A 143563-nucleotide genomic window follows, 5' to 3' on the forward strand; every position below is an offset into this window, starting at 1 on the left:
TATGGCTATTGTTTCAATATACCAGACATTTTCAAGTACCTGTATACAGTCTTTTTTCTTTTCTTTTTCTTTTTTTTTTTTTTTGAGACAGGGTCTCACTGTATTGCCCAGGCTGGCGTGCAGTGCTTCACTGTGACCTTAACCTTCTGGGCTCAAGCAACCCTTTTGCTTCAGCCTCCTGAGTAGCTTGGACCACAAGCCTGTGCCACCATGCCTGGCTGATTTTTCAATTTTTTGGTAGAGATGGGGTCTCACTATATTGCCCAGGCTAGTCTTGAACTACCCAGCTCAAGTGGTTCTCCCACCTTGGCTTCCCAAAGTTCTGGGATTACAGGCTTGAGCTACCACACTTAGCCAGATTTTGTTTTGAGAATACTTTTTTTGCCCTCACTAAAACAACCTAGCCAAAAAATTTTAATTTAAATCTATTCTTTTTAAAAAAGATTTATTTCTTACATTTATTTCTTAACTTCACAGGTAACTGACTTGATAATTAATAAATAAGTCATTCTCCAAAAGCAGCTGAATAACATGGTTTGTGGAGCATTCTTTATTTTGTGCGCAGGTGTGATTACAGAGTTGTTTTGTTTGGGGCTCATTTTATCAACGTCACAGATGAGGTTGGCGTTCTATAAAATTGCTTTGGTTAAGCAGAACCCTATTGTCTGGCTATTTTGCCAGACCAGCAACCAGCTACCAGCTGTTAGGCTATGTTTTTTCTCATGTAGTTACAATCAAGACTGTCTAGATTGAAATCTCATCTTCCTCACAGGCTATGAATTGAGGCAGTCAACTTCCCTGAGCTTGTTTCCTCTTCTGTAAAATGGAGATAACAATAGCACCTATTTTAGAGGGTTGTTCTGAGGATTAAATAAGTTAATACAAGTGCTTGGAATAGTGCCTGGCACAGGGTGGGTAATTAGGTGTTTTTTTCTCTCTCTCTAATTCACAACACCCTACCTCATTCATTCAACCCTTATTGATTTTTTACACCTTGAGATTGTAGAAATGTATTCTCCTCTTCGAATTACCAGGATCTGAATTAAAAACTCTGACTGAGGAGTGCTTACAAAGCTTATAACGATGGTTGAATTTTAACGATTAATTGCATTTCTTAATGGTCAACATGATCACATTTTATCCAGCCCTCTTTTCCCTTGTATGGGTCACGCTAAGTTGAAACAACCAAAACCAAAATAAAAACATATCTAAAATCATACACATTAACTTATATGACCCTCGTTGCTCTTTTTTCCTCCTAAGAGGGAATAGTGCTATCTAGCGCCACGGTTCTTTTCAGTTTTGTTTTGCTTTTTATACGGAGTTTCGCTCTTGTTGCCCAGGCTGGAGTGAAATGGCGCAATCTCGGCTTACCGCAATCTCCGCCTCCTGTGTTCAAGCGATTCTCCTGCATCAGCCTCCCTAGTAGCTGGGATTACAGGCATGCGCCACCACGCTAGACTAATTTTGTAATTTTAGTAGAGACGGGGTTTCTCCATGTGGATCAGGCCGGTCTCGAACTCCCGACCTCAGGCCCGCCTTGGCCTCCCAAAGTGCTGGGATTACAGACGTCAGTTTCTAATTTTAGACTGCGGGATTAAAAATAAACAATTAATCCTCATTTATGTGCTTCGTATCGGTGTCGGGATGACGACAAATGCTAACACACGTGAAAAAATTTACATTTTAGATCCTTTCAGAAACGCAAGGCAGTATTAAGTAGTAGCATATGCCCAAGGGCGAGGGGCGGGTCGGCGGTGGCTGGCTCTCCAATACACCACAGAGTTATTTTGGCAACGAGAGTAATTTTGACACACTGAGGCTTCCGTAGCATAGCTCTCTCTAAGCACCGCTAAGGTGTCGCTTGCCTAGAGTCCCATGCGCTGTTTCCGGTCATACCCGGAAACACGAGTACAAGCTGCAGCTGGCGGGGATTGCAGGGTGCCGGCCGTCTGAGTTTTTTTAAAACTGCTCGCTGCGAAGTCTGTCTGCAGCCAAAATGTCCAACAGAAACAACAACAAGCTGCCCAGCAACCTGCCGCAGTTACAGAATCTAATCAAGCGAGACCCGCCGGCCTACATCGAGGAGGTGGGAGTGCGGCGCGGCAGACGCTAGAGGCCGGGTAGTGGATGGTTGAGACGCCGGTGCGGGAAAGCATGGAGTGGGGCTGGGATCCAGGCTCGCCGCCTATTTTTCTGTTAGGTTCAGGGGTCCCTCCAGAGGAGAGAAGGGGTTGGGGAAGGGACATGCCTTAGGGTTCGTTCCCCACCTCTTGAAAATCTGTTGCCCCTTTGGATTTTCTACCTGCCCTGCTGTCGCTGAAACACCTTTAAAACCTCATTTTGTTTTAAGATATTTTTCTTCGACCGCACGGAGGTGGAGAGAGAGAGAAATGGGCCGCACCCAGCCACCAACTTCCACGCGGGTTTCTCAGCCTCTTTTCAGAAATCCCAAACTTGAATTAGTCGGTAACCTTTGATGAATCGTATGTTAGAATGCTTTCGATTGACGTCCGTTTCTGAGAGCAGGCTGTGTACCCTGGACTGTGCCAGGAAAGGGGGGCGGTTTCTCAAGCACAATGGACAGACTCGGGAGCTTAGTATATTTCGTTAAGCCAGGATTCAAACTTACCGGAGACTGGCATGACTCGGATGTCAGAATTTGCTTCGGGAAAAGATTAGGTTGAAAAATTAGGCCCTCATTGTGATGGGCTTTGTGTACTGACCTCATATAAGTTGTGAACATTAGGGGTGTTTGAACCAAGTACCGACAAAACGAAAGTGGTTTTTGATATATTAATCTGACAGGTGCTTCCTTCAGACACTCATTTATCAGACAGGCATTAAACAGGTATCTCTGCTAGGCATTTGCTGCAATTACATGTTTGTGCTTCTACCAGATTGTGATTTGTTCAGTGGCTAACACAATTACTTATTTTTTTCATTGCCCTTCTCACTTCCCTCCTCCCCTAAATTTTCACATATATGTATTTTATGAGTGCTTTTTAACACATGGCAATCTCAGTGGCTTAGGTCGCCAGTAGAGAAAGCCTCTCCAAGGATCAAGGTAGTGGAAATAAAGAGTAGGAAACAAGTACAAGAAGTTAAGTAACATAGGCAAGGCTTTGAGATGCTTAAAGCATTGTATAGCCATTCGCAAAGAAAGTGGTAAGTTGAGAGTCTATATAATTCCGTTAGATAACTCCTGCTGCTGACTGTTGTTAACCAGTTGTGTAACCGAAGCAGGTTAATCGCTGAGCCTATGTGGGTATTTTAATATGTAAGAAGGGGGTAATAACTACTTCTTTAATTCACTTAAGTATATATGCAAAATCACATATAACTACTGTGTGTTGTTATTCTAGGTAGGCGTTGGGGTACAGTAATGAATAAGACAGATAAGAAAGCATTCTTCTCTTGGACTTACATTCAAGTGAGTGTAGACTTATTATGGTAGAGATTATGAAGAAAATAAAACTGGATGGGAATAAGTTAGAATTGGAGGCTTCTGATTTAGACCCCGTAAACAGGGAAGGTGGCTCTGCAATGATGATATTGAGCCAGGCAGGTAAACAACATTTTAGGTACAAGGAATAGAAAGTGCAGAAGCTACTGGTGGAAAAAAAGCAGAGAAGAAGCCAGTGTAGCTAAAGTGTAGTCAGCATAGAAGAGGGCAGTGGAAGATGATGTAGGAAATGCAGGCAGGGGTCAGCTTATTCAGAGCCTCTTAGGCCCTGTTAACGAGTTTAGATTTCACTCTGAGTGCCTCGGGGAGTGATTGAAGAGTTTTAAGCAGGAGAGTGACATGATCTGACATATTTTTTTAAGAATTTACTCTGGAAGTTACATGTGGAATGGCTTGTAGAGGAGCAACACTGGAAGCAGGGTAACTAATATAATGGATCTCAGAATAACCAAGCAAGGGATTGTGGTGTCATTGGAATTATGGGCAAAGATTCGTGCTGTTCTACATGGAGGTAGAGCTAGTAGAGCCTTGGGATTTCTGGTGGAGTGGATGTGGGGGATAAGGAAAAAAGAAGGAATGAAGGATCACCCAGGTTTTTTATTTATGTGTCTAGGTAGATGATAGTGCCATTTCCTGAAGTTCATTCATTTGACAAATACTGTTGATTACCTGCTATATGTAAGGCACAATGCTGGGCCCTGGGACTACATAATATTGAGCTGTACCGATAAAAATTCTATGCTCATTAAATGACATTCTAGTAGGGGGTGATATACAATAACAAATAATATAGTATGTTAAATAATGAAAAGTGCTGTGAAAAAAAGACAATAGGAAAGTACTTATGTATGTTGGGGGTGAGATGGGTATTGCAGTTTTAAATTGGATAGTTAGGGAAGGTCCTCTTGAGATAGTAATCTTTGAGTGAAAACCTGAAGGACATGAGGGAGAGCTGTGCATATGTTTAGGAAGAATGATCTAGGCAGAAGGAACAGAAGGTATAAAGACCCTGGGGTAGGTATGCCTGGTAGATTTCAGGAACATAGAGGCCAGTGTGGCTCCAAATGGGGAATGAGGAAAGGGGGTGAATTTGGGATTCTACCTCCCAATGAGATGGAAGCCTTTACAGGGTTTTGAGCAGAAGAATACATGAACCACCCTATATGAGAATAAGATCACCGTTACTTGAGGATAGACTGTATGTAGGAGGGCAAAGATAGAAGCAGAGACACCACATAAGAAGCTATTGGAATTATCCACAGCAAGAGATGATGCTGGGTTGAGTGGTGCTAGGATGGTAACAGGAAGTAGTAAGAAGGGTGATTAGATCCTGGATTGGGTAGGTAGAGAAAGCCCTGGGGATTCCCAACATTTAAAGGCCAGTGAGTTTCTAAGTAACTGGAAAAAGGGACTGAGAAAGCAGCCAGTGAAGTTTCGAGGAAAACCAGGAGGTGTTCTGGAAGCCAAGTATAGAAGATGTTCCCAAGGGAGGGAGAACCCAAGCACATCAGATGCTGATGAGTCAAATAAGATGAATACCAAAAGTTGACCACCATTAAATTTAGCAACATGGGGTCGAGCACGGTGGCTCACACCTGTAGTCTCAGCACTTTGGGAGGCCAAGGTGGGTGAATCACCTGAGGTCAGGAGTTCAAGACCAGCCTGACCAACATGGTGAAACCCCATCTCTACTAAAAATAGAAAAATTAGCCAGGTGTGGTGGCGGGCACCTGTGATCCCAGCTACTCCAGAGGCTGAGGCAGGAGAATTGCTTGAACCTGGGAGGCGGAGGTTGCAGTGAGCCGAGATTGCGCCACTGCACCCTAGCCTGGGCAGCAAGATGAAACTCCATCTCAGAAAAACAAAACAAAAAAAAATTAGCGACATGGATGTCATTGGCTACCCTGATTCATTGAGCAGTTTGGGAAGAGGAATGGGTGCAAAAATCTGATTACAGAAGGTTTAAAAACAATTGGAGTATGATTCTATGTATATGAAATGTATATGAATAGAATATGTCCAGAATAGGTGCATCTATATGGATGGAAAGTAGACTAGTGGTTGCCAGAGCTGAGGGTAAGGGGTATAGGAAATAACTGCTAATGGATTGGGGTTTCTTTTGGTGATGATGAAAAAGCTATGGTTGTACAACTTGGTGGATATACTGAAGAACCGAACTGTATACTTTCAAAGGGTAAATTTTATGGTATATGAATTATATCTCAATTTAAAGGATTTTTTGAAAAAGGAGGGCAATTAGGTAACATATGGACAACTCTTTAAAGGACTTTTTCTGATGAGAGAAATAGAGTAGAAGGTACAGAGTAAAGTGGAATCAAGAAAGGATTTTTTTTTTTTAAGACACAGTCTTGCTCTGTTGCCCAGGCCAGAGTTCAGTGGTGTGATCACGGCTCACTGCAGCCTCAACCTCCTGGGCTCAAGCAATCCTCCCGCCTCAGCCTCCAGGGTAGCTGGGACCACAAGTGTGCAACCACCATTCCCAGTTGATTTTTTTGTAGAGATGAGGTCTTGCTAGTTGCCCAGGCTGGTCTCCAAGCTGAAACCATGCAATCTTTCTGCCTCAGCCTCCCAAAGTGCTGGAATTACAGGCATGAGCCACCATGCCCAACCAAGAAAGGTGTTTTTTGTTTTGTTTTGTTTTGTTTTTAAGATGGCAGAAAGAACAGCATGTCTATATACTGATGGGGCAGAACCTGTTGAGGCAGGAAATGGGAGGTGGGGACTAGTGAAGCAAAGACCTTGATTGAGTGACATTACAGGGTTTAGAATCTAATGCATAACTGGAGGGGCTAGCCTTAGATGGTGGCCTGATAGCTTTTGTAATAGGAGAGAAGGTAAAGTAAATGGGCACAGGAGAAGATAGGTGGTTAAATGGAAATTATCCTCAGATTGCTTATATTCCTAGTGAAATTGGAGATAAGATCATCTGCTGAGAATGGGGACAGGGAAAAAGTGAGGTTTGAGGACAGAATGCAGAGTATGAAATGGTTGTCCAGAAAAGTGGGAAAGTGAAGGGACTAGAGAAATGTAATGAGATTGCTGGAGTACACGCAGGGCTTAATTGAGGTTTGTAGTTATGAATTTGTGCCTATAGTCCCAGCTAATTGGGAGGCTAGGGCAGTTGGATTGATTAAACCCAGGAGTTTGATGCTGCAGTGAGCCATGATAGCACCACTGCGCGGAAACCTGGGCGACAGAGCAGGACCTTGGCTCTAAAAAAAATTAAAATGAAAAAAATAAAATGACACCAATTAGCCGATTTTCTCCAACCATGTTCAGCTCTGGGAGTGTAGCTGTAGAGAAGGAAAGCACAGGGTGGGCATTTTACCAAATGGGTATAATGATAAGAGAAATGGGCAAGTGAGTTGAAGTATATGCATGGAGGTGATTATAATGATTGATCATGGAATTGAAGCTGGATGAGAAGGGAAGTTGGCGTGGGGGTTACTTAGGTGCAGTGGAAAGGTAGTAGGCTTAGTAGACTGTGGATTCTGATGAGATTGAAGGATCATTGGAGTTTGGAAAATAGGAGATGTGGTTGGAGAGGAATATACCTCTAGTTGAGATTATGGAGTTGTAATATAGTTATTGGTAATGACAACATTTAGGGTGTGACCATGGAAGTGAGTGCTAAGATACAGTAAGTTCAAGATGATTAGAGGAGGAGAAGTCAGGGTAATGAGGGGCCAGTGTATTGGGAAGACCCTCCATGTGGATACGAAATCACCAAGTATTATAACAGGAATTGAGATAGAGGGTGAGAAGACAGTGAGCAAAGAGCTGAAATGTTGAAGGAATGTGAGGATAACCCTAGTCTTTAGATGACTACAAGGAGGAATAGTGGGTCTTGTGGCATAAGATTCAAAGCTGGGGGTGAGGACAGTTGAGGAGAAAGGATATTAATCTGGAGGGATATGAGTGCTCTGGAAGTAGCATTGATGAAAAAGGAGGATGCCTACTGACTCATCCATGCTGGGAGAAAGAAACGATGTAGCAGTGTGTCAGGAGAAAACCACTGTTCCCATAGAGCATCTGAATGACTGGGCTGTTTAAAAGAGATTTAGATGCCTTGGCCCCACCCCAAGAGTTTCAGGATTCTAGTGGAATGAGGATTACAGTGAGGAGGATGAGGGATGGCCAGGGAATACTGGGCTCTTGTGGTGACTGATGCACATAAAGGGTGTAATGAGATTAGTCCTGATCATCTCAAGGCGGGTAAATAGTGTTAGCTGGGCCATGGGTGGGGTGAGGGAAGAAATGGGGTGAGGATTTTGTCAGTAGCATAAAGAGTTGTGTAGCCCTCTCCTCACTCCTATTCAGTGGAGGTGTCGGGTCAAGAGAGAAGTGGTTCTATCTGAAGCATGTAGGGACTTGACTTCTGTTCTTAGAAAAAGCCTGGCAGTTTTGTTGAGGAAATCAAGTTGTGTTTTTTGACCATGCTAAGTTTACGATATCTGTTTAGACACCTAAACAGAGATGTCAGACAGGTGACTGGATATGTGAATTGGGAGTTCACTGGACCAGGTAGGGATGATGAGAAAGAGTGTGTGTGTGTGTGTGTGTGTGTGTGTGTGTTTGTGTGTGTGTGTGTGTATGTCACATAATGTAAAGACATAGACTATGTATGGGTGGAGAGTAGTTAGCTGTAAGGCATGGAACTGTGGAATTGAGGCCTGGTGAATTCCAACATTTGATTATCAGGTGGCTGTTACAACTAAACATAAGTAAGTGAGTTGATGTGCATAAGGAGCTTAGTACATAACAAGTGCTGAATAAGTGGAAGCTATTATTATTTCCATGTGTCTACTGCTATTGGCTGTTAACACATCCTGTCTAGAGCTCTAGCATAAAGTTACTGATACTTAAAAGAAGAGGTAAAAGAAGAGGGGAGCCAGGTGCTATGGCTCACACCTGTAATCCCAGCACTTTGGGAGGCCAGGGTGAGAGGATCACTTGAGGCCAGGCGTTTGAGTCCAGCCTGGGCAACATAAAGAGATCCCGTCTCTACAAAAAATAAAAATGAAAAATCAGCTGGGCATGGTGGTGAACGTCTGTGGTCCCAGCTACTTAGGAGGCTGAGGCAGGAGGACCTCTTGAGCCCAGGAGTTTGAGGTGGCAGTGAGCTATGATTGTGCCACTGCAGTCCAGCTTGCGTGACAGAGGGAGACCTAGTTTTTTTTTTTTTGTTTTTTTTTTTTAAGGTACCAAAACAGATATATAGACCAATAGAATAGAACAGAGGCTTCAGAAATAACGCCACACATCTACAACCACCTGATCTTTGACAAACCTGACAAAAACAAGCAATGGGGAAAGGATTCCCTATTTAATAAAACATGTTGGGAAAACTGGCTAGCCATATGCAGAAAGCTGAAACTGGACCCCTTCCTTACACCTTGTACAAAAATTAAATCAAGGTGGATTAAAGACTTAAACAAAAGTCCTAAAACCATAAAAACCCTAGAAGAAAACCTAGGCAATACCATTCAGGACATAGGCCCGGGCAAGACTTAATGACTAAAACACCAAAAGCAATGGCAACAAAAGCCAAAATTGACAAATGGGATCTAATTAAACTAAAGAGCTTCTGCACAGCAAAAGAAGCTATCATCAGAGTGAATAAGCAACCTACAGAATGGGAGAAAATTTTTGCAATCTATCCATCTGACAAAGGGCTAATAGCCAGAATCTACAAGGAACTTAAACAAATTTACAAGAAAAAAAAAACCCCATCAAAAAGTGGGTGAAGGATATGAACAGACATTTCTCAAAAGAAGACATTTATGCAGCCAACAAACAGTGAAAAAAAGCTCATCAGCACTGGTCATTAGAGAAATGCAAATCAAAACTACAATGAGATACCATCTCACGCCAGTTAGAATGGCAATCATTAAAAAGTCAGGAAACAGCAGATGCTGGAGAGGATGTGGAGAAATAGGAACTCTTTTACACTGTTGGTGGGAGTGTAAATTAGTTTAACCATTGTGGAAGACAGTGTGGCAATTCCTCAAGGATCTAGAACCAGAAATACCATTTGACCCAGCCATCCCATTACTGGGTATATACCCAAAGGATTATAAATCATTCTACTGTAAATACACATGTACACATATGTTTATTGCAGCACTATTCACAATAGCAAAGACTTTGAACCAACCCAAATGCCCATCAATGATAGACTAGATAAAGAAAATATGGCACATATATACCATGGAATACTATGCAGCCATAAAAAAGGATGAGTTCATGTCCTTTGCAGGGACATGGATGAAGCTGGAAACCATCATTTTCAGAAAACTATCACAAGGACAGAAAACCAAACACTGCATGTTCTCACTCATAAGTGGGAGTTGAACAGTGAGGACACATGGATACAGGAAGGGGAACATCACACATTGGGGCCTGTTGGGGTGAGGGGCTAGGGGAGGGATAGCATTAGGAGAAATACCTAATGTGGATGACAGGTTGATGGGTGCAGCAAACCACCATGGCACATGTATACCTGTGTAACAAACCTGCACATTCTGCACATGTATCCCAGAACTTAAAAGTATAATTTTTAAAAAGGGGTGGCAGTGGGGGGGTGGGATTTTGACTGGAGAGCTTCATGTACTTGAGATATAATTTATATTTCTGACCTGTTATTTTTCTGCTGATTTGAGTGCTCTGCATACATGGATATGGTAGTAGGGGTCATTTATTTTTATTTTTATTTTGTGAGACAGGGCCTCCGTGTTGCCTAGGCTGGAGTGCAGTGGCATGATCATAGCTCACTGCAGTCTCGACCTCCCTGGGCTCAAGTGATCATCCCATTTCAGCCTGTTGAGTAGCTGGGATTACAGGTGCACGCCACCACACCCTGCTAATTTTTGCATTTTTTGTAGAGACAAGGTCTCCCTGTGTTACCCAGTTTGGTCTCGAACTCCTGGGCTCAAGTGATCCTCCCACTTTGGCCTCCCAAAGTGCTCACAGGTGTGAGCCACTACACCCAGCAGTCGGGATCATTTAGATAGTAACTGGCAGAACAGGGCTACAATCTGAATTTGGGATTCATGCTTCTCTGTTCTTACACCATGCTGCCTAAACTTGTAGTGATAATTCCAAGGAAAAGTTCTTTAGATTATCTGTGATGTGCTCAGGTCTTTAAAAAGCGCACTTTGAAGAATGCAGATAAGGCAAAAGGAGTGTTTTTATATACTTTTGCATTATCTTTTTCTCCATGTGATCGTCAACAGTTTCTACTAAGAATTTCTCTACTGAATGTCTGTACTGAGAAAGTCATGTAATACAATGTGACAAACTTAAATTTTATTTTTCTACAGTTTCTACAGCAGTATAATCACTACAAATCCAATGTGGAGATTTTCAAATTGCAACCAAATAAACCCAGCAAAGAACTAGCAGAGCTGGTGATGTTTATGGCACAGGTAAGAATATAATTGCTTAAATAAAGACCGGTATTAACACACAGTTTGCCGAATGTTTTTTCACTAATACTCAACCTTATTCCACTCTGGAATGGGAACTTAATTAAAATATTTTTCTAACTTTCCCTTTTTGCAAATTTTATTTTCTCCCTATCATGAGTTAGAGAATGTCACTAGATCTTTTTGCGTAACTAACCAGGACAAAACTTTAAGACTATTTTTTTTTCTTCAAATTCATCATAAAAGCAGGTACTAAATCATGCCATAAATATTACTAAGACTAGAGAACCCATGATAAATGTTGGAGAAATTAACATGTAGAAGGAAAAGAAGGTTGTTTGGAACCATCTACTTCTATGAAACATAGCCTTTTACTCTCGTTTTGCAGAACATCCTAAATGTATGCATCTGAATTATAGGAGAGAAAGAGAGCAACTTCAGAAGAGCCTTTGCTTTGTTACAGATTAGTCACTGCTACCCAGAGTACCTAAGTAATTTTCCTCAAGAGGTGAAAGATCTTCTCTCCTGCAATCATACCGTATTGGATCCAGATCTGCGAATGGTAGGACCAGTAGTTGGATGAATAAATTGTGCTGTGTTCATGTGTACTGCGTTCATATGTATTTAAATGAGAACAGCCTCTAAGCTAATTATCTTCGGAAAACGTAAATTATAATGTATTATCCTTTCCTAAAAATTCTTCTATGGCTTCTCATTTATACTTAGAGTAAAACAGAAACTTAATAACCTGGCTCAAAAGTGCCTGCATGATCTGCTTCCTGCCTGTGTTTCTGATATCATATCGTTTTCAGCTACACTGTGATCTTTCTATTCTTCCAGCACACTAACCCTACAGGATGCTCTTTAACCTTTTGAGATGATTTCTTCTAGTCATTCAAATCTCATATGCATGTAGAATCCTAATCACAACTTGTCATTTTTATAATGCCTTAAATTAGTAAACTTACCCATTAGACAGTCAGTTTGAGCATTTCATCATTGTCCTTTTAGTGGTTGGGGTTGAGTCCTGGCTGACATTCCCTTCACGAGGCCCGTGTACCTGTTTGCCCCACTTGTTGTGAATGTCAGCTGCTGGTGGCCCTCAGCTGCCCTTTCTCTGGAACATTGTCCTCAGCTAAATCGGAGTCCTAGTGCCTGGGAGGTGTCCTCCTACCCTAGTAGCCCACAGCCCATTATCATGTGGTACAAAAGCCCAGCCCATTACCTCAGGGTGGCTCTGACTCCAATGCAGGATGTGCTCCAGTGTTTTCCTGTGTTGGGACTAAAGCTAGTCTCCAGTCAAGGACACATCCTTGCTTTGCTTTGCGTGTCTCTGCACTATCCTCCTTCCTTCACTTCCTTTCTGAGATCATACCCCCAACAAATCACTTGTAATAAATCAGTCTCTGCTTCTAGGGACTAAGACATTTCCAAATTTAATACATCTGCTTTTCAAACCTGTTTACAGCAGATAAGTACGCAAATATGATCACAAAACTTACTAATATCCTATAGCACAACTTGTAGAAATGCCAATTCTTTAGATGAATATTTGTTTTCTTTTAGACTTTCTCAGGTTTTTTGTATTTCTATCATTTTTATACTACTTTAAGATTTTAGTAATTTGATTAGGCCAAAAAGAAAAAGAATACTGTCTCAGACAAGCCAAGGTTTCAGGCCCTGGGTTGTCAACTGATTGATACTCAGCTGGTACATGGGACCTGGCAGTATAGCCCAAGGGACTCCAAACTTGAACCCCTAGTCTAAAGGCTTTTACCTATGTCATGTTACTCTTGAAGTCCTTGTAGGTCATAGAGATTTGATATTTTGAGTATAGAGACTTAATGGCTTTCCAAGTAATTAGGATTTCTTTAAGTTTTATTTTCCTGGCAGTACCCCACCAAACTGGTCTGTGGGCATTATTAAATTAATATATATGCCAGGTGCACCTGTAGTCCCTGCTTCTTGGGAGGCTGAGGCAGGAGGATTGCTTGAGGTCAGGAGTTTGAGGCTGAGGTGTGGTATGAGCATGCCTGTGAATAGCCACTACACTGCAGCCTAGGCAACATAGCAAGACCCCACCTCTAAATTTTTTTTTAAATGGAAAAAAATGTGTATGTATATTTCTTTATAGTGCTTTATGATGATTAGTAGGTTTTTAAAAAATAATAGAGATTTCCGCCAGGCGCGGTGGCTCACGCCTGTAATCCCAGCACTTTGGGAGGCCGAGGCAGGAGGATCACCTGAGGTCGGGAGTTCGAGACCAGCCTGACCTACATGGAGAAACCCTGTCTCTACTAAAAATACAAAATAGGCCAGGCATGGTGGTGCGTGCCTGTAATCCCAGCTACTTGGGAGGCTCAGGCAGGAGAATTGCTTGAACCTGGGAGGCGGAGGTTGCAGTGAGCCGAGATCGCGCCATTGCACTCCAACCTCTGTCTCAAAAAAAAAATAATAATAATAATAGAGATTTCCTTTACTAGGAGATAAAGGATTGCGTCTGTATAGTTAGCATTGCTCTTTAGAGGAAGCATTGAACACACTGGAAGAAGCTCTTTTTAATTGGTTTTTGGGATAACCAACAATTCTTATCAGCCACTGGGCTATCTTTCTACCTGGTGTATTTGCTATTTTTCCAAGACTTTTTGAATCATTCCCAAGATTTTGTTCACTCTGTCCTGCTTACACAGATAGAAACATTGTATTTTTTTTGGAAGAAATAAAATATCCATATATAGTAATTCTTACCTACTTAGTCAAATCAATAAAAGTCAAGTTATATGTATTTCATTGACATTATAACTATCTTTTTATGTACTTTAAAACTTTTTTTTAGTATTATTATTTTAATTACTTTATGTTCAGATTGTCACCACCTTGCCAGGGGAAGCTTCTTAGTCCTTTTAGCAATTTCCCTGAATTTTTTTTTTTTTTTTTTTTTTTTTTTTGAGACAGGGTCTGTCACTCAGCTGCCCAGGCTGGAGTACAGTGGTACGATCTTAGCTCACCGCAGCCTCAAGCTTCTGGGCTCAAGCAGTCCTCCCACCTCAGCGTACCAAGTAGCTAGGACCACAAGGTGTGTGCCACCACACCCAGCTGATTTTTTTTTTTTTTTTTGTAGAGACAAGGTCTCACTACATTGCCCAGGCTGGTCTTGAACTCCTGGCCTCAAGTGATTCTCCCACCTCAGCCTCCCAAAGTGCTGAGATTATGGGTGTGGGCCACCATGCCCAGCCTTGCCCTTGTTTTTGAAAGCATCCTTGAATTCTGGCAGAAATAGTTCCAAATTCATTCTTACCGTTTTTCCTGCCCCAAGACTTGGAATCAACTATTCTTCAAGGATTGTATTTCATCTAATGAAGGATAACACAAAATTTGGGTGATAGGGCTACATGTAAGAGTTGGTGGTAAGCAAGAGTGCCACAGCTGCTAGGCGCATCAGCTCATGCCTGTAATCCCAGCTACTTAGGAGGCTGAAGTAGGAGCATCATTTGAGAAGTTTCCAGGAGCTTGAAACCAGCCTAGGCAACATAATGAGACTCTATCTCTTAAAAATGGAAAAAAAAAATAATAGCTGGGTACCTACAGTCCTGGCTAATCAGGAGGCTGAAGCAGGATCGCTTGAGCTCAAGAGTTCAAGACTAGCCTAGGCAATATAGCGAGACCCGTCTCAAAAAAAAAAAAAAAAAGGCGGGGGGCAGGCATGCAACAACTGCTGTTGAGCCATTCTTAGTGCTGATGGTACTTCAGCAGAATGCCTTGTAAGGTCATAAACTCTCATTGATTATTCCAATTTAGTGTATTATGTTGTTATCCCACCTGTCTTTATGGATTCAGGGTTTTGCCATATGGTGACACTACAAAGAGACCTTACTTGACCTCCCTGTGGCCCTCCCTCAGTCACTGTTGATCAATTACATAACCCTGTTTTACTTCCTTCATGACACTTATTTTCTTAGATCCTCCTTTTTATATGCTTACTTGGCTTGTCTGTCCTCTGTTCTGCTCTATCCCCAGTGTAAGCTCCATGAAGGCAGAGACTGACTATTCTGAATCCTACAATAGTGTCTAGTTAGTAAAAGACATTAAGGTCTTGGGACATATACGCTCTATTTTCTCACCTTGTTAACTTTACCATTGTCTTATGGTATGTTTTTTTCCTTCCCGAGACATTTTGCAAAGCTTTGATCTTGCTGAGAAATAAGAATCTCATCAATCCATCAAGCCTGCTAGAACTCTTCTTTGAACTTTTTCGTTGCCATGATAAACTTCTGCGAAAGGTAAAGGGCAAAACAAATATTTCCCTGCATCTTCCTTGAGGCGACATAAAATTTTGTTGTCTCTTGAATTATCGATGCTTTACATTGTTAATAATAACTTTAACAGGAAAAAGCAACCATTGTGTGCATGCTATATGGTGTTAATAGCCATATTTATTGAGTGCGTACTTTGTGCCAGGCACCATTCTCAGAGCTTTATGTATTTACTCATTTACTCACAAAGCCCTATGAGAGAGGGATCCTCATTATTATTATTCTTACTTTGCAGATGAAAGGGCTGAGGTTAAAGAGAGATAGAGTAACTTGCCCACTCTCACACTGCTTCTTAGTGGTGGGATTGGATATAAGCCCAGGCTCTGGTTCCAGAACCCAAGCCTTTTACTACTGCACCATACTGGCTGGCTAAATCAGGACATTGGTACTCACAGCTATAACTGACCCACTCCCCCACAAAAAACTTTTTTGTTGTTATTAACATTTTCCCATGATTTTGCATTTGCTTATATAAGATTAGAAGCTGAAGATTTATGAAAGAAATTTAAGATGGAAAAACTTGGCTGGGCACTGTGGCTCACACCTACAATACCAGCATTTTGGGAGGCTGAAGTGGGAGGATCACTTGAGGCCAGGAGTTTGAGACCAGCCTGGGCAACACAGCAAGACCACTGCTGTATTTAAAGAAAAAAAGGAAAGAAAAATTTAAGTTTACATTCATTAATTTAAAATTTTTTTCAAAGTATTAAGAGACTACCACTGTTTGATTTTAGCAATTGTACTTCTTGGTCTAATTTGTGGAATAAAAGTGGTCCATGGGAGCATGGTGTGGGCACCAGTGATATATGCATTCACAGTATTTTCCTGCATGCAGTTAGGTGCTTGGTAAATTGGAGCATTTTTTTTTAATAACACTTTTATTGAGATATAATTTATGTAAAATTCATCCACTTAAAGTGTACAATTCAGTGTTTTTTAGTGTATTCACAGCATGGTACAACCATCACTGCAATCAATTTTTGAACATTTTGTCACCCCCAAAAGAAACTCTATTCCAATTAGTAGTTAATCCTGTTCCTCATCCCTTTTAGCTCTAGGTAATCACCAGTCTACTTTGGGTCACTATAGATTTGTGTGTTTTGGAAATTTTATATAAGTGGAATCATAACAATATGTGGTCTTTAGTGACTAGATTCTTTCACTTAGCATAATGTTTCCAAGATTCATTCGTGTTGTAGCACGTATCAGTACTTTATTCCTTTTTGTTGCCAAATAATATTCCATTGTATGGATATACCACATTTTGTTTATCCATTCATCAGTTAGTGGAAATTTAAGTTATTTCCACTTTTTGGCCACTATGAATAAGGCTGCTATGAATGTTTGTGTGAACACTGATGTTTTCATTTTCTTGGATATATACCTAGGAGAATTGTGCCGTATTACATTAAACTCCATGTTTAACTTCTTGAGGACAACTTTGCTTTGCTTTGTAGTTGCTTTTTTGTTTGTTTGCTTGGTTTGGGTTTCTTTTGGGATAGAATGAAAAATAGGTAAAATTAAGTCATCCTGTACATTCATACTGTTCTCCAAATTTAGCAAGGTTAAAAATGTTGGTTAGGTTTAATGTATATATTTTTGTTTCTTTTCCTCAGACTTTATACACACATATTGTGACTGATATCAAGAATATAAATGCAAAACACAAGAACAATAAAGTGAATGTAGTAAGTACTCTTCTGTCTTCCATGTTTGCAGCATTGTACCATCAGTGTATTAAGTCTTCTTTCTCCTCCTTTTCTGCAGGTATTGCAAAATTTCATGTACACCATGTTAAGAGATAGCAATGCAACCGCAGCCAAGATGTCTTTAGATGTAATGATTGAACTCTACAGAAGGAACATCTGGTAGTGTATATATATTTGTCTCTTGAGAAGTAGACTCTTTTTTCATTTGTAATTAATACAGAGCACATATACAAATACTTTTCTTGAGCTTGAGCTCTTTGATATACTTATGTCATAGATTTAAGTTGGAAGTAAAAATAGAGGCAATTCAAATGACTAATGACATTGGTTATCATTTCTTGAGCAGCTACTGAGGTCGGGCACTTTGACATGACCTCACTTAGAACAGCTTGAGAACAGAAGATGTAGCTTATCTGGAATTATCCCCATTTTATAAGTAATGACATGGAAGTTCTTAGAGTTGGTAAAAGTTTAGCTATTAAGAGGCAGAGCTGAAATTCAGACCCAGATCTAACTGACTGCAAAATCTGTGCTCTCTCTTCTGCCGCTCTGAAGATTTTCAAGTCAATTCATCCTATTTATATAAAATATCATGCTTCGTATACTTCAGTTTGTTGATACAGTGTCCCTAACTCATTTCTTTTGCTTTTCTTATTGACTAACATTTTTTTACTATAAAAGTAATATTCATTACAGCAGAAAATTTGGAGAAATTTAAAAAGTGGTTTTAATCAATTACTGTTAGTATTTATGGTATTTCCACCCAGTCTTTTTTGTTTAATGTGAATTTTTAAATATGGTTGAAATTTTTCTGTATTACAGTTTTTATTTTTTTTAATTTTTATTTATTTATTAATTTTTTTTGAGAAAGTCTTGCTCTGTCACCAGGCTGGAGTGCAGTGGCATGATCTTGGCTCACTGCAACCTCTGTCTCCTGGGTTCAAGCGATTCCCCTGCCTCAGCCTCCCGAGTAGCTGGGACTACAGGCATGCACCACCATGCTCAGCTAATTTTTTTTGTATTTTAGTAGAGACGGGGTTTCACCATGTTGGCCAGGATGGTCTCAATCTCCTGACCTCGTGATCCACCCTCCTCGGCCTCCCAAAGTGCTGGGATTACAGGCGTGAGCCACTGCGCCCGGCCTATATATTATAGTTTTTAAATTCTTGATTATTTTTGTTTATTTGTTTTTTTGAGACAAAGTCTTGCTCTGTTGCCCAGGCTGGAGTGCAATGGTGTGATCTTGGCTCACTGCAACCTCCGCCTCCTGGGTTCAAGCAGTTCTCGTGCCTCAGCCTCCCAAGTAGCTGGAATTACAGGCACATGCCCAGCTAATTTTTTGTATTTTGTGTAGAGATGGGGTTTCACTATGTTGATCAGGCTGGACCCGAACTCTTGGCCTCCAGTGATCTGCCTGCCTTGGCCCTCCAAAGTGCTGGGATTACAGGAATGAGCCACTGTCCCTGATCTTCTCAGTTGTTTTTTTTTTTTTTTTTTTTTTTTTTTGCACTTGACTAGCTTCCTACGTCATTAAAAATTCTTTAAATAGTCCGTCTTAATGGCTGCAAATTTTGTCGTAAGTCTGGGCTAAAATCTGATGAAATGTTTTACCTGTGGTTGAGTAATTTAGCAACTCATATCTTTTTAAAATATTACAATTGGGAATTCTAGTACGTCACAAACATTTGTTATATCATTTATTTTGTGCCATTGTCTGTGCTATGAAATACAGTAGAATGAAAATTTACTTCAAAGCATTCATTGTCTTCCCCCAGGAATGATGCCAAAACTGTCAATGTTATCACAACTGCATGTTTCTCTAAGGTCACCAAGGTGAGCACCTGTAGGGCTGTGTGTAAGCTCTGTCTGTGGATGGTCTGCTTCTGCATGCAGTTAGAAGAAAGCATCACTCAGCATAAACTGCATACCTGCACACCAGGCATGCAGTTAGAAGTAAGCATCACTCAGCATAAACTGCATGCCTGCACACCAGGCATGCAGTGATGTGCAGGCATGCAGTTTATGTTAAGTGATGCTTTCTTTGTTCCTATACTGCTTTCCTGGGTCATCTGAACTTTAAAAGAGTCAATAGAATTATGAGTTTTTAAATTGCTATGTAATAAATGATAGCCTCAGTGGTTTTTTAATGTTTTCTCCTGTGATTCTTGACTTCTGTTGGGCTTCGGCACTGCTAAAAGAAATTTAAGGTCAATGTTTGACTTTTGTCTGTTAGAAGAACTGCAATGTCACTTTTCTTATAGGGGATGTAGAAATTCTCGACAGTCTTGAAGGATAACAATATAGAGCCTAGCAGTTTTTATCTAGTTTTTAAAATTATTTATTAGAGAAATAACATAAAACAATTTTTAATTAAGAAAAAGTGAACAAAAATCCCACCACTCTTTGAATTTGTTCTTCAGATCTTAGTTCATGCACATGTATAAAGCATACTCAAAAGGATTTATTCTTTATTTTAAGCTGAATCAAGTAGCTGACTTTTTTCTCATTGGTCTTTAGATATTAGTTGCCGCTTTGACATTCTTTCTTGGGAAAGATGAAGATGAAAAACAGGACAGTGACTCCGAATCTGAGGTTAGTTTAATCATAGCTGCTTCTGAATCTTACCTTTTATTATTGCTCTGAGTACACATTGTAAAGTCTATGACTGCTGAAGTTAGAAAGAAACTTAGATGACACCTTTGCCCTTTTATTGAATTCTGCCATGCTATTTTACTCTACTTGGAATTTGTCACTTGTATTCAGTAAGATTGGTTATATAATTAATAAAACAGATTTATTCAACCTTGATCTTAGTTTTAAAGTTATACCTATATCTCACTATGTAAATTTAGGATGAAAATTGTCACCAACATTTTTTTTTTTTAAGACGGAGTCTCGCTGTGTTGCCCAGGCTGGAGGGCACTGGCGTGGTCTCAGCTCACTGCAAGCTCTGCCTCCCGGGTTCACGCCGTTCTCCTGCCTCGGCCTCCCGAGTAGCTGGGACTACAGGCACCCGCCACCACGCCTGGCTAATTTTTTGTATTTTTGGTAGAGATGGGGTTTCACCGTGTTAGCCAGGATGGTCTTGATCTCCTGACCTCACGATCCACCCGCCTCGGCCTCCCAAAGTGCTGGGATAACAGACGTGAGCCACCGCACCTGGCCATCACCAGCATGTTTTTGAGGAAAAAAAAATCAAGATTCATGATGGCATAAAATATTAAAATAAGAATTTCTAAAAAAAAAAAAAAAAATTATCCTTCCCCATTTTAGTGTTTTGGTAACCAAAGTACTGGAATATGTGATAACGTCTTTTAAACAGTATATGACTAATACATTTTATTGTAAATGGCAACCTAAATAACAAAAAGAGAGAAACTCTCTAAAAGCAAATGATACTTATTTCAGAATAGGGCAGTGGGAATACATATGCCATAGTAAACTATGTACATATTTGTAAAGGAAGACAACGGTCTTTGTTTGTGTGTGTGTTTTTTTGGAGCCGCGGACCTTCACTGTGAGTATTACAGCTCTTAAAGATGGCACGGACCTAAAGAGTGAGCAGTAGCAAGGTTTACTGTGAAGAACGAAAGAACAAAGCTTCCACAGCATGGAAGGGGACCCAAGCGGGTTGTCAACAACAGTTTTTAAAGGAAAAATGAGGGCTGGGTGCAATGGCTCACACCTGTAATCCCAGCACTTTGAGAGGCCAAGGCGGGCAGATCACTTGAGGTCAGTAGTTCAAAACCATCCTGTCCAACATGGCAAAACCCATCTCTACTAAAAATACAAGAATTAGCCAGACATGGTGGCGTGTGCCTGTAATCCCAGCTACTTGGGAGGCTGAGGTGGGAGAATCACTTTAACCTGGAAGGTGGAGGTTGTAGTGAGCTGAGATTGTGCCATAACTCTCCAGCCTGGGTGCCAGAGTGAGACTCCATCTCAAAAAAAAAAAAAAAAATAGTGCTACAGTGAAAATCTTTGTATGTACCTGTTTGTGCACACGTGGGCATATTTTTTCCACCTAATTTTCTTTTTTCCTGTTTTTTGAGACAGGCTGGAGTGCAGTGGCGTGATCTCAGCTCACTGTAACTTCCCCCTTCTGGGCTCAAGTGATGCTCCTGCCTCAGCCTCCTGAGTAGCTGGGATTACAGGTGTGCACCACCAAGCCCAGCTAAGTATTTGTATTTTTAGTAGAGACACAGTTTTGCTATGTTGGCCAGCCTGGTCTCAAGCTCCTGGCCTCAAGTGATCTACCCACCTTGGCCTCCCAAAGCACTGGGATTACAGACGTGAGCCACTGCGCCTAGTCTAAAAGTAGTATTCATTTTTAATAGCTGTGTGCAAAGAGTATAAGAACGAAGAAGTGGCTGAAAGGTTTACTCTTTCATTCTATGCAGATTTTCCTTGTTTACAATTTTACAAAGTAATTTCTTCTTTAGGATGATGGACCAACAGCAAGAGACCTGCTAGTACAATATGCTACAGGGAAGAAAAGTTCCAAAAACAAGAAAAAGTTGGAAAAGGCAATGAAAGTGCTCAAGGTGGGACTTGTATCTGGAAAATGAGATAGGAGTGATTAGAGTGAAGAATATGTTGTCGTTAGCCAGAGCTTTTAAGAATTTAAAATCAGAGTACCATTTTCAGAATACTTAGAAATGTTAGATAAATTTTTAAGCACTAATATTTTAGATGAATAAATGTATTCAGCTCTAGCAAAATCAGTGACTTGGATAAATTAGTTTAATTAAATTCACTTTTTACTTGTTCTGATCAAGGTGGCTTGTATTATGGTATCTTTGCTAGACATGTTTTGTCAGAAGAGTACATAAATGCAGTACATTTCATATTTTTGTAATGATTATTTTGAAAGTCATTAATTTGGCCCTTGTGTGTTTATTAATTGTATTAGTTTGTTTTCACACTGCTATAAAGAACAACCTGAGGCTGGGTAATTTATAAAGGAAAGAGATTTCATTGACTCACAGTTTTGCATGGTGGGGGAGGCCTCAGGAAACTTAAAATCGTGGGGAAAGGCAAAGGGGAGGCAAGGCATGTCTTACATGGTGGCAGGAGAGAGAGAGCACTACAGGAGATCTGCCAAACACTTTTAAACCATCAGATCTTGTGAGAACTCACTATCACGAGAATAGCATGGGGAAAACTGCCCCTATGAGCCAATAACTTCCCACCAGGTCCCTCCCTCCAGGTCCTTCCCTCGACATGCAGGGATTACAGTTCGAGATGAAATTTGGGTGGGGACACAGAGCCAAACCATATTATTAATGTTTGCATTTCCAAATTCCTGTAAGTCTCATAGGTGCTAATGGTTGGAACACATTCCCCACATTTAATCTTAAAAGGCAAAAACCAACTTTAATTCTTCTAGTTGAAAAGGTTTTTAGAACAAAGTTTTTTTTCTTTTTAAAGAGTCTAATGGACTTATAACAGCCTTATTAGCACATTAAGTTCTAAGAGCGTCATCGCTGTAACTCAGACTGAAAATGTTTTTCCTCTCCCTTTCAGAAACAAAAAAAGAAGAAAAAACCAGAGGTGTTTAACTTTTCAGCCATTCACTTGATTCATGATCCCCAAGGTACGTAATTATGACGTCCGAGTTCCTTGTTGGCCTTATCTCTACCTATTTTATTTCCTGCCTTTGGGGTTTTCAGGGAATATAAGATCCCTGGCATTTAGTAGATAGTCAATAAATGCTTAGTTGTTACTAGTTGGTTGTAACCTACAAAATTGTCATCTAAAGCAGTGATTCCCAGTCTATCGCAGAACAAGAAAAATATGGAAAAACGGATCTTTCTGAGATTCATGTTTTTAACAACACAATTGTAATAGGGCATTATACTTGACCAAATAAACTGGCAGTCTTTTGTTGGTCCTTTTTTTTAAAAAAAAAAAAACCTAGTCTGTGGAAACCAAAAATCTGGGAAACCTTGTTCGAGAACACTAGTTCTCAAACTAGGCCACACATTGGTCTCACCTGGCGAATTTATAAAAACTGTACTGATGCTTGGGTCCTGTTATCTCCAGAGAATCTAATTTAGTTGGTATGGGGTGTAGCTGGGCATTGGGGCTCTCAGTACTCTAATGTATGGCAAGATTTGCTGACCCCTGCTCTAGATCAGTGTTTCTCAAACTTGCATGTAGATACAGATCACCTGGGGAGGTGGGGCCTGAGCTTCTGCATTTCCAATAAGCCTCCCCGGTGGACCAGCAGCTGCTGGGTCTGTGGACTACCCCTTTAAGAAGCAAGGATCTAGAGAGCTATTAAGTGAAGCGAGCACCTGTCAAACAGTCACTCTAGATGTTGATGCTAAAAAACTTGGGAATTATTAAGACTTAACTTTGGGCACCATTACATATATTGACATATTCACCTGTTTGTCAGTCTATTCACTGATCTAACTACTGTCTTTTCCTACGCCTGTTACATAAATGTCACATAGACCATAGACTCACAATGTACTTCTTTCATCCTCTCCTTGCCAGATTTTGCGGAAAAACTACTAAAGCAGCTTGAGTGCTGTAAGGAGAGGTTTGAAGTGAAGATGATGCTCATGAACCTTATCTCCAGATTGGTGGGAATTCATGAGGTTTGAATTATATTATGTTTCTCTTGGTGAATATTTGAGGTAGAATTTACCATGGTAAAAGAAAAGCCATTAGGTAGAGCAGTGGCTTAATTTTATCCCTCATACATTTAAACACATAAAATTTACAGAAGAGTAACATCTCTGAAAATAACTATTTTTAATCACTTCATTTTCTTTGCAGTAATGTGGATGTTAATTTGTACATATATTCCATTTATGGACAGGCTATTTTATTCTCTGCTTTTTTTTTTTTTTTTTTTTGAGACAGAGTCTCCCTCTATTGCCCAGGCTGGAGTGCAGTGGTGCAATCTCGGCTCACTGCAACCTCCACCTCCTGGGTTCAAGTGAGTCTCCTGCCTCAGCCTCCCAAGTAGCTGGGACACAGGTGCATGCCACCACACCTGGCTAGTTTTTTTGTATTTTTAGTAGAGACGGGGTTTCACCATATTGGTCAGGCTGGTCTCGAACTCCTGACCTCATGATCTGACCACCTTGGCCTCCCAAAGTGCTGGGATTATAGGCGTGAGCCACCGCACCTGGCCTGTTCTGCTTTTTAACTTTCTTTTTGTTCACTTTGTTACGCATACACATTTTCTTGAGCCAATATAATGCACATATTTTAATTGACTTACTACATCTCACTGTTTGTTTAACCCTTCTTGGCTTTCCTGACTTCCAGATCCCTCTAGTAGGAAATTGTCATGTTTACAAATGTTAGTTGCAAGAGCTCCTCAGTGGTATATATATGGGAACTTTACACATACTGTTAGACTAGATGCCATTGTAGAAAAAGAGATACCCAGAAATTTAAGCCATGAAGAAATGACCATTAAGGTTTTTCCTTATCATTTTGATCTCGTGACTGGTGCTGCTCTGAACATACATTTAAAAAAACAAAAAGAAAAGAAAAGCACTTTTCAAACAATATAGACATATATCAAGTTGAAAATGAAAGTACACATGAGTGAAAGTAATTGTTCCCTTTCTCTGAGAAAAACCTGTTAACATTTTGCTGACTACATTGCTTTTTCTCCATGGCTGTAGTCCCAGTGTAGGATCAATTCTTGTTACATTTGTGCTGCAATTTCATTCAGACTGAGTTTGAGCTCTACAGGAAAGAAAAAGTGATTTGTGATTTAAGCGTGGTTTGAGGGAAATGATACTGGAGTTTCACAACTGACTACAATTGAACATCCATCATTATGTTCAACCAAAGTCTTCCCTGCAACTTCTCAGTGGCCCATCCTACTTTTGCTCTGTGGCTAAAATAGAAAAAATTAGTTTATTCCCACCTAACTGATATACCTTGAAAAAGACCAGTTTATTTCCAGTTTCTCTTCTTGAAGTTAAACATTACCATTTCCTTAATAACCCTGGTCACCTTTGTTTAGGTGGACTTCAGAGTGTTAACGTTTTCCCTCTGAATTATGGTGCACAGAGTAACTCCTTCCGTGTGGTTGGACCCAACTCCTTCCACGTGGTTGGACTGGTATACAAGAATATAACCAGGAGTGAGCTTTGCTGATTAAATTATACTCGGCGCTATTCAGATTTGAATTCCGATCTTGTCTGTTGTTTTGGAGCCTTGGTATCAATGCTGTTCTTTCCTATAATCCCCTCTCCTTAGAACACTAAAAAGTTAGTTTCTGCAGCCACACCAGTTTTAAGAGTAGAAGAATGTTACATTTTGTTTACCTTTCCTTCCTCTAGTTCATTCTGCATGTACTTGCTTCCTCCTTTACATAATGAGGATAGCAGCATAGCCTCATTTGAGAGAATTCCTAGCCTTAGTTAATATAGCATATTGAATCATCCTAGGGCATGATTGCTTACTGAGAAAAAAACAAAAGTGTTCCGCAATTAGTTGAGCTTGGTGATATGTTTGCATTGAGAAGAAATGGAACTCCATAGTGTCAGCTGCATCAGTATTAAAGTTGGTTTTCTCTCCACAGCTTTTCCTCTTCAATTTCTATCCCTTTTTGCAAAGGTTTCTGCAGCCCCACCAAAGAGGTAAGCTGCCACTTGCCATGTTTCTTTGGTGGCCTTGGTAATAGAATAAACATGCAAAGTCTTTTGTTCTGGAATCACTAAAGACAGGAGTGCAGTGTGCTCTACATTAGAGATGTGAAGAGAAGCCCTTGTTTTCTTTCTAGAGTTTGCTATGGGTTTGTCGTTATCCTCAACTTTAAGAAACCATTGTTTTTTTAAAACAACAACAACTGCCGGGCACAGTGGCTCAGGCCTGTAATCCCAGCACTTTGGGAGGCCAAGGTGGGTGGATTACCTGAGGTCAGGAGTTCAAGACCAGCCTGGCCAACATGGTGAAACTTCATCTATACTAAAAATACAAAAATTAGCCGGATGTGGTGGCGGGCACCTGTAATCCCAGCTACTCAGGAGGCTGAGACAGGAGAATCGCTTGAACCCAGGAGGCGAAGGTTGCTGTGAGCCGAGATTGTGCCCTTGCACTCCAGCCTGGGTGACAGAGCAAAACTCTGTCTCAAAAAGAAAAGAAAAGAAAACAACAACAACAAATTGGTTTCTCAAAGCAAGTCTTCTTGTAATACTGTAAATACTCATGGAAAATTCTTTTTTAAAAAATTGACGTTTTATTGCATCTTCATAATAGATATTAAGATTTGATCTTACTGCTCACATTGACCTCGCATACATTCTCAATGAAAAACAACACAAAAGCAGGAAAGAAGAGATGATTGTTCTTGTCTTTGAACCTGAACCAAAGTAGGAAGGAAACTAACATTTATTCAGTATCTAACATGGACCAAGCACTGTGCTAAGTGCCTTACGTACGTCATTTTGTCTAATCCTCACATTAATCTTGTGAGGTATACAAAGAGAGGGAAAAAAAAGACTAGAGTCACTCAGCAAATAATGGAAAATCAGGATTCACCTCACTTCTTTTGCCAGTGGCCTTGTTTGTTACCTATGCTATGCTGCCCCTTTGAAAAGAGACTGTTTGTGTGTGTGTGTGTGTGTGTGTGTGTATGCATTCATTCAGCAAGTATTTATTTAATGATTTTTATGCCAGGCACTGCATTAAGACAGTACGAATTCCATAGTAAACGTAAAACAAGGTCCTTACCCTCATGGCTTACATCTGGAGGCAGATGTAGATGTGCTATATATAATATGTCCAGATAAAGATAAGTGTTTTGAAGGAAAAGGAAGCAGGATAAGGACAATAGGGAGTGTCGGGACGGGTTCTGTTTTACATTGTGTGGTCAGGAGAGACTTTTTGATAAGGCAGCTATTGAGCAGGGACCTGAAGAAAGTGAGGGGGTAAGCCAAGCAGATATCTGGGGATTGAGTGTTCCAGGTGGAATAAGCAGCAATACCATTTAGACCAGAATGAGCTTGCCATGTTTGCTGTGGTCCTCAGAGGCAGGGTGATACACTGACCATGACCTTTCTGTTCTCTTATGTTTTCAGAAGTAACAAAGATCCTTCTGTTTGCTGCACAAGCATCTCATCACCTAGTACCCCCAGAGGTGAGAACCTGTAACCTGACTTCTGGACCTAGGGCATGGATGACAGTGTTACTGTTAGGTACTTCAGGGTCTATCGGGGGAACCTGCCCCCGATAATTCAACGTGGGTTTTTTTCTATTTCTTGTCGGATGGTCTGAGAAATGAAGGGAAAGAGTACAAAAGAGAGAAATTTTAAAGCTGGGCGTCCAGGGGAGACATCACATGTCGGCAGGTTCTGTGATGCCCCACAAGCTGCAAAACCAGCAAGGTTTTATTAGTGATTTTCAAAAGGGGAGGGAGTGTAAGAATAGGGTGTGGGTCACAGAGATCACATGCTTCACAAGGTAATAAAATATTACAAGGCAAATGGAGGCAGGACGAGATCACAGGACCAGGGCGAAATTAAAATTGCTAATGAAGTTTCGGGCACGCATTGTCATTGATAACATCTTATCAGGAGACAGGGTTTGAGAGCAGACAGCCAGTCTGACCAAAATTTATTAGGCGGGAATTTCCTCATCCTAATAAGCCTGGGAGTGCCACGGGAGACCGGGGCTTATTTCATCCCTTATCTACAACCTTAAAAGACAGATGTCCCTAGAGCGGCCATTTCAGAGACCTACCTCTAGGAACACATTCCCTTTCTCAGGGCTGTTCCTTGCTTAGAAAAAGAATTCAGCAATATTTCTCCTATTTGCTTTTGAAAGAAGAGAAATATGGCTCTGTTCTGCCTGGCTCTCAGGCAGCCAGACCTAATGGTTATCTCCTTTGTTCCCTGAACATCGCTGTTACCCTGTTCTTTTTTCAAGATTTCATATTGTTTAAACAATTTGTGCAGTTAACACAATCATCACAGGGTCCTGAGGCTACATACATCCTCAGTTTATGAAGATGACGGGATTAAGAGATTAAAGACAGGCATAGGAAATCACAAGAGTATTGATTGGGGAAGTGATACATGTCTATGAAATCTTCACAATTTATGTTCAGAGATTGCAGCAAAGACAGGCATAAGAAATTATTAATTTTGGGAACTAATAAATGTCCATGAAATCTTCACAATTTATGTTCTTCTGCCATGGCTTCAGCTGGTTCCTCCATTCGGGGTCTCTGACTTCCCACAACAAGGGTCATTTTTCCCACAAGGGTTACTGTCCCCCCTTCCCTCACCGTTTTCTTCTTTTAATAGATAGAAGAGACACTAACTCTTAAGGGGATCTACACAGAAGTTCAGTTGTACATCTCATAAAAAGTGAAGTTTCTTTCAGACAAGTTGTTTAGAATTCTGATTTTCTTTAATAAGCAAATTTTGTATAACTAGGGGAGGTCAAGAATATTAGTAAATTTATAGAGTAATTCCTTTCTTTGGTTTAGTCTGAGGATAGCCAAGAAAAATACTGAATTCCTAAGTGGAGTGTTTTCTTCTGTCTTCCTTAATCTTGATTACTTCCAATTCCTAAACTGAAGGTGGAAGGCTGGGTTTTCCACTATGAATAATCTATTGTCCTTTCATTCTTAAGTGTTTGTGTATGCAGACATTTAATCAGCACCCATCTCTTTTGTTTCCAATTCAGATTATTCAATCATTGCTTATGACTGTGGCAAACAATTTTGTTACCGACAAGAACTCTGGAGAAGTCATGACAGTAGGGTATGTAGAATCTGGTTGGAGGCAGAAGATACATTGTTTAATGGACTAGATTTGCTGTAAGTTACCAAGATGTAAGATTGTAGCTGGTAGTATCACCTCTATAAAATTGGTTTAAAATGTATTTCAGTCTTTTTGGGAGGCTTGATAATTTTTTTATTGGTCAGAATTTTGAGAAGGGAGCCAGAGAAAAGATACTTGTCCTTCTAATTAGCATTTTTGTTTTTTAGCAGTTTTACTTTTACAGATGAATAATTGATTAGCAAACTAAGTGCTTTTCCTCTGATCTCCCACCCTGAACTTTGTACTGCTAATAAAATAAATATTTGGCTCCTAGTTCTGGAGCTGGGAAGTCCAAGGGCATGGCATTGGTGTCTGTCTGGCACCTGGTGGGGGCCTCGTTGCTGCATCATTGGCAGAAGGCACAAGGGGAAGAGAGCACAAGAGCCAACAGAGGGCCAAACTCACTTTTTTATAACTCACTGGTGATAAGGGACCTTCTCCCAAGATAACAACATTAGGCCTAATCACCTCTTAAGAGTCTCTCCTCTTTGAACTACAAACCACTGCTCAACGAAATAAGAGGATACCAACAAATGGAAGAACATTCCATGCTCATGGATAGGAAGAATCAATATCATGAAAATGGCCATACTGCCCAAGGTAATTTATAGATTCAATGCCATCCCCATCAAGCTACCAGTGGCTTTCTTCACAGAATTGGAAAAAACTACTTTAAAGTTCATATGGAACCAAAAAAGAGCCCACATTGCCAAGACAATCCTAAGCCAAAAGAACAAAGCTGGAGGCATCACGCTACCTGACTTCAAACTATACTACAAGGCTACAGTAACCAAAACAGCATGGTACTGGTACCAAAACAGAGATAGAGACCAATGGAACAGAACAGAGCCCTCAGATATAATACCACACATCTATAACCATCTGATCTTTGACAAACCTGACAAAAACAAGAAATAGGGAAAGGATTCCCTATTTAATAAATGGTGCTGGGAAAACTGGCTAGCATATGCAGAAAGCTGAAACTGGATCCCTTCCTGACACCTTATACAAAAATTAATTCAAGATGGATTAAAGACTTAAATGTTAGGCCTAAAACCATAAAAACCCTAGAAGAAAACCTAGGCAATACCATTCAAGACATAGGCATGGACAAGGACTTCATATCTAAAACACCAAAAGCAATGGCAACAAAAGCCAAAATTGACAGGTGGGATCTAGTTAAACTAAAGAGCTTCTGCACAGCAAAAGAAACTACCATCAGAGTGAACAGGCAACCTACAGAATGGGAGAAAATTTTTGCAATCTACCCATCTGACAAAGGGCTAATATCCAGAATCTACAAAGACCTTAAACAAATTTACAAGAAAAAATCAACCCCATCAACAAGTGGGCAAAGGATATGAACAGATGCTTCTCAAAAGAAGACATTTATGCAGCCTAAAGACACATTAAAAAATGCTTATCATCACTGGCCATCAGAGAAATGCAAATCAAAACCACAATGAGATACCATCTCATACCAGTTAGAATGGCGATCATTAAAAAGTCAGGAAACAATAGGTGCTGGAGAGGATGTGGAGAAATAGGAACACTTTTATACTGTTGGTGGGACTGTAAACTAGTTCAACCATTGTGGAAGACAGTGTGGCTATTCCTCAAGGATCTAGAACTAGAAATACCATTTGACCCAGCCATCCCATAACTGGGTATATACCCAAAGGATTATAAATCATGCTGATGTAAAGACATATGCACACGTATGTTTATTGCAGCACTATTCACAATAGCAAAGACTTGGAACCAACCCAAATGTCCAACAATGATAGACTGGATTAAGAAAATGTGGCACATATACGCTATGGAATACTATGCAGCCATAAAAAAGGATGAGTTCATGTCCTTTGCAGGGACATGGATGAAGCTGGAAACCATCATTCTTAGCAAACTATCGCAAGGACAGAAAACCAAACACCACATGTTCTCACTCACAGGTGGGAATTGAACAATGAGAACACTTGGACACAGGATGGGGAACATCACACACCGGGGCCTGTCGTGGGGTGGGGGTAGCGGGGAGGGATAGCATTAGGAGATATACCCAATGTTAATGACGAGTTAATGGGTGCAGCACACCAACATGACACATGTATACATATGTAACAAACCTGCACGTTGTGCACATGTACCCTATAACTTAAAGCATAATAATAATAAAACAGTGAAAAAAAAGTCTCTCCTCTTTAAACCATTACAGTGGCAATTGAGTTTCGACATGAGTTTTGGAGGGAACATTCAAACCATAGAACCCTGGAACAAGTGATTTATTATTGAAGCACTCTTTTTTCCTAGGGCAATTTAGTAGCCCTTTTGGTTGATTAAAAAACACTTCTTAATGAGTATAATCACTGGTTTAAGGATTGTCTAATCTGTCCTGATAAGTAAGTGATATGCTGAACAGCAGCTTTTTATTTTCCTTGGAAAATATTGCAGGATAATAGCCCTAAAGACTTTAACCTTTCTTATTTGAGCTAGTCCCATCTCTTCTTAGAGTTGGCAAGTAAATGCTTCTCTGATTTAGTGTGCCGGACACTGTTCCTTATTCCACCAGTAGAGGAAATGGCAGTAACTGGAATAAAAGCCCTCTAAGGCTGCCTACCTCACATTCTCTAACATGCTGCAGTTTTGGAGACCTAAGCTATATAAAACCCAACGTGTTTTCCTTTTGAGTTAATCTTTTTAGGAAGTCTTCCTGTGTTGAATCATGAAAAAATTGCTATTCGGGCTCTTTTAAACTTTGTTTTTCTTTTTCTAGAATCAATGCTATAAAGGAGATAACAGCTCGATGTCCTCTGGCCATGACTGAAGAACTTCTCCAAGACCTGGCTCAGTATAAAACACACAAGGATAAGAGTAAGCTGCATGTTACTCTCTACACACCAAAGAGTACAGTGTGACTCCTTTTTACCTCATTGTACTCTATGGGCCAGAATTTCTAATTAAAAGTATTATTTTACAGATGTAATGATGTCTGCTAGAACTTTGATTCACCTCTTCCGAACACTGAATCCTCAGATGCTGCAGAAGAAATTCCGGGTAGGTAAAGCACACTTATGTTGGTCTAAAGGTTATGGTCTCACAAACTGAGAGAAATTTCCTACAATTAGGATTTTAGTACTTATGATGCTTCTGTTATGATTACATGGTTATGATGCACACGGTTGTATTCTTTAAGCTTGGAATCAAATACCATGGCCCTGAATATTTTATAGTTGGCACATATTCATTGATGATGACTGTGTCTTGAAGACCTATCAGGCTGTTCCAGCTTGAAAGCTTTTAATGTTATTAACAGATCAGAATCTCAAAGATCAGTCAGTAGCTGATGCCAGTTTTGTGAACAGGCTATTGCACAGCCAGATATTACCTCTTTCAAGTTGGAAGGGAGGAGGGATGCATGTATGTAACAGAAAGAGAGATGATGTTTTTCAAGACTTAAAAAATTAGAGCAGTTACTCTCTAATAACTACCAGTGTCTTGATCTAGATCAAAACACAACAAGAAAATAGTGGACAGATTGCTGGCTGGGGATTTATTTTGACCTGAGACATAAGCAAACTGTTTCTGTCATTTGGTTACCAGCATTTTTTATAGTGCTCCCTTTTAAATTCATAATTTTGTTAGCTGGGTGTGGTGGTGCGTGCCTGTAGTCCCAACTACTAGGGAGGCTGAGGTGGGTGGATCCCTTGAGCCCAGGAGGCGGAGGTTGTAGTGAGCTGAGATTGTACCACTGCACTCCAGTCTGGGCAACAGAGCAAGACCCTGTCTTCAAATAAATAAAATAAATTCATAATTTCAGAGACTACCTTTCATGATTAAGGTTTTATGATCTAAGCAACTTATTACAAACAATTTATTTTCCTTTAGGGTAAGCCTACAGAGGCCTCCATAGAAGCAAGAGTACAAGAATATGGAGAATTAGATGCTAAAGATTACATTCCAGGAGCAGAAGTTCTGGAAGTTGAGAAAGAAGAGAATGCTGAAAATGATGAAGGTTGATTTTTATTTCACCCTTATTTTGGGCAAAACACTCCTGCAGTATCTGTGCAGACCTTTAAATTGTATACTATTTGAACATTCATTCAGCAGATATTTATTGAGCAATGACTATGTGCCACGCACTGTTAGAAGTATGGGGGATCAATTGAGCATGGTTCCTCCTCTTGCGGAACTTATGTTCTAGCATAGGAAATGCCTTTTCATGACCTTCGGGGTGGCTGCCGCTCATCCAAGGGCATGCTGTTTGGTGCTTGAGAAAGACAATGATCTTGTGTTTGTTGCCTAGAAAAAATTACGGGGGTTAGCCCTTAGAGGAATCCCCCAAAATTCTCCTTGTTGAAGGAGAATGCATGTTGAATTTGTGGGCAAATACTCGAGGAACTCCATTCTAATTTCCAGAGTCGTGTATTCTTCCTGTCCATTCATTCATTATTCAGCAAATCTTTTTTTTTTTTTTTTCCCCACGTTGGAGTCTCGCTCTTGCCCAGGCTGGAGTGCAGTGGTACGATCTCAGCTCACTGCAACCTCCATCTCCCAGGTTCAAGCGATCCTCCTGCCTCAGCATCTTGAGTAGCTGGCATTACAGGCGTGTGCAGCCATGCCTGACTTATTTTTTTATTTTTAGTAGAGATAGGGTTTCACCATGTTGGCCAGGCTGGTCTTGAACCCCTAACCTCAGGTGATCCTCCCATTTTGGCCTCCCAAAGTGCTGGGATTGCAGGCGTGAGCCAGTGCACCCAGCCTATTTGATCAAAGCCCTCTTAAGCATTTGCTGTGAGCCAGCCACTGCCAATGCAAAGATGAATGGTATTATTTCTGCTCTAGAGGGCTTCCAAAGGGCTGAAGAATGAAGTGTTAACAGGATTTATGATTGGAGTGGGTAGGGGCATAAGGGCAGGAGAGCAGTCAGGTCCACCTCGGAAGGTTTTTTTTAGTTTTTTTTTTTTTTTTTTTTTGAGACAGAGTCTTGCTCTGTCGCCCAGGCTGGAGTACAGTGGCGTGATCTCGGCTCACGGCAAGCTCCGCCTCCTGGGTTCACGCCATTCTCCTGCCTCAGCCTCCCGAATAGCTGGGACTACAGGTACCCGCCACCACACCCAGCTAATTTTTTGTATTTTTTAGTAGAGATGGGGTTTCACCGTTTTAGCCAGGATGGTCTCAATCTCCTGACCTTGTGATCCGCCCGCCTCAGCCTCCCAAAGTGCTGGGATTACAGGCGTGAGCCACTGCGCCCGGCCTTTTTTTTTTTTTTTTTTAAAGGGCTTTGGAGAGATGGTGACTGATGAGCCAGGTATTTGGCAAGGAATGCTAGAATAGCAGAGACTTTCCAGGCAAAGTGTGAGCAAAGTCTTGAAGGATTTAGGGAACTAACTATTAGAATGTAGGATACAAGATGGGACATAGAAAGACAGGAGGCTTGAGATAGAGTTTGGAGACCTTTTCATACTTGGTTATGTATATGCCAGACTTGCTGGCACGTTCTCTTAAAGATCATAGGGAGTCATGGAAAGATTGCAGTGTCTGTGATTTAGAAAATTTAAACTGGTGGCTCCATTAAGAAGCCTGATACCTTTTTATTGAGGTGTCTTCAGGATTCTTTAACATCCCAAATATTCTACCTCAGTTGTCTGAATGACTAACTAGATTCTCATACATGGGTAACACGCATAGGACAAATTAGATGCTTGCTGCGTGGCCAGGATAAATGTAGAAGTGCAGTTTTGATGGACACAGTTGGTTTAGTTGAAAGAACATGACCCTAAAGGTAGACATGATTTTCATGATTTCAGTGTAGGATGCCTTTTTAGCGGTGTGGCTTGGGGCACATTACTTAACTCTGAGCATCTGTTCCTTTTCTTTGGAGTTATGAGGGTTAGAGAGAGTGATTTGTAAGGTTTTGACTCATGGTAGATACTTGATCAGTGCCTATTTCCTATTCCTTAGATTAACTAAAGGCACATTGCTTATTTAACAATAAATATTGCTCAGTTCTTGGTTAATAATGTATCTGTTCAAGGTTCATTACTTTTCTGTTGCTTGCTTCATCTCAACTTTATGTTGAATGTGCAACATAAAATGGCAGTAGTGGGTTTGCTTTTTTCACGCAGATGGATGGGAAAGTACTAGTCTCAGTGAGGAGGAGGATGCTGATGGTGAATGGATTGATGTGCAACACTCTTCCGATGAAGAACAGCAAGAAATCGTAAGTCTGAAAATTTCATCTTATAACCTGGTGTTTATTAAGACGTAATTTATTCTGGGCCTTGTTGGGAGGCTACAATTTAAATGGCTGAGCTCTCACTTGAGCTGGTAGCCATTTAAGCCCTTGTGTGGTTTCAAGTCCAAGAAGCTGAACAGCATGCCCATGGAGGAGCGGAAGGCCAAAGCTGCAGCCATCAGCACTAGCCGAGTTTTAACTCAGGAAGACTTCCAGAAAATCCGCATGGCCCAAATGAGAAAAGAACTTGATGCTGCCCCCGGGAAATCCCAGAAGAGGAAATACATTGAAATAGACAGTGATGAAGAGCCCAGGTAAAATGGCACATCCACTTTAGTACTTCAGTCAGCTCATGTGGTAATGAAAGCATCAGGAAACAGAATTCCATTCTTGTTTCATGTGTTATTTTTCCCTCCCCCAGGGGTGAATTACTTTCTCTTCGGGACATTGAACGCCTTCATAAAAAGCCAAAGTCTGACAAAGAGACAAGACTAGCAACTGCAATGGTGAGTGAGCATATCATTCCTAGTTTTTTAAACAGAAAGCAAATAAAATGAAACATAAGCCAGAACTTGTATAGCCACAGAATGGCAATTTTTAAAAATGTTTTAAATAAAGGTATAATTAACACAGAAATTAAAATGCACAGATATTAGATGTTCAGTTAGATGAGGGGTTTTGTTTGGGTTTGCTTTTGTTAGTATGTTTGTTTGTTTGTTTTTTGCGACAGTCTCTCTCTGTCACCCAGGCTGTAGTGCAGTGGCACAATCTCAGCTCACTGCAACCTCTGCCTCCTAGGTTCAAGCGATTCTCCTGCTTCAGCCTCCTAAGTAGCTGGGGTAACAGGTGTCTGCTACCACGCCCAGCTAATTTTTGTATTTTTAGTAGAGTCAAGGTTTCGCCATGTTGGCCAGGCTGGTCTCAAACTCCTGGCCTCATGCGATCCACCCGCCTCAGCCTCCCAAAGTGCTGGGAGTATAGGCATGAGCCATTGCGCCCAGCCAGTTAGATGAGTTTTGACAACTGTATATAGCCATGTAACCACCACTCAAAACAAGGTAGAGAGCACAGGAAGGCAGTATTACATGTCTGTATTGTCGGGAAGCCACTATATTTATCAAAGCTAAGAGAAAAGTAGGAATGTGTTTACAGTCACCAGTGAAAAGCCAGAGCCAGTTGGAGTCTGCCTGTGGCTAGTGCTGTGGCTGCTCATGTCTGTGTCCTGCCTACATTTCCAACATCATTTTCTGTATCTCCACTTGTTTGAGACACTGTCCCCTCCTAGTTCCACCTCATCCTCTGTCTTCCATGTGTCCTTTCTCCTCCACACCTTTGTGTGCACTGTCCCTTCTTCGGGAAATGCTCTGTCTTTCCCCTCCTTTCCCTTACCATGAATGCCTTCATCCTGCAAAAAAAAAAACAGTCTACCTGTCTCCCTTTCTAGGAAGTTCCCCTGACCTCACCAGGCTAAATTATGACTTTTCTTCCACCGAGCTCCCCTTGCTCTGTTATAATACTGTATGGCCATTTCTTGGTCCCAAGGAGCAAAGACTGTGTCCTGTCCATTTTGTGCCCTTGGCACCTAGTAGAGCTTCTGACACAGAGGAGACATTAATGTTGATTAGATGACTCCTAAAGTATGTTGTTGAAGAAGAAATATCAAACTTTTTGTTCTGGTAGGCTGGAAAGACAGACCGAAAAGAATTTGTGCGGAAGAAAACCAAAACAAATCCATTTTCCAGTTCGACAAATAAAGAGAAGAAAAAACAGAAGAACTTTATGATGATGCGGTATAGCCAGAATGTCCGGTCAAAAAATAAGCGTTCCTTCCGAGAAAAACAGGTGAGTTCCACTTGAAGCTTGGGTGGCAAGAACAGCACTGTAATTCCAAGACAGCTTTACATTTGAGACGGACTTGCGCCTTCTGAAGACTGGGCATTATTGTGTGTGTCTTGGGAGCATTGTTGGAGAGCATTGTTGGAGAGTTCCCATTAATGGGAGCATTGTTGGAGAGCATGGAGAGGTGAGAAGGATTCAGGGTATGTAAATCCCAGACCTGACTTGATTGAGACTCAGCTGTGGGACCAGAGGGGAATCCATTTTCCTCCAGTATAAGTAAAGGAATGCAAGCTAGATCATCCATGAGGTTCCTTCCCATGCTAAAATTCTCTGACATTTGATCTGTGAAATATAATATCAAAATTAATTGAATAACTTTTTAGTGCCAATTTTATGCCTGGTTTTTTGAGACAGGGTCTCACTCTGCTATCCAGGCTGGAGTGCAGTGGTGCAGTCACAACTCACTGCAGCCTCATGGCTCACTGCAGCCTCGACCTCCCAGGCTCCAGTGATTATTGCGGGATCTGGCCAGCAGCCCGCAATGCAACGGGGCTCTTTCTTTGTTCCCAAGTGGAAAGGCAGGTCGAGAAATAAAAGACACACACAAGATAGTGAAAGTCGGGTCCGGGGGTGGTCACCGCCTTCTGGTCCTGCGATGCTGCCAATGCACTGGATATACCACCATTTATTATTAAGTTTAGTGAGAGTGGGCGTAGGTTAGTGAGGGATTTAGGGTCGTTTGATTATGAGGTGAGATGGTCACATGGGGATGAAGTAATTCTTTAACATAACATTGGTATGCAGAAGTACAGTATACAGAGATAAGAATTTATAATATAGTGTGTGCATCAGCAATTTCTAACAGAGCCTTAAAACAGAAACACAGTCTATCCATAACCTACGTTTAGCAAGATATTAATCAGCAGTAACAGTTGCAGCAAAAACTGGTTGTAAACAATCAATAGAAACAGGACGTGAAGCTAGACAACTGGTTAGACCACAAATTCTCACAAGGTAGTATGCCTTACTCTTGAAGAGACCTACAAGAGCCGTGGCAAGATAAGGGCGTTTATAACCCTATCTTATCCATATGGACAGGCACCCCTCATGCATCCATTTATAGGCTCTCCACAAGGGTCACATTCCATTCCCAGAGCTATGAACATCTGCTTTTCTGGGATAGGAATCTTGGTGATGTGAAACCTCCCTGACTGCACGTCTGTTCATAGGCTCTCTGCAGGGGGAAGCACATCATGTGCTGTTGGCTCATTCTGGCAGCCCAACCTGGCATTGTTTTTACACAATCTTGCATGCAATTTTGTATTTACAATAATCAGGAGCATTTCATCTTTTATTCTGTAGCAATAGATTCAGGAGGTCTCCCTACAAGTGATCCTCCCACCTCAGCCCTCCAAGTAGCTGGGACTACAGGCGTCTGCCACCACACCTGGCTAATTTTTGTATTTTTTGTAGAGATGGGGTTTTGCCATGTTGCCCAGTCTGGTTTCGAACTGCTGGACTCAAGCAGTCTGTCCACCTCAGCCTCCCATAGCGCTAGGATTATAGGTGTGGGTACTTTTCTCTTTTTTTTTTTTTTTCGAGAGAGTCTCGCTCTGTCACCCAGGCTGGAGTGCAGTGGCGCAATCTCAGCTCACTGCAAGCTCTGCCTCCCGGGTTCACGGCATTCTCCTGCCTCCACCTCCCAAGTAGCTGGGACTACAGGTGCCCGCCACCACGCCTGGCTAATTTTTTTGTATTTTTAGTAGAGACGGAGTTTCACCATGTTAGCCAGGATGGTCTTGATCTCCTGACCTCGTGATCTGCCTGCCTCGGCTTCCCAAAGTGCTGGGATTACAGGCGTGAGCTACTACCGCGCCTGGCCCCAGGCGTGGGTACTTTTCAAAAACCAATAATTTTATGTGGTGATATCTCAGAAACAGTTCCAGAAAAGCAATGCAAAATAAATAGTGTGTTGGCATGATCCTTCCTGTATGTGCCCTTTTGAAAGCCCTGATGTTTACAGGCTTTGGGATTACATTTTATCCATTCATGGCCTTTGAATGGTAATCCCATGCTACTTAGGCAGCTCGTTTATTTCAGTTATTCATTGTGATAAAACAAGTTTATGCTTTTGTATCTTTCTCTCCTTGTGGTGTAGCAGTGTATCTAAATATCATTCTGAAGAATTGCCAGGATATCAGCTCTAGGTTAAACAGTCTCATATTGTGAATCAGTGTTCCTAAATAGCTAGCCAAGGATCAGCCTGCCAGCACTGAATGTAACGGCCAGCCCTCTAGGGCAGTGCTGTGTCTGTGGGTTCCAAGTCAGTATTCACTGAATTAAGGTACCATTTAGCTCTCCCTGTTGACTCTTTCTAGTTCTAAACTGTGTTCAACAACATCATTTAAATAATGATGGCATTTTTAATAGAAGCTGTTGAAATTGAGGTGAAAGGAAAGGTGCCACTTAGGATTTTAAGTACTCTAAATTTTGCCACATTCTCCTAAAATTATAATAGGATTGACTTAAATCCATTAGTCTGTCCTTCACTGGCCCTTACTAACATTTCAGGGTTGAGGAAGTATTAATTACCCTGTTGGTAGGCCTTGTTTCATTATGAGGTTTCTGTGAGCTTGTTATATTTTAGTTAGGGCTCCCCCCACCCCTACTTCCTTTGTTTTTTAGCATGCCCTTTCTGGCATGAAGGGAAAGCCCAGCTTTGTTCCTTGCAAGCACCTCGAGTCATAAAATAACTCTCAAAGATTGAAGAATCTTTTTGAGAGTAAATTAAGATTTCATTGGACATATGCACTTGTTGGTTCAAGAATGTTTTTTCTTGTTCTCCAATTTTCTTGTCATTTGGAACCTGATATTAATCAGAATTTCTATGTGTGTCTCTTTGCCCTGTATTTTCTTCAAGATCTCTTCATTATAAACATAAACTTTTAAGTTCCTGATTTTCTCTGTTCTCCCCTTTAGACCAGTACTGTTCAATAGAAATATGATGTGAACCACATATATCACTTAAAAATAAACAAGTAAAAAAAGAGGAAATTGTAACAATATATCTTATTTAACCCAGTATATCTAAAATAGTATCGTTTCAACATGTAGTTCAACATATAAAAATTATGAGTGAAATATTGTACATTTTTGTTTTTGAGCTAATTGTAATCAGCATGTCGTTAACACTGCAGCACATCTCAATTTGGACTAGCCACATTTCAAATGCTCAGTAGTCACATGTAGTTAGTGGCTACCCTATTGGACAGAACAGTTACAGAGCATCCCCAAACTGCCCTGTGACCCCAAAGGCCCTGTGAGAAAGGAGCATCACACTTCACACCCTCCCCTACCCTTTGGTGATATTTCAGTGTCTTAAATAAAGGGATCTTACCTGGCTTGAAAGTGTACGTGAGGTCTTACTGTAAATTGTTAGAATATGAAGAGGTGACTGGGATGAGACTAGAAGAGGGAAGTAAAGCATAGGATAGGGAAGGAGAGGAGGATCTTGCAGTAAAGCCTGTAGAAAGATAAAAGAAGAAAAGGGGGATATACCTGTTCCTTTTCTTTAATTGGTGGCATTTGAAGGGGAAGGAACTGAAATATGTGTGAGAGTAGGCTGTGCTTTGCTACAAAGCTTAATGAGTGGAAGTAAATTCCCATAACCAACATTAGCTAACACATTTAGTTCTTAGCATGAGACTTCACTATTCCAGGGCTTTCCATTTATTAACTTGTTTAATCAGTAAAAAACAGTATGTGCAGTTACTGTGATTAAACCAATTTTGCAGATGAGGAAAATAAGATAGAATTAGATGAATCTGGAAAATACCTCCTTAGCCAAATTAAGTTGAAATGAACTTACAGATTTTTGTTCTGCCTTAAGTATCCCAGCTCTTCTGCTTTTCTGCAAAGACATACCAAGACCCAGGTGTGAGTTAAAGGCAAAGAGTCAACTGGAAATCATAAAATCCAAAAAGTTTGAACATTTGTATGTAGAGCCAGGTAACTTCTACCCCGAAACTGTTTTAGGTGTATCTTGTTAAAATTTAAGCTAGAATTTTAAAATAAAAATTAAATAAAAGCTAGAGATTTTTAAAAGTTTCTAGGACAAAGAATAGTGCTTGGGAATTAATGGAATAGTATCCATCACAAACTTAAGATGTATACATTGGTCTTAGTTAACTTTAATTTTGGTTTATTTTTGATCATCTTTAATACTATGTTTGCTTTCTTTTGACATGTAAAACTTTATAAGGGCTTTTGTAGGTTTGCTTCAGACACTGATCCTTCAGTCTTCTTTTTCTCTAGATGTTAAATTCTTCACCTTCCAGTTCTACCCTGGGGATCTTGAAGAACCCAGCCTCTGGTTAGAGACAAACTCCAGGAGATGAAAGCCTAGACTGAGTCTCATTATGATATACAATTCACTGTTTTCATTCTTCATGTTCACTTTACATACTTCCAACACAAAATAATTAAACAAGTTAAAAATTAGAGCCTGTATTAACTAGAATAAATATTTTGCCATAAGCTACAATTGTCAGGGCTTCAATTTCTGAGTTAATATCGTCATGTTTGAGCCATTATAAAGGGTTAGTGTTAGCATATACTTAGAACATTTTCTTAGTAAGGTATCACTTTTCTTTGTTTCAGATTTTATATTGATAGAGTTATCATAAATCTACACAAGTGCTGAATGCCATTTTAAAGTCTTTGAGTGATCCATACATGCCATATTTAGTGGAATATATGTGATATTGGGAAAGGTGATTGATTATGAAGAAAAATCTGTTTTCCTGTTACTTTTAATTTAGACAATGTATTCCATCCACAACTCCAAAATATTAAGAGCCACATAGACCAAATAAGTATTATTTATTATCCCTGGAGACAGGGATAATAAATAGTAGTCTCTGCATTCCATAGCTGCTCCTGTTTTGAGCTTATGCCTCCATGAGTTGGGAACAGCAGTCAAGAGTTTTGCATATTTCCTAGCAGTAATATGCCCCATCCTCGATTCAGATGTGATCTGTTTTGGAATATTTTATCATTTATAGTTTTTCAGGACGGTGTATTGACTTGGTGATTCCTTTTTAGTAAACTTTCATGTAACCAAATTCGTATAATAGGGTACCCAAGAGTTATCATGTTTCAATACTTTTTTATCTTACAGTTGGCACTACGAGATGCACTTTTGAAAAAGAGAAAAAGAATGAAGTAACTTCCTGGCAAGTTTTCCATTCCTAGAAGAATGCTAAGTTTGTGTCATTGCTCTGAAAATTGGTAAATCAAGCATGTTTGTTTACATTAAAAAGTCCAGACACACTGTATTGTGAAAACTGCTGAACATGTGGCAGCAATTTTGTGTTTTTATTTTGGAGACGGCTAATGGTAGGAATGTTAATGTAAATGGTGGTAATGTAAAATCATTTCATTTATCATTCATGCAAAAAGTATGTATTGAGTGCCTATTCATTGTCACTGTAGATGTAAAACGAATGAGCTGTAACCCCTTCACTCAAGGCATTCACAGCTTAGCCGTGAGGGTGGACACACATATGTGTATTTACAGTGCAGTGTAAATAGTTCTGTAGTAGAGGTTAACTCCATATTTCTGTGAGGTCACTGAGGCCTTATGGACTAACTCTGTGAGGATAGGAGTTATATATTCTTATAAAACAAAACAAAACAGGACAATGTTACAAGAGTAAGAGGTTCTTACTTGTACATAGGCTTTCCTGCTGAAAACAGGCCCCTGCTGTACAGATTTTGGGTACATAATTTAGCTCTTTTAGTCAATTCAAGAGATTTAAGTGACCCCCTGTGTGGTTTTTTTTTTTTTTTTTTTGAATGCCATGTAAAGGCTTTTTGGTTAAGACCTCACTTTTAAAACTGCCTTAAGTATAAATAGTACCTTTGGAATATATTTAGTTCATCATTTGAGCTGCCTTCATACTGGTTTCCTCAGCCTTCCTTCAGCCTGTAATATTTTCAGCCCACTGTTTACCTTGTCTCAATAAAAGGTTTCTAATGCCAAATACGTACCTTTGTATGTGGAGTGGTGTGTGGTGTTCTACGTTCCACAGGCGTGCTACATCCATTTCAGGGGACAGTCTGTTTGCATGCAATTTTTTGCATTTGGAAACAGTTTGGTGCCTTTTGCTTCAGCTTTCTCAGATAATGTTGTGGTAGATGTTACCTCAAGTTAGAGTAAAGGGCAATTTTCTGCACTCAGAAAGCATTTTCTTTTTTATGTATTTATTTATTTATTTTTTTTTTTGAAACGAAGTTCACTCTTGTTGCCAAGGCTGGAGTGCAATGGCACGATCTTGGCTCACCACAACCTCCGCCTCCCGGGTTCAAGCGATTCTCCTGCCTCAGCCTCCCAAGTAGCTGGGATTATAGGCATGTGCCACCACGCCCGGCTAATTTTGTATTTTTGTTTTAGTAGAGACGGGCTTTCTCCCGATGTGAGGTGATCCCAGAGTGCTGGGATTACAGGCGTGAGCCACTGCGCCTGGCCTAGAAAGCAATTTCTAAAACCAGTGTTCTTATTTCCTTTCCAGTTTCTTCTGTTCACTTTCTACATTCAACTTCAGTTTTATTTCAATGAGACTTAGAGACTTTCCCTAAAATGCCCCAGATTGCTGTTGGGGGATTAGTCAAGTCACCAGAGTCAAGCCCCAGCAACTACAGTGCTTTACAGGAAGTGTTCGATGCAAATTTGTATATTTTAGACCTGAAACTGCTCCTTTTTTTTTTTTTTTTTCCTCATTTTTGAACTGGGTGTCTCCTCCTCTGTCTGGATCCTGAAAGTGAAAAAAATTCAATTCAAAATAGCAACAAGTTTTTATAGCTTTATTGTGTGAATTGTGATGGCGCCTGGAAGTTTCATCCTTCCTCTAGATTTTCCCACTCAGATACCAAGAGACCAAAGTCCATTCTGTGTTCTGACTTCTGTTCTTCTACTGTGCCCTCACCCTCTTCTTAACTAGCCTTTCTTACATGCAAGACAGAAAGATACCGTATGTGGTTTATAAATGCATATTCTGAACTTTTATTTCTTTAATCCCATAGTATCTTATTTCTATCTGATTCCTTTTATTGTTTTCCAAATCTTCTCTTGAGAATATTTTGTTTGCTATCCATTTGAAGATGAGATTCTCAGAAGGGTGAATGCTTCAGTAGAGGGTAGGTGAGCTTGCAAGGTGAATTCTACTTTGAAGAAGTCATCAGTGTCTGAACATGAGCTATTTAGTCTCAAATTTTGTCAACATAGAGAATGAAGCCATTCAGGGATGAATTTAACTTTGTCCAGGCTCATAATGTATAAAAGTGGTATATAAATCCAGAATGCTGATATATTAGCTATATGATCTCAGCAAGTGACCATGGTTAATATAAATGTTATTTCTTCATAGTCTAATCCTTTGAAAATTTACTCTGTATAGACTTGCATTGCAACTCCATTTCAACTAGAATGTTTACTCAGAATATTCTGTTCTTTAAACTATTTTAGATAACACATTTTAAAACCATATATAGATAATATAGTTCTACCAAGTGACAGTCTTTCATCAATTGCTTATGTTCTTTTGAAATGTACTTTACGAGATTTTTAAAAAGATCTTAAATATGAATAAAAATATAGGACAATGACTTGTAGCCTTTTCTGTTACAAGGTCAAGGCTCTAGAAAGAACCTTTCCGATCCTAGCGGAGTCTTTGGTCTGCACGTGTTTACAAATGCAAATAAAAGCAGAGAACACAGCTAATTCTGTACTCCTTAAATAGCATAAGCTTATATTTGTATAGACCACTTCTTAGGTAGTAAACTTATTTCCTTCTGTAGATTCTGCTTTCATGTTTTGTCAGTCCAATCCCAGTGTGAAGATGGTTGAATAAAACTATCATTTATCCACATGATAGAGTATTATGCAGCCATTATTATAATAAGCATTTCCCATTGTAAACATTTCCAGTGTTTACAATGTCTTTTGTTCTTTTCAAAACAGGCTGTTCGTGTTCTTTTCTGCCAAGGCAGGCAGATCACCTTGTTCTTTTCCAGCCCAGGCTGGAGAGCACTGGAACAATCTCAGCTCACTGCAACCTCTGCCTCCTGGATTCAAGCAATTCTCCTGCCTCAGCCTCCTGAGTAGCTGGGATTACAGGTGCCCGCCACCACACCCAGCTGATTTTTGTATTTTTAGTAGAGACAGGGTTTCACCATGTTGGCCAAGCTGGTCTCGAACTCCTGACCTCAAGTGATCCACCCTTCTCAGCCTCCCAAAGTGCTGGGATTATAGGCGTGAGCCACTGTACCTGGCCACTATTATTTTCAAAAGCAGAGTATAAAATGATAAAGAAGCCTGGGCAACATGGTGAGACCTTGTAAAAATTAGCCAGGTGTGATGGTGCATGCTTGCCATACCAGCTACTCAGGAGGCTGAAGCAGGAGGATCGTTTGAGCGCCGGAGGTCAAGGCTGCAGTGAGTAAAGTTCAAGCCTCTGTAGTTTAGCCTGGAGCGAGACCCTGTCTCTAAATAAATAAAATGATCAAGTGGTTTTAAGACAATTTCTTTACACTTTTAATCTCTGAAATTGAGATGTTTAAAAATGTTTGCAGCCAGACAACAGTCTTGATGTAGTTGTCATTGCCTGCACATTCACAAACCTGGTCTGCTATTTTCACTTGACATCTGCTAACATGAAGCAGGGACCAACGTCAAAATTTGCAGAATGGGAATTAGTAGCCTCTATGAAAATTCCAGAAAAAAACTGGAATTTTAAAAAAATTCCAAACTCTTTATCGACATATAAAGAAGAGTACAAGTACCATCAAGTGTACTTAAACTCAATGAATTTTCACAAGCTGAATACATTCCTGTAACCAGCACTCAGATTAAGAAACATTACAAACACCTTGAAACCTCCTTCGTGAGTGGAGAACTTTTAAGAAATGAGGCATCACTAAGACTTTTATTTTTTCTTTCAGAGACTGGGTCTTGCTCTGTCACCTAGGCCAGAGTGCAGTGGTGCAATCAGAACCCACTGCAGCCTTGAACTCCTGGGCTCCAGAGATCCTCCACAGGCCCAGGCCAGTATGCCTGGCTATTAATCATTTTTTAAAATTTATTTTTAATAGAGACAGGGTCTCGCGATGTTGCCTAGGTTGGTCTCAAATTTCTGACCTCAAGTGATCCTCCCACCTTGGCCTCCCAAAGTGCAGGGATTACAGGTGGGAGCCACCATGTCTGGCCAGCACTAAGATTCTTTTTTTTTTCTTTTTTTTCTTTTTTTTGAGACGGAGTCTCACTCTGTCACCCAGGCTGGAATGCAGTGACACGATCTCGGGTCACTGGGATTACAGGCGCACACCACCATGCCCGGCTAATTTTTTGTATTTTTAGTAGAGATGGTTTCACCATGTTGGCCAGGCTAGTCTCGAACTCCTGACCACCTCTAGTGATCCACCGTCCTCGGCCTCCCAAAGTGCTGGGATTACAGGTGTGAGCCACCACATCCAGCCAAGATTCTTAATGGCACAGAAAAGTGATGTGGTGTGGAAAAACACGGGTATCTGTAGTCAAATGGTGATTCAGGAGAATCTAATTCTGAATGCAAAGAAGCTTAAGCAATACCTTAATTTATTTCACTTTTTAAAAACATAGAAGAGTAGATATGTGATTTTCAAATAATTTTGACAAAAAACTTAAGAAAACTCTTCCAATACATACACATTTTTAAATTCTAGTAAGACAGCGTATCATAGTTTAAATGGCAGTGAATTTTTCTTCAAGATACATAAAATAATGGTGCTTCGTATAACTACAATTTCATAAATATGCATATGAAAGTAGTTCTAGGTTTGGGTGATGGGAATATAACTGATTGGATTTTTTCCTTTACATTAAAAAAATTTTTTTTACAGCTCATGGCCATGAACTCCTTTACATTTTAAATATTTTGTAATGTTGCTTATCAAACATTTCTACTAAAAATTTTTTTAATCTAAAATACTTCTAGTTCCATCTTCGTAAGATCCAATTTTGTTGTACTTGCTATTCCTAATATCTATGTTACCATCAGAGGTGTTTTTAAAATAAATTTGGCCAAGGAGGAAAAGAAAATTAAGAACAAAATGGAAACCCTAATTCTGGGAAATGTTACAAAAGGGGAAGTTTAAAAGAATTACATGGAAACTAAGAATAAATGATATTCAACAGAACATCTTGTTTTAAGGATACTTAAATCTTTTTAAATCTTTTAAACATTTTATCATTTTGTGATTTTTAAAAAACATACATATAGAAAATAATGAAACTTGTTCATCTCCAAGTTTTATTCAGTGTTAATATTTTGCTTTTTTAAAAAATTAAAAACTAGAACATTAAGAGTATAATTATGTCTCAGCCATTTCCCCGCCTCTTCTCAGGGATAACCCTTATCTAGAAGTTGATGAGCATTAAGAGTATAACTATGTCCCACTCAGCCATTTCCCACCCCCTTCTCAGGGATAATCCTCATCCAGAGGTTGATGCCTGTCATTCCTGTAGTTATTTTTTCTTTCCCTTGTATATTTGTATGTATATATAAATTTTTACATAAGCAGTATCATTGTATAAATTCTTTTGCTATGTAACTCAACATTAGATTCTTGATAGATGAAGATTCATTTTAATTGTTGTATAGTTTCCATTGTTTATTCATACATCCACAATTTATCATTCTACCAAAAAGCAGTTAGGTTGTTTTCCACTTTTTTTGCTATTTAAAAACCTTGCAGGCTGGGCACAGTGGCTCACGCCTGTATCCCAACACTTTGGGAGGCTGAGGCAGGCAGATCACCTGAGGTCAAGAGTTTGAGATCAGGCTGGCCAACATGGTGAAACCCTGCTCTACTAAGAAATACAAAAATTAACTAGGCATGGTGGCACATCCCAGATACTTGGGAGGCTGAGGCAGGAGAATCACTTGAAGGCAGGAGGGGGAGGTTGCAGTGAGCTGAGATCGCACCACTGCACTCCAGCCTGGGTGACAGAGTGAGACTCCCTCTCAAAAAAATTAACTGATTAATTAATTTAATTAAAACCTTGCTGCAGTAAGCATCTTTGAACATGTCTTCTAGGGTTCATGGTCTTAGAGTTTTTTCTTTAAACAAAGTTTAGATAGAAAACTAAAAATGGGCTGGGCACAGTGGCTCACGCCTGTAATCCCAGCACTTTGGGAGGCCAAGGCAGGCGGATCACTTGAGATCAGGAGTTTGAGACCAGCCTGGCCAACATGGTGAAACCCTGTCTCTATTAAAAATGCAAAAACATTAGCCAGGTGTGGTGGTGTGCATCTGTAATCCCAGCTACTCAGGAGGCTGAGGCAGGAGAATTGCTTGAACTTGGGAGGCAGAGGTTGAGTGAGCTGAGATCACGCTACGGCACTCCATCCTGGGCGACAGAGCAAGATTTTGTCTCAAAAAAAAAAAGAAAAAAGAAATCCAGAAAACTGAAAATGAAATCACTGGGTTTGTAGGGTCTGCAATTCTTCAACTTTACTAGGCAATATTGAATTACACTATATTCTCGTCAGTAACTCATGTAAGTTTGTATCTTACTACATCCATGTCAACAAGATGTTATTAGACTTTGAAACTTAAGACAACCCTTTGTTTATGAAATGGTATCATGGTTTAATTTGCATTTCATTGATTACTAGAGAGGTTGAAATAACTTCACATTTTTATGTTCATTTGGGTTTTCCTCTTTTTATAGCCTTTTGTTTTCCTTTTTTTTTTAGTAATAAAAACATAGGAGATCTTTACGTATTCTAGATACTAATTCTTTATCAATTACCTGTGTTGCAGATATCTCCACAGATAAACAATGCGATATCTATGATAAACTAAGTTCCCATGTATACTTTGGGCCTAGGATTTTCAAAACCATTTCTGGATCCTATTTAACAGTCCTTGCTCTAGCTTCTCTCTTTCCTCTCATATTTGACTATAAGCAGCAAGAAGCCAGGTAGCAACTTCGACATTTTGCTTGGAGATCTAGCTAGAGTACCTAGTTCCTTAGGTACATTTTTCTGTGTTCCGCATTCCTCTAGGTGATCATGTTAAACATTCTGGCACTACATAACAAAGGAACCTCTTACTTCCAGTTTCCAATAACATTCTCACTTCTGAAGTGGCTAGTGCTGGCAGTCTCCTTCAAGACCATCAGACTGTTTCTTTCTTAGGATGGTTTGTTTCTCAAGGGATTTCTACTAATCATCAGACTTCTACTAATCATCAGTCTGTTAGGAACTTTAGGCTCTCACTAACATTCTGCTCAAAATTATTACAGTTTCTCCCTACTACCAGTTCCAAAGCAATACATTTTTAGGCATGTGTTATGGTAGCACTACACTTACGTTCCCAAACAAATCTATATTGATGATCTATTTGTCACATACCAAATTACCTCAAAACTTAGTGGCATAAGGCGATAAACATTATTTCACAGTTTCTTTTTTTGGGGGGGGAGGGGTACAGTCTCACTGTCACCCAGGCTGGAGTACAGTGGTGCGATCTGGGCTCACTGCAACCTCCATCTCCTGGGTTCAAGCAATTCTCCTGCCTCAGCCTCCCGAGTAGCTAGGATTACAGGCACCCCCCACCATGCCCAGCTAATTTTTATATTTTTAGTAGAGACGGAGTTTCACCATGTTGGCCAGGCTGGTCTCAAACTCCTGACCTCCAGTGATCTGCCCGCCTCAGCCTCCCAAAGTGCTGGGATTACAGATGTGAGACACCGTGCCCGGCCTGCTTCACAGTTTCTATGGGTTAGGAATTTGGGGGTGGCTTAGCTGAGGCAGGAAGGTCCACTTCCACTATGGCTCACTCAGATGGCTTGACAAGAAGCCTCAGTTCCTCTCTGGCTCTTGGTAGAAGCTCAGTTCCTCAACAAAGGGACTTTCTTTTTTCTTGTTTTTCAATTTTATTTACTTCTTTTTTGGAGACAGGGTCTCACTTTGTCACTTAGGCTGGAGTACAGTGGCGTGATCATAGCTCACTGCAGCCTCAAATTCCTGGGCTCAAGTAATCCTCCTACCTCAGCCTACCAAGTAGCTGGGACTAGAGATACGTGCCACCATGCCCGGCTAATTTATTTTTATTTGTTTGTACAGATGGGGTCTCACTGTTGCCCAGGCTGGTCTCCAACTCCTGGGCTCAAGCAGTCCTCCTGCCTGACTCTCCAAGTGCTGAGATTTGTGTCCAGCCACAAAGGGACATTTTCATAGGGCTTCCTCAGGACATGACAATGGGCTTCCTATAGTGAGCAATTCAAGAGAGCAAGGAGAAACCCACAGTGTCTTTTGTGACCTAGTCTCGGAAGTCAACCACCAGCAATTCTGATTCTATTCATTAAACCAAGTGACCTCAGATGATCAGCCAGCCAACGTGCTGGGATGACAGGCATGAACCACCATGTCTGGCAAGAAATTTTGTAATTCCTTTAAGTTTTATCCTTAAAAACAAGTGATTGATTATAAAAGTTGTATTTCTTCGTCCTAAAATTGGTAAAAAATTAAAAAAATGTGTTTAGTTTCTACTATCCATTTAGTTGTTTTTTGTTTTTTTTTTTTGAGACAAAGTTTTGCTCTTGTCACTCAGGCTAGAGTGCATTGGCACAATCTCGGCTCACTGCAACCTCTGCCTCCCAGGTTCAAGAGATTCTCCTGTCTCAGCCTCCCAAGTAGCTGGGATTACACCACCACGCCCGGCTAATTTTTGCATTTTTAGTAGAGACAGGGTTTCACCATGTTGGCCAGGCTGGTCTCAAACTTCTGACCTCAGGTGATCCACCCGCCTCAGCCCCCCAAACTGCTGGAATTACAAGCCTAAGCCACCATGCCCGGCCCTTTCATTTAGTTTCTACTATTCATGTGCACATGTACCCTGTTTTACCCACAGACAACTGTGCTAACCGTTAAGAATGTCCCAGCCTTACTAAGATTTTCCTAAGTTTGTCTCCCAGACATTGGGAACTCAAAGGTGAGGAAACTTAGGTGTGAAGGTGGATTGTGGATTCAGACCTCCTTACTTGGAGGCCAGTGCAGAGACACACCAGCAGAGTGACCTCGGGTACATGGCTTCACCTCTCCAAGCCTCACGCTCCTCATCAGTAAAGCGAGGATTAGTGGAACCTACCTGTTGGCTTGTTTTGATGATTAAATGAGATAATGTCCGCAAAAAATATTTAGCAGATAAATGTTCACTAAAGTTTGAGCTTTTAAAAAATGTTTTACCAGCCAGTCGCGGTGGCTCACGCCTGTAATCCCAGCACTTGGGGAGGCCGAAGCCGGTGGATCACCTTAGGTCAGGAATTCGAGACTAGTCTGGCCAACATGGTGAAACCCTGTCCCTACCAAAAATACAAAAATTAGCCAGGTATGGTGGTGGACGCCCGCAATCCCAGCTACTTGAGAGGCTGAGGCAGGAGAATCGCTTGAACCCAGGAGGCGGAGTTGGCAGTGAGCCGATATCTCGCCGCCGCACTCCAGCCTGGCCAATAGAGTGAGACTACATCGCAAACAAACAAACAAGCAAACAAAGTTTAACTGAAAAGTCTTTCCTGACACCTTTTCGCTACTGAAAATCTTACAGCCCTCCCGGCCGCAGCCTACACTCCTTCGGCCCAAGCAGGTGCGTTGGAACCGGGAGTTGGTGAGAAGCCGGCTGCCGGCAGCCCCAGCCCTTAGCGGCCCCGCGGTCAGGGACCTCCAGGCCCAATGGAGAGTCGGGGCGGGCTAGTGGATGCGCGGCGGGGACGGGAGGTGTCGCCGCTCCGGCTTGCCGGTGACAGGGGCGGGCAGGTCGTGCGCGAGCCCCACCTCCAGCGATCGCGGCCCAGCCCCAGCTCCTCCTCCTCCACGGCTTACCCCGGCTCCGACAGCGGCTGCAGGTCTCTAAGTTGCGGCCGCTGGAGCCCGAGCCATGCGGACCGCGGACCGGGAGGCGCGGCCGGGGCTTCTGTCCCTGCTGCTGCTGCTGGCCGGGGCCGGGCTGTCAGCCGCCTCGCCCCCAGCAGCGCCGCGCTTCAACGTGAGCCTGGACTCGGCCCCCGAGCTGCGCTGGCTGCCCGTGCTGCGGCACTACGACTTGGACTTGGTGCGCGCCGCGATGGCGCAAGTCATCGGGTGAGCTGGGGCCCTGGACGGGGTCTGCGGGGACACCGGCCCTGCGGGTCGAAGTCAAACGCGCGCTGCTCAGAGTGCTTTAAACGGGGACGCTTTACTCCCCGCCACCCTTGGAGAACTGGTTTTGGCTGCCGCCCTGAGCAGCGTCGGGGTTGGGGAGAATCCAGCGCGGCAGGTTCGGCTTTCAAGTTCGGTGTCACCCGTGGCACGCCAGTCCTTGAGCCATTCCGGGTCAGCGTGGCGCGCGAGTTGTCGCCCGGGCTGCATAGCTACCGAGGAGGGGCAACCCGCGCCTTCCTTGCGGGCCTCGCGGGCCTTCCAAGCTTGCCCCTTTGGGACCAGCCTCACTCGCCCTCCCCATTCCGAGTTTTCTTACCCGCCGCCTTCCCCCCGCCCCCTTCCCCCCACTCCCGGGAGGCTGCAGATTGAGTGACGCCGCGCCTGGGCGTTCCACTGACTGGGGAGCCGTGGCCCTGAGACCTCACGCCCTAAGGATGTAGCCCCGCTCGCAGTGCACACGCAGTCGCACGCCGCCGACCTCTGAGCGGGTCAGACGCCCTTGTGCTTTTTGTTTCTAGGGACCGAGTCCCCAAGTGGGTGCACGTGTTAATCGGAAAAGTGGTCCTGGAGCTGGAGCGCTTCCTGCCCCAGCCCTTCACCGGCGAGATCCGCGGCATGTGTGACTTCATGAACCTCAGCCTGGCGGACTGCCTTCTGGTCAACCTGGCCTACGAGTCCTCCGCGTGAGTGCCCCAAGCCGGCGCGGAGTAACGCGGAGCTTGCGGGGTCCTCCGACACAGACTAGCGGGAGGAGACATATTTTCCGTGTGATAAAAACAGGGAGGTGCCTGCTTGCCCAGAAACCTCCAGCGCTTCCTCTTTGCCTCTCTGGGTAAATCTGAGCTGAGGGAAAGCAGATTCTCCGATTCAACACTAAACTTTCCCTCTACGTGTAGCCCCGGGTTTTCTCTTCCCCAATCCAGGTAGCGTACTTTTAAAATTCTGCTCAAAGGCCGGGCGCGTTGGCTCACACCTGTAATCCCAGCACTTTGGGAGGCCAAGGTGGGCAGATCACGAGGTTAGGAGTTTGAGACCAGCCTGGCCAACATAGTGAAACCCCGTCTCTACGAAAAACACAAAAAATTAGCCAGGCGTGGTGGTGGGCGCCTGTAATCCCAGCTACTTAGGAGGTTGAGGCAGGAGAATCACTGGAACCCGGGAGGCGGAGGTTGCAGCGAGCCGCGATCGCGCCACTGCACACCAGCCCTGGCGACAGTGCGAGACTCTGTCTCAAAAAAAAAAAAAAAAAAAAAAAATTCTGCTCAAAACGTACTTTTCCAGAAAGTTTTTGAAACTAAGCCTCCTCTCATCTGGACCCTTTAGTTAACTCAGTGGCCTTCCAGCTCTATACTGACAGTGGCTCATCTCTGCCCTTATTTGTCGCCCTGCATTTATCCTTTCATGTGTGTCGTGGCTGAAGTGTGTGTCCACCAGGGCTGGGGCGACAGGGAACACTGCTCTAATAGGGCCAGCCAGTGTTTGGACCGGGAAGTGGGCATGATAAAATGTGCATCCAGGCTGGGCGCGGTGGCTCACGCCTGTAATCCCAGCACTTTGGGAGGCCGAGGCGGGTGAATCACCTGAGGTCAGGAGTTCAAGACTAGCCTGGCCAACATGGTGAAACCCCGTCTCTACTAATAATACAAAAAAATTACCAGGGCCTGGTGGCGGGCACCTGTGAATCCCAGCTACTTGGGAGGCCGAGGCAGGAGAATCACTTGAACCCAGGAGGCAGAGGTTGCAGTGAGCCGAGATGGCACCATTGCACTCTCCAGCCTGGGCGACAAAGCGAGATTCCATATCAAAGAAAAAAAGTGCACCCAGAAGTGAAAGCAACATGGAGTGTGTGGTTGATCCCAGGCAAAGTGCAGGGGACCACTAAAGGTTTATGGGCTCAGTAATAGGCCCTGGAATAAAGAGAGGTTTTGACTTGGTTTCTTCCTTCAATACTTATTGTTTTGCCAGCAGACTAGCTTCATCTCGTAACCTCTTGTACATACTTAGAGCTTCTTGCTGCCTAAAGATGATGGGGGTAGAAAAGATCTTGGAATAATGAAACTTACTGGCCCAGGCATTTTCCCAGAACACCTAGGCAGAGTAAGCTAAAAAGCACTGGGACTGCCTTCCTCTTCAGGAAATGCTTTCAGGCACAGAAAAGACACAGGTCTGCTAAATAACATGCTTTTCAGTTGAACTAAGTTATTATAATTTTACCACCTCCCTCTCCTACCTCCAACTTTTTCCTATTTTTAACTTACAGCTTTCTCAATGAAAAATCACGAATCATTTTTACCCTCATCTGTTGGAGTCACCATATTCAAACAGATTAAAGCAAAAGTTCTAGTAAAAACATTCTAACTTTTGGATTTGATACTAAGGTATTTATTGAATTGCCTAATAGCACCATTCAATTCACTATCATTAACAAAGGAAATGCTTTCTTCTCATGTTGGAAGTAAGCCTTCTTGAATTAGAATAATACTAGCTACCCTTTATTGAGCCTACTGGGTGCCAGGCACTTCATGAACACAGCCCCGTGGGGAAGATGGTATCATCTGTTTTGTGATGTGGAAACCAAGCCTCAGTGGGGCCACCTTGCTGGAAGTCAGGTGGCTGGTGAGTGCTAAAAGCATGGGAATCTCCAGTTCGCTGCAGTGCCTTTCAAAGCAGAGCCTGTTTCCTCATTTGTGTCCCGTGCTTGTGCACTGCTGCATCACACTACAACATTTGGGCCTGAGATGGAAGTATTGTTATCTTGCCAATTTTGAAAAATCGCCTTTGAGAGAGATCCCACAAACTTTGCTTTAGTACTTCCCATGTCTTACCAGTCCCCTCCCTGACCTGAACTCTTTGAAGTTAAGCTCAGAAACCTTGGAGGGAGGCCGGCCACAGTGGCTCACGCCTGCATTCCCAGCATTTTGGGAGGCTGAAGTGGATGGATCTCTTGAGCCCAGGAGTTCGAGACCAGCCTGGGCAACATGGTAAAACCTTGTCTCTACAAAAAATACCACAAAATTAGCCGGACGTGGAGGCTTGCGCCTGTGGTCCCAGATACTCAGGAGGCTGAAGTGGGAGGATCGCCTCAGCCCGGGAAGTCACGGCTGCAGTGAGCCGACATTGCACCACTGCACTCCAGCCTGGGTGACAGAGACTCAAAATAAATAAATAAATAAATAAATAAATAACAGAAACCTTGGAGGGAATTAAAACTGACCAAGTTTCCGTCTTTATTTTATTTTATTTATTTATGTTTGAGACGGAGTCTCACTCTGTTACTCAGGCTGGAGTGTAGTGGCACGATCTTGGCTCATCGCAACCTCCGCCTCCCTGGTTCAAGCGATTTTCCTGCCTCAGCCCCCCAGATAGCTGGGACTACAGGTGTGCGCCACCATGCCCGGCTAATTTTTGTATTTTTAGTAGAGATGAGGTTTCACTATGTTGGCCAGGCTGGTCTCAAACTCCTGACCTCATGATTCACCCACCTTGGCCTCCCAAAGTGCTGGGATTACAGGCATGAGGCACTGTGCCCTTGCCCAGCCCAAGTTTCCATCTTTAAACAAACAAACAAAAAGTAACACTTTTTTCCCCAATTATAAAAGTAACGTGTAATCATTGTAGAAAATCAGTAAATGTAGAAAAGTAAAAAAACAAAGCTAACCACCATCCCGTTATTTAAAAAATGACCAGAAAAACCCTTCAGGATATTTTCTCTCAGTTTTGTTCATGTGGATATACATATTTTTTCCTCTGGTATTGGACATACTGTATATAAATATTTTTTCATGTACAGTTAAATATTCTCAGAGAATATGGATAGATACTTAACAAGCCTCCTCCTCTTTTTCTCACAATACTTCTGTTCATAGAGATTCCCCCCTTTTTAAAATTATGATCTCTGTGCAAGGAGCTGGAGAGAGAAAGGAAAAATGCCAAGTCCCTTAAGAGCCAGCCATTTTCCCAAGGGGACAAAATGAAACATTTGTGAAACAATGGTTTAGTGTTACTTTATTTGCTCTGAGGAATTCATATATGGAGAGGTGAGCTTGAGCTGGCTTTGAATCATGTGTTAAATAGAATACATGCTGCCATGCAGAGGAAAAAGCAGAGTTCAGAGGTGTCCTGAGCCCAGGATGGGTTAGTTTCACTTCGGATTTAGACTGAGGATGAAATTCTCACTTACTATGCTTATGATGCCCTCCATGTGTGCTAAGGGTAAAGATCCTAGAAACACTGAATGAACACAGATGAGTTGTATCCAGTTGTGTTTTTCATCTTGAATTGTTAATCTATATTCTTATACAAGCATTATAGCACATATATCAGTTATAAGGAAGAAAAACTTTTACTTTGAGGATTTGTTTTACAAATGAAAAACTCCTTTTCCTTTTTTTTCTTATTTGTCTTATTCGTTCATGTTGGACTTTTCCCTTTTCTCAGATTCTGCACCAGTATTGTGGCTCAAGACTCCAGAGGCCACATTTACCATGGTCGGAATTTGGATTATCCTTTTGGGAATATCTTACGCAAGCTGACAGTGGATGTGCAATTCTTAAAGAATGGGCAGGTATAATCCGTACCATATAAGATAAAAAATCAGAAAGATTTGCAAACTCAAGTTAGCAGTCATTTGGATGGCCTGCTAACTTAAGTGTGTTATCAGTATAAGACACAAAAAAATCACACCCCTGGAAAAACAAAGCCAGAAGAGAGGTTTGCATCAATTATGCTTATAGGAAAGACGGTCATTTATTATTTATTATTGAGTGTCTACTTAAAGAGGTCACCCAGTTTTCCATAGGGAAATCTCTTTTAGAGAGTGATCAATCATCCACTTATGCAGAGTCAGCTCTTTCCTCTGCTTTCCCATGCCCAGGCTGCTTCTGGAATATGGAGGGGCTGGGTAGTGCAATAACTAGAAACACCCAACTTTGGGATCTGACAGTCCCAGGTTTAAATCTTGATTCTATCAATTACTGTACTTCCTTTGTGAACCTGAGAAATTACTCATTCCCTAATTTTGCAGACTACAGCTCATGGAGGCTCATAACTACTTTACTGCGATAGTTATAAATGTTAAATGAAGTAGTCTGTGTAAAGTTGTAGCCAAATAATAAATGGTCCTTCATTCTGCAAGTGTGATTGACCCACACCACTTTCTTGTGTATGATCTTTAAAAAATTATACTTAGATTTTTTGTTTATAGCATGGTCCCTTTAAAACTATAATCTAGTGTGTGCTGTTGTCAACTGTGTAAACTTTTAGAGAGACAGAATTAATCAATGTTCATTGAGTACGCAAAGCATGTTTTGCTGTAAAACAGAATACAGAGTGCAAAAGCCAGATTTTGGCTGTAAGGACAAGGACTATATTCCCTTTGTTCTTTGCATTTAGGGGTTGATTCACAAATACTAAAAACTCATTTACTAACTACTCAGTCATCTGCTTTTACAAACACTTTTTTTCATAAAAAATTCAAACAGTACAGAAATATTTAAAGTAAAAGTTTCTCCTTTCCAGTCCCATTTCTTTACTTCGCCACTATTAACAATTTGATTTCTAGCTGAATTACTTTAAAAATGATTTTAAGTGGTAACGATAACATAAATGCATAATAAATTCTCAAAGGAAATCTGCTAAATATTAAGTTATTACTGAATGAAGGATATTATTTATTATTTATTCATGTTTTTTCTCCATTGTTCTATAATGAGCTAATACTCTTATAAAGAGACAAAGGAATAAATGCAATGAAAATAAATTATTTCAGCTGCTCTGAAACTCACTCTAATAGTTGTTGCTTCATTTGTTTTTGTTTTTCCTGGAGTTCCCATGAAATAATCTATAGAGAAATAGTCTGTAGAGGTAGTTTTACTCTCAGTACTCAGGTGACTGTTACTGAATATAGACAGTTTACATTTGGGTATTGCTTATCTATGGAGGACTCATGGCCAAGAAATTGTTTTATGAAATTAAGAACAGGTTATCCACAAAATAATTCATCTCTCATTCTCGTCTAGTGTTTGTAATCTTAAAAGTATTTTTGGCTGGGCGCGGTGGCTCACGCCTGTAATCCCAACACTTTGGGAGGCCGAGGCAGGCGAATCACGAGGTCAGGAGTTCAAGACCAGCCTGGCCAATGTGGTGAAACCCCGTCTCTACTAAAACTACAAAAAAAAAAAAAAAAAAAAAATTAGCTGGGCGTGTGGGTGGGTGTCTGTAATCCCAGCTACTTGGGAGGCTGAGGCAGGGGAATCGCTTGAACCTGGGAGGCGGAGGTTGCAGTGAGCTGAGATCGCACCACTGCACTCCAGCCCAGTGACAGAGTGAGACTCCATCTCAACAACAACAACAAAAGTATTATCATACACAGGACCTCATTCGATCCCCCCAGCAGCCCTGTGAAGCAGGCATAAGTCAATATTTTAATCTTTACTTTCTAGATGAGGGGGCCCAGCTTCACAGAGACTGACTTGCCCCGAATCACAAGGCCTCTAGAGACATGGCAGAAGTAGGGCCAGAACCCAGGCGTTAGGCCTACTGATAGTTTTTGTTTACAGCCTTAATTAGGCTGTAAATTATTATTATTATTATTATCATTATTGCTACTACTATTGTTTTTATTTTTGAGACAGAGTCTCGCTCTATCACCCAGGCTGGAGTGCAGTGGCGTGATCTCGGCTCACTGCAACCTCTGCCTCCCAGGTTCAAGCAATTCTCCTGCCTCAGCCTCCCAAGTAGCTGGGACTATAGGAGGGTGCCACCACACCCGGCTAATTTTTGTATTTTTAGCAGAGATGGGGTTTCACTATGTTGGCTGGTCTTGAACTCCTGAGCTCAGATAATCCACCCACCTCGGCCTCCCAAAGTGCTGGGATTACAGGTTTGAGCCACCGCACCAGGCACCAGGCTGTAACTTAAAATTCCCTGCTAAGGGTTTGTTTATGTTAACTGACTAGGCAGAAACAACTGGGAAGTACAAACAGAAGTAAAGACAGATTTTCAGAGCTGCAAGATAAAATATCTTACAAATTATATCTCAAAATTATTTATAATTATGTATCGTAATTGAAAACTACGATGTGACTTTTGATCTCATAACTTCAATTTTCTCAGCCCTCCAAGAGTGACCCTGACGATCACGGTGTCACGCAAATGAGGTGGCCATATAATTACTTTTTATTTTCCATATAATTACATTTGAGTAGTAAGGAAGACTTATTTCTGCTTTACCACCATGCGTGGAGATGAGACATTCATGGAGGTCCTCAGTAAGTCTGAGGGCTGAGGTCATTTATAAAACTAAGGACACTGCATTCTCCCTTGTAATTCAGCCACCTTAAATTATTTTTACAAGCAGATAAGGTAAAAATAAATAATTAAATGAAAAACATTACTGACCTAATTTTTCTAAGGAAAATATCAATCTAGGACTATCTATTTCTTAAAACATAATGGTATTAGTTAACTTTTATTGAACAGTATGAGTCAGATACTGTTTTAAGTACTTTTTTTTTTTTTTTTTTTGAGACAGAGTCTTGTTCTGTCGCAGGCTGGAGTGCAATGGTGCAATCTTGGCTCACGGCAACCTCTCTACCTCCTGGGTTCAAGCGATTCTCCTGCCTTAGCCTCCCAAGTAGCTGGGACCACAGGTGCGTGCCACCACACCCAGCTAATTTTTGTATTTTTGGTAGAGATGGAGTTTCACCGTGTTGGCCAGGCTGGTCTCAAATTCCTGGCCTCAAGTGATCTGCCTGCCTTGGCCTCCCAAAGTGCTGGGATTACAGGTGTGAGCCACCATGCCTTGCCAAAGTACTTCTTTGAAAATAAAATTTGGTATCAGAAATAACTGATAAAGGCTAGCTGTGGTGGCTCACACCTGTAATCCCAGCACTTTGAGAAGCCAAGACTGAAGGATTGCTTGAGCCCAGGAGTTTGAGACGAGCCTGGGCCACATAGGGAGACCCTGTCTTTAGGAAAAGCAAAAAAAAATTATGTATATATTTATATATCAGTCAGGTTTGGTGGCATGCACCTGTGGTCCCAGCTACTTGGAAAACTGAGGTGGGAGGATTGCTTGAGCCCAGGAGGTCGAGGCTGCAGTGAGTCATGACTGTACCATTGCACTCCAGCCTCGGTGACATACAGAGTTTGATTTTTCTCCTGCAGGTTACATAGTGGTATCTTGCAATCACTGGAGCTTGTGACCTTAATTTAAAGTAGGAGTGATGCCTATAATTCATGGGATAGTTGTGAGGATTAAATGAAAGAGCTTCGTTAAAGGATTTTTAAATATTTAAAATTTAAATGTGATTATTATTGGTGAACAGTCCCACTTTGATATTCTAACTTCACAGAGCTTATAAAATATGTGATATTCATCTCTTATAATCAAATCAAAACAAGTTTTATTTTATTTTATTTTATTTTTGAGACAGAATTTCGCTCTTGTTGCCCAGGCTGGAGTGTGATGGCACTATCTCGGTTCACTGCAACCTCCGCCTCCCGGGTTCAAGTGATTCTCCTGCCTCAGCCTCCCTAGTAGCTGGGATTACAGGCATGTGCCACCACGCCCGGCTAATTTTGTATTTTTAGTAGAATCCAGGTTTCTCCACGTTGGTCAGGCTGGTCTTGAACTCCCGACCTCAGGTTTCTGCCCACCTTGGCCTCCCAAAGTGCTAGGATTACAGGCGTGAGCCACTGCTCCTGGCTTCAAAACAAGTTTTAAAGTAAGACTCCACTTGCTACTTCTAGGATGGGGCTTCTTAACCTGCTTTGTGCACCCCTTTGGTGAATACTGTTTTATAAATACATAAAATAAAATACGTAGGATTACAAAAAAAATCAGTTGTGTTGAAAACAGCCATTTCAATGTTATACTTTTTCTTAACACATTAAATAGTAAGGTTTAGCAGGGGGTCTAATAACTACCATGATTTCAAAGTAGTAAATTATGGATAGTGTTTCAAAATATCTGCAGCCAACATTGTGTATGTGAAAATATCTGTGATTTCTACTAGTGGCAAAATTATAGGCACCACTATGATTGTGTGATTTGTTGCATGCATTCATTATAGAAGGAGTTAAATTTCAGTTAGAGGTTAGTGAAAATAAAGATGCATCTTTTTTTTTCCCATCCAAGGTCACAAATCTACTAAAATCTATCTATGGACCACGCCCCCACCCACCCCAGCTTAAGGTTAAGAACCTCTGTCTTAGAAGACTATTTCAGAGTTTTATTCTATTATGTTGGAATTTATAAGAAAAAAAAATCCAGAAAATTGTGGGGCAGAACAGGTGATTTCAGTGTATTTGATTGGAATGGTGAAATGATCCATGTTATCTCTTGATTTCAGATTGCATTCACAGGAACTACTTTTATTGGCTATGTAGGATTATGGACTGGCCAGAGCCCACACAAGTTTACAGTTTCTGGTGATGAACGAGGTAATCAAAACAAACCCCTGTGTAATTTTAGCTACATTATTGTTCAGTTCTATCCAAGCACTTCCTTCACTCACCCAACAGAATATACAGAACACCCACTATGTGGCAGACACTTCCATCCCAGGGGGAGAAAGTGGACAGTATGCGTGGAAGCAATGAAGATTTCAGGTAGCAATAAGTGCTGCAAAGAAAGCAAAATAGGAAGCTGTGATAGAGAGTGAAGGAGGAGGTGGGGTGGTTAGTACAGGTCAGAGGGTCAGAGAAGGCCTGACCCATGTGATCCAGGAACTAGTTCTGCAGAAGCCAGGGGAAGACCATTACTGGTGGTCTTACCGCAAGGATGAAGGCCGTAGGTAGTAATAATAAGCTTGGTGGATTTCAGAAGCGAAAGAAAGTCAGTGTGGTTATGGCATGGGAGTAAGTGGGTAGTGACATTAGAAGTGAAGAAGAGGCTGAGGCCATGGTGCAGGGCCACAATGAAGAGTTTGGTTTTTAAGCATAATGGAAGCTGTAGGGGGATTGTAGGCCAGGGAGTGAACAGATGTGATTTATATTTTTAACTATTACTTTTGCTGCTCTGTAGAGATTGGGTTGTGTTAGGTTAAGATGGAAGCAGAAGACCATTTGGAAACTACTGTGATAATCTAGGGGATATATGATGCTGTTATACAAGCCACATTTGTAAAGCACTTTCTGGTTTACCATGTACATCCTCACATGTCTTCTTCTTAGACCCTCACAACAGTCCTGTTAGGCAGGGCTGTTATTTTTAACTCCATTCGTTAGGCAGAGAAAGAAATAGGCTGTGAGATGAAATGACAGCTAGTAGTGGGAGAGGAAGTTCTCAGATTGCTCTCCTGGGTCCTGACCCAATTGCTCTGTTCATTGACATCCCCACTGCCATTCCCCAGATCTCAGGGGAACACCATTTAGTTCCACAGTATGTGGGAAATCTAGAAATAAGTGAGCTCTGTGTCTGTCCTCAGCGTGCAGCTGAATCAAGGAGAAGGATATATACAAGGAGTATCTTGAAGTTTAGTGTTGCTCGTCTGATGAACCCTGATTGACTTCATGGTGTTGTTTTTTTGGGGTTTTTGTTTTGTTTTTTTGTTTGTTTTTGCTTTTTTGAGACAGTCTCGCCCTGTTGCCCAGGCTAGAGTGCAGTGGGCGATCTCAGCTCACTGCAACCTCTGCCTCCCGGGCTCAGCCGATTCTCATGCCTCAGATTCCTGAGTAGCTGGGATTACAGGAGGTACCACCACACCCGGCTAATTTTTATATTTTTGGTAGAGATGGGTTTTCACCATGTTGGCCAGGCTGGTCTCGAACTCTGAACCTCAGGTGATCCACCCACCTCGGCCTCCCAAAGTGCTGGGATTACAGGCGTGAACCACCATGCCCGGCCAGTGTTATTGTTTATTCTTATCTTTTTACATAAGGCTTTACCAGGAAGATGGTGATTGAGTATATATCAGTGTCCACAGTAAGCAGTTCTTTATCCTAATGTATTTCTTCCACATTTTCTCATATGTCAGCTATGTATAGTACTGGTTCTCAACCTGTGGTACCCAAACCACAGCATGACAATTACTAAGGTTTTTAATAGAATGCCTATAATTACATGTATATTTATTAAAAATGACTGGCTTTCATTTTGCAACTCAAGTTGTTTACCAAACTTGATTAGTAGAATCTAAGGTATGAGCAGTTAAAAATAACCAAGTTAGTCTACAACATATGCATTTAATGAAATACTGTCAAACTGCTTTTAGCCAGGCATAGTGGCACCTGCCTGTAGTCCCAGCTACGTGGGAGGCTGAAATGGGAGGATGGCTTGGGCCCAGGAGTTACAGGCTGCAATGAGCTGTGATATTAAGTCTCTGGACATTATGGGGGGTGCCAGCAATGCCTCAAAGCCACCCTAGGAAAGGATAAAGATATGAGGAGGACTAATGAATGCCACAGGGCATGGGGAGGCTTAACAAAACACCTGGTGGGTAACACCTCAAGACTCCAGGGCCAGCCTGCCTGGGTTTAAATCTTATTGCTGTAGCTGGGTGACCACGATCAAGGAGTTTAACCTGTCGGTGCTTCAGTTTCCTCATCTCGAAAGCAGGGATGGGCCGGGCGCGGTGGCTCATGCCTGTAATCCCAGCACTTTGGGAGGCCGAGGCGGGTGGATCACGAGGTCAGGAGATTGAGACCATCCTGGCTAACACAGTGAAACCCTGTCTCTACTAAAAAAAAAAATACAAATTTAGCCGGGCGTGGTGGCGGGTGCCTGTAGTCCCAGCTAGGCGTGAGGCTGAGGCAGGAGAATGGTGTGAACCCGGGAGGTGGAGCTTGCAGTGAGCCGAGATCGCGCCACTGCACTCCAGCATGGGAGACAGAGCGAGATTCCATCTAAAAAAAAAAAGCAGGGATGATAATAGCTGCTATGAGGATGAAATGAATTAACGAATATGAAATACAGCAGTCCCTGCACAGAGCAAGGGCCACAGAAGTGTTTTTGTTGTTGTTGCATCTCCAGGCCTGGCCTCCTCTGAGTCCTAGACTGGAGCATCCAGCTATCTTCTCAGCATCTCCACTCTGACGTCTACTAGGCATCTTACACTTAACATGCCTAAGCAGATCTCTTGCTTTTTTCTTTTCCCTATTTTCTACCCAACTCTGCCTCTACTCAAATCTGTCCCTCTCCTCGTTTCCCATGTCTCAGAAAATGGCACCTCTACCCAACCAATTGCTACCAGAAATCATCACTGACCCCTCCCTCCCTAAGTCTTATCAGCTCTGACAGCAGAACTAGACTGTACCTGTCCATTCTACCTCCACTGCTGAGCTAGCCCCCATCACACCTGTACTGCCTGATCAGTCCACCTGATCTCCTTGCTACTATTTTTACTTTCTTATAATTCTTTCCCTACCCAGCAACTAGAATGGTCAGGTTGTTCCCCTGCTTAAAACCTACTGTGACAGATATTGCATGATTTCACTTATATGTGGAATCTCCAAGTTTGAACTCATAGAAGCAGAGAGTAGAATGGTGGTTGCTATGCACTGAGGAAAAAGGGAAATGGTCAAAGGGTACAAAGTTTCAATTAGACAGGAGGAATAAGATCTGGTGATCCACACAGCAAGGTGAGTACAGTTAACAATCATGTATTATGTATTTCAAAATTGCTAGAGTGGGTTTTTAAAAATTAATTTTGTTATTGATACACATTACATGTGCATATTTTGGGAGCACATGTGATGTGTTACATTCATATAATCACATCAGAGAAATGCAAATCGCATTTTTATTTCTCTTAATGATTAATGATATGGAGTATCTTTTCATGTGCTTACTGCCCATTTGTATATCTTCTTTGGAGAAATATCTATTCAAGTCCTTTGCCCATTTTTTTTGGTTGTTTTGAGACAGAGTCTTTCTGTCTCAAATCACACATTCGTAAATGCACGATCATGTGCGCACAATCTAATTGTGATATGTTACCTTAAATATTTGTCTTTTCTTTACACTAGAAACATTCAAATTCTAGCTATTTTTTTTGGCGGGGGGGGCATTAAAAATTTTTTTTTTAGTTTTTTTTTTTAGTAGAAACAAGGTCTCACTATATTACCCAGGCTGGTCTCAAACTCCTGAGCTCACGCAGTCCTCCTGCCTCGGCTTCTTCCCAAAGTGCTGGGATTACAGGAGTGAGCCACTGCACAAGGCCTGTTTTTTTTCTTTTTCTCTTCTTTCTGTTTTCTTAAGACAGAGTCTTACTCTGTTGCCCAGGCTGGAGTACAGTGGCGGGATCTTGGCTCACTGCAGGCTCAATCTCCTAGGCTCAAGTTATCCTCCTACCTCAGCCTTCTGAGTAGCTGGGACTACAGGCATGTGCCATCATGCCTGGCTAACTTTTGTAGAGGTAGGGTTTTGCCATGTTGCCCAGGCTGGTCTAAAACTCCTGGGCACAAGTGATCCACCCACTTTGGTCTCCCAAAGTGCTGGGATTACAGGCATGAGCCACTATACCTGGCCAATAGTAGCCATCTTAATGGGTGTGAGGTGGCATCTCATTGTAGTTTTGATTTGCATTTCTCTAATGATTAATGATATGGAATATCTTTTCATGTGCTTACTGGCCATTTGTATATCTTCTTTGGAGAAATGTCTATTCAGGTCCTTTGCCCATTTTTTTTTTGTTTTGAGACAGAGTCTCACTCTGTCACTCAGGCTGGAGTGCAGTGACTCAATCACAGCTCACTGCAGCCTTGACCAACAGCGCTCAAGCAATCCTCTTGCCTCAGCCTCCCCAGAAGCTGGGACTACAGGCATGTGCCACTATGACTGGTAGTTTTTAAATTTTTTGTAGAGATGGGGTTTCACTATTTTCCCCAGGCTGGTCTAAAACTCCTGGGCTCAAGCACTCCTCCCACCTGGGCCTCCCAAAGTGTTGGGATTACAGGCTTGAGCCAGCACATCTGGCCCTTTGCCCATTTTTAAATTGGAATGTTTGTTTTGTTGTTGTTGAGTTTTAGGAGTTCTCTAAATACTCTGGATATTAATCTCTTATTAATGCAAATATTTTCTCTCAATCTGTGAATTGCCTTTTACTCTGTTGATACCATCTTTTTTTTTTTTTTTTTTGAGACAGAGTCTCTCTCTGTCACCCAGGTTGGAGTGCAGTGGCCTGATCTTGGCTCACTGCAACCTCCGCCTCCCAGGTTCAAGCAATTCTCCTCCCTCAGCCTCCCAAGTAGCTGGGATTACAGGTGCCCGCCACCACGCTCAGCTAATTTTTATATTTTTAATAGAGACAGGGTTTCACCATGTTGGCGAGGCTAGTGTCGAACTCCTGACCTCAGGGGATCCGCCCACCTCGGCCTCCCAAAGTGCTGGGATTACAGGCATGAGTCACCGCGCCTGGCTAATACTGTCTTTTAATGCGCAGAATTTTAAAAATTTTTGTGAAATTCAATTTGTCCATTTTTTTCTTATATTGCCATTACTTAGCCTTGAATGAAAACTTTTGTTTGGCAATGAATCCCCTAACAGACTTTTAAAAGTTGTCCAAAAGTAATTTTGGGAAATGATTGCAAATTTGTATTTTTTTAAAATGTGAGCACAAATCACAGGTGTGGAAGATTCAAGTTCTCTATGTTCTTCCTAATATTTATTAAGACACTTCCCTTGATGACTACATAATTTTATTTTGCCTGGCATAATTAATAGAATTATTTCCTTTGACATAACTATCATTGTATCCTGGTACAAAAGATTCTGCTTTCAAAACTTGAGTGAATCTCTCTCTATATTTCCTTGCTAAAATAACATATCTGTTTCATGTGTGTACATATATACACACACATATATAACATATATACTCAACTTGGCAGATAAAGGCTGGTGGTGGGAGAATGCTATCGCTGCCCTGTTTCGGAGACACATTCCCGTCAGCTGGCTGATCCGCGCTGTGAGTATATTTAATGTGGAGCCCTCCTTAACTCCACCTCCACCTTCTAAACTGTTCTGTGTCATTTAACAATGTTGCTTTTAATGTAAGGAGCTCCTTAAAAGAATAAGCATCTAAATGTCTGCAAAGTGCATATAAATCTTTTTGATAAATGTCAAAGATAAAGCCAGACACTAGTTAAAATGGTAAGGACAGATTGTAATCAGTATATGCTATTGGAGTAAGGAAGAGTCCAGTGTGAACTGAGCTCAACTTCGGTTTGTGCAGAGGTGATGGGTATTTTAAAAGGTGAGGGAACAAGGAGCTTAGGATAGTCAGAGAAGTGAAAAGTGGAAAGGCGGGATCGGTTCATGTGAAACCAATTTGAGTTTGCGAACTGGAACTTAGAAGTTATGCTCCAGGCAGGGCGCAGTGGCTCACGCCTGTAATCCCAGCACTTTGGGAGGCCAAGGAGGGTGGATCTCGAGGTCAGGAGATTGAGACCATCCTGGCTAACACAGTGAAACCCTGTCTCTACTTAAAATACAAAAAATTAGCTGGGTGTGGTGGCATGTGCCTGTAATCCCAGCTACTCGGGAGGCTAAGGCAGGAGAATGGCGTGAACCCGGGAGGCGGAGCGGGAGGCTGAGGTAGGAGAATGGTGTGAACCTGGGAGGCGGAGCTTGCATTGAGCCGAGATGGTGCCACTGAACTCCAGCCTGGTCAATAAGAGCAAAACTCCGTCTCAAAAAAAAAAAAAAAATGAAGTTATGCTCCTACCCTCCTACAGAGACAGGGAGACAGGGGCCCTACCTTCAGGTATTGGCTGGAACAAATGGCAAATTCTTTTGACAGCCTGGAGTTTTCTCAGACAGGCACTTAAAGGGGGACTAGTCATCTGAGAGACGTGGCCTTGAGCTGTTAGAAACTATTAGTATTTGTTCAAGTCTTTATAAGCCAGGGTCAAGGTCTAATAGAGAAGAGGTCTCAGAGGAGCCTGGCTAGAGTTTGGTTAAGGAGAGAATCTTGTCATAGGCTAGAGTTTTCCACAATAGCTGATTGAGATAGGAGATAATATTATGCTCTTCTACAGAGACAGATGTACTCTCCTTTTAAAATCTCCATTTGCAAATATCCAAACTAGCAAAGCAAACACATTAGAAGGCAGCTGTGCACACAACAAAAGGAACATCTGCTCTACAAGAACCTATTAAAATGTGCTGGGTTCCAGGCCACATCTACAGTAGTCTCCCCTTATTCTTGGTTTCTGTTACCCACAGTCAACTGTGGTCCAGAAATATGAAATGGAAAATTCCAGAAATAATTCATCGGTTTTAAATTGCACAATATTCTGAATAGTGGGATGAAATCAGTCACCTAGTAACTGTCTCAATTATCAGACTGTTACGCATCTCAGTGCTTGTGTTCAAGGAACGCTTATCTTACTTAATAATTTGCCACAAAGTGCAAGAATAGAGATGCCAGCAACTTGGGTACGACAAAAAGAAGCTGTAAGGTGTTTCCTTTAAGTGAAAATGAAACGGCCTCATTTGTCTGGGGTGATACCTTAGATTTGTTGTCTCAGGGCCACAGAAAACTAGAATGCGGACACACCAGTGTGAGGTTAAGAGTGGAAGTTTAACAGGCGAAAGAAAGAGAAGAGCAAAGAGGAGTCCCAAAAAAATGAGTTGCTGCTTCTGTGGTGAAATGAAGGAGGTTTTATGGATGAGCTTGAGGAAGTGGCATCTGATTTACATAGGGCAGCAAAGATTGGTTGGACCAGGTGTACCATTTGCATAGGGCATGAAAAGCTGTCTGCCCCCACCCTAATCTTTTATTATGCCGATGGATTCTCTACCTGGCTGGTGCCATGTTGCCTGCTTCTTTACTGTACACATGGTGACAAAGAAAAGGGAAGATGGGCCAGGCACAGTGGCTCACACCTGTAATCCCAGCACTTTGGGAGGCTGAGGCAGAGAAGTGAGGAGGTCAGGAGTTTGAGACTAGCCTGGCCAACATGGTGAAACCCCATCTCTACTAAAAATACAAAAATTAGCCAGGTGTAGTGGCGGGTGTCTGTAATCCCACCCCCTTGGGTGGCTGAGGCAAGAGAATCGCTTGAATTCAGAAGGCAGAGGTTGCAGTGAGCCGAGATCACACCACTGCACTCCAGCCTGGGAGACACAGCAAGACTCTGTCTCAAAAAAAAAAAAGAAAAAAGAAGGGAAGATGGAGCCTCCGTTTTGAACATACCTGGCTCCCAGGTAGCCCTTTTCTGATGGCACAGCTGCTGGCATTCACCCGTGCAAGCTTCCAGCTTGCTTGTCTATGTTTGCAGCTCGATTTTTCAGGCTGCTCTTTGTTAGAAAAGAATAACTTCTTGGGCTACTTTTTGTTAGAAAGGAAGCCTTGCCAAGGACTCTTTTACCCTCACTATCTGCCTGATTTCTTTCTGTCTCCTGTATCAAAAAGGTGAAAGTTCTTGATTTGATAAGGAAAGAAAAAAAATCCATATGCTGAGGTTGCTATGTTCTCTGGTAAGGACGAATCTGCTGGGTGTGATGGTGCTCGCCTGCAGTCCCAGACACTCAGGAGGCTGAGGCGGGAGGATCCCTTCTGCCCAGGAGTTCAGGTCCAACAGACAACATTGAGACCCCATGTCTGAAAAGAAGTAAATAAATGAAATAACAAAAGAAACTCTGGGACCTAGACTAAAAAAAAAAAAAAAAGGAAGAAGAAAGAAACTCCATGTCTATTAGCAGTCACTGCCCATTTCCTCCATTTCCTGAGATAGATGAGGCATTTGCACTCCCTGACTTTGTCGCCTGGGTAAAATAAGTCACCGGTGCCTTCAGTATTTTTTATGGATGTTCTTTTGCTTTACTGTCACAGGTTAGAGAAAATGAATTTGATAGTAGTTGGGGGATGGTATAGGCAACATAAGCAAACAAATATTTCATCACTCCTATTACCTCTGCAAAGGCCAAGGGAAAATTTCTTCTTTGCCCTCTGATGGTTCACTGAAAAGTCAACTCACAAAAGGCAGATTAATTGGAGAAAAGGCATACAAATTTATTTAACATGTACATGACATAGGAGTCTTCAGAATGAAGACCCAAAGATACAGGGGACATTGTCCATTTTTATGCTTAGGTTTAACAAAGTATGGAATGCCATGCAGAAATGTGATTGGACAAAAAGGTAGATCCAGTGCTAACAGATGGAGCGGGGAAACCCAGCTAGGCCTGTGTGTCTAGATTCTTCTTGGCCTCTCTGACCATACATTCCCTTCTTCCAGGTACAGGGCAGGATCCTCTCTGGAAAGGGGATCATAGGACCTACAGTCAAACAAGTTAGGACAGATCATTTCTTTTTTTTTTTTTTTGAGACAGGGTCTCACTCTGTCACCCAGGCTGGAGTGCAGTGGCATGATCTCGGCTCACTGCAACCTTCATCTCCTGGGTTCAAGCAATTCTCCCACCTCAGCCTCCCTGAGTAGCTAAGTATAAGGCAGGAAAACTCTACAAAGCCCTGCCATGGGTTTTGTAGAGTTTTCTTGCCTTATAGTTATTGCTGTTAAGGTTTATGGTGCTGAATGACGGAGCCTTTGCAGACACCAATACCTTGAATTGTTCTTTTGTTTGACCCTATCACCACCTCCACCCTTGACAATGTGCCCTGGCAATATCCAGGATGGGTGAGCATACAGTGTACTTCCTTTAAAACATGGCAGCAGAGTGGTTGTGAAGGTGGAGACAGGAAGAGCAGGCCCTCCACTGAAGGATATTCTTGAGCAGATCCGCTCTAGGAAGGAGCCCATATGGAATCTGAAGATTTGGGGAGTGATCCCCTTAAGTATCCTTGCCACAGGCCTTTGGAAGTCTTCATGGGCCCTCGGGGTGTCTGAACACCAATTAAGCTCAGGGCGCTAATGTAGCGCATGCTCTTTCATCCCCAAGCCTTTGCCAGTCTAGTCCATCGAACTAGAACCCTCCTCCCCACTGCCACTCCTCACCCTGCAACCACCACTTTCACCACTCACTTGTGTTTGTCTCTTTAGCTTCAATTCATGCGATGCTTCCCAGCAGTACCTCCTCCACTGCCCTTGGTGAGGATGGGACCCCTACTGTGACGTCCATAGCATCTTATTCTCCTATGTGAACTCTCATTACACTGTGCCACCACTGGTTGTTGACTTTTCTGTCTTCCTCAGAGGCTTGGGGAGAGTAGGACCAGGCGACTCATTCACTGCTCTATCCCCCACCAGCACAGTGCCTGGCACAGAGTAGATATTCAAGAAAACCCTGTTGAAATAATAAATGAATGAAGAAGCACAAAAAGTCCTTTGTGAGGGCGATCTGCCTGGAGAGCACACAGCCCGTGTTTGCTGAGCCAGGCCTAGGGCTTGTCAACAGTTCTCTCCTCCTGTCAGAATTTCCTGCTGCTCCTGGCTCCCCTTTGAAGCTGAAATTTCTTCCATCTTAGGAGCCCTGATAACAAGAGGATAAGGTCAGAGCAGATCAAGGTGATAGTCATGACATAACATATCAGGAGAATGTACTTTGGATCATTTTTGCATCATCTGGTGTGGACCCAACTGCAGGTGGGGTTGCTCACGCAAGTTCATCTTTTTGTTCAGACCCTGAATGAGTCGGAAAACTTCGAAGCAGCTGTTGGCAAGTTGGCCAAGACTCCCCTTATTGCTGATGTTTATTACATTGTTGGTGGCACGTCCCCCCGGGAGGGGGTGGTCATCACAAGGAACAGAGATGGCCCAGCAGACATTTGGCCACTAGATCCTTTGAATGGAGCGTAAGTAGAATTGAAAGCTCTGGTCATTTTGTATCAAATAATCATTTTTTTTAATTGGTGAAATGAGGGGTACTTTAAATTTGTTCATATGTCTCCTTTGCTATGTCATAAATTGCCTTGGATAAGACAAGATGATGTGCTCTGTTATAGGTGGTTCCGAGTTGAGACAAATTACGACCACTGGAAGCCAGCACCCAAGGAAGATGACCGGAGGTAGGCTGCTACGTGCTTTCTGGTTTGTAGTGTTTTCTTGTGGTCAGGAGAATATGCCCATTCTGTCACAGGAACTGGCAAGACCTATGGGTGCTATCCTCTCCCAGAAAATGTACCTGAGCCCCTTCGCCAGTGCCTTGGCCGGGAAGGGAGTGTTGTGTGGAGGAGAGCAATGGGCAGAGCCTCTCAGCAGCTGGGCGGGTGTTGGGAGGCTGTCAGGGTCAGGAGCCCTAGAGCCCACCACCAGCTCTGCTAGTGACTCACTGGGTGGCTCTCGGGCCTCTGTTTACCAGTCTGTAAAATGAAAGCAAAGGGCCAGGTTCATGGTCTTCTAGGCAAGATATTTTTAGAAGGAAATTATTTCCCTTATTTAAATAATAAATAAACCAGTCAAGGGTTTTTATTGTCCCTTCAAGTTGTAAACATTCTATAATTATAAGTCAGCACAGTTCCAAAGTGCAGGTAGCTATATACGTTGCCTTGGCTTTACTACCCCACAAGTTTGGCCACTGTTCAGTTCTGCAGCCACACATTTTCATCATCCCAGCTTTCTGGAGCAGATGGTGCCAACCGTCCCAGCTGCTGGATGAATTCCACTGTGGTGGGCTGGGCCTCAGCAGGAAACAGGCTTGGGGCCAGAATCTGTTTTGGAGAAAGGGAGATAATGAGACTGGAGCTTGCATTCTGCCTCCCAAAAATGACAGCTGATGGGCTTCAGCGCTTGTTGAAATGCCAAGTGACCTTCGACCTTTGTCCTTACAGAACATCTGCCATCAAGGCCCTTAATGCTACGGGACAAGCAAACCTCAGCCTGGAGGCACTTTTCCAGGTAACTTGTGTCACAGTGTCCTGCATACCTAGGATGTTTGGTGTTTTGTTAATAGTGAATATGAAAAACTCCGTGAAATCTTCTGGTAGATGAAAACGTTAGGGTAAAAGTTTTATTTGGTTGAAATCATTTATTAAAAGTGGTGGCTGACACCTGTAATCCCAGCACTTTGGGAGGCCTAGGCAGGCGGATCACGAGGTCAGGAGATCGAGACAATCCTGGCTAACACAGTGAAACCCCATCTCTACTAAAAATACAAAAAATTAGCCAGGCGTAGTGGCAGGCGCCTGTAGTCCAAGCTACTGCGGAGGCTGAGGCAGGAGAATGGCGTGTACCCGGAAGGCGGAGCTTGCAGTGAGCCGAGATTGCGCCACTGCACTCCAGCCTGACAGAGCGAGACTCCGTCTCAAAAAAAAAAAAAAAGTATATGACATTTTCTCAACTTGCTTTTATATAAGTTAAAATGTCCATCTTCACCAAAGTTTTTCTTTATATTAAAAAAAAAAGGCATAGTTGTAATATATGTTCATTGTTTAAAAGAAAAAAAGAGAAAGAATTAAAAAGTCAGGCCAGATGCGGTGGCTCACACCTATAATCCCAGCACTTTGGGAGGTCAAGGCAGGAGGATCACTTGAGGTCAGGACTTCGAGACCAGCCTGGCCAACATGGTGAAACCCCGTCTCTACTAAAAATATATAAATTAGCCAGGCTTGGTGGTGTGTGCCTGTAATCCCAGCTACTTGGGAGGCCGAGGCAGGAGAATCGGTTGACCCTGGGAGGCGGAGGTTGCAATGAACCAAGATCATGCCACTGCATTCTAGCCCAGGTGACACAGCAAGACTGTCTCAAAAAAAAAGTCTATATCACCTCAAGATACACTAAAGAGTGGTTATGTTCTTTCTCCAGACATTCTTTTTTTTTCTTTTTTAGTAAAGACAGGGTCTCTCTGTGTTGCCCAGGCTGGTCTTGAACTCCTGGGCTTGAGTAATCCTCCCACGTCGGCTTCCCAAAGTGCTGGGATTACAGGCCTGAGCCACTGCACCCGGCCCTCCATAGATATTCTATGTGTATTTCTTCTACCATGTAATCTTCTCTATAATATGACTTTTTCCTATGCAGGTTTTGTCGGTGGTTCCAGTTTATAACAAGTAAGTGACTTGTTAAACATGTCTGTTCACACATCACTCCAGAACAGTGAACTCACTCACGTACTGTTTGGCTCAGCAAGGATCTGAGGGCTCCTGTAACCAGGCTGTAGGGGCACTCCTGTGGGGGCACTCCTGTGGGTACAGCTGCAAGCAAAACAAAGTCTCTGCTCTCATGGGACTAATATGGGTGGGGTAGGGGTGGTGGTGATAAACAAATATAAATCAGGTGAGAAGTCCATGAAGAAATCCAAAGGTAAAAAGAATAGAGTGACCCTGAAGGAGGCTCTGGGAATTTTTTTTTTTCTTGAGCCAGAGTCTCGCTCTGTCACCCAGACTGGAGTGCAGTGGCGCAATCTCGGCTCACTGCAAGCTCTGCCTCCCAGGTTCACACCATTCTCCTGCCTCAGCCTCCCAAGTAGCTGGGACTACAGGCTCGTGCCACCACGCCCAGCTAATTTTTTGTATTTTTTAAGTAGGGACAGGGTTTCACCGTTTTAGCCAGGATGGCCTTGATCTCCTGACCTCATGATCCGCCCACCTCGGCCTCCCAAATTGCTGGGATTACAGGCGTGAGCCACTGCGCCCGGCCAGCTCTGGGAATTTTAAATTCAAACTTGGCCTTCCATAGTGTTGTCAAACTAGAAGGAAAAACACTTTGACTGGCTGACCTCTTGATTCCTACATTTGAAATATTCTGGCAGTGAGGTGTTCATCCTAACTCAGTCAGGTAGCTGTGGACAGCCTTCACCTGTTAGGAGCTCCTTAGAAATAAATTCTGAATACCTTTGGTTTTCTTTTATCCTCCGGAGGAATTTCCACTCTCTCCGAAGCTGTTCCTTGTTCCACTGACAATTCGCTTAGTTAATGTTCTTTTTTAGCCTGTACCCTTGATAGCAGCATTCTGTGAGCAATGGTTCCTCTAGTGTATAGCCTAGGATTTTACTCACATTCTTTTTAATTTCTTTTTCTTTTTTTTTTTTTTTTTTAAGTGAAAGCAGGCCAGGTGTGGTGGCTCACGCCTGTAATCCCAGCCCTTTGGGAGGCCAAGGCGGGTGGATCACTTGAGGTCAGGAGTTCGAGACCAGCCTGGCCAACATGGTGAAACCTCGTCTCTACTAAAAATACAAAAATCAGCCAGGCATGACGGTGCACGCCTGTTATCACAGCTACTTGGGAGGCAGCAGCTGGAGAATCACTTGAACCTGGGAAGTCGAGGCTGCAAGTGAGCTGAGATCATGCCATGGCAGTCTAGCCTGGGCAACAGAGCGAGACTCTGTCTCAAAAAAAAAGAAAAGAAAACTAATTAGTCAGTATTCTGCTACTCAAACAAATGAGCTATTTGGGTAACAAAGCATACCCAGTGGTCTGCTAGTAAACCAGCTCTTTGTGTGGGAAGGGACAAATGAAAAAATTCCCAAATTTGTAGCATTTGTTGACTTCCATGGTGTGAATACTCCCACATGGCTGATTTCAGGCTTATAGTTGGCTCATACACTTCCTGCATATTTAATAATTGGCCCTCACCAGACTGTAGGAGCTAGCTCCAATGCACTATTGACTGTACCCTTCATAGCGGGGCACAATGTTGCCCTTTTAATAGTCATTTTTTAAATGGGGGTTAATAAACTACTTTTGTGTTCTTATAGTTTTTTTAGGTAATTATAGAAGTGATGAATATATCTGGCTGGGCGCGGTGGCTCACACCTGTAATCCTAGTACTTTGGGAAGCCGAGGCGGGTGGATCACTTGAGGTCAGGAGTTCGAGACCAGCCTGGCCAACATGGTGAAACCTCATCTCTACTAAAAATACAAAAATTAGCCAGGCGTCATGGCACGTGCCTGTAATCCCAGCTACTTGGGAGATGGAGGCAGGAGAATCACTCGAATCCGGGAGACAGAGGTTTCAGTGAGCTGAGATTGCACTCCAGCCTGGGTGACAGAGGGAGACTCCGTCTTAAAAAAAAAAAAAAAAAAAAAAGAAGTGATGAATATATCTTTTAAAAATTAGTATTATAATAAAATAGTTACATTTATTTTAATAAAACAAAGCATTTTCTCTGCTTTGAACAGCCCTCATAATTTTACATGGTGGCAGTGGCCAGTTGGCTGTATTATAATTGAGTTAAGCATTCTCCAGTTGTTAGATTTTCCTCTATTAAAACTCTGAAATAAACATATTCGTTTGCCTCTCCCCTGCTTACTTTCAGATTATTTCCCTTGGCTGAATTCCCAGAAGTAGGATTACTGAGTTAACAGTTATGAATGTTTAAATGGTTTCTGAAATGGTTTGGTCAAAATAAAATTGTTAGAAATTATAAACAGTTTACCAAGTAGTGTTTTTCTCTGTTGTATACTTGAAAATTCAAGAGAAACTGCTTTTAAGTGACAATCACCATGGAGCCAGAATTAACACAGACTTCTGACTCTCAGGCCCTTTACATGTAATGATTAACCTCAACTGAGGCTGTTCAGTTGTATTAGGTTAATAGAAATAAGTGTAGCTGTATCTGAAAAAAAGAAAAAGAAAAACAACAACAAAGTAGTCTGAACAAAGGCAGTTGGCTCTATGCTGCCCCCTTGTGCCATGCTGCAAAATTACACCCACCTGCAATACATCTCCATCCTCTGCTGTGGCTCATCAGTAGAGAAAATACTAAAACAGTAATGGAGAGTAGAACTATGACTAAAGTAAACGAGCAATTAAGGTCCTGTTCAGGGAACCTCCATTACCCTTGGACGAGCTCTGCACTTGCTTACAGTGCTGTCTTTAACTGGGTGTATGATTTAGCTGTGGACCCAGTGCTACTAATTCTGCCTGTTTCTGAACAACCCAGCTCCGATATTTTGCACATGCACCTCAACTGGATTCCAAGACAAATGTGTGTGCATGTGGGCACATGTGCTCAAGTTGTTTAGGTCTCTTGTTATACGGAATGTGTAATCAATGACACTATACTTTTCATCCTTAGATCTGGGCAAGGTGGAGAGGCGGGGCAGGTGCCTTGATCCTGGAGCTTTAGAGGCCCTCCTCTGGAATTCCTCTAGTTGTGATACCACCCCCCCAAAGCATGGTGTAAGGAATCTGCTGGACCAAGGGCATTTGCCCACCTGGAGTCTGCCCAAGTACCCAGGACCCTGTAATTTTCAGCCTGAACAGCCCCACCTCCGCTTCCAGGGTTTGTGTTTTCCTCTTCCCTGGGTGGTATTCTCCTGATGGTGGTGCACGGCCACTGAGAGAGAGCACAGGGGCAGGTGCTTGCTGGGGAATGTGAAGGCGGTGATGTCACATGTGTGCAAGTAAGGCCCTTGTGGGTAGGACAGAGCCAGGGTGAGGGCCAAGGCTTCGTCTCCCCCACTGCCTTGGGGTAGAGCTCTGAGGAGTCTTGAGATTTTATTTATTTATTTTTTATGAGACAGAGTCTCACTCTGTTGCCCAGGCTGGAGTGCAGTGGCGCAATCTCAGCTCAGTGCAACCTCCGCCTCCCAAGTTTAAGCAATTCTCCTGCCTCAGCCTCCCGAGTAGCTGGGATTTCAGGCACCACCACACCCGGCTAATTAAGTCTGAGAATTTTAAGTTCCAACTTGGCCTTCCACAGTGTTGTCAAAATAGGAGGAAAGTGCACTTTGACCTCTTGATTCATAGATTTAAAATATTCTGGCATAAAGGGCCTTGTCCCAGATCTCAAGTGTTAGGGAAGCACTTGGTCATTTTCTTCCCTTTCTGGCATATTAGAGAAAATGATGTGTACATAAAATTTCCTCATAATTTTCAGCCTCACAATTTATACTACGGTAATGAGCGCCGGTAGCCCAGACAAGTACATGACTAGGATCAGAAACCCGAGTAGAAAGTAAGTCAGCAGAAGAGCAAGTTCACCCGTGCTGTGAAAGGTTTGTTGTTACTGTTTTGTGGAGAGGGGGTGAGGTGGGTGTGTGCTGGTATTTCTTACAGAGGGTGGTAACATCCTTAAAATGTATACATATATAATATTTTCTGACAAGCATCTGGCATTGTCATTTGTGTCAGATTGTCATCATTAGATATTTTATTTGGAATTGTTTGTATGAAAACCAATCTTCGGCGGGGCGTGATGGCTCATGACTGTAATTTCAGCACTTTGAGAGGCAGAGGCAGGCAGATCACTTGAGGTCAGGAGTTCAAGACCAGCCTGGCCAACATGGTGAAACCCCATCTCTACTAAAACTACAAAAAAACTGTTAGCCAGGTGTGGTGGTGGGTACCCAAAATCCCGGCTACTCAGGAGCTGAGGTAGGAGAATCACTTGAACTCGGGAGGTGGAGTTTGTAGTGAGCTGAGATCACACCACTGCACTCCAGCCTGGGAAACAGAGTGAGACTCCATTAAAAAAAAAAAAAAAAAAAAAAAAATCAGTCTTTGAATTAAATGCATTTTTTTCTTCCCTTACAGATGATTTTTTTAAAAATGAAATTCTTGAAGAGCTGCACCTTAAAAAATAAGACAAAGTGAAAGTATTGTATTATGTTACAAACAATGCAGGCTCCTTCCTCATTTAACTTTACAACCTTGCGAAGTGGGTCCAGGAGATTTGGAGTTTGTGGTAAAGCCAGTAATGGGCATTGTCCTGCATTCCCTTCCCTTCATGGTTTGCCTCGATCCTCTCTAAGCTTCTATCCTGGCCTGAATAACTCAAAGATAATTGGTCTCAGAGATCAAGCCATATCCTCAGGCCTTATTTCCATCTTCTCATGATTCTGCCATCATACCTTTGCTTCTCCGCTAATGAAATGAGCTGGCAAGACCTCTGTTCATTGTGAAGTGCTTCTGAAAGAGCCTAAGAAAAAAGGCTCATCTGAAAGAAATGGAGAACTCTATTTCGAACCAAGCCTGTTTGAATGTGTGTTAGTCTGATCTTTGATCATGTGTTTCCATGTAATGGGAGTCTCGTTTTTTATAATGTTTCTAACGTTTTATTGAAAAACCTATGGCCCTCCTTCTTTCTCAATAGCTACTTTCTTACTGCTTTTTGAAAATAATATGCAACCAAATTATTTCTTAATGTCACATAATTAAGTAATAAAATGTCAAAAGAAATGTTGGCAAGGAGAATAAAAAAATTTCCAAGAAACTTAGCATTATGCTCTCCCTGCTTTCTTTACCTCCGAAGTCTTATGGTTCTGAACGGCTGTCCTGAGAAAGCAACTGTCTTAGTTGTGATGTTATTTAAGTGTCAGGATTCAAGGGAATGAACAGCTGCTTGGTAGAGTTTGATTTTTCACATGTGCGTGAAAGAAATGTCCTTGAGGATGAAGTCAGAAAAGGTTAAAAGTGTAAAAGAAAATGTGCCTGAAGCAGCACTCAGTCCATGAGAGGGTTATTTTGCCAAGGCTAAGGACGTGTCCGGGAAAAAGAAACACCAGTCACAGGAGGACCTGTCCTGTGCTTTTCCCAAAGAGGGTTTGAGGAACTTCGGTATTTAAAGGGGAAAGAGCAAGCAGGAGCGGGGGATAAAAAGAGGGTAGACAGTGAGGCAAATGGTTACATTCTTGTGAGCTCTTATTATTGGTGCTCAGTGAATCTACATTTAGCACATGAAAACAAGGGAATGGAGGGAAAGTCAATGATGCATTTGTCTCGTGCTCAGTAAATCTACATTTTACATAAGATAAAGCAACCGTGTGAAATTACAGCTATGTTTGGGAACAAAAGGAAGGCAGTTTTGGAGTGTCTCGGTTCCCAGGCTTAACTTTTCCTTTGGCATAGTGAGTAGAATGTCTAGAAGGAAGTGTTATCCAGGTACAGAACATCGCTCCCCTGACATACTGCAGACCTCTCTAGTGGCCCAGAATATTCATGTTTCTTCTTGGACAGTGTCGTATAAATACCGTTTAATTTTCATCATCCAATGCCCTTTTAAAAATCAAATATGAGAAGTAGTTTACTCATGCCAGCTGTATCACACATCACACAGCCATTGAAACTAGAAATTTCTACTCATTAGTCTTTTTTTTTTGAGACAGGGTCTCGTTCCACCACCCAAACTGGAGTGCAGTGGTGCAATCTCGGCCCACTGCAACCTCTGCCTCCAGGGTTCAAGCGATTCTTGTGCCTCAGCCTCCTGAGTAGCTGAGATTACCGGCATGTGCCACTATGCCCAGCTTATTCTGTATTTTTAGTAGAAATGGGCTTTTGCCATGTTGGCCAGGCTAAATTTCTTTTTTTTTTTGTTTTGTTTTGTTTTTCAGACAGAGTCTCCCTCTGTCGCCCAGGCTGGAGTGCGATGGCACGATCTCAGCTCACTGCAACCTCCGCCTCCCGGGTTCAAGCGATTCTACTGCCTCAGCCTCCTGAGTAGCTGGGATTACAGGCGTGCGCCACCATGCCCGGCTAATTTTTGGTGTTTTTAGTAGAGACAGGGTTTCACCACGTTGGTCAGGCTGGTCTCGAACTCCTGACCTCGTGATCTGCCCTCCTTGGCCTCCCAAAGTGCTGGGATTACAGGCGTGAGCCACCGCGCCCAGCCTGGCCAGGCTAAATTTCTACTTATTAGTCTTATTCCATTTTTGTTTTCTTGAAAATATACCATGATCTTCGGAAATTTGGGGAATACCCTAATTTTAACCAGGCAAAGCCAAGGCATTGAGGGCTGTTCCTCAGGAAAATGATTTAAGTAATCCAACACTCTAGTTGCTTTTCAGATATTTGTGCTTTTTGTTGAAACCGCCTTTGCAAAGATGATGACAGTGAGAGAAGTCTAGCATGGCTGACTCCATCTTCCTTCTAGCCTCACAGGCTGGCTGTCCTTGCTCGTTCCTGGGCACAGACCAAGCTAATCGTGGGAGGAATTTAGTTTAGAGTTTAACTTTAAAGAAAGGATGATAATAACCCCACCCTCAGACTAACCTCTGCCCTGCTAGGGAGTAAAGCCACCTTTGTAAAACTAATGGAAGGCTATGAGATTACGATTATGGGAAGAACCCGAATTCTGCTAAATGTAGGCGTAGTTTCTATAATCCCTTACTGCTTAGGAGTCATGTGGCTAGAAGTCAAAGATTTGTGACTTCCCCAATTGTTCCTGTAGAGAACATCACTACTATAGCACCTAAGATTGGTCTTTTGAGATGTTTTTCAGACTTTTGCATTCTGGCAACCACTGGACCCCACCAGGACCTGTGACCATGAGTCAGCTAGTCCTGTGGCCCTCACCCAAAGGGCATACTCAGTGCATAAAGACTGTTTTCCATACCCCTGTAATTTCATCCCCAATCAGCAACCCCCTTCCTTAGCCCCCAGCTCACCAAATTATCCATTAAAACCCTAGCCTCTGAGTTATTGGAGAGACTGATTTGAGTAATAACACCCATGCTCCTGCTAGGACTGTTAATTGAACTCTTTCTCTACTGCAATAGTATGATCTCAGTGAATTGGTTTTGTCTGTGCAGTAAGCAAGAAGAACCCATCAGGTGATTGTCAGGCCTCTGAGCCCAAGCTAAGCCATCATATCCCCTGTGACCTGCACGTATACATCCAGATGGCCTGAAGCAACTGAAGATCCACAAAAGAAGAGAAAATAGCCAGTTCCTGCCTTAACTGATGACATTTCACCATTGTGATTTGTTCCTGCCCCACCCTAACTGATCAATTGACTTTGTGACAAGACACCCTCCCCACCCTTGCAATAATGTACTTTGTGATATTCCCCCACCCTTGTGAATGTACTTTGTACGATACACCCTCCCCACCCTTGAGAAGGTACTTTGTAATATCCTCTCCACCCTTGAGAATGTACTTTGTAAGATCCACTTCCTGCCTGCAAAAAATTGCTCCGAACTCCACCGTCTATCCCAAACCTATAAGAACTAATGATAATCCCACCACCCTTTGCTGACTCCTTTTTTGGACTCAGCCCACCTGCACCCAGGTGATTAAAAAGCTTTATTGCTCACATGAAGCCTATTTGGTGGTCTCTTCACACAGATGTATGTGACAGTGATAACAGTGTCACGTGGTTTAACTACAATGTGTCCAGATATTGAATTTTGTTTAAGCCTGCTTGGGATTTGTTGTGCTCCCCAAATTTCAAATTTGTGTCTTTTGTTCAATTTTGGAAAATAGTCAGCTATCTCAGAATTGCTCACCTACATTCTCTTGTGTCTTTTCTCCTGAACTTTAAGTATGCTGAAGGAGCTCAGAACACACTACCCCAAATATGCCACTTTGGTATAAGGACTATTTTGAGCTAAAGGCACTTACAAAACCAGCAGGGAAAAGAAATTCACTCTGACCCTCCCCATTTTCTTCCTGAAAACAAGAGATAAAATCTCCATTTGGAAGATGTCCTTCCAATATCAGGAGGAAAGTAACACTCTTATCAACAATCTAAATATCCATCTAGGCATGAATGGATAAAGAAAATGTGGTATGTACACACTGTGGAATATTATTCATCCTTTAAAAAGAAGACAGACAGGCACAGTTGCTCACATCTGTAATCCCAGTTACTCGGGAGGCTGAGGAGTGCTTAAGCCCAGGAGTTTGAGACTAGCCTGGCCAACATAGCAAGACCTTGTCTCTAAAAAAAATTTTGTTTAAGGCTGGGCGTGGTGGCTCACGCCTATAATCCCAGCACTTTGGGAGGCCGAGGCAGGTGGATCACAAGGTCAGAAGTTCGAGACCAACCTGGCCAATATGGTGAAACCCTGTCTCTACTAAAAATACAAAAATTAGCTGGGCACGCACCTGTAGTCCCAGCTACTTGGAAGGCTGAGGCAGGAGAATTGCTTGAACCAGGAAGGTGGAGGTTGCAGTGAGCTGAGATCACGCCACTGCACTCCAGCCTGGGCGACAGAGTGAGACTCTGTCTCAAAAAAAAAAAAAAAAAATTTGTTTAAACTTTGCTGGGAATGGGGGTGTGCACCTGTAGTCCCAGCTACATGGGAGGCTGAGGTGGGAGGATCACCTGAGCCCAGGAGTTTAAGGCTGCAGTGAGCTATGATCATGCCACGGCACTGCAGCCTGAGCAACAGAGTGAGAACTTGACTCTAAAAATTAAAAAAGATGGTCTCGCTGTGGGGGAGGAAAAATCAATTCCTCTACCCATCTTATGTCCTCAGCTGGGGCCTTGTAAATTAGACTGACAAAAGACAGATACATAACAACAAAAAAGATTAACAATTGAAAAAACAAATAGAAGTTGATTAACGTGTACAGAATACGCAATATGGAGTACCCAGAGAAGAGTAACTCAAAGGTTTGTTTTGAACTTGTTTTTATATGGCATCTTAGCAAAGGAACTATAAATTTTTAGAGAAGTGACAAGACAAAGGAAAAGGACCTTGAGTCTCTCGGGGCAGCAAATTGTGGGAAGGAAAACATATAGTAACAAAAGATAGATGAAAGTTAATTGGCTGGGTGTGGTGGCTCACACTTGTAATCCCAGGACTTTGTGGGGCTGAAGCGGGCAGATCACCTGAGGTCAGGAGTTTGATACCAGCCTGGCCAACATGGTGAAACCCCATCTCTTCTAAAAATACAAAAACATTAGCTGGGCATGGTGGTGGGGACCTGTAATCCCAGCTACTTGGGAGGCTAAGGCAGGAGAATCACTTGAACCTGGGAGGTGGAGGTGAAGGTGAGCCGAGGTCACACCATTGCACTCCAGCCTGGGCAACAAGATCGAGACTCTATCTCAAAAAAAAAAAAAAAAAAAGTTAATTATATGAATTGGGTCATTCTTGTCATGACCAACTAAAAAAGTCAAGACCAGGTGCGGTATCTCAGCGCTTTGGGAGGCTGAGGCAGGAGGATTGCTTGAGACTAGGAGCTTGGGCAATGTAAGGAGACTCTTGTCTCTACAAAAAACAAACAAAAAAATTAGCCAGTGTGGTGGATCATACTTGTAGTCCCAGCTACTCGAGACAATTGCTAGAGCCCAGGAAGTCAAGGCTGAAGTTAAGCTATGATTGCACCACTGCACTCCAGCCTGGGCGACAGGATATCTTGTCTCTAAAAATTTTTTTTTAATTATAAAAGGGCATTTAGAGGACAGGAAGAAAAAGCACACAGGGCACAAAACATTGCTCCAAGAATGCAATTCTTGGCAAGCTTGACTGCTGAAACCGTCGTTAAAACCTGAAACCAGTTTTATCTAGTAGCTACTGAAACAGCTGCTAAGACTGTAAGATTAATTTTACCCACTGCAGCCACTCACCAATCAGAGTTTGCCCCCTCCCCAAACTTTACTAGTGCTGATGAACATTCTTTCAAAACAATATGTAACATTTCTCCTTTTTATAAAACTTCCAATCTTCTCTTTGTTCTTTGAACGTACCGAAGATCACCCTGTCTCTGTGGACGACCTGGAACTGCAATTCTTGCTTCCCCCCAAAAATGTTAAATTTGTCTCTATATTTTATTTGACTTAAACAGTAGATAAACGCTAGTTTGTACAGTTTGGTATGTAGATTTCTCTGGTGCCATGTCCAGGCCAATAAGGATCTAGAATTGTCTCTGGGGATTAGCCTTTGTCCTTCCTGAAAGAGGAAGAAGAGGAGCAAGACTATCTTCTTTTTTATTTTTTTAAAGCCGAGGTCTCACTCTGTTGCTCAGGCTGGAGTGCAGTGGCGTAATCATAGCTCACTGCAACCTCAAACTCCTGCACTCAAGCAATCCTACCACCTCAGCCTCCCAAGTAGCTGGGACTACAGAGTCTTGCTCTGTTGTCCAGGCTGGAGTGCAGTAGAGTCTCGCTCTGTTGCCCAGGCTGGAGGGCAGTGGCATGATCTCCACTCACCACAGCCTCTGCCTCCCGGGTTCAAGCAAGTCTTGTGCCTCAGCCTCCTGAGTAGCTGGGATTATAGGCGTGTACCACCAGGCCTGGCTAATTTTTTTTTTTTTTTTTGAATTTTTAGTAGAGACCGGGTTTTGCCATGTTGGCCAGGATGTTCTCAAACTCCTGAGCTCAAGAAATCCACCTGCCTTGGCCTCCCAAATCACTGGTATTATAGGCATGAGCCACTGCATACTCTTTGCTGCTTTTTTTTTTTTCTTTTTTTGAGACAGAGTCTCGCTCTTGTTGCCCAGGCTGGAGTGCAATGGCATGATCTCTGCTCACTGCAACCTCCACCTCCTGGGTTCAAGCGATTCTCCTGCCTCAGCCTCCCAAGTAGCTGGGATTACAGGTTCCCGCCACCATGCCCGGCTAATTTTTGTATATTTAGTAGAGACGGGGCCTTACCGTATTGGCCAAGCTAGTTTTGAACTCCTGATGTCAGGTGATCCACCCACCTCGGCCTCCCAAAGTGCTGGGATTACAGGCGTGAGCCGCCATGCCCAGCCTGTTTGCTGCTTTTTAATTGCCTTTAGCTCAAAATAATTTTTTTTTTTTAAGAGACAGAGTCTTGCTCTGTTGCCCAGGCTGGAGTGCAGTGTCGCGATCTCGGTTCACTGCAAGCTCCGCCTCCCGGGTTCACGCCATTCTTCTGCCTCAGCCTCCCGAGTAGCTGGGACTACAGGAGCCCGCCACCACGCCCGGCTAATTTTTTTTATTTTTGTTAGAGACAGGGTTCCACCATCTTAGCCAGGATGGTCTCTATCTCCAGACCTCGTGATCTGCCCACCTCTGCCTCCCAAAGTGCTGGGATTACAGGCATGAGCCACTGCACCCAGCCTAGCTCAAAGTAATTCTTATTTCAAAGAGGTGTATTTTGGGGTGACATATTTTGGTTTTCTTCACTGCAATATGACAACCTGGAGGACATTATCTTAAACGAAATAAGTCAATCACAGTGCTTACTGGAATAATTCCATTTATGTGAGGTATCTAAAATAGTCAAACTCATAGAAGCAAGAAGTAGAGAGTGGTTGTCAAAGGCTAAGGGGCTGGGGAAATAGGAAGTTGCCATTCAACTGGTGTAAAGTTTCATTTATATAAGGTGAATAACTTCTAGAGATCTGTACGTCGTGCCTATTGTACACTTAAAAATCTGTTAAGAGGCCAGGCATGGTGGTTTATCTTATAATCACAGCACTTTAGGAGGCTGAGGTGGGGGTGAAACAGGAGAGTTCCCTGGCTCCCCTTGCAGGACACTCAACAGGGGTGTTGATCTCTGTTCAGCTGCCACAAGCTCAAACCCCTTATAGGAGCGGGAGGATACAGACAGGCAGGTGCAGGAACCAGAGTGAGCGCTTTCGGGCTCTGGCCCCAGGGCAGCTTCTAGGGGTGGTGCTTTGACTCCTGAAGCCCCAGTAGGCATGCTACAGTGCTCTTTTAACTCTGCCATCCACAGATGGCTTAAGTGTTAACCAGCTCAGTGTCCCCTTGGTACCCGGGCCTTTGTCCAGCACCCAGAAAGAATCAGGTTACACACAGACTTGAAGAGTGGTGAATATGGGGGTTTTATTGAGTGGTGGAGGTGGCTCTCAGCGGGATGGATGGGGAGCTGGAAGGGGGACGGAGTGGAAAGATGATCTTCCCTTGGAGTTCAGCAGTCCTGTGGCAGAACTCCTCTCCAACTGTCCCCAGCTGGACTCCTCTAGATATTCAGATGCTCCTTCTCTGCCATGCCGTTCTTCAGTTCTTTGGCTCTTCTGCTCATCTCCTCATGGACCCAGGGATTCGGGGTTTATATGGGTACAGGATGTGGGGTGTGGCGGGCCAAGATGCAACATTTGGGCACGAAAACAGGAATGCCTGTTCCCATTTGGGGCCTCGGGTTTCCAGGCTTGAGAGTGGGGCTTTTGGCAGGTAAATAAATCAAACAAAATAAATAACTTTCCAGTATTTCCCCGTCTCCTGTTCATAACAGGAAGATTGCCTGGGTCTATGAGTTTGAGACCAGCTTGGGCAACATAGTGAGACCTCTGCCTCTACAAAAATAAAAATATTAGCTGGGAGTGGTGATGTGTGCCTGTAGTCCCAAGTACTTAAGAGGCAGAGGTGGGAGGATCACTTGAGCCTGGGAGGTCGAGGCTGAAATGAACTGTGGTCATGCCATTGCATTCTACCCTGGGTGGCAGAGTGGGATCCTGTCTCAAAAAAAGAAGAAAATCTGTTAAAAGGGTAGATTTCATGTTGTGTTCTTACCAAAATAAAATAAATTTTAAAAACAAGAGGCAATAAAATTTTTTAATTAAAAAGTTAAAATTTATTTTTTTATTTTGAGACAGCATCTCACTCAGTTGCCCAGGCCAGAGTGCAGTGGTGTGATCTCAGCTCACTGCAAACTCCACCTCCCCAGTAGCTGGGACTACAGACACATACCACCATCCCCTGCTAATTTTTTGTATTTTTTGTAGAGACAGGGTTTTGCCGTGTTGGCCTGGCTGGTCTTGAACTCCTGACCTCAAGTGATCCACCCACCTCGGCCTTTCAAGTGCTGAGATTACAAGCATGAGCCACCACCCCTGGCCTAAAATAAATAAATAAATAAATAAATAAAATTGAAAATTTTGTTTAAAAAATTTTGGCTGGGCGCAGCAGCTCACACCTGTAATCCCAGCACTTTGGGAGGCCGAGACAGGTGGATTGCATGAGCTCAAGACCAACCTAGACAACATAGCAAAACCCCATCTCTACAAAAAATACAAAAATTAGGCGGGTATGGTGGTACATGCCTGTGGTCCCAGCTACTTGGGAGGCTGAGGCAAGAGGATTGCCTGAGTCCTGAGTCCGGGAAGGCCAAGGCAGCAGTGAGCTGTGATTGTGCCACTGCAAATACCAGCCTGGGCAAGTAAGACCCATTCTCAAAATATATATATATATTTTTTAAATAAAAATGGCTTGGCCTAAAGAGCTTGCATGGCAGATGGAGAGAGCTGGTTTTCAAAATATTCTGTTTTTAAAAAGTACACAAGTGACTGGGCATGGTGGCTCACGCCTGTAATACCAGCACTTTGGGAGGCTGAGGCTGGCGGGTCACCTGAGGTCGGGAGTTCAAGACCAGCCTGACCAACATGGAGAAACCCTGTGTCCACTAAAAATACAAAATTAGCCAGGTATGGTGGCACATGCCTGTAATCCCAGCTACTCAGGAAGCTGAGGCAGGAGAATCACTTGAACCCAGGAGGCAGAGGTTGCAGTAAGCCGAGATTGCGCCATTGCACTCCAGCCTGGGCAACAAGAGCGAAACTCTGTCTCAAAAAAAAAAATAATAATAAGAACACAAGTAACAGATTTCTAATATAAAAATAAATCAAACAGTACATAATGTGATCCTCTGCCTCTCTTCCCCACTTGTGGATGGCACTCTCCCCATGAGTACCCCTAGTGATAACTGCCATCTGTACTCATTAAGACATTTAAAAATGCATAAACGTTTTAAAATGTAGATTCTATTTTTATTCAGGTATGATAAGGCCAACAGATCAGGGGACAATTGCCATTTAAAAGATAGCTTATTACTCCTCGTTCCCAAGAGGAGAGGTTACACCTGCACAGCCACGGGAGAGAACACTGAGGTTGGTCACAGGCAGAGGACAGGAGAACTGTGGTTTTCGAGGGAAGGAATGGGTGAGGCAGGGTAAGGCGGCTAAGCAGGTGGAGGACTAGCTAGTCGGAATAGTGTCAGCTGACTCCTGACTGTAGACTGCACTGAGTTGTCTGATATATGATGTCAGGGTGATTAGGGTAGAGAGATAATGGCCTTGAGTATGAAAGTCCAAAAAAGGAGGGATTTGGTGGTAGGGCTCTAGATTGGTTAGTTTGCATCTCAGGGATCAGCTAATCCCGGGAGGTGTAGTCTCTCCCTGGTCAACAAGGCCCCAAAATGTCAAAGCATCAATATGGAAACTAGAAAATATGGGTAATACCACATAAAAAAATCTCTTAGGTTATTTTCCAACTTTTCCTAATCACAAATTATACAGTAATAAAAATCCTTATGTAGATTTTTGCATGGGTGTATAATTCTGTAAGATACTTAGAAGTATAATTTCTAGATTAAAGGATTTACATATTTTAAGTATGTAATTTAATAAATTACAATTAAAATTTAATTTAATTCCCCAAAAATGAAACATTTTAACGATCCCAGCAGTAGTATATGGAGAGGGTCCTTTTTCTCATACTCTCAGTAATACAGGATTTTATCAGTCTTTTAGTCAACTTGGAGAAAGAATGTTAGCAGTCAGCCACTAACAAAAACTAAGCTAATATCAGACAATGTTAATATCAGACAAAAGAGAATCAAATGCAAAAAGAATTTTAAAAGGCAGAGTGATATTTAATTTTTATGTCACCCTCTACCAAGACAGTTAAATGACAATAAGGCTTCATGTGTAATTACACAGTTGCCGATGGCAATTTTACATGGTTTAAATTTAATATTTAATTATATAGCTTCAAAACGTGTAATGCAAAGACTCAAATACAAGGAGAATTTGCTAAATCTGTACTTGTCATAGAAATCTTCAAAATACCTCTTTCAAAGATGGTCAGATCAGGAAGAATAAACAAAGATAAAGAGGATCTGAATTAATATAATTAACAAATTTAGGCCGGGTGTGGAGGCTCACGCCTGTAATCCCAGCACTTTGGGAGGCTGAGGTGGGCAGATCACTTGAGGCCAGGAGTTGGAGACCAGCCTGGCCAACATGGAGAAACCCTGTCTCTACTAAAAATAGAAAGATTAGCTGGCCATGGCAGTGGGGGTGCCTGTAATCCCAGCTACTCGGGAGGCTGAGGCATGAGAATTGCCTGAACCCAGGAGACAGAGGTTACAGTGAGCTGAGATTGTGCCACTGCACTCCAGTCTGGGCGACAGAGCAAGACTGTCTCAAAATAATAATAATAATAATAATTAACAAACTTGACCTACTAGATATAGACAAACAGAATATCACTTTCTTTGAGAATTTCCATGGTGCATTTAGTACCTGCCAGAACACACACACGAGCATCTTAGATTAACTGAAAAAGTAAGTTGTCCAAGAATAGTGATTAACCACAGATTAGGTTATATCCTAAGGAAAGTGTCCATAGAAAGGGCAGGATATTTCAAGCAGGCTTTGCAAACAGAAAAGCCAGCCCCAACAAAGAATGCCTCCTATGTGTCTTCCGCTGAGGACTCCCCTTGGACTCCAGAGCCCCTAGGCCCCTGTGTCTTGTCAGCACTCTGCTATTTCAGGGCTAAGGAGCTCAGGCTTCTCAGATGTGGCCTGGGAAACACAGTCTTCTAATCCAGGAGAGTAAGAAGATTTAGGACTGACGTGGGTGCTGTTAGAGAAACCCATCTCCTTGGGTATATGGGAGATACCCCGACTATGCAGTCGCCCCCTTCAAATCCTCCTTGGGGGCCTGATCTGACTGACGTCAGGGGGTGCCTACTGCTTCGAGGCAAGAAGCCTGAACTTTCCTTCCTGTCACTGTGAATACTTGGCCAGGGCTGTGAATGTCACCATTGCTTTTCAGGAAGGAGACATGGCAGACTAGGGCTGCACCTTCTTTATGGGCTCTGTAGGTCTGAAAGAAATCAGATCAGCCTGGGATCCCTCAGCCAACTCTGAAGACAGGACGGGGATCACGCCTGCCTGTTAAATAGATTTCTGCCTTGTTGTGTCTCATGGTAAATAAAAAACCCAGCAAAGAAGGTAAGAACTTTCTGTCTAGCCTAAAGTAGAAATGGGTGAGAACAGGAGGGCGACAAACTTATGTTTTTACCTAGGAAATAAATACAGAGTTGTTTTGAGACAAAGGTCAAAGACAGCTCCTCTGTTATCTATCAACTCATCCAGATGGGGTCTTTGCTATCTGTGTGATGAGATCTTCAAGTGCTGGGTGACCATTCTGCCCTGGATTTCTTGGGCTCACTTAGTGGACAGATAAACACTTTTTTTTCCCGCCTAAGAGACAGAGTCTCACTATGTTGCCCAGACTGGAGTGCAGTGGCTGTTCATAAGTGCAATCATAGCACACTACAGCCTCGAACTCCTGGGCTCAAGCAGTCTTCTCACTTCAGCCTCCTGAGTAGCTGGAACCACAGGCATGCCGCACCACCACCCCTAGCTAATTTTTGTTTTTCATGATAATGTGAGGCATTGATGATGCTAAGTCAAATTCTAGAAGGAGAGGGGGTCTCACCCACGTTGGGTGGATGTACTAATCACCTGGAGAGATGGCTCAGCTTGGGAAATCATCAGGGGGAGAAGACAGCTGGTGATTACCAAAGGTGCTGATTCAACAATCTCGGGCTCCCTCAAGCTCGTTTTCTGTGGCTGACCTTATGAAGTTTTCACATTTTTTAGTTTTTCCCTTGAGAATTATTCTACTTCCCCTTTCTGTTCATTTCCTTTTTTTTTTGAGATGGAGTCTCGCTCTGTCACCCAGGCTGGAGTGTAGTGGCGAGATCTTGGCTCACTACAACTTCCACCTCCCAGGTTCAAGCGATTCTCCTGCCTCAGCCTCCCAAATAGTGTAGCTGGGATTATAGGCATGTGCCACCATGCCCAGCTAATTTTTGTATTTTTAGTAGAGATAGGGTTTCACCATCTTGGCTAGGCTGGTCTCGAACTCCTGAGCTCAGGGTATCCACCCGCCTCAGCCTCCCAAAGTGCTGGGATTACAGGCATGAGCCACGGCACCCGGCCATTTTTCTTATTGATTTCTACAATGTTCTCTGCTTGTCTGTAGATGACTCCATCTTCTTCTCTTAAGCAGCCATATGGGATACCTATTTAGTCAGAGCCACTTTCTAATTTTTCTTATGTGTAAAAATTTTAGAAAAAATATCATTTATTGATTTTTAATTTCAAAAGCTGTAATAGAAGTATATAAGTTAAAAATGGAAATCTCTCACCCAACCTCTTTCTCCAGAGGTAATTACTGTTAATAGCTTGGTGTATAGTCTTTCATTTTTATATACTTACTGACTTTTTTTATATAGATGATATCACACTAGGCGTACTCTTCTGGAATTTGCTTTTCTTCATGTAACAATATATCTTGGGGCCGTTTTCATATGATTACATATCGACTTGCCTTGTTCTTTGTCATGGTGGAATACATTCCATTGTTTTTAAAGCATCATGATGTATTTTGTTGATTCTTTACTGATAATTATTTAAGGTGCTTTTTATTTGAGGAGGAGAAGAACTTTAAGAGATTTTTGAGGATGTCATTTAAGAAAATTCCTTATCTATGTTTTTCATGACGATGACAAACATTTGCAAAGTATTCCTCATATATAACCTCACTTCACACTCCTAACAACACTGTAATGACGTTACCATTATCCATAAATAACAGAGAAACAGATGAGACCATGGAGCCCCAAGGCAGGGATCACATGTGCCTTTGCTGTTATAATGGTAGCTAGGTACCCCTTTTCCCCTTCCACATGACATAGGAAAACATATCCTTTTTGTCCTTGGTGACAAAAAGTCACCAAGAGTTAGTTACAACTACCTGATGGGAGACTTCATTTCTTTCATCTCTTGTGGTTGTTCTAAATAGTTTATTGGCCCATGATAGATATCAACTTCCTTACTCTAGGCAATGCTATATTTCTATCTCCAATAAATTCTTTGTAGGTCATCTTATTCTGCCACCATTTTTGAATTTATAAATTCATGAGAAAAAAAGTTGCCTAAGGGCAAAAGAGGATTTATTTAATAAAAATCTTTGATCCAGCAATAATCAGTATCCATCCTGCTGATTCATGCAGCATTGAAATAGTATGCCTTTTACTGCCTCCAAGAACATGTTTTCGGTTGTTGATATTTTAAAATAAATATGACATCAGATTCAGTCCATCAACATATATTGAGGTTTTATTGTATACAAAGCACTTTAAATATATTATTTATGATCCTTGAAGATACATAGATGAGAAAACTGAGTCTCTGAGAGCTTAAGTGCCCAAAATTGAGTGAGAAGGTGAACAAAAATTCTCACCCACATCAAACACTCTTAAATACACAACTTGGCTATGCAGGCAAGTTACCAATGTATCAAAGCAACTTGTGAGTCATTGATAAGCAGAATCATTGCTGAAGTCCCTTCTAGTTCTAAAACTGTGCAAATATTTAGGAGCAGTTTTGTTGGTTTGGACATGATGGCTTCTCACTTTACCCCAAACTCAGATTCTGGTTTCATGACATCTCATAGACCTAGGAACCATTTTGCACACAAAAAGAGATCACAGTCTTTTTTCCTCTGGTTGTTTATTCAAAATAAATTAGCCAACATAAGCAAGGTAAGACTTTAATTTTGATTTTCAGAGAAAAAGACAACAACTCTTTGATAATCCCCACTATCACAACCTTCAAAAATAGCGGAGGAGAGCGGGGTAGAAATGAGGTAGAGAAAAGAGTAAAAGAAGTGGGATTCACTCTTGATGTTAAGTCAGTACCTCTCACATTACCTCCTGAAGAAGAACTAGAGAAAGTGTCATCTTTGTTGTATAAAAAGAAATATGGCATAATGATCCAGCAATCCCACTACACTTTGGGTGTATATCCAAAGGAAGCAAAATCAGTATTTTGAAGAGACAATTGCATGCTCATGTTTATTGTAACATTATTCACAATAGCCAAGACATAGAATCAACCTGTATGCCCATCAGTGGATGAATGGATGAAGAAAATGTAGTATATATGTACAGTGGAATACTATTCAGCCATAAAAAGGATGAAATCCTGTTCTGTGTGACAATATGGATGAATCTGGAGGACATTATGTTAAGTGAAATAAGCCAGGCACAGAAAGACAAATACTGCGTGATCTCACTCATATGTGGGAGCTAAAAAAATTGAGATCATGGAAGTTGAGCATAGAGTAATGATTACTAGAGACTGGGGAAAATAGAAGGAAGCAGGAGATGGGGAAAGTTGATTAACAGGTACAATGTTACCGTTAGATAGAAGGAATAAGTTCCGGCACTCCATTGTACAGTAGGGTGACTATATCTAACAATAATGCATTGTATATTTCAAATAGCTAGAAGAGAGAATTTTGAATGTCCTAATAACAAAGAAATAATAAATGTTTAAGGTGATGGATATGCCAGTTACCATGCTTTGATCACACAATGTATACATGTATCAGAATATCACATTTGTATCCCATAAATATGTATAATTATTATGTGTCAGTAAAAAATAAATAAGGCATAAAGTTTATTCAGTTAATATTTATGGAATCCCTACTACATGTCAGGCACTGTGCTAAATCCTGGGGATAAAATGATGAATTTTCTTACAGTCTTTCTCTGAAGGAACTCACAGTCTAATAGTAGAGAGATACAAGATTAAAGACTGTAATATGGTATTGCAGTGATGGAAATGTGAACAGGATATTCAGGAGCTCAGAGGAGGAGCAGGTCAAGCTGGCTTCTTTAAGGAAGGTGATACTTAAAGTGAGCCTTTAGCAATGAATAAAGTTAGCCAGCTTAAGAGAAGTGGGATAGAAAGAACATTCCAGGTAAGAGCAGAAACACAGAGGTCATGGTAGTTAAATCACAGAGTTTGAAGAAAGGAGAGAAGAGAGACGAGTGTTGGGAACAAGCCCCCCAAAATCTGGCCATAAACTGGCCCCAAAACTGGCCATAAACAAAATCTCTGCAGCACTGTGACATGTTCATCATGGCCATAACGCCCATGCTGGAAGGTGGTGGGCTTACTGGAATGAGGGCAAGGAACATCTGGCCTGCCCAGGGCGGAAAACCGCTTAAAGGCATTCTTAGGCCACAAACAATAGCTTGAGTGATCTGTGCCTTAAGGACATGCTCCTGCTGCAGTTAACTAGCCCAACCTATTCCTTTAATTCGGCCCATTTAGTTAATCGAATATATACAGAAACAATGCTAATGACTGGCTTGCTGTTAATAAATACGTGGGTAAATCTCTGTTCAGGGCTCTCAGCTCTGAAGGCTGTGAGACTCCTGATTTCCCACTTCATACCTCTATATTTCTGTGTGTGTGTCTTTAATTCCTCTAGCACCGCTGGGTTAGGGTCTCCCTGACTGAGCTGGTCTCGGCAGACGAGGCTTTTGGGGAAGATTTGTTGTTGTTGTTGTTGTTGTTGTTGTTGTTTTAGGCAGAGTCTTGCTCTGTCGCCCAGGCTGGACTGCAGTGGTTACACATCTTGGCTCACTGCAACCTCTGCCTCCCAGGTTCAAGCCATTCTCCTGCCTCAGCCTCCCAAGTAGCTGGGATTACAAGTGTGCACCACCACACCCAGCTAATTTTTTTGTATTTTTAGTAGAGATGAGGTTTCACCATGTTGGCCAGGCTGGTCTCAAGTGATCAGCCCGCCTTGGCCTCCCAAAGTGCTGGGATTACAGACATGAGCCACTGCACATGGCCTGGAAGATGGGTTCTGTTTGGAGTCTGAGACACCCCAATCAAAGTGTTTAGCAGGGAGCTGAGTATGTGGGGCTGAAGTTTAGGGATCATCTGGGATGGAGACAGAGATCTAAGAGGTAGGAAGTGATAGCTGAAAATGTGAGAGTTAATTAAACCAGCCAGGGAGCATATACCACGTGAGATCAACAGATATTTGAGACTAGAATGCAAATAAAAATCAACATTTAAGGGACAGACAGAGGAAAATGAGCTCAAGAAGCAGAGACAGTAAGTAGTCAGGAAGATGGGAGCAAACATAAGAGTTTAGTATCACAGAAGCTCAAGGTGTAGAATTGAAATAAAGATGTGGCCTGGCCAGGCGCAGTGGCTCACGCCTGTAATCCCAGCACTTTGGGAGGCCAAGGCAAGCGGATCACAAGGTCAGGAGATAGAGACCATCCCGGCTAACATGGCGAAACCTCGTCTCTACTAAAAATGCAAAAACAAAATTAACCGGGAGGCTGAGGGGGTGAGAATGGCGTGAACCCAGGAGGCGGAGCTCACAGTGAGCCAAGATTGTGCCACTGCACTACTCCAGCCTGGGTGACAGAGAAAGACTCTGTCTCAAAAAAGAAAGAAAGAAAGGTGTGGCCTATGGAGACAGATGGCCTTGCTGTTCTGGCAAGGTAAGGACTGAAAAGATGAAGACATTAGAGGCATCAGGAAAGGCTTTGATCAATAGTGAGGATGAAAAAGGTGATTATGAGAGGAAGTAAAGAGAAAACTGTAGTCTACCCTTGAGATAAATCTGGATGAGAAGACAAGAGAGGTTGGGTGACAGTTAGAGGAATATAGGAGGTCAAGGGAGGAGGAGGTGGCGGATGAATTGCTTTGAGAATGCAAAATAAGAGATTTCAGTATGTTTCTAGACTGAAAGGAAAAGGCAGTGGAAAGGTTGAAAACGGGAGACCTAGGGAATGACAAATGGAGGGAACTCTCAGGGGAGGAACATCTTGTGCACTTAGACTGGAGAGGTGGGGAGGATACTCTCACATGATTCATAGACAATTTGGCCCACCCGATTTAATACTCTGCCTGAATCTCGTATTACAGATTCTCTCTTCATTTTGTCAGCAAACAGCTCACTGTCCTCTGGATCTGCTGCATCCTGCAGGAGCATTGCGCTTAAACTATGGGAAGCGGCACCTCCACCCAACATCATTTTGCTTTCCAGAATGCAGAGAGAGGTACGTGTTTCCCACTTTCCAAACCAGCTGTGGGTACCACAAAGCCCATATTGCATGGAGAGGGTTGGGGGTTCTGAGGGTAGAAGCAGAAAAACCCTTAAATTTCTCCTCAGGCCAACTCTTAGAGGTCAGCTTCTCCTCCTTGTGACATGCCCACCAAAATGTCCAGTTGAAGTATATTTGACAGAATTAACATTCGCTCAGGAAGTTAGTGTTGTCCATTGGGGTTGATCCCAAACTACCCAGGTACAAATGAATGAAATAAGGTTGGGAAAAGAGGGGATGAAACACATTCCAGGCAGAGGGTAGAGCACGTCCAAAGGTCATGAGGTGGGAAGAAGGAAGCATGAGCTCCCTCTAGTGGCCAATCTAACAATTTTTTTAAAACAATAGGCCAGGAGTTGTGGGTCACACCTGTAATCCCAGCACATTAGAAGGCTGAGATGAGAGAATCTCACCTGGGCCCAGGAGTTTGAAACCAGCCTGGGCGACAGAGCAAGGATCCTATCTCTACAAAAAAAAATTTTTTTTTTTTGAGACGGAGTCTTGCTCTGTCGCCCAGGCTGGAGTGCAGTGGCACGATCTCTACTCACTGCAAACTCTGCCTCCTGGGTTCAAGCGATTCTCCTGCCTCAGCCTCCCGAGTAGCTGGGATTTCAGGCGCCCGCGACCACGCCTGGCTAATTTTTGTGTTTTTAGTAGAGACCGGGTTTCACCATGTTGACCAGGCTTGTCTTGAACTCTCACTTCAGGTGATCCGCCTGCCTCGGCTTCCCAAAGTGCTGGGATTACAGGCGTGAGCCACCGTGCCCAACCTAAAAAAATTTTTTTTGTTTTTGAGACCGAGTTTCCCTCTGTGGCCCAGGCTGGATTGCAATGGCACAATCTCAGCTCACTGCAACCTCCACCTCCTGGGTTCAAGCGATTCTCCTGCCTCAGCCTCCCAAGTAGCTGGGATTACAGGCGGGTGCCACCATGCCCGGCTAATTTTTTGAATTTTTAGTAGAGACGGGGCTTCGCCATGTTGACCAGGCTGGTCTCGAACTCCTGACCTCAGGTGATCTGCCCGCCTCGGCCTCCCAAAGTGCTGGGATTACAGGAGTGAGCCACCATGCCCAGCAAAAAAAAAAAAAAAAATGAATTAGCTGGGTGTGGTGGCGAGCACCTGTAGTCCTAGACACTCGGGAGCCTGAGGTGGGAGGATTGCTTGAGCACAGGAGTTCAAGCCTACAGTGAGCTATGATCATGCCACTGCCCTCCAGCCTGGGTGACCGAGTGAAATCATTTCTAATATGGTAGGGATATCAACTGTGATATAAATTGCAAATATTTTTTCCCAGTTTGTCACTTGTTTGGACCAATTTTGGAATTAGCTTCAGCTCAGGGTTTCCTTATCTTGTGAATAACACGAATTCAACCCACACACGCCACAGGCTGAGACTTCCTATCTCACTGAATTCTGGGTCAGCTCAGCTCCTGCTACCACAGGGGCTGGTAGGCAGAGATTTATTAGATCACGCAAGGTACAGAAACTTCCCCAGCTCCTGCCTTTTCACAGACAGTCCAGTTACCACTCCCTGCCATGCACAGAACCCAGGAACTCACTCTCATCCCCATACAGGTGTTAAACCCCAGCTCCTGAGACATGTGTCTGGTTGAGATTCCCCTGGGGCCTGCCTGACTTCAGTGCCTCTAACTGCCTTTGGCTATGGGTTCCGTCATCATTTCTGGCACCCGGAGATCTCCCTTCAATGCTTTTGATTTCAACTATTGGTTAAAAAGAAATTTAGCTTATTTTATGCAGCTTTTTTTAATGTGTTGGAGTGTGAGGGAGTCCTACATCTGCTTAAGCATGCCATTTCTTATTGGAAGTCGATATTAGGCTCTCTATTTTCCTTAAAGGGATGTCATAATTCATTAAGTTTTTATTGCACCTTTTGGCAAGCTTATACTTCCATTACAGAAAGGTACTTCTTCCTAGAGGCATCATTTTTTTCCTTTAAATCAGTGTTGTATATAGAGACATAAATATTCTTGACAAAGATAATAAAAATAAGAGGGTAACCATCAAAAAAATTCTGTGTTCTATCTTTCTTAAATAATTTACCTATTCTCCCACACCCTACTGTGCATTGCCTTGGTTCACAATTTTCTCACAGTGTTGTTATATGTAGAGTTTTTACAGCCCAGGTGTATTTGTAACTTGTACCCTAATAATTTAGTTTACACATGGCCCAAGTAAGAGGGGCCTATACATTTTTGCATTGTGCTATTAAAAATACATGGTGGGATAAAGGATCTTAAAAGATCCTGCACTTCCCAGAGCCCATCTCAACTGAAAGCAAGCCAGCTCCCCACCACACCCTACCAGATAGTCAACCGGGAGGAAGAAAAAAAGAGGGAGAATGAAAGGTGTTGCCCACTTCTGCTGCCTGAGTAGCCAAAGCAAGACTGAGGATGTAATACGTATGTCTCATCATTGGCAGCACTGGCCATAGAATGCTCAGGGCAAGGTGTTAGCAGACAACATTGATGCCCATGATCTTCTTCAGTGGTCCTTAAACTTTAGCACAGGTAAGAATTATGTGTGGAGCTTGTTAAACCTTCAGATTCCTTCCTGGATTCCACCGGTAGAGATTCTGATGTTACAGGTCCAGGGTGAGGTGTAGCAACCTGCATGTTTACCAGGAATCCCTAAAGAATCTGTAGCACCAGCCCTGGACCTTTCATTCACTATTCTCTTTTGTGTGTGAGTGTGTGTGTGTGTGTGTGTCAGAGTCTCTAGCCCAGGCTAAAGTGCAGTGGTACGATCTCGGCTCACTGCAACCTCTGCCTCCCAGGTTCAAATGATTCTCCTACCTCAGGCTCCCAAGTAGCTGGGATTACAGATGCCTGCCACCACGCCCAGCTAATTTTTGTATTTTTAGTAGAGATGAGGTTTCACCATGTTGGCCAGGCTGGTCTTGAACTCCTCACCTCAGGTGATCCACCAGCCTCAGCCTCCCAAAGTGTTAGGATTATAGGTGTGAGCCACCACGCCCAGCCTCATTCACTATTCTGAACATGGTTTTACAGAAGTCAGTCAGTGGGGTTCAACCTCATCGCTTACTATTTAGTGAGTGCCTTTGAGAAATACTAGTAGTATGAATTTTTTTCATAGGAAATCAAATTTATCTTTGTTTAAGTTCCTCCCAGCTTCTCTTTTCCCATGTCACCATCATCTTTCCTCTTAGGGAAATCAGCAAGAATTCTATTATCTGTCTAATGCAAACTAAACATATTAAATCAATCTGTCTACTCTTTATGAGGTTGACCTGAGTCAGCCTGCAGGATTTCTAATCCAGCTTTATCCACAAATAGTCCATTCATCACCAGCAGTGTATCTAAGCCTTGGAGCTTAAAAAGAATCTAGTTATGTGGACAGCTGTTCCCTTCTCTGGCAACAATACTTGACCACAGGTCCTAAACCTTATATAAAGAATGAAACTCCACACCCTAACCTGCCCTACCTGGTCACCTAGCACAGGTCCTGGCAAAAATGAGAGGCCCAGTGGCCATGTGGGGGACTGCATGGTCAGTGCTGTCTATCTTATGACGGGGGTGCTTAAAGCCTGTAGGGATATCATGGAACTGGGGATGGCAAGCATGGGAGCTGGGACACAGTTGCTACCCCCTGACATCGTATGATGCATTCATTTGAGTATTCGTTTATTGTTTGTTTTTCCTAGTCTTCATCTGGCCCCGCCCCTTTTCCAGATGAGGACATTGAGGCCCCAGATGACTTGTCTGAAACCACAGAGCTTGTCAGGGCAGTTCTAGGTCTAGATCCCAGGTGTCCTGACATCCAGTCTATTGTCACAATATCAAAATGTCCACCCCACCCCCGCATTATAACCTGTCAGGGATGCTGCATCCTTGCAATCTCATGAGTTTACATCTCCTTCTCGGAATCCTGGCAGTCCAACCTTTTCATCCCTATACAGAAATGTTTTCATCAATACATGGGAATTCTAATCAACCTACAGTGATATGAGTATAACCATCAGGCAGGAATGAAGGGGAGGGGCAGGAAATGGGGAAAAGCACTATTGCCAGCAGAAAGGGAAATACTTCCTATGGGCGTCAATGGGTAGTGCTTCTGCTCCATCTTGTCCTCACATATACAGTGGGAGAGGGCTGAGCAGCTTCCTCTCCCTACCCCCAAACCCCTGGCCCAGGGAGTCCGAGCTCACAGGCTTGCTTCTCCATCGGTGTCATAGCCTTCAAGGCAGCAGCCCTGATCCAGAGATGGTACCGGCGCTACGTGGCCCGCCTGGAGATGAGGCGGCGTTGCACCTGGAGCATCTTCCAGTCTATAGAATATGCTGGGCAGCAAGACCAAGTCAAGGTACAATGAAATGTGGGACGGAGCCGCCTCCTGCTCTCCCTTGGGCAGCAGGGCTCAGGTGCTCCTAAAGTGAGGCCAACTGGACTACTTGTGGGTTCTCTTTTCGCTCACCTCTAAAGCCACGTCTCCTTGGGTTCTTCTGCAGCTCCATGACTTCTTCAGCTATCTCATGGATCACTTCATCCCCAGCAGCCACAACGACAGTGAGTATGAACTGCCACATGTCATGTCCTCCTGTCGCAAGGCCATAGATTACACGGTGAGGTGGGGGATGCACAGGGAGTGAAACCGTGAATCTGGCGACAGCCAGGGAATAAGCAAGGGGCTGACGAGTAAATGGCAGACTGGGGTTTTATGCCAGGTTCTCCTGAACACACAGCTGGAGACAAGAGTTTGGACGCAAGGAATTCATTTATTAAGTTCAAGAAACCCTGGGGGTGGGAGGGAGTGGGGAAGGGATTCAGGAAAGGAATCACAGCCAGTCCAGCAACTCAGTGTGCCTAGGAAATAGTGCAAAACGCAAGCCTCAGAATTATACCCCCTGCAGGCAAAGGGAACTGGAGTTTTTCTGTGTCAACTCCAGGAGTCATTGGTTGAAAGCAGCTGGGGAGGTGGGAGAGAAGTATAGGAAGGAGGCTTTTTCTTTTCTTTTTTTTTTTTTTTTTTTTTGAGACAGAGTCTCGTTCTGTGACCCAGGCTGGAGTGCAGTGGCATGATCTTGGCTCACTGCAACCTCTACCTCCCGGGTTCAAGTGATTGAACCTCAGATACCCAAGTAGCTGGGATTACAGGTGTGCACCAACACACCTGGCTAATTTTTTATATGTTTAGTAGAGATGGGCTTTCACCATGTTAACCAGGCTGGTCTTGAACTCCTGGCCTCAAGCGATCCACCTGCCTCGGCCTCCCAAAGTGCTGGCATTACAAGCGTGAACCACTGAGCCAAGCCAGGAGGTTGTTAATTCCATAGCATTTCTGGCCTGCCATCCGGATCCAGGAAATAAGTCCTCAGTCTGGAGATGCCAATGCTGGCAGCTGGAAGCTGCTGGAAGGCACTGCCAGGTCTGATGCACCTGTTCCACTCACTAAATGCAACATAAATACCTGTGATTTTTCCACACTGGCTTTCCCCTTTCCTTCTGCTTGCAAATCCAGGTCCCTAAATTTCTGTACTCTCTAAGTCTGACAAATCTTGATCTTTTAGAATAAAAGTAGAAAGCATGACTTTTTCCTCCTGCCCATCCTAGACTGTTGTCACTTTCTCCTTCCTTTTTCCTCTTCTGTGCTGGAGCTGAAGCTGAAGCCAGATTAACCATGTCCTGCTTCAATAGTCCAGGGAAGGACTTTTTTTTTTTTTTTTTTTTTTGAGACAGGGTCTCACTCCATCGTTCAGGCTGGAGTGCAGTAGTATCATCTCTGCTCATTGAAACCTCTGCATCCCAGGCTTATGTGATCCTCCCATCTCAGCCTCTTGAGTAGCTGGAACTACAGGTGTGCGACACCATGGCTGGCTAAATTTTTAAATTTTTTTTGTAGAGGCAAGGTTTCCCTATGTTGCCTAGGCTGTTCTCAAACTCCTGGGCTCAAGCAATCCTCCCTCCTTGGCCCCGCAAATTTCTGGGATTAGAGAGCCACCGTGCCCAGCCAAGGACTATTCTATAGTGCCCACAGACTGCATGATCAGATGATCATAAGCTGATCCCCCTTTTCTATCTGGACTAGGGGACTTCCTGACCCGCATATTCACTGAGGACAGATTCTCCCAGGACTCCGAGATGGAGAAATGCAGTGACTATGAGTCCATAGAGGTACCCGACAGTTACACGGGGCCACGCCTCTCCTTCCCACTCCTGCCTGACCATGCAACTGCCCTGGTAGAAGCATTCAGACTGAAACAAGTAAGCTCACCTGGGGAACCTGGGTCACTACCAACTCCATGAAATGTGTGAAGGGAGACCAAACCCAGCACAGAAAGAATGGCCCCAGATTTAGGGTGTTCATGTCATGTGTCCACTAGAGAGATTCTACCCCTGCTGTGCTTAGCCAGGACCTTGCAGTCAATCAGCCGGTACTGATGATTGACAGCTTTTCTTCCTAATCACATAATCTCTCATTGTTCATTCATCCCACACATAACTACTGAGCACTGCTTTGTGCCCCACATTGCTCTGGGCACTGAGGATACAGCAGTGAACAAAACAGATAAAATCTCTGCCCTTATGGGGCTGGCATTCCATCGGGGAGGCAGACAATGAACAATAAATAACAATAAATAAGACAATTATGCAGTATATTAGAAGGCGATGAGAGCTATGGAAAAGAATAAACTAAGTTATGGATGGAAGAAATAGCAATTTTATAGAGTTGTCTGGGAAGGTGATTTCTGAGCAAAGATCTAAGGTGGTGAGGAATGCGCCGGAGAAAGAGCGTTCCAGGTAAAGGGAGGAACACATGGAAAAGCCCTGAAGCAGAAACTTGCCTGGACTGTTCACGAACCTCAGGAGGCCACTGTGGCTGGAGAAGAGGGAGCCAGGGGAAGAGTAATGGAGGTGAGGGGGTGGACTTTTATTCTTCCGAAAGAGTCAGGGAGACAGCAGACATAGGAATGACATAATCTGACTTGTTTTTTTGTTTTGTTTTTTTGAGACAGAGTCTCGCTCTGTCATCCAGGCTGGAGTACAGTGGCGCGATCTCAGCTCACTGCAACCTCTGCCTCCTGGGTTCAAGTGACTCTCCTGCCTCAGCCTCCTGAGTAGCTGCGACTGCAGGCACCCGCCACCACACCCGGCTAATTTTTTTATATTTTTAGTAGAGATGGAGTTTCACCATGTTAGCCAGGATGGTCTCGATCTCCTGACCTCATGATCTGCCTACCTCGGCCTCCCAAAGTGCTGGGATTACAGGCGTGAGCCATCATACCAAGCCCTGACTTGTTTTTTAAAATAATCATTCTGGTTGCTGTATTAAGACAGTGTAGGCGGCAAGGGCCAAAGTAGGGTGACCAGTCAAGAGACTACTGCAATCGTCCAAGCGAAAGATGACAGTGGCTTGGAACTCTGATGGTAGGGTAGAGGTAGCGAGATAGTCAGCTTCTGGCTCTATATCAGAATTCAATCCTTCCCCTCTTCCACATGAATCTAACTCATTGCAGGAGGAGCTGAGCTGATATATTCCAGTAATGACAGGATCACTAAGTACCATCAACACACCTGCACTTAGTCATACTTTACTGAAACAATCACATAGTCTTCCCATGCTAAAGGCAAGGAAGCATTTAATAGAGTAGAGAGGAAAGAGAAAAGTAGCTCAATATTTGCAGGGGGGACAAGTGGGAATGATGAGAAGCAGAAACAAGGGCAGAAGTTGAGTGATAAAGAAAGAATCCGTGCATAGTCCCAGGAGCAGTTTACTGGGGTTACTTTTGGGGTCTTAGGTGATGGGGGTTGTTAAGCAGTAAAGGTAAGGACCATTTTCCCTCACGAATATCAGTGTTGTTTTCTTCCTTCCCTCCTCTTCCTCCCAGTAGCAGCTCCATGCTCGCTACGTCTTGAACCTTTTGTATGAAACCAAGAAACATCTGGTACAGCTGCCAAACATCAACCGGGTCTCAACCTGTTACAGCGAGGAGATCACAGTGTGTGGTAAGAGCTGGTCAGAAACGGCTTTCCATGCTGGACACAAAGAAGAACGCTCTACCTGTGTGGTGATGCAAGAGGAGTGGCGGGCTGCAGGGAGATGTGATGATAAGCCAAATTTAACCCCTTCAGATCCACGATTTGCATATTCACTCCACATTTACCTAAAAAAGAGGTGGTGGTGCAGCGAAGGGGATCATGGACCTCAGGGCCCAGCCTCTGCTTTATTTTCCCAAGCAATTCCTACTGACTCAAACTCATGTTCTTCATTCAAAACAAAATCTCTGCAAATAACCAGACCCTCCTTGTTAAAAGATGGTTTATTTAATGGTACTTGAGAAAGCCCCGATGACTAGCAAATTATTCCTCCCATCCACACACATTCCTCTCCTGGAAAGAAGTCCTGTTAATGACTGTTTTCCCCATCTTATGTTTCCAGTGATTTTTAACATCCACTGTAGACAGACATCCCACACCTTAACCTAGTGGAGGCTCCAGTGCAGGAGGGATTGTAACTGGCCCTGCTAGGGTCACCTGCAGCCTGCAGATGGTCTTGCTTGCCTTGCAATGTTCATAAAGTTTTTTTTTGTTTTTTTTTTTTGAGACACAGTCCCGCTCTGTCGCCCAGGCTGGAGGGCAGTGGTGCAATCTCGGCTCACTGCAAGCTCCGCCTCCCGGGTTCACACCATTCTCCTGCCTCAGCCTCCTGAGTAGCTGGGACTACAGGCGCCCGCCACCACGCCCGGCTAATTTTTTGTATTTTTAGTAGAGATGGGGTTTCACCGTGTTAGGCGAGATGGTCTTTATCTCCTGACCTCGTGATCCGCCCGTCTCAGCCTCCCAAAGTGCTGGGATTACAGGCGTGAGCCACCCGCCCGGCCCATAAACTTTTAAAAATGGTATTTCAACATTGGAAATTTGGAGGATTTTATATTATGATCTAGATTTTGCTTTAAAAGTCTCCTGAAAAATCTTTTAACACTGGCTCATAAGTGAGTAGCTGCTTTCTAGTTTAACGTGGGCAAAATCTCTCCAGTTCTCATCTAGGTTTGCAACCCTGCACTGTTCTATCGCATCTTTGCTTCAATAAAAATGTAGCTCATTTACTATTTATAATAATCCGGCAGAAAAAATATGATGCCTTCTGCTTTCAATACTATCTCTGCAATAAGGAGAAATTAATATTTATCCTTATCTTACATATGGAAAACTTTGTAGGGTTTTTTCTGTCAGATTCTTCTGGGTATTTTCTTTCTTATAATAAAAATCAGAAGCACTGGTAAGGAACAATCAGCATTGATATTCTTTTTCTATCTTTGTTAGGAGACTTACATGGCCAATTGGATGACTTAATCTTTATATTTTATAAGGTATGAATGTTCAAATTAAGTTGCTTTCTTGCTCTGAAGCTTAATTTAGAAGCTCAAATTCAGTATCAATTGAACAAATGCTTAAATATTACTTGAAGTTTTAAAATATTATTATTTATTTTTATTTTTTTGAGATGGGGGTCTCAATCTGTCACCTAGGCTGGAGTGCAGTGGTGCGATCTAGGCTCACTGCAACCTCTGCCTCCCAGGTTCAAGCAATCCTCCCACCTCAGCCTCCCGAGTAGCTGGGACCACTAGTGCATGCCAACATGCCCTAATTTCTTTATTTTTTTCAATTTTTCTTTTTCAAACCCTTGTGTCGAGGGCTGACTTTCAGTAGATCACAGCGAGGGAGCTGCTCTGCTCAGTGCGAAATCCTGACCCAGAAGCAGGTCATCTACGAACAGTTTAATGTCAGGTTCCCCACGAACGTGCCGTTGCATGACGGGTGAGGGGGCGGCCGCCTTTCCGGCTGCACCCGGTTTCCCAGGAGGAGGGACTCTCCGCACCGGCCTCGGGTACCTGCGCGCTTGCTGAGCCGAACTGCCGGCCGGCGGGGATGGCCGGAGACTGGCTATCCCAGGCCACTGGGAGACTGGCTATCCGAGGCCAACTGAGGCCCTGCAGCGCTGCCCTGTGGTTCAGCCTGGGCGGGATTCTGACTTAGAGGCATTCAGTCAAAATCCCACAGAGGGTAGCTTTGCTCCATTGGCTCCTTAGCCAAGCACATACACCAAATGTCTGAACCTGCAGGTTGGTACTGAGCAGGATTACCATGGCAACAACAGATCATCAGTAGGGTAAAACTAACCTGTCTCATGATGGCCTAATTTTTTTTTTTTTAAGACAGAGTTTCGCTCTTGTTACCCAGGCTGGAATGCAATGGCACGATCTCGGCTCACTGCAACCTCCGCGTCCCAGGTTCAAGCGATTCTCCTGCCTCGGCCTCCCAAGTAGCTGGGACTACAGGCGTGCACCACCACGCCCGGCTAATTTTTGTATTTTTAGTAGAGACAGGGTTTCACCATCTTGGCCGGGCTGGTCTCGAACTCCTGACCTCATGATCCACCTGCCTCAGCCTCCCAAAGTGCTGGGATTACCGGTGTGAGCCACCGCGCCTGGCCTACGATGGCCTAATTTTTAATATTTTTTATAGAGACGGGGTTTGGCCATGTTGGCCAGGCTGGTCTCGAACCCCTGAACTCAAGTGATCCACTCACCTCAGCTCCCAAAGTGTTGGTATTACAGGTGTGAGCCACTGTGCCCAGCCTAAGATATTATTTTTAATAATATTTGCTACTCTGTTGCAGCAAATAAATAATAGAAAAGTCAGCATTGCATTATATTCTAATACATTTTTGCAAACTATTTAACAAACTTAAAATGTTTGGTTAATAACTAGAAGGGGCCAGATGCAGTGGCTCATGCCTGTAATCCCAGCATTTGGGAGGCCAAAGTGGGAGGATCACTTGAGGCCAGGAGTTTGAGGTCAGCCTGGGCAACATAGTGAGGCCCTGTCTCTTAAAACATAAATAAATAAATAAATATTTAGCAATTGATTTTCTTTCTTTCACATAAAGAAAACCGATTATTATCAAAACAACCAAAAGCTATTTTCATATATATTTTAGTTATAATGTGTAGAACATATAACAAGGGAGATGAGTATAATATTTTTTAATGGAATATTACTTTCTACACATACTACATTTCCCAAAGCATTTTCCCATGCATTATCTTGTTTAATCCTGAGAAATCTATGGCAGGTATTATTATTTCTAGTTAAAGATAGTGTGGCCAGGACTTAAAACTGGCCTTTGGATCACAAGTTTGGTGCCCTTTGCTCCACACCACATGGCAACACTCAGGCTTTGTCTAAAGGAGCATCTCCTAACCTTAGCCTCTCTGGAAAGGAAATATAAGACCAATAGAAGATACTTCCATCATTTACTGACATTTCATGCTTGGAGGAGACCTAGAAAGCACAGAATTGGTGTTAGACATGATGTGATTGTCAAATGCCTATTGGTTTTAACCTGATTTCCTATTTCCTTCCTCTCATTCATTCTTTCACTGGTCTCCTTGTTGAAAAGAATGGCCTCCCGTCGCCAGAACGGTCATATGTGTTCAACGGTGACTTTGTGGATCGAGGCAAGGATTCAGTAGAGATCCTGATGATTCTTTTTGCCTTCATGCTGGTTTACCCCAAAGAGTTCCATCTTAACAGAGGAAACCATGAGGACCATATGGTGAACTTACGGTACAAGTCAAAACATGCTTGAGTATTTGATGTTTGTTTGTTGTATGTAAAACATTATTTCTCCAGAACTTCTTATTTGTTAAATGCCTTTAAAACTAGTTTTCTAATTTTTTTAAAAAGCAGAATACACAGTATATAACATTCAAAAAAAAATTTTTTTTTTTTGGAGACAGAGTCTCACTCGGTCGCCTAGGCTAGAGTGCAGGTGCAATCTTGGCTCACTGCAACCTCTGCCTCCTGGGTTTAAGTGATTCTCCTGCCTCAGCTTCCCGAGTAGCCGGGATTACAGGCACGCACCACCATGCCCAGCTAATTTTTGTATTATTATTAGAGACAGGGCTTCACCATGTTGGCCAGGCTGGTCTCAAACTCCTGACCTCAAGTGATCTGCACCGCCTTGGCCTCCCAAAGTGCTGGGATTTACAGACGTGAGCCACCGCACACAGCCAGATTTTCTTTTTTTTGAGATGGAGTTTCACTCTTGTTGCCCAGGCTGTGCAATGGCACAATCTTGGCACACTGCAACCTCCACCTCCCAGTTTCAAGCGATTCTCCTGCCTCTGCCTCCCAAGTAGCTGGGATTACAGGCACCTGCCACCACGCCCGGCTAATTTTTTTTTTGTATTTTTAGTAGAGACGGGTTTCACCATGTTGGCCAGGCTGGTCTCGAACTTCTGACCTCAGGTGATACACCCGTCCCAGCCTCCCGAAGTGCTGGGATAACACGCATGAGCCACCGCGTCCAGCCCAGATTTTTTTTTTTTTTTTTTTTTTGTGACGGAGTCTCGCTTGGTCGCCCAGGCTGGAGTGCAGTGGTGCGATCTCGGCTCACTGCAAGCTCTGCCTCCTGGGTTCACACCATTCTCCTGCCTCAGCATCCTGAGTAGCTGGGACTACAGGAGCCTGCCACCACACCCGGCTAATTTTTTGTATCTGTAGTAGAGACGGGGTTTCACCGTGTTAGTCAGGATGGTCTCGATCTCCTGACCTCGCGATCCACCCATCTCGGCCTCCCAAAGTGCTGGGACTACAGGCGTGAGCCACCATGCCCAGCCCAGATTTTTTTTTAAATTTACACATTATTTTACTATTCCAATGAAACCATTGAATTTGTTTTTGCATACACATACTCTATCATATAAATGATAGAGAGTCATGATAGTAAAGCAGGAAATACAGATAAGTAAAAGGAAGAAAATTAAAATATCCCATAATTTCTCTACCCAGGGATAATGATATAATTGTAAACATTTTGGTGATTATTCCTCAGTCTCTTTTCTATGTATTTAAGTACATATACCCAGAATATGCATTCTTCTAAAAATGTGATTATGCCCTGATTATTGTCACCCAGTTTACTCTAATATCTATTTGTGCTTCTAAATCTAGATATGGCTTCACCAAGGAAGTGATGAATAAATACAAGGTGCGCTGCCTTTAAAGACAAAAGTTTCTCTCAGTTCAGATAAGTTGAGTGAATTATTTGATAACATTTTGTTTATATCATTTTTTCCAGGTACACGGGAAGGAAATACTAAGAACCCTGCAAGATGTTTTCTGTTGGCTTCCACTGGCCACTCTGATAGATGAGAAAGTTCTAATTCTTCATGGTGGGGTGTCAGACATAACTGATCTGGAGCTTTTGGACAAAATAGAGAGGAGCAAGGTAGTGGTTAATGAAATAATACAAATTTCACCATAATGCCCAGTTTCATTGCCAATATAAATGTCATCTTACATGCTGACTGCAGTCAACTGATTATGGCTGTTCATTAAGAGTGTGGAGGCTGGGCACAGTGTCTCACACCTATAATCTCAGCACTTTAGAAGACAGGAAGATTGCTTGAGACCAGGAGTTTGAGACCAGTCTGGGCAACATAGCAAAACTCTGTCTCTACAAAAAAATTAAAAACTTAGCTGGGAGTGGTGGCATGGGCCTGTAGTCTTATCTACTTGGGAGGCTGCAGTGAGCTCTGATTGCCATTGCACTCCATCTTGCAGGGACACAGTGAGAACCTGTTTCTAAAAAAAAAAAAAGATTGAGAATCTGCAGTTGGGCTAGGGGGCAACTGTGCTGTAGTCACTTAGTCATGTCTACCATGTACATGCCAGTGGGGAGTAGCAACCAGTGCCGTGTTATCTGCCATTGGATCTAGATAATTCTAAATACTACCTCTCAATTATTGCCACCTAAAGAGCCTACGTTTCCCAAATAATTCATATTACCTTCAATTAAAGTCAAGAAATATGTATTTAGTGCCTACTGCTACATTCAGAGAGCGTGCTAGTTGGCAGAAAAAAAAGATGAAGATCAATTTCAGTTAAACTCAACAAATATGCTTTGAGTGCTTACTATGTGCAAAGAAAGTGTTACAGAGGTAAAAAGATGAAACAGAGATGGTGCCTGCCCTAAAGGAACACAAAATAACCAGAATGTGTTGGGGTTGGAGGTGGAAGAGTACGAGACAGAATGTATGATTTACCAATAACAATAGATTTCTATTTTCCATTTCATTTTGGAAATGGAAAGCTAGGAAGCAAAGGTTCTATTTTCTTACACTTAACTCTTAAACTTGACTCATCCCACACAGGAAATGCTGCTACAACATCCATGACAACATTTTCCTGGGAAGTTCCAAAGACAGGGAACAATCAGTCTACTTCAACTTTGGGCAATTCTAATGGATATGGATATGAAAGTCTATGTATATGAGACATACATGAAATGAAAGAATACAGCTTTAGAGTGAGACAGACCTGGGTTTGAACCCTGGAATAGGCAATTGTTGGCTGAAATGGCAGTTTGGTTCTATGAAGTTGTCCAGAGACCCAGGTTTCTTGTTACTCTGCCACCCCTAATGAGTGGTTTCTAGACTTAGCTACCATTTAGAAAGTAAGGACATGACTCCTTGTGGTTTGGTAACTAGAAATTGCTGTGTCCCTGTACACCCAAACTCAGGGTTTTCACTTACACATCTGTTTTATCTTTTTTTGTTTGTTTGTTTTTGAGACAAGGTCTCACTCTGTCATCCAGACTGGAGTGTGGTACCACGATCACGGCTCACTGCAGCCTTGACCTCCTGGGCTGAGGCAATCCTCCAGCCTCAGCCTCCCGAGTAGCTGGGACTACAGTCACAAACAATCATGCTTGGCTAATTTTTAAAAAATTATTTGTAGAGGGCCGGGCGTGATGGCTCACACCTGTAATCCCAGCACTCTGAGAGTCGGAGGCCAGTGGATCATGAGGTAAGGAGTTCGAGACCAGCCTGACCAACATGGTGAAACCCCTTCTCTACTAAAAATACAAAAATTAGCCAGGTGTGGTGGTGCACACCTGTAATCCCAGCTACTCAGGAGGCTGAGGCAGGAGAATCGCTTGAACCTGGGAGGCAGAGGTTTTGGTGAGCTGAGCTCGTGCCACTGCACTCCAGCCTGAGCGACACAGCGAGACTCCGTGTCAAAAAAAAAAAAAAAAATTATGCTGTATGCGGTGGCTCATGCCTGTGATCCCAGCACTTTGGGAGGCTGAGATGGGTGGATCACGAGGTCAGGAGATCAAGACCATCCTGGCCAACATGATGAAACCCCGTCTCTACTAAAAATACAAAAAAATTAGCCAGGCATGGCAGCGTGCGCCTGTAGTCCCAGCTACTCAGAAGGCTGAGGTAGGAGAATCACTTGAACCCAGGAGACAGAGACTGCAGTGAGCCAAGATTGTGCCACTGCACTCCACCCTGGCGACAGAGTGAGACTCTGTCTCCAAAAAAAAAAAAAAGTATTTATAGGGATGGGGTCTCACTATGTTGCCCAGGCTGGTCTTGAATTCCTGGGCTCAAGTAATTCTCCCACTTTGGCCTCCCAAAGTGTTGGGATTATAGGCATAAGTGACCACACCTAGCCATCAGTTGTATCTTGATTTTCTCACAAACTTTCAACTCAAACATTCTGTCCAGCTGCATGTATGTCTGGAGGCAGAGACAGCAAGCCACAGAAGAGCAAATTATCTCATGGGAAGAATCATATTTAATTATGTAAACATAGAAGAAGGAACTCTGGGAAAGAATGCTAACGAAAAGTTTATTTTCTGTGGCTTAGCAAAAAACTAACTTCCCAATGTTTGGTTTGCAAAGCTCTGGAGAGAGGGTGATGTAGCAAATGATACAGTCCAAGGACTACTTGAGAGAGAAGTACAGAGAGGTATGGGCTCCAGAGTCAGACTATCTGGATTCAGTCCTGGAAGAGTCTTAGTATTTTGTGCCTCAGTTTTCTTATCTGTACTATAAAAGATGCTATCTTATAGGAGTGGTATGGTGGTTAATCAACTAATTTATAGAAAATGCCCAGAACAGCGCCTATTTGGAAAAGGCTCAATACATATTAACACTATTAATCTCCTCAAGTTAGGGATGCTGCTTGGAGCAGATAACAACATCCTTAAAATAAAATTACCTGGGCCGGGCACAGTGGCTCACGCCTGTAATCCCAGCGTTTTGGGAGGCCGAGGCGGGTGGATCACGAGGTCAAGAGATGGAGACCATCCTGGCCAACATGGTGAAACCCCCGTCTCTACTAAAAGTACAAAAATTAGCTGGACGTGGTGATGCGCGCCTATACTCCCAGCTACTCGGGAGGCTGAGGCAGGAGAATTGCTTGAATCTGGGAGGCGGAGATTGAGCGAGCCGAGATTGCACCACTGCACTCCAGCCTAAGTGAGAGTGAGACCCCTATCTCAAAAAAAAAATAAAAGTAAATAATAACATTTTAAAAATTCAAGTAATATTTAAGCATTTGTTCAATTGATACTGAATTTGAGCTTCTAAATTAAGCCTCAGAGCAAGAAAGCAACTTAATTTGAACATTCATACCTTATAAAATATAAATATTAAGTCATCCAATTGGCCATGTAAGTCTCCTAACAAAGATAGAAAAAGAATATCAGTTCTGATTGTTCCTTACCAGTGCTTCTAATTTTTATTATAAGAAAGAAAATACCCAGAAGAATCTGACAAAAAAACTCTACAGTTACTAAGTTTTCCATATGTAAGATAAGGATAAATGTTAATTTCTCCTTATTGCAGAGATAGTATTGAAAGCAGAAGGCACAATATTTTTTCTGCCTGATTATTATAAATAGTAAATGAGCTACATTTTTGTTGAAGCAAAGATGGGACAGAACAATGCCGGGTTGCAAACCTAGATGAGAACTGGACAGATTTTGCCCATGTTAAAGTAGGAAGCAGCTACTCACTTATGAGCCAGTATTAGAAGATTTTTCAGGAGACTTTTAAAGCAAAATCTAGACCTTAATATAAAATCCTCCAAATTTCAAATGTCAAAATACCATTTTAAAAATTTTATGAACATTGCAAGGCAAGCAAGACCTATCTGCAGGCTGCAGGTGACCCTAGCAGGGCCAGTTACAATCCCTCGTGTACTGGAGCCTCCCCTCCACTAGGTTAAGGTGTGGGACATCAGTCTACAGTGGATGTTAAAAATCACTGGAAACATAAGATGGGGAAAACAGTCATTAATAGGACTTCTTACCAGGAGAGGAATGTGTGTGAATGGGAGGAATCATTTGCTAGTCATCAGGGCTTTCTCCAGTACCATTAAATAAACCATCTTCTAACAAGGAGGGTCTGCTTATTTGCAGAGATTTTCTTTTGAATTAAGAACATGAGTTTGAGTCAATATGAATTGCTTGGGAATATAAAGCAGAGGTTTTGGTGAGCTGAGATCGCACCACTGCACTCCAGCCTGGTGACAGAGCGAGACTCCATCTAAAAAAATATAATAATAAAATACCTGAGAATCGGAAGAGGTGGGACTGGTGGACTGGCCCTCACTGTGTGCCAACAAGGAGCAAGAAGGTTGTTATGAGTTGGTTTACATTTTGTGGCTTTGCACTCTCTATGCCCAAGATTGGAACTGCCTAGAAAGTGATTAACGCTTGTCCAATGTCAGATAATAAGCTCTGTTCTATTCTCTTCACTCTGGACTGTCCTTCAAACATCAGTCAGCTCTGCTGCCCCTCTCTGGGTGTCCTTCTTTGTTCTTGCCCTAAGCCAGTCCAAGCTGGGACATGGCTTTCTTGTATCACAGTCCTTAGATCTATTTGCAGAAAGTTCTCGTTCTTTGATTATGTGCTCACGCAGAGTTCCTTTTGTGAACAAGCCCTTTATTGTGGATATACCATGGAAGTCTTCCCCCTCGGGGTTCACCATAGCACTGAGGCACAGCAGGAATGGCTGCTCTCTCTTTTTGCTCGCTGCTACAATCTGCTCTGTGGCCTGACCCCTGATCAGAATTCGTGCCACTTATGTCCTCAGCCCAGTCCCAGTGCCATGATGACCGCAAGTGAGAGGGACTCTATTCAATTCCCTGTGGCAAGGAGTGTCTTTCTGATTAGGTCCAGGCCGAAAAGAGGAGCTCCCTCCGCTCCCCTGTCCTTCCCCAACAGGCAAGATAATGGGTACAAGAGCACTTCCTCTAAAGTACCATTAAGTGCTGCCTCCTCTGCAGCAAGAGTCAAGTTTTTCCCCTTCCTATTTCTCACCTATATACTTTGATTCTTTTTCTTTGTTTTAGCATCTGTGGAATGACAGGAAAGTCAATGAGGACTGGCCTGAGACAGAGTTGCCCTTTCCTATCCTTGTCTAAAAAAATCACTGGTCTCCCAGACAGAAACGATGAACTAGGTTAGTGTTTCTTGAGTTATATGTGAAGGACCAGGTTTTATAAACTTCCAATTTGTTGCAGATCAATACTTTTGTAAAATACAATAAATATGAATTATTAGAAAAATGATGAAATAATATGTAAAACAACCCCCCGTGACATGTGTGTACCTATGTAACAAACCTTCACATATACCCCCAAACCTAAAATAAAAGTTTAAAAAAAAAAAGAAAAAGGAAATACAAACAAAAGATACAAGCCCACTGATCATGTGCTTGACTGTCATGACAATATCATATTGCTATAAATGTTTCTCAGACTTACTCTCAAGGGCTGTACTTACCTTGTCCCAGGCCAGGAACAGTGAACCGACCAGCACGTGTCTGTGGGCACCAGTGTTTAGGACTGACCTGGGTGTCAAAGTGGTACTCTCAAAGGACCTACAGTTCCTTCCTTCCTTCCTTCCCTTCTTTCTTTCCTTTCTCTCTTTCTTTCTTTTTCTTCCTCTTCTTTCTTTCTCTTTCTTTTTTCTTTCTCTTTCTTTCTCTCTCTCTTTTTTATTGTTTATTTTTTTTTGAGATGGAGTTTCACTCTTGTTGCCCAGGCTGGAGTGCAATGGTGCAATCTTGGCTCACCGCAACCTCCACCTCCCGGGTTCAAGCAATTCTCCTGCCTCAGCCTCCCAAGTAGCTGGGATTACAGGCATGCACCACCACGTCCAGCTAATTTTGTATTTTTAGTAGAGATGGGGTTTCTCCATGTTGGTCAGGCTGGTCTCGAACTCCCAACCTCAGGTGATCAGCCTGCCTCGGGCTCCCAATGTGCTGGGATTACAGGCGTGAGCCACCGCACCTGGCTTCTCTGTTTCTTTTCTTTCTTTCTTTCTTTTTTCAGGGTCTCCCTCTGTTGCTCAGGCTGGAGTGCAGTGGTTCAATCTCAGTTTACTGCAGCCTTGACCTTCTGGGCTCAAGTGATCCTCCCACCTCAGCCTCCCTAGTAGCTGGGACTACAGGCATGTGCCGCCATGACCAGCTCATTTTTTTGTATTTTTTGTAGAGACAGGGTCTTGCCATGTTGCTCAGGCTGGTCTTGAACTCCTGGGCTTGAGGGTTCTGCTGGGCTCAGTCTCCCAAAGTTCTAGGATTACAGGAGTGAGCCACCACACCTGTCTGGGCCTACAGTTTCATTCCAGCATCTGTATCTCTTTCTGGACGTGTTTAGATAGTTTCCACCATGAGGTGCAAAACGAGACAGAAGAGTGAGAAGCAGATGGAGGAGAAGAGAAAAGCCAACCAGAAGAGCTCTGCACAGGGACCCATCCCATGGTTTCTCCCCGAAAGCCGCTCTCTTCCCTCTTCGCCCCTTCGGCTTGGCTCCTACAAGGCCCAGAAAACCAGCAGGTCCTCCAGCATCCCCTGCAGCGGTTCCCTGGACTGGCGGGAGCTCTCCCGGCAGGTGCGGAGCTCCGTGGAACTGGAGCTAGAGCGGTGCCGGCAGCAAGCAGGCCTCCTGGTGACCGGAGAGAAAGAGGAGCCCTCCCGCTCAGCCTCAGAAGCAGACTCTGAAGCCGGAGAGCTGCGGAAGCCCACTCAGGAGGAGTGGAGGCAGGTGAGCGTGGCCAGGCGCTGCTTCCTACCATGTGGCTGCCAACAGGTCAAACCTCTCCCTTCCATGGAAACTCAGGGTATGTTTTGAGGCCCCTCTTTCTCTCTCTTTCTGGGGTAACACCCCAGAAGGACACTAGTATTTGCCTAATGACTCATATGTTTTAGAGTTTTATAAAAGATGGGGATGTGTGGCTGTTAGGCTCTATTGCCTGATAATACTTGGGTTAGTGATTGAGCACTAGTAGGGTAAGAAGATAAGCTACGATTTGTTGGATGCTATTGTGTGCTATTTTTTTTAATGTGTCAGTAATATAGCTGCCATAGTTCAAGGCCAAAAGGGCTAGGCAGCAGCTTCTTTCCTCTGTTACCAGGCAAGAGCTGTCCCCAGATCTCTAGAACTGTGTCACATGGCCACCCCTAGCTGCAGGGGAGACTTGGAGAGTAAGTAGTATGCAGCGAGGCACCCTGCCACCCCAAACCCGCAGTTCTGTCAGTACGGAAGAAGGAAGAGGAGAATGGACATTGAGTAGGCGCTAACATTACTTGCCAAAATAGATGGCTTAGGCAGCCGACTTCACCGATGATGACTATGGCAGAGAGAGCCCTGAAAAGGCTGTTGTAGCCGTCCAGGTGGGAGATGATTATTGTGAGCTTGTTTTGTTTTTGTTTTTGTTTTTCTTTGAGACAATGTCACTCCAGTTGCCCAGGCTGGAGTACAGTGGCATGATCATGACTCACTGCAGCCTGTACTTCCCAGGCTCAGATGATCCTCCTACCTCAGCCTCCCCAGTAGCTGGGACTACCGGTGTGCACCACCATGCCTGGCTAATTTTTGTATTTTTTGAAGAGATAGCATTTCACCATGTTGCCCAGGCTGGTCTTGAACTCCTGAGGCTCAAGCAATCACCCACCTTGGCCTCCCAAAGTGCTGGGATTACAGACGTGAGCCACTGCACCCAGCCTGAGCTGCTGTGCCTGGCCTGTAGTAGTGTTAACAGAATTATAGGAACTTGCTGGTATTCAACCATTTCTGACCCATAAGAATGGCAATCTCGTACAGTTCACCCAATAAAGAAATGAATTCAGCCGGGCGCAGTGGCTCATGCCTATAATCCCAGCACTTTGGGAGGCTGAGACAGGTGGATCACGAGGTCAGGAGATAGAGACCATCCTGGCTAACACGGTGAAACCCCGTCTCTACTAAAAATACAAAAAAAAATTAGCCAGGCATGGTGGTGGGTGCCTGTAGTCCCAGCTATTCGGGAGGCTGAGGCAGGAGAATGTCATGCACCCAGGAGGCAGAGCTTGCAGTGAGCCGAGATCGTGCCACTGCACTCCATCCTGGGCGACAGAGCGAGACTCCGTCTCAAAAAAAAAAAAAAAAGAAAGAAAGAAATTCAGAATTATTTAAGAGCTAAAATTAGCAGAACTTGCTGATTGATTGGATGGAGGGTAGTGAGAAAGAGAAGTTGCAGCTGACTCTGAGTCTAGAAGCCTCGGAGAAAGAGATGGTGAGTTTAGTTAATGTTCTGTCAGTTATTGATCTGGGCTTCAACACCAATTTAGAATTGAAATTATAAAGTATAGGTCTTTCCTTTTGCAAACTGACTCAGTGTTAATGTCTTGATATTTACAAATCGAATGAAGTTTTTCTTTTCAAAAGTACTTTTAGAAAGCATTAAATGTTGGCTAAGTGTGGTGGCTCACGCCTGTAATCCCAGCACTTTGGAAGGCTGAGGTGGGAGGATCATCTGAGATTAGGAATTCGAGAACAGCCTCTGGTTAACATGGTGAAATCCTGTCTCTACTAAAAAATACAAAAATTAGCTGGGCATGGTGGCACACGCCTGTAATCTCAGCTACTCGAGAGACTGAGGCAGGAGAATCGCTTGAACCTGGGAGGTGGAGGTTGCAGTAAGCCGAGATTGCACCACTGCACTCCAGCCTGGGCAACAGAGTGAGACTCTGTCTCAAAAAAAAAAACAAAAGAAAAGAAAGTATTAAATGACAATGACCAAAATTATTCAGTTATTTCATCTGAGTATTGTATGACTGGCAGTTATTGTTTTCCTGAGTATTAATAATAGAGTAGAAACTGAAATGCTAGAAAAATTGCTCAACTCTTCTGCAATTATTTATTTATTTGTTTGTTTGTTTGTTTGTTTGAGGTGGAGTCCTGCTCTGTCACTCAGGCTGGAGTGCAGTGGCACGATCTCGGCTCACTGCAACCTCCCTCTCCCGGGTTACAGTGATTCTCCTGCCTCAGCCTCCTGAATAGTTGGGATTACAGGTGTGCGCCTCCATGCCTGGCTCATTTTTTTGTATTTTTAGTAAAGACGGGATTTCACATGTTGACCAGGCTGGTCTTGAACTCCTGACCTCAAATGGTCCACCTACCTCAGCCTCCCAAAGTACTGGGATTACAGGTGTGAGCCACCATGCCTGGCCTCTTCTGCAATTTGTAAAAAAAAAAAAAATTCTTAAACTACTTTAAGAAATAAAATGTCAATTGCATTTTTCCAGGACCACGTCTGGGGTCTTGTGAATATGCACGAGACTCTCTTGCCAGTCCCAGGACTTGCGCCTTCTCTTTAGGGCAAATGTCCAGTAGCCTGGAGCATTGGCACTGACTGACGACTACTGGCCATGATCAAAGCTTCTAGCAGGACAACTTCATCTGTTTTACATACTGAGCTTTCATATCAGATTTATTTTCAAGAAAGTGGGTATATGCTTGTCGACAAATATGTAGGCATGCACACATTCATTTTGTGAGTAATAAGAAATTCTGGAACCTTAGAGGTCCAAAATATAAATGTATGTCAAATATTGCTTGCATGGACATTTATTCACTTATTTTTATTCAAATATTTTCCTCCTCCTCTTCCTTTCATTTGAATGACTGTGGATGAATATGTATCTAGTTTTTGGGAAGGAAATCATCTCTTGGTCTTCTCAGGTTGTAGATATCCTGTGGAGTGATCCCATGGCTCAAGAGGGCTGCAAGGCCAACACTATTCGAGGAGGAGGCTGTTATTTTGGGCCTGATGTGACACAACAGTTGCTACAAAAATACAACCTGCAATTCCTGATCCGTTCACACGAATGCAAACCTGAAGGCTATGAATTCTGTCACAACCGCAAGGTGGGTGCTCCCTCTGCAGCAGTACAGGCTTGTGTGTCACCAAAGTAGTCCGAAGGGCTCAGGCCTGGATGAGCAAAGGCTCTCAGTTTCTAACAACCTACAGACCTTGTATTTGTTACCTACTTGCTCAAAGCAACTAGGTCCTTTACAGTCATTTATCCTTGACTCTTATGTCCTCTTTAAAACCCAAAGTTTGATTAAGGCCACTGTCCACCAATGCCCTGACTGACATGGTCCCATTTTATGAATGGAAATATAAGGCCAGTGTTTTCTCAGCCACACCTCTATTCTTCAGGTCGCTCCCCAGGCAGGGATTCAGGATCATTTGTCTTCTCAGGAGCACAATTAACATCCTGACTAATCTTTGGACATCTCCAAATCCTACAATATTTGTCTCACCTAATACCACTGGTTATACTGTACAAGTTTCTTTATTGCAGGACTTCTGAGTACCTTTAGTTTCCTACCACTGTAAATCTTCAGGAAGAGATACAGTATCTAGCATTTCCCAACGTATTGACTGTGAAAACTTCTTTCATACACCATCTGAGGAGCCACAACATTCCGTAGAAAACTGCTTTAAGGCACCACATCAGCTCTCAGAACTCATCTTCTTGCTCATTGCAGTGGCCATCCTGGTTTATCATACCCAGCTTGCCTCTAAGTTGAAGCAAATATGGTGTTTTCTATGACCCTTGCTATTTTCACTTGGGATAAAAATGTGAAGAAGATACATTGTGAAACTATCGGAATTCAAATTTCTATGACTTGAGTCACAACTCTTGCCCTATTAGCATTGATGACTTTAGAAAAAAAGAAAGAAAGAAAGAAAGAAAAGGATTCCCAGATGAGCACTAGGAGAAACAGCAGCTTCTGCAGTTGAGTTGGGCCACATAGGATTGAGGGTGAAGGTTTCTTCAGTGAATGTGAACGCCTGTCTCTCTTCTGTTTTGATGTAGGTATTAACGATCTTTTCTGCCTCCAACTACTATGAAGTTGGCAGCAACAGAGGGGCCTATGTCAAACTGGGGCCAGCCCTGACCCCACATATCGTGCAGTATCAAGCTAACAAGGTGACGCACACACTCACCATGAGGCAAAGGCAAGACTTTTCAATGAGTGATTTTCAGAAAAAAAAAAAATTATAGTGCTTTGAATGAAGTGTCAAACGTTATATTTATGCAAATTCTACATGAGAATTCAGAATTTGGCTATGTCAGCATGAAGTTCTATTAATACAATAGACATTAGAGTAGGAGTCTCTTCCTTCTCCTCCACACACTCCTAATAGCTCTATCTACCCATCATTAATGGGAGAAACAAATTTGTTTTCTGCAGAAATTATTCTCAGTGGGGCACAGTGGCTCATGCCTGTAATCCCAGCACTCTGGGAGACTAAGGCAGGAGGATAGTTTGAGCCCAGGAATTCCAGACCAGCCTGGGCAACATGGCAAAACCCCATCTCTACAAAAAATTCAAAAATTAGCCTGATGTGGTGGCGTACTCTTGTAGTCCCAGCTACTTGGGAGGCTGAGGTGGGAGGATGGCTTGAGCTTGGGAGGTAGAGTTTGCAGTGAGCCAAGATTGTGCCACTGCCCTCCAGCCTGGGTAACAGAGCAAGACTGTCTCAAAAAAAAAAAAAAAAAAAAGAAGAAGAAGAAGAAGAAATTATTCTCCATGGCTGCGTCTTGGGTAAAGTCTGCTTACTAAACCACTAAGTCTTTCTGAAGTTACTCTTCTATTTTCTCTCATCTTTAACGGGTTTGTGTTACCCCTACAAGCCACAGCCAGAGGTTCTTTCACTGTCTGGAGATTTTGCAGGTGAAATTCAGTGCACAGATTTGTTAATGAGGCCCCTTTCTTTCTGGAAGGAAGCATATAATACTATTCGAATGGTAGATTTTGGCCGGGCGCGGTGGCTCACGCCTGTAATCCCAGCACTTTGGGAGGCCGAGGCGGGTGGATCATTGGAGGTCAGGAGTTTGAGACCAGCCTGGCCAACATGGTGAAACCCTGTCTCTACTAAAAATACAAAAAAATTAGCCAGGCGTGGTGGTACACGCCTGTAATCCCAGCTACATGGGAAGCTGAGGCAGGAGAATTGCTGGAACCCAGGAGGTGGAGGTTGCAGTGAGCCGAGATCGCACCACTGCACTCCAGCCTGGGCAACAGAGCAAGACTCCATCTCAAAAATAAAATAGAATAAAGTAAAATAAAAATAAATAAATAAATACATAAATAAATGGTAGCTTTTGAGATGATTCTGAGTTCTTAGTTGAGAGATTACAACCACAAAATGTTATAAAGAATTTATATGGACAGTCTCACAGTAAATTTATGCAACAGATATTGTTATTAATTTCAGTTTTGTAGAAGAGATTATTAAAGAACCGACGTTAAATCATCTGACCTGTGGTTACACAGCTAGTCCTTGAGTGAAGGTAGTCCTTGACCGAGGCAATTCTATTTCAGAACCCACACTTTTAATGTCTATGCAATATTGCCTCCTACAACGAAGATGGCCTCAGAGTATATAAGACGCTAACAGATACAGTTTTAGTGCTATTGAACATGCTTCTTTAAGTATTCAGCCTAACAGAGTTAGAAATTAAGATCGGCAAAGCTAGCATAAATCAGGTGGATAGAGAACATGTTAGTATTTAGCATTTACCCTTGTGTGAGTGCTGTAAAAGTGCATTATTTTAAATCATTCTCAAGTTATTAAATATAGGCCAGCCTCACTTAAAAAGAAGAATTATGTAAAAATATAAACCTACCAAGTGAATGTCAGACCTACTGTGCAGCAAAATCATCTGTGGAGCTTTATAAAAAATCAGCCATTTGAGCCTCATCCAACCCTACCAAATTAGAATCTCCAGGGGTGAGCCCTGGTACCTGGAGTGCAGAACTATGATCCCATAGGATTTAGGGGTTGTCACTGCAAAGAGTCACTCTAGGATTCCCTACAGTGAATCCTACAGTGAATAGTGTAGGATTCCCTGCAGTAGTAATAGTAGTAATAGTAATGTAGTAATGTAATGTAGTAATGTAATGTAGTAATGTAATAGTAATGTAGGATTCCCTACAGTGAATAGTGTGTTTCAATAAGATAGTCAAAAAGCATTCAACTCTTTGAAACCTTCATTGATTGCATTAAATAAGTACATCACCTGATTTACCCAGAAATCACTTATCCAGTGACTTCAACTGTATGAAGCATAATGGAGAACTTAGAAAAAAGGAGGGAAATGTCTCTGAGCAGCCATAATTGATGATGTCTCAATGTCCATAAACCGAAGATAACATCCTTGTTTTTCTTTTTTCTTTTTTTTTCTTTTTTTGTGAGACAGGGTCTCGCTGTGTCACCCAGGCTGTAGTACAGTGGCATGATGACAGGTCACTGCAGCCTCGACATGCTAGTCTTAAGAGATCCTCCCAACTCAGCTACTTCACACCTGGTACTACAGGCATGCACCACCATGCCCAGCTAATTTTTAAAATTTTTTGTAGAGACGAAGTCTCATTATTCTGCCCAGGCTGGTCTCAAACTCCTGAGCTCAAGCGATCCTCCTGCCTTGGCCTCCCAAAGTGCTAGGATTACAGGTGTGAGCCACCATGCCTGGCCTGATAACATGCTCTTCTTAGAGGAATCCTCAGTCAGAGTCCATTTACTTTTTGTTTCAATCCACTTCTCACAATAATAGAGAGCCAGCTTGGAGCCAGCATAGCCAGATAGGTATCTGGCCTCACTCCTTGGTAGCTATGTGACCTCGACCTAATTACTATCTCTGTCTGTAATGGGCATAATGGACTTCATGTTATCGTTCTTTCTTCAATGAGTGTTGAGGGATTTAATGAGATAATCCATGTAGAGCTCTGCATTTAGTAAGTGCTTACTAAGTGTTACTTGACGTAGGGACAGGAAAGCCTTGTACATCCAGATAGCTTTCAAGGGCATTGCCCTACTCCATCCCTGCATAACTCTCCATGACTACAGATTACCAGGAGCAGCTTAAATGCTTTGTCTAACTAGTGGTTCTTAAACTTTTTAGGAGTCCCATACTTCTGTTAGCCTCTGATAAAACAACAAACTGTCTACAAAAAATTCACATATGCTCACATACCTGTGAAATTTGGGGTGAATTTTAGGTGGTTCACACTTTCTTTTCCTTTTGTAGAGACAGGGCCTTGCTCTGTCACCAAGGCCAGGGTATAGTAGCATGATCATAGATAGCTTACTGTAACCTCAAACTCCTGGGCTCAAGCAATCCTCCTGCCATAGTCTCCCAAGTAACTGAGATTACAGGCATGCACCACCATGCCTGGCTAATTTTTAAAAGTTTTTTTTGTAAAGAAACCCAGCCTAGCTGTGTTGCCCAGGGTGGTCTTGAGCTCCTGGCCTCAAGTGATCCTCCCGCTTCAGCCTCCCAAAGTGCTGGGATTATAGGCATGAGCCACCATGCCTAACTGGTTCACAATTTTTTGTGTTTTTTGAGACAGGGTCTCACTCTGGTTGTCCAGGCTGGAGTGCAGTGGCACGATCTTGGCTCACTGCAGCCTCGACCTCCCAGGCTCAGGTGATTTCCCCACCTTAGCTTCCCAAGTAGCTGGGACCATAGGCACGTGCCACCATGCCAGGCTAGGTTCACACTCTTCTAAGGATCTATGTAGCCCACTTAAAGACTGTCATGTTAAATGCCTTCAATTGCAGTAAGATTTTCATCAAACATGATTTAATTTTTTTTAACTTTTAACACGGGAAAAGATAGGTTATCTGGTCATTATTTATAGAATGATTGGTTCCTCAATAAGACATTACAAGTAACGTATGCTTACCTTTTATCTCTTTTTATATTCTTTTTTTTTTTTTTTTTGAGACAGGGTCTTACTTTTTCACCCAGGCTGGAGTGCAGTGGTGTGATCTTGGCTCACTGCAGCCTCTACCTCCTGGGTTCAAGTGATCCTCCCACCTCAGCCCCACAAGCATCTGGGACTACAGGGACACACCACCACGCCTGGCTAATTTTTTTTTTTTGTACTTTGAGTAGAGAGGGGGGTTTTGCCATGTTGCCAAGGCTGGTCTCGAATTCCTGGGCTCAAGGAATCCACCCACCTTGGCCTCCCAGAGTGCTGGGATTACAGGCATGAGCCACCACGCCAAGCCTCTTTTTATATTCTTGTTCATTCAACTACAGATATTTATTGAGCACTTACTTTGGGCCAAGTACTGTGCCCAGCATTACTCTATTGATCCAATAAGAATGAAAAAACTAAACTAGTGTTATTTTGTTATTCATAAATTTTGCCTTCTGTTTCACATGATAATAAATTACAAGAAATGCACAACAATTGTGATAATAGATACTATTTGGTGAGTGCTTTCTATGTGCCAGGCTTTCTTCTAAGTGCTGTACATGAAATTACTCATTGTAATCTTCACAATAATCCTGTGAAGTGGAGACAGGTACCATTTTAATCACTGTTTTACGGGTGGGAAAACTGAAGCACAGGATGATTAGATAACTTTACCACAGAGGTGATCCTTCTCCAGAACTTCTCTAACCACTGTCCCATACCAGGAAGGACAGCGGCATTCCCCATACTCATCCTGTTTGTGTACAACAGGGAAGAGTAAAGGAGCTCTCCCTCAAAAACTGAGCTCTTGGGAGACTGATATGTTAAGAAAGAGAGAGTGGAAATATAGTAAAATCTCTAAGTATTTTTTCTATACCAGTGTGTTAAAATGTCGCTTTTCATCTCCTGTCCCAGGATTAGCAGAGTGGAGGAGTCGGCTCTGAGAGCTCTGAGGGAGAAGCTGTTTGCTCATTCTTCAGATCTTCTCAGTGAATTTAAGAAGCATGATGCAGATAAAGTCGGTAAGAATGATCAAGTTAAAGATTCACAGAGGAAGGAAGCTAGCCAGAAAATCTCTGTCTTACACTAGTTAGCAAATAAATATTTGTTGCTTTAATGAGTGACCAAAGTTCCCTTTGGCTATATCCTCCATTTTATTCAACTTAATGTCTCATTTATTCTAACTAAATTTTAAAATTGTAAGCTTTTAACAAAGTATGAACTTAGCCAAATAGAGAGGGTGAAAAGAAATAGAGTCACGGAAGGATAACATGGCCAGAACCAAGCAAAGAACAAGTGGGAGAAGTTATAAGAGTATAAGACTGGCAAAAGATGAATGACTTGACTTGTTGAAGCTGAGTCTGTGTTTACCTAGGTATTTCATGATTTATTATCCAAGCTAAAAATGTTGTCTGCTCAACTAATGGAATTTCTAATGGACATTGAAAAAATATATCCCTATTTAAAAACAGCAGTAACATTTATGAATTCATAGTAATATCTTTTCACATACACATACTGTAGCCTTCCAAGAGTTTCAGGGGATATATTCTAAGGAATTTAGGTGGTTTAATTTTTTTAAATAACCAATGCTGTAGATATATAATATTTTATGATATCATTTACAAGACTTTTATGTGGCTTGCAGAAGTATTGCCAGATTTAGTAAACAAAAATGTAAAATGCCTAATTAAGTTTGAATTACAGACAAACAGACAACAAATAATTTTTATGCAATATTTGGCACTTTTATATACTTTACTGTCTGTCTTCAATTAAAATTTAACTGGACATCTTGTATTTTATCTGGCAAGCCTAGCTTCCAGCCAACTCTGCTACTATCAACAAAAATAGTGACAGTGCCCATTATTTCTATTACCTGTAGATAGTAAGAAGGATGTCAGGATAAAAATATACACACCATTGGGCAGGAAACTAGACTTCTAGGTGACAAGGCAACAAGTTAGCTCTCACCTGTAGGTTTAATCACCTTGAGTGACTGGGCAGCAGCGGTGGAGTCTGTGTTGCATCTAGGACTGCCATGGCGGATGCTGAGGCCACAGCTGGTGAACAGCTCAGCAGACAACATGCTGGAGTACAAGTCTTGGCTGAAGAACTTGGCCAAGGAACAACTGAGTCGTGAGGTAACGGTGTGGTAATGGTGGATGAGAGCACATGTGGACTACGATACTCCTTAGAGAGAACTTGATTCAGAAACAACCAACTAGTAATAACCCAAAAAGCTGGATGGGTGAGAAAGGGGAATAACTATTTCTTGAGTTTCTATGTGTCAGGCTTTTGTGTTAAGTGGTTTTCATACATTGCCTCAGTTAATCCTCAAAACCACTCCAAGAAGTACGTATTATCAGCACCATTACACGTATGAGGACACTGCCCACAGAGGTTAGCAACTTGCCTGAGGTCATAGAACGACTAAGTTGGGACTCAAGCCAAGGTCTGTCTTACCTCAAGGCCCATTTTCTTTCTTCAACACCATGGTGCTTACCCTACTTAAAAAGTATTTATTCAATAACTGCTTATAAAATATGTAACGTATGTGCAACCTTGGGCTAGGTACTTCTTTTAACAGTGTTACTGCAATATAATTTACATACCATGCAATTCATCCATTTAAAGTGTATAATTCGGCTGGGTGCGGTGGCTCACTCCTGTAATCCTAGCACTTTGGGAGGCTGAGGAGGGTGGATCACTTGAGGCCAGGAGTTCGAGACCAGCCTGGCCAACACGATGAAACCCCGTCTCTTCTAAAAATACAAAAATTAGCTGGGTGTGGTGGCATATGCCTGTAGACCCAGCTATTGGGAGGCGAGGTGGGAGAATTGCTTGAACCCAGGAGGCAGAGGTTGCAGTGAGCCAAGACCATGCCACTGCACTCCAGCCTGGGCAACACAGCAAGACTCTGTTTAAAAAAACAAATCTGAAAGGCTCCAAAGTCCAAAACTTTTTGAGTGCCAACACGATGCCACAAGTGAAAAATTCCACATCTAACACCTTTGCTTTCTGATGGTTCAATGTATGCAAAGTTTGTTTCATGCACAGAATTATTAAGAATATTTTATAAAATTACCTTCAGGCAACCAGGCACGGTGGCTCATGCTTGTAATCCCAGCACTTTGGGAGACCGAGGCGGGCAGATCACCTGAGGTCGGAAGTTCGAGACTAGCCTGACCAAAATGGAGAAACCCCGTCTCTACTAAAAATACAAAAATTAGCCGGGCGTGGTGGTGCATGTCTGTAATCCCAGCTACTTGGGAGGCCAAGACAGGAGAATCGCTTGAACCCAGGAGGCGGAGGTTGCAGTGAGCTGAGATTGGGCCATTGCACTCCAGCCTGGACAACAAGAGTGAAACTCCATCTCAAAACAAACAAACAAAAATTACATTCAGGCTAGATGTATAAGGTGTATATGAAACAAAAATTAATTTTATGTTTAAACTTGGGTCCCATACCCAAGATATCTCATTATGTACATGTAAATATTACAATGTCCGAAAAAATCCAAAATTCAAAACATTTCTGGTCCCAAGCATTTCAGACAAGGCATACACAACCTGTATGTGCAACTATCACCAGTCAATTTTAGAAGATTTTCATCATGGGTGAGGTGCTTCTTAAACCACTAGATTATTTGGTGGGCTGAACTGGGTAGAGGGAATGGAGGGATGGCAAAATATTTTCAGGTTTTTTCAAGAATGTGTGATTGTCAGGGTTGATTGTGTGTTAATTATATATTGGAACAAGCCTAAGCATATGACAAAGAAGGAAAATGAATTTTTTCTTGCAGAACATACAATCAAGTTTGCTGGAAACATTGTATCGAAACCGATCCAACCTAGAGACCATTTTTAGGATCATAGACAGTGATCATTCAGGTAAAGGCACTCATTATTCTATCACTTTTGAAGCACTGCAAGTATTTTACCTTAAACCCTTAATCTCCTTCCTGATTCATCCTCATTCATCTCCACTCAGGCATTTGGAGAGCAAGGTAAGAAGATTAGTGCTTATAAATGACAGAAACTAGGAAAGTACTTGAGTAGTATAAGCAGCCCATAGAGAAAGAAGTGGGGCAGAGAAGAATGAAGACAAACTGAATGAGAGCTTCTTATAGGAAGAATAATTATTAGAAGATGTGATATCCTCTGGACATGGTGGCTCCTGCCTTAATCCCAGCACTTTGGGAGGCTGAGGCAGGTGAATCACCTGAAGTCAGGAGTTCGAGACCAGTCTGGCCAACATGAAGAAACCTAGTCTCTACTAAAAATACAAAAATTAGGCAGGCGTGGTGGCACATGTCCGTAATCCCAGGTACTTGGGAGGCTGAGGCAGGAGAATTGCTTGTACCCGGGAGGCGGAGGTTGCAGTGAGCCGAGGTCGTGCCACTGGACTCCAGCCCCGGCGACAGAGTGAGACTCTGCCGCAGAAAAAAAAAAGAAGAAAGAAAGAAAGATGTGATATCCTTTATATTACCATCGAAGATAGCCACAAAGTAATGAAAAGTGCTTAGAATAGAAAGGCGTTTGCAACCTCACTCCCAAAATGTTTTTTTAACTTTAAATTTCGAAATAATTATAGATTTACAGGAAGTTACAAAAAAAATATGGTGAGGTCCTGTACATCCTCATCCTGTTCCCGCAATGGTCCAAAGGCTTTTTTCAATGTTATTATTGGTTTCTTTTAAGGCATAATTCACAAACCATATAATTCACCTGTATGAAGTATGCAACTTAGTGGTTCTCAGTATAGTCACAAGATTGTGTAACCATCACCACTATCTAATTTTAGAACTTTTTTTTTTTTTTTTTTTTGAGACGGAGTCTCCCTCTGTCACCCAGTCTGGAGTGCAGTGGCACAATCTCGGATCACTGCAACCTCCACCTCCCGGGTTCAAGTGATTCTCCTGCCTCAGCCTCCTGAGTAGCTAGGACTACAGGCGTGTGCCACCACACCTGGCTATTTTTTTTTTTTTTTTTTTTGTATTTTTAGTAGAGACAGGATTTCACCATGTTAGCCAAGATGGTCTCGATCTCCTGACCTCGTGATTCACCTACCTAGATCTCCCAAAGTGCTGGGATTACAGGCGTGAACCACTGCACCTGGCCTAGAACATTTTAATCACCCCAGAAAGAAATCTCATACCTATTAGCAATTACTCCTCATTCCCTATCCCTCCTCCACGAGTCCCTGGCAACCACTAATCTACTTTCTGTCTCTATGGATTTGCCTGTTCTGGACATTTGATATAAATGGAGTCAAAATATGGCCTTTGGTGTCTGGATTATGTCACCTAGCCTGTGTTCAAGATTCATCCATGTTGCAGCAGTATCAGTTTTTCATTCCTTTTTTATGACTGAATAATATTCCACTGTGTGGACAGAACTTTTATTTATCCAGTCATTAGTTGATTGACTTTGGATTGTTTCTACTTTTGGCTATTATGAACAATGCTGCTATGAACATTCATGTGTGACTTTTTGTGTCAATATGTGTTTTCAGTTTTCTTGGGTTTATATCTAGGAGTGTAATTGCCTGGTCATATGGTGATTCTATGTTTAACTTTTTGAGGAATTACCAAATCATTTCTCACAGTAGCTGTACATATTTATATTGCCACCAACAATGTATGAGGGTTCCAGTTTCTCTACATCCTCACCAATGCTTGTTATTTTCCATTTTTGTTTTTTGTGGGGTTTTTTTTTAGTTTTTATTATACCCATTCTGCAGTTTTGACTTTCATTTCCTTAATAACTAATGATGTTGAACATTTTCATGTGCTTATTGGCCATTTGTATATCTCTTTTGGAGAAATGTCTATTCAAATCCTTTGTCCATTTTTAAATTGGGCTATTTGTCTTTTTATTTGAGTTGTAAGAGTTATTCATATATTCTGGGTACTAGGATAGTATCAGACATATGCCTTGCAAATTTTTTTTCTGATTTTGTGGATTGTCTTTTCACTTTCTTGGTAGTGTCCTTTGATGCCCGAAAGTTTTTTTTTTTTTTTTGAGATGGAGTCTCGCTCTGTCACCTAGGCTGGAGTGCAGTGGTACGATCTTGGCTCACTGCAACCTCCGCCTCCTGGGTTCAAGCAATTCTTCTGCCTCAGCCTGCTGAGTAGCTGGGACTACAGGCACCTGCCACCATGCCCAGCTAATTTTTGTATTTTTAGTAGAGACGGGGTTTCACCATATTGGCCAGACTGGTCTTAAACTCCTGACCTTGTGATCCGCCCACCTCTGCCTCCCAAAGTGCTGGGATTACAGGCGTGAGCCACTGCGACCAGCCTGATACCCAAAAGTTTTTAATTTTGAAAAAGTCCAATTTATTTTTTCTTTTGTTGTTTATGCTTTTGGTGTTATAGCTTTTTTTAGCTATAAAACTGTTGCATAGGCCGGTCACGGTGGCTCACGCCTGTAATCCCAGCACTTTGGGAGGCCGAGGTAGGTGGATCACGAGGTCAGGAGATCGAGACCATCTTGGCTAACATGGTGAAACCCCGTCTCTACTAAAAATACAAAAAATTAGCCGGGAGTGGTGGCGGGTGCCTGTAGTCCCAGCTACTCGGGAGGCTGAGGCAGGAGAATGGTGTGAACCCAGGAGGCAGAGCTTGTAGTGAGCTGAGATTTTGCCACTGCACTCCAGCCTGGGTGACAGAGCGAGACTCCCTCTCAAAAAAAAAAAAAAAAAAAACTGTTGCATAACCTAAGATCACAAAGATTTACACTTATGTTTGCTTGTAAGAGTTTTAGAGTTTTAGCGCTTACATTTAGGTCTTTGATCCATATAGAGTTAGTTTTTTTTATATAGTGTTAGGTAGGTATCTAGCTTTACTCTTTTTGCATGTGAATATCTGCTTGTCCCCCATCATTGTTGAAAAAAACTATTATTTCCCCATTAAATGATGTTGGGACCCTTGTAAAAAAATCAATTGACTATAGATGTGTGGGGTCCAAAGGATTTTAATGGCCAGAATAAATTAGGATATGTTTGAGATGATTAAATGCAGGGTTTCTCAACAGTGGTACTGTTGATAATTCTTTGTTTTAGGGTCCATCTTGTGCATTATAAGACGTTTGGCAGCATGTCTGGCCTTTCTTTATTAGATGCCAGTAGCACCTCACCTCCATCTTAGTCATAACAAACAACAATGTCTCCAGACATTGCCAAATGTCCCCTGGAGGGAGGGGAGCAAAATTACTCCCAGCTGAAAATCACTGGTGAGCCAGTGGGTTTGTGTGATCCTCTTGGGAGTTTAAATTAGATACTAGGATTTGTGTGTCTCTCTGTTTAGCAGTAGGGAGCAGGTGTCCTTGTAAGAATGTCAGAGAAAATGAACATTAAAAACTAGACTAACTCACTGAAGTGATTTCCTCCCTCTGATAAGGGTTCATCTCACTGGACGAGTTCAGGCAGACCTGGAAGCTGTTCAGCTCTCACATGAATATCGACATTACAGATGACTGCATCTGTGACCTTGCTCGGAGCATTGATTTCAACAAAGATGGCCACATTGATATCAATGAGTTCCTGGAGGCCTTCCGCCTTGTGGAGAAATCCTGCCCAGAGGGCGATGCCTCAGAATGCCCACAAGCTACAAATGCTAAGGACAGTGGCTGCAGCAGTCCAGGTGCACACTAAGAACAGCCTGGTCTTCATCACCCAAAGTGCCTCATAGGCAATGCTCAGCTTCTCACTAGACTATCTCCCTTATTCTCCATGTGAAACTTTATGCTGAAAATTTACCTATCCATATGCATCAGAATCACCTGTGTATTTCAGTGTGGAGCGGTGGGTTGGGGTGTTGTGTATGTATGTGTTTTAAGTATATGAGTGCCCCAACCCCACCTCACAATCTTCACAAAGTAGAACTTAGGTATAGTGTTTTCAAATTCTAAAGTCCACTTCAGTTAAGAACCACTGACAATGTAACTCTCTCATTGTTTTTATTTTATGCTTTTTTTTGAGATGGAGTTTCTCTCTTGTTGCCCAGGCTGGAGTGCATTGGCGCGATCTCGGCTCACCGCAAAGTCCGCCTCCCAGGCGATTCTCCTGCCTCAGCCTCCTGAGTAGCTGGGATTACAGGCATGCACCACCACACCAGGCTAATTTTGTATTTTTAGTAGAGACAGGGTTTCTCCATGTTGGTCAGGCTGGTCTTGAACTCCCAACCTCAGGTGATCTACCCTCCTCAGCCTCCCAAAGTGCTGGGATTACAGGCATGAGCCACCGCACCCAGCCTATTTTATATTTTTTATTTATTGTCTTTAACAATGTCTATTGGTAAAGGAAAGTTATTTTTAAAAATTGTATTGTAATTCCATGACCCAAGCATATGGATTTTCTTCATTATTTACTTTTTCTTACTTGTTACTGTAGTGTTTATATAATTTTATGTTCTACTTTTAAAAAAGTAAATTAATGTCTAATTGTAAACCCTTTCCCATGTGCTTCCCTTGTGATTCTGTATTCTTCATGATAATTAGTTTAATGCTTGCATAATTTTCTTTGAAGTGAATGTGCTATAATCTATGCAGCCCTTCTCCAATTGTTAAACATGTGTATTATTTCCACTTTTTCATTATTAGAAATAACACTAGGGAGAGTGTTAGGACAAATACCTAATGCATGCGGGGCTTAAAACCTAGATAACAGCCGGGCGCGGTGGCTCACGCCTGTAATCCCAGCACTTTAGGAGGCTGAGGCGGGCGGATCACGAGGTCAGGAGATCGAGACCATCCTGGCTAACACGGCGAAACCCCGTCTCTACTAAAAAAATACAAAAAATTAGCCGGGCGGGTGCCTGTAGTTCCAGCTACTGGGGAGGCTGAGGCAGGAAAATGGCGTGAACCCGGGAGGCGGAGCTTGAGATCGCGCCACTGCACTCCAGCCTGGGTGACAGAGCGAGATTCCATCTCAAAAAAAAAAAAACCTAGATGACAGGTTGATAGGTGCAGCGAACCACCATGGCACATGTATACCTATGTGTATACATATGTGTAACAAACCTGCATGTTCAGCACATGTAGCCAAGAACTTAAAGTAAAATAAAAAAAAACAACACTGTAGTTAATAACATAGTGCATACAGCTTATTTTACACAAATCTTTTGAATTTTACATTTTAGTGGTATAAAATCCCAGGAATGGGATTACTTTGACAAAGGATGTTGTATTAGTCTAGGTGCTTCAGAGAAACAGAACCAATATGAAATTTACATAAGTATTTACTATTAAGAATTGGCTTACATGATTATGGAGGCTGAAAAGTCCTGAGATCTGCAGCTGACAAGCTGGAGAACCAGGAGAGCCAATGGTGTCAGTTACAGTCTAAGTCCAAAGGCCTGAGACTCAGAAGAGCCAATGGAGTCAGTTCCAGTTCATGTTTGAGTAGGCAGGAAAAAACCAATGTCCCTGCTCAAAGGCAGTGAGACAGAGAAAAATAACTCTTTCTTATTCAGCCTTTTATTATATTCAGGCTTTCAACAGATTGGATGAGGTCCACTCACCTTGGCAAGGACAATCTCCTTTACTCAGCCTACAGATTCAAATGTCATATCTCATCCAGAAACATCTTTACAGACACACCCACATATAATATTTAACCAAATATCTAAATATCCTGTAGCTCAATCAAGTTGACACGTAAAGTTAACCATCACAGGTATGAACATTTTAATGGCATGATACGTATTGCCAGGTTGCTCTTCAGAACTGGGCATATCAATTCTACCATAAACTCATAAGCTTTTAGTGGGATCATTTCTAACTTATGCAAAAGGTGAATGATAGTGCTTCCATGATATTTTACTATGCATTTATGTAATTAACATCCAATGTTGGGAACAAGCCCCCCAAAATCTGGACATAAACTGGCCACAAAACTGGCCATAAACAAAATCTCTGCAGCACTGTGACGTGTTCATCATGGCCATAACGCCCATGCTGGAAGGTGGTGGGCTTTCCAGAATGAGGGCAAGGAACATCTGGCCCGCCCAGGGCAGAAAACCGCTTAAAGGCATTCTTAAGCCGCAAACAATTGCATGAGCGATCTGTGCCTTAAGGACACACTCCTGCTACAGTTAACTAGCCCAACCTATTCCTTTAATTTGGCCCATCCCTTCATTTCCCATAAGGGATACTTTTCGTTAATTTAATATCTATAGAAACAATGCTAATGACTGGCTTGCTGTTAATAAATATCTGGGTAAATCTCTGTTCAGGGCTCTCAGCTCTAAAGGCTGTGAGACCCCTGATTTCCCACTTCACACCTCTATATTTCTGTGTGTGTGTCTTCAATTCCTCTAGCGCTGCTGGGTTAGGGTCTCCCCAGCCAAGCTGGTCTTGGCAATCCAAAGCTGTCTCCACAACCTTATTTTATTTATAAACTAAGGAAATTGAGGTTTAGAGAACTTGCTGTGTATATGTGATCTAAGTTACTAACACAGCCAGGACTGGAGCCCATGATTTCTGCCGCCACCTAGGATTCTTTCCAGTTATACCCATGACTGTATTATCTGTTTGGATTGTCTATATACAATCTATGGCTCTTTCTTGTGTGACAAGCAGACCCTATCCCTATAGTGACCCCCAACCCCAGTGATTTTCCACCTCATGGTGTTTGTGCCTTTGTGTGATCTCCCCATGAGTGTAGGTGGGACCTGTGACTTGCTTCTAACCAAGAAACTATGACACAGGTGATGGGGTGTTACTCTTGTGATTATATTACATTATATAAAATTCCATGTTAGTAGACTGAAGAAAGAGAGATTTTCCTTGCTGGCTGGACAAGCTAGGAGCTATGTTAAGGAAACTCACATAAGGAATGATGGGTGCCCTGTAGGATCTGCCAACAGCCTCCGAAAAATGGCTACAAAAAGCCGGGGTCTTCAAAAATATATTCACAAGGAAATACATTCTCAAATAAGTTGTGTTAGTTTGGAAGCAGGTTCTTCCTTAGTTGAGCCTCCAAATGAGAATGCAGTCTGGCCAACACCTTGAATAAAGCTTGTGAGACCCTAAGTAGAGGATCCAGTAAAGCCATGCTCAGCTTCTTTATCCACTAAGTTTGTGGTAATTTGTTCCACAGCATAGAAAATATACCTTGCCACCAGGCGCGGTGGCTCACGCCTGTAATCCCAGCACTTTGGGAGGCCGAGGCACATGGATCACTTGAGGTCAGGAGTTCAAGACCAGCCTGGCCAACATGGTGAAACTTCATCTCTACTAAAAACACAAAAATTAGCTGGGCATGGTGGCACATGCCTGTAGTCCTAGCTACTCAGGAAGCTGAGGTGAGAGGCTCGCTTGAACCTGGGAAGCAGAGGTTGCAGTGAATCAAGATGGTGCCATTGCACTCCATCCTGGGCAACACAGTGAGACCCTGTCTCAGAAAAAAAAAAAAAAAAAAAAAAAAATATATATATATATATATATATATATATATATATACCTTGCTTCCCAGAAAACGTCTTATTTTCTTATTCCACTATTCAGGAAAATCTGAATTTTCATCAGTGGGTAGAATCCAGAGAAGCGTCAAGGTCATTTTTGGTAAGGCATTTCAGTGAATACTTACGACCGTGGGTTTATCTTGCCTGACTTAGTAACTGAGAGGCAAAGTATTGGTTGCAAACGCATGTCTGCATCTGTCTGTCCTATCTTGTGCAAACAGCTCAAATTCAACGAAGTGCTTATTTATTTGAGATTGTGATTTATTGTGATTAAAAGTAAGCAAATGCTCTAAGACATCAAAAGAATAATTCAGAGACAATGGGGTAAAGCCCTGGGGGTTTACTCATATAGAGAGATACAAGAGGGAGAATAGCCCAGGAAGTCCATCTCTCTCCACCAAGGGCAAGGGGCTTATCAAGACAGAAGCCACAAAGCTACATAAGGTAAAGTGATTGGTCAGTCTAAATGAGTCTTTGGTTTGTCAATTCAGGATTTGTTGATAGTGGAGGTTGATGGGGGGCTTGCTGAACCCTGAGATCCTTTCTTGAGTCTAGATAGCATAGTCACCAATTCACATCAGGCTGTTCTGCTTATTCTGATGGGTTTTCTGCGAAGCTGTTGTTCCGGTTCCTTCTTCAGGGGCCCTCACTACTTGCTGTCTTATACTCTTCAGCCTCAGTATCCCACATGTCCTGTGCACATATGCAAGGCTCACAAAAAATTTCCTTAGTCAGTTAACACAGTGAATTAATAGGGGTTTGCTTCAAGGGAGTTTTAATCTAAAATGAATTTTTTAATTGTGCTAGAAAAACATAGCAAAATCATACCTCTAATCCAGTGATTTACCCTTGACTGCTAATTAAAATCATCAGGAAGAACTTTTCAAACCTAGAATGCCTATGGCCCCCTCCAGACCAATCAAACCAAAATCTCTTGGTGAGACGTCATGCCACTGGTATGTTGGTACGTTTGAGTTTTGCTTTATTTTTAATTGACTATTATTATTATTATTATTATTAGAGATAGGATCTCACTCTGTCACTCAGGATGGGGTGCAGTGGTGTGATCATAGCTCACAGCTCACTGCAGCCTCAAATTCCTGGGCTCAGATGATCCTCCTGCTTCAGCCGCTTGAGTAGCTAGGACTACAAGTGTGTACCACAATGCTTGGCTAAGTTTTAAAGAAAAATGTGTAGAGACAAGGTCACGCTACATTGCCAGGCAGGTCTCAAACACCTGGGCTCAAGCAATCCTCCCTCCTTTGTCTCCCAAAGAGTGGGATTAAAGGTGTGAACCACCACACCAGACCGACAAATAATGATTATATACATTTATGGAGTACAATGTACTGTTTCCTTACATGCAGACATTATGGAATGATCGAATCAGCCTAATTAACCCTAATTAACATATCCATCACTTCAAATGTTTATAATTTATTTTGGTAAGAACATTGAAAATAATCTCTTTTAGCTGTTTCGAAATCTACAAAACACTATTAACAGTTATAGTCACCATGTTGTACATGGCACACCGGAACTTATTTCTCTCGTCTAACTGAAACGTTGTACCCTTTGACCCAATGTCTCCCCTTTTCCCATCTATCCGCCTGTCTCTAGCCTGTGGTAACCATCATTCTACTCTCTATTTCTATGAGTTAGACTTTTTAAGATTTCACATATAAGTGAGATTATGTGGTATTTATCTTTCTGTGCCTGGTTTATTTCATTTAGCATAATGTACTCTAGGTTCATCCATATTGTCACAAATGACAAAATTTCTACTTTAGGCTGGTCTCAAACTCTTGAGCTCAAGAGATCCACCTGCCTTGGCTAACAAAGTGCTGGGATTACAGGCATGAACCACCACACCCAGGAAAGGTTTTATTTTCTACACATCCCAGCCAATACTTGTTGTCACTCATCTATTTGATAACAGCCAATGTAACATGAGTGAGGTGATAACTCCTTGTGGTTTTACTTTGCATTTTTCTGATTATTAGAGACGTTTATTGGTATGTTTGAAATACTCCCCAGGTGGTGCTAATGTGCAGCCAGGCTTAGTACCGTTCATCGAATTGGTTTACCCTGCAATAATAAAGGGTGATTATTTGGTAAGACTATCCTACTGCTATCTGCACTGGTATAACCATCAATATGAGAAGTCAATTCAGAAACCAAACGTTTTCAGATTTAGATGACTAAACTGCTAAATACCCTCAAATTATATTAACAGACCCAAGAACTCTTGATGAAAACAGATTAAAACATACAAAGTTATCCAAGAATTATTAATTTTTTAAACTGGAAATTTACTATCATTAGTTTTTCTTTAGAAAGCTGGGACATATAAACCAGTTGAGACTTTACATTAGTACCACTCTAAAGATCTTCTCCCTTGGTTTTTACGCCTGAATATCCAACTGCTTTCTAGACATCTCCACCTACATCTCTCATGAACATCTCAAATATAACATGTTCAAATGTGACAATCTCTTCACCCCCAAACCGTTTTGGCTCCTAATTTCTGTATTTCAGGTTGGTACCCCACTTTCTATGCAGTCTGTTACCCAGGCTTAATTCCTCTACCTCTCTCACTCCCCCAGTCGCAACGGTTTCCAAGTTTTGAGAATTCTGCTTCCTAAATATTCCTGATCAACTCTCTCTTCTCCATCCCCACATCCATGGCTGAAATGCACACCTTCACTGTCTCTGGCCCTCTCCTGTTACAGCCTCCACTTCCTTGAGCCCCTTGCTCGGTTTGGCTCAGTCCCATCCTCTATCCTCCCCACCCTTCCCAAGCATCCAGAATGATCTATCTAAAATGCAAATTGGACTGTGTCACTTTTCAGCCTAAATCCTCTAAGTGGCTTCCCCAAACCCACAGCATAAAGTCTAAGTCTTTAATATGGAATGCCAGGCCCTTCACAGGCTGACTCCTGCCTGCCCTCCCATCTCATCCCTGCCCCTTATGCTCTAGCACAACACACTGCTCCTGATTTGGGCTTTTTGCTCACATTATTCCCCTCTCTGGCACACAGTCCCTCAGATACCAATGATCTATTTGTCGTTATCTTACTTGACCTATCAGTAGCATTTGACAGTTCAAATTACCATTCTCTTTTTTTTTTTTTTTAACTACCTGACAGCTTTCTCAGTCTCAGCTCACTGCAACTTCCACCTCCCAGGTTCAAGCGATTCTCCTGCCTCTGCCTCCTGAGTAGCTGGGATTACAGATGCGTGCCACTGTGCCCAGCTAATTTTTGTATTTTTAGTAGAGACGAGGTTTCACCATGTTGACTAGGCTGGTCTTGAACTCCCGACCTCAGATGATCCACCGACCTTGGCCTCCCAAAGTGCTGGAATTACAGACGTGAGTCACCGCGCCCTGCCAGGCTGTTTTTCAACCTCTTTTTTCTTCTATCTTCATTCATTCCTTTGTTGATCTCATCCAGTCTCTTTTTTTTTTTTTTTTGAGACTGAGTCTCGCTCTGTCGCCCAGGCTGGAGTGCAGTGATGCAATCTCGGCTCATTGCAAGCTCCGCCTCCCGGGTTCAAGCCATTCTCCTGCCTCAGCCTCCCGAGTAGCTGGGATTACAGGTGACCGTCACCACGCCTAGCTAATTTTTTGTGTTTTTAGTAGAGACGGGGTTTCACCGTGTTAGCCACGATGGTCTCGATCTGCTGACCTCGTGATCCGCCCACCTTGGCCTCCCAAAGTGCTGGGATGACAGGCATGAGCCAACACACCTGGCTGATCGCATTCAGTCTCATTGTTCTAAATGCAATCCATATGGTTAAGACTCTGAAGGTTATATCTCCACCTGAGACAACTCCCCTAACACTTAAATATTTAATGAACATCTCAAACTTAACATTCCCCAAATAAGTTCACTATATTTCCCCTACATCTCTTCCTCCCTGGTCTTTTCTAATTAAATATCAATGCCATCCTACCAGTTCACTCAGGTGAAAGACAAAGCAAAAACTAAAACAAAACCCTTGGAATAATACTTGACTTCTCTCCTCATTTCCCACATCTGATCGATCTTGTTGACTTTCCCTTCAAAACACATCTAAAATTGAGCCATTTTTACTCCCCATTGCTACCACCTTAAAATCATTAGTCCAGTTATTTATTAGTCCATACTATTTCTCGCCAGTGTCTCCAATGCTTCTTTTGCCTCTATTGAAGTGCTTCTCAAATGTTTTCATCTCAGGATCCTTTTATACTCCCAAAAAGTACTGACGATCCCAAAGAACTTTTGCTGATGTGGCTTATATCTATTGATATTTACTGTATTAGAAATTAAAACTGAGAATGGCAAGGCATAGTGACTCATGTCTGTAATCCCAGCACTTTGGGAGGCCAGCTGATAACACATGGAGCAGAAGAATCACCCCAGTTAACTCACAGAATTGTGAAATATCATAGATGGTTATTGTTGTTTTAAACCACTAGCTTTTGAGGTATTTGTTATGTAGCAGTAGATAACTCAAAACATTGACAATCCAAGGAATTAAAGTTTAGTTGTATTAATCAAAATAGAAGGATAATTTCAGGAAGGGCACATAATTCCCAGAAATGATCTTTTCTGAGAAAATGCTAATAGTCATAAAAGAATTTCTCTGTTGGCCGGGCGCGGTGGCTCACGCCTGTAATCCCAGCACTTTGGGAGGCCGAGGCGGGCGGATCACGAGGTCAGGAGATCGAGACCATCCTGGCTAACACAATGAAACCCCGTCTCTAATAAAAATACAAAAAATTAGCCGGGCGTGGTAGCGGGCGCCTGTAGTCCCAGCTACTCGGGAGGCTGAGGCAGGAGAATGGCGTGAACCCAGGAGGCGGAGCTTGCAGTGAGCCGAGATCGCGCCACTGCACTCCAGCCTGGGCGACAGAGCGAGACTCCGTCTCAAAAAAAAAAAAAAAAAAAAAAAAAAAGAATTTCTCTGTTTTAGCATTTTTGACATGTCTTCAAGTTGTAAATAAGTGTTTTAGGTTTTGGTTATTTATTTAATTAATTAATTTATTTATTTATTTATTGAGACAGTTTTCACTCTTTTTGCCCAGGCTGGAGTGCAATGGCCCGATCTCGGCTCACCGCAACCTCCACCTCCCGGGTTCAAGCGATTCTCCCTCCTGCCTCAGCCTCCCGAGTGACTGGGATTACAGGCATGTGTCACCATGCCCAGCTAATTTTGTATTTTTAATAGAGACGGGGTTTCTCCATGTTGGTCAGGCTGGTCTCGAACTCCCAACCTCAGCTGATCCACCCGCCTTCGCATCCCAAAGTGCTGGGATTACAGGTGTGAGCCACCGTGCCCGGCCTTGTTTTGTTTTTTTTAAAAAAATTATTACTAATGCTGGACATAGAACTCACATGCAGACATAATTAGGGTTTCATAAATCTCTAAAGACCATTATTTTATTTTATTTACTTATTTATTTGAGATAGAGTTTTGCTCTGTCACCCAGGCTGGAGTGCAATGGCACAGTCTCAGCTCACTGCAACCTCTGCCTACCGGGTTCAAGCGATTCTCCTGCCTCAGCTTCCTGACTAGCTGAGATTACAGGTACCCACCACCACACCCAGCTACTTTATTTGTACTTTTAGTAGAGATGGGGTTTCACCATGTTGGCCAGGCCGGTCTCGAATTCCTGACGTCAGGTGATCTACCCGCCTCAGCCTCCCAAAGTGCTGGGATTACAGGCATGAGCTACTGCGTTCAGCCATAAAGACCATTATTTTAAATTTGAGTGTTTATTTCTATAGAAATCAAAACCTCCTTTAGTCTGCATTTTAATTATTAAAACAAAGGGATAAAGTTTTTAATCCCTGTGTTAGTGTCTTGAAATATTTCTCAGTCACAGACTCAGAGACTGTTAAGAATTATAAGGAATTTCAGATATTAAGTACAACCTCTAAAGCATTTCTCTGGAGAAAAACCTCGAAAGATACAGGTGTCCTCCAGGCTTTGTGGAAATGCTCCAGGGTAGAGGTCACTGCTCCTACAGGCAGCCTAGTTCTGTATGTGGAGAGATATATGAATTAGAAAGTTTTTTTTCTTTTAACTTTTATACCAGGCATCGGCCTGGTATAAGAATGTGGAGTCAGAAGATTTGGATTTCAGTTCCTGGCTGTAGGATGTAGGTTATCTGAGCTACAGTGGCCACCCTGAGCTTCTGCGACTCTGCTTTTCAGGAGCAGGGAGAAGCTCTACCTACCTACATCAGTGTGTCGAGATTTCTGGGGGCGTGGGGGGATGGGTGGGGGAGATGCTAATTAACATACACAAAAAGACACAGAATTGTCATTGCCATAACCCTCATCTTAGTCTTAAACTAAATGATACAGAGCTGAATCTCTTTATTACTATTGATTGATCATAAACTGGTTTATTTTTCTCACAGATGAAGATAATTTTAGACATGATTTTTTTGTGAACAGATTAGTTATTAGATTTCATTTTAATTTTTTTAACTTTTTTCTTAAAGACAAAGTCTCGCTCTTGTCCCCCAGGCTGGAGTGCAATGGTGCAAACTCAGCCTACTGCAGCCTCCGCCTCCCGGGTTCAGAGCTCCTGAGTAGCTGGGATTACAGGCGCCTGCCACCACGCCTGGCTAATTTTTGTATTTTTAGTAGAGATGGAGTTTCACCATGTTGGCCAGACTGGTCTCGAACTCCTCACCTCAGGTGATCCGCCCACCTCGGCCTCCCAAAGTGCAGGGATTACAGGCGTGAGCCACTGCACCCGGCCTAGATTTCATTTTAATTTTTGAACTGTTTTAAACACACTCGGTTTTTTTTTCTGTTCTGTAAACTAATTTTTATGGTTCTATTTATGGCAAATGATATTGATTTCTCTATTACAGTATTGAGGTAATACTATCTTTTTTTTTTTTTTTTTTGAGACGGAGGACGGAGTCTCAATCTGTTTCCCAGGCTGGAGTGCAGTGGTGTGATCTCAGCTCACTGCAACCTCCGCCTCCCGGGTTCAAGCGATTCTCCTGCCTCAGCCTCCTGAGTAGCTGAGATTACAGGCGTGTGCCATCACACCTGGCTAATTTCAGTATTTTTAGTAGAGACAGGGTTTCGCTATGTTGAGGCTGGTCTCGAACTCCAGACCTCAAGCGATCCGCCCACCTCAGCCTCCAAAAGTGCTGGGATTACAGGCGTAAGCCACTGAGCCCGGCCGTGTTTTCTTTTAAAATAAAATTTTCTAGAGTTTGAAAATCTCTTTGTCTTGCAGATAAAGTACAAACTCTGTGACCCAGCCTGTGCCATATGTGCAGTCTCAAAACTCTTTCTAGACACTTGGATCTTCCTGCAGCCTGCACACACACCACTCCTCTCACATTCTGTTTCCCCTCCCTGACTTGCCCTCCTTCCTGTGGGCCTGGCCTTTATTCTTCAAGACCCAGCTTCAACGCCCTCCCCTCTGTGCAGCCTTCCCTTGACTGCTTCCTCCTCACTGCCTCCTCTCAGGCACCAGCTTGCCTTATGTTGCTCAAGGTAGAGCCTGAATCACCCACTCATTGCAGTGACTGGTGTGCATGCCGGCGGCCTCCACTGCTCTGCGAGTTCCCTCAGAAGACAGGGCAGGTTTCATGTGTCTGCGTGGGCACACAGTAGGCACTCCATAAATATAATTTGAGTTCACAAATATTAATAAGTGTCCAAATATCCTTGTTTCTATGTTGGAA

General features: G+C 42.6%; 3 protein-coding genes and 1 long non-coding RNA gene across 15 annotated transcripts; 3 read left to right on the forward strand and 1 right to left on the reverse strand.

Annotated features, from left to right (window-relative positions):
* Positions 1-1832: 1832 nt before the first annotated feature.
* SDAD1 (SDA1 domain containing 1) lies at positions 1833-42863 on the forward strand. Of its 2 annotated transcripts, XM_003832302.5 has the most exons (22): positions 1833-2089; positions 10810-10914; positions 11378-11476; positions 15084-15194; positions 16844-16915; positions 16995-17095; positions 18712-18769; positions 19454-19528; positions 21379-21480; positions 22463-22532; positions 23441-23544; positions 25497-25554; positions 26995-27053; positions 28607-28683; positions 31517-31614; positions 31721-31797; positions 32629-32755; positions 34869-34963; positions 35102-35292; positions 35400-35484; positions 36659-36820; positions 41997-42863. In XM_003832302.5, the coding sequence occupies exons 1-22, from the start codon at positions 2000-2002 to the stop codon at positions 42042-42044; spliced, it is 2064 nt and encodes a 687-aa protein (XP_003832350.1). In that variant the 5' UTR covers positions 1833-1999; the 3' UTR covers positions 42045-42863. The 2 variants fall into 2 exon arrangements, with proteins under 2 accessions (XP_003832350.1, XP_003832351.1); XM_003832303.5 differs by lacking the exon at positions 1833-2089 and having other exon boundaries at positions 10808-10914; positions 11303-11476.
* LOC117979974 (uncharacterized) lies at positions 35491-51427 on the reverse strand. Of its 2 annotated transcripts, XR_008625155.2 has the most exons (4): positions 42869-51427; positions 40686-40727; positions 40215-40340; positions 35491-36383 (listed from the first exon to the last, which is right to left on the reverse strand). It is a non-coding gene; the product is annotated as an uncharacterized LOC117979974 (long non-coding RNA). The 2 variants fall into 2 exon arrangements; XR_010111860.1 differs by lacking the exons at positions 35491-36383; positions 40215-40340 and adding an exon at positions 36849-37159.
* Positions 51428-51572: 145 nt separating this feature from the next.
* On the forward strand, positions 51573-81871 carry NAAA (N-acylethanolamine acid amidase). Of its 10 annotated transcripts, none has more exons than XM_034958644.3 (11): positions 51575-51999; positions 52578-52742; positions 56497-56623; positions 61413-61503; positions 66889-66965; positions 71584-71756; positions 71907-71969; positions 72732-72798; positions 73918-73946; positions 77720-77797; positions 81369-81871. In XM_034958644.3, the coding sequence occupies exons 1-11, from the start codon at positions 51797-51799 to the stop codon at positions 81391-81393; spliced, it is 1098 nt and encodes a 365-aa protein (XP_034814535.2). In that variant the 5' UTR covers positions 51575-51796; the 3' UTR covers positions 81394-81871. The 10 variants fall into 10 exon arrangements, with proteins under 10 accessions (XP_054967386.1, XP_008955957.1, XP_034814535.2 ...); XM_034958646.3 differs by lacking the exon at positions 81369-81871 and adding an exon at positions 78376-79058 and having other exon boundaries at positions 51576-51999; XM_034958645.3 differs by lacking the exon at positions 81369-81871 and adding an exon at positions 78376-79058 and having other exon boundaries at positions 51578-51999; positions 77720-77837.
* A 13519-nt stretch (positions 81872-95390) lies between these two features.
* PPEF2 (protein phosphatase with EF-hand domain 2) lies at positions 95391-134600 on the forward strand. The gene is made up of 16 exons (XM_034958651.3): positions 95391-96452; positions 100712-100839; positions 100985-101042; positions 102562-102737; positions 104366-104480; positions 105798-105844; positions 107938-108104; positions 109494-109530; positions 109621-109770; positions 116004-116390; positions 119349-119534; positions 120494-120636; positions 125304-125410; positions 126369-126532; positions 128194-128281; positions 131794-134600. Exons 1-16 carry the CDS (start codon positions 96398-96400, stop codon positions 132045-132047), a joined length of 2262 nt encoding a protein of 753 aa, XP_034814542.1. The 5' UTR covers positions 95391-96397; the 3' UTR covers positions 132048-134600.
* Positions 134601-143563: the final 8963 nt, after the last annotated feature.

This window comes from Pan paniscus, chromosome 3 (genome assembly GCF_029289425.2).
Source record: "Pan paniscus chromosome 3, NHGRI_mPanPan1-v2.0_pri, whole genome shotgun sequence".
Classification (NCBI taxonomy): domain Eukaryota; kingdom Metazoa; phylum Chordata; class Mammalia; order Primates; family Hominidae; genus Pan; species Pan paniscus.

Bases quoted from the DNA above. Each gene is read 5' to 3' on its own strand.
- PPEF2 (XM_034958651.3), top strand. From the start codon at position 96,398: ATGGGAAGCGGCACCTCCACCCAACATCATTTTGCTTTCCAGAATGCA. The intron at 102,738-104,365 runs GTAAGCTCACCT...TCCTCCCAGTAG, and splicing joins AAGCATTCAGACTGAAACAA to CAGCTCCATGCTCGCTACGT. The intron at 109,771-116,003 runs GTAGTGGTTAAT...GGACGTGTTTAG, and splicing joins ACAAAATAGAGAGGAGCAAG to ATAGTTTCCACCATGAGGTG.
- SDAD1 (XM_003832302.5), top strand. From the start codon at position 2,000: ATGTCCAACAGAAACAACAACAAGCTGCCCAGCAACCTGCCGCAGTTA. The intron at 19,529-21,378 runs GTTAGTTTAATC...TTTCTTCTTTAG, and splicing joins ACAGTGACTCCGAATCTGAG to GATGATGGACCAACAGCAAG. The intron at 21,481-22,462 runs GTGGGACTTGTA...TCTCCCTTTCAG, and splicing joins AGGCAATGAAAGTGCTCAAG to AAACAAAAAAAGAAGAAAAA.
- NAAA (XM_034958644.3), top strand. From the start codon at position 51,797: ATGCGGACCGCGGACCGGGAGGCGCGGCCGGGGCTTCTGTCCCTGCTG. The intron at 66,966-71,583 runs GTGAGTATATTT...CTTTTTGTTCAG, and splicing joins TCAGCTGGCTGATCCGCGCT to ACCCTGAATGAGTCGGAAAA. The intron at 71,970-72,731 runs GTAGGCTGCTAC...TTGTCCTTACAG, and splicing joins CCCAAGGAAGATGACCGGAG to AACATCTGCCATCAAGGCCC.